Source organism: Parasteatoda tepidariorum, chromosome 1 (genome assembly GCF_982258835.1).
Source record: "Parasteatoda tepidariorum strain Cologne lab strain chromosome 1, Ptep-v5.0, whole genome shotgun sequence".
NCBI classification, from domain to species: Eukaryota; Metazoa; Arthropoda; class Arachnida; order Araneae; family Theridiidae; genus Parasteatoda; species Parasteatoda tepidariorum.
Window position 1 is genome coordinate 132,951,208 of NC_141755.1, and position 144,179 is coordinate 133,095,386.

The 144,179-nt window shown below is 28.7% G+C and overlaps 2 protein-coding genes across 10 annotated transcripts; one reads left to right on the forward strand and one right to left on the reverse strand.

Annotated features, from left to right (window-relative positions):
• Nucleotides 1–12,370: 12,370 nt before the first annotated feature.
• Nucleotides 12,371–112,541, forward strand: LOC147816995 (uncharacterized). Of its 9 annotated transcripts, XM_087153407.1 has the most exons (21): nucleotides 12,371–12,607; nucleotides 16,896–16,998; nucleotides 28,799–28,942; nucleotides 34,351–34,493; nucleotides 44,766–44,860; nucleotides 46,676–46,771; nucleotides 47,718–47,793; nucleotides 54,316–54,476; nucleotides 55,717–55,827; nucleotides 60,159–60,258; nucleotides 62,045–62,151; nucleotides 64,667–64,784; nucleotides 65,900–65,955; nucleotides 69,389–69,597; nucleotides 78,394–78,466; nucleotides 80,806–80,883; nucleotides 86,895–87,011; nucleotides 89,612–89,796; nucleotides 92,812–92,868; nucleotides 104,911–105,010; nucleotides 111,598–112,541. In XM_087153407.1, the coding sequence occupies exons 9-13, from the start codon at nucleotides 55,799–55,801 to the stop codon at nucleotides 65,900–65,902; spliced, it is 357 nt and encodes a 118-aa protein (XP_087009533.1). In that variant the 5' UTR covers nucleotides 12,371–12,607; nucleotides 16,896–16,998; nucleotides 28,799–28,942; nucleotides 34,351–34,493; nucleotides 44,766–44,860; nucleotides 46,676–46,771; nucleotides 47,718–47,793; nucleotides 54,316–54,476; nucleotides 55,717–55,798; the 3' UTR covers nucleotides 65,903–65,955; nucleotides 69,389–69,597; nucleotides 78,394–78,466; nucleotides 80,806–80,883; nucleotides 86,895–87,011; nucleotides 89,612–89,796; nucleotides 92,812–92,868; nucleotides 104,911–105,010; nucleotides 111,598–112,541. The 9 variants fall into 9 exon arrangements, with proteins under 9 accessions (XP_087009533.1, XP_087009539.1, XP_087009520.1 ...); XM_087153413.1 differs by lacking the exons at nucleotides 69,389–69,597; nucleotides 78,394–78,466 and adding an exon at nucleotides 77,131–77,185; XM_087153394.1 differs by lacking the exon at nucleotides 65,900–65,955 and having other exon boundaries at nucleotides 77,657–78,466.
• LOC147816996 (uncharacterized) lies at nucleotides 38,973–40,566 on the reverse strand. Its single transcript, XM_087153385.1, has 2 exons — nucleotides 39,299–40,566; nucleotides 38,973–39,204 (listed from the first exon to the last, which is right to left on the reverse strand). Exon 1 carries the CDS (start codon nucleotides 40,405–40,407, stop codon nucleotides 39,412–39,414), a length of 996 nt encoding a protein of 331 aa, XP_087009511.1. The 5' UTR covers nucleotides 40,408–40,566; the 3' UTR covers nucleotides 38,973–39,204; nucleotides 39,299–39,411.
• Nucleotides 112,542–144,179: the final 31,638 nt, after the last annotated feature.

The following is a 144,179-nucleotide window of genomic DNA, read 5'->3' on the forward strand; positions in this document are numbered from 1 at the left end:
AGAAAGACGCTTGATTTTAGACCTAGAGCATTTTTCGGATGCTAAACTTTCGTGAAAATATTGTAAAAGGAGTAAAAAATAATAATAATATAAATAAACTAATTTTCCGGGAATTTTCCAGTTTTTAAGCTGTATTTGAAATTTCTCGAATAAAAATAATTTTTTTTTTGCATGTAGGATCCTTTAATGTATCGAAAAACACATTAAATAAATAATATAATGTAAAAAAAAAACAAAAGAAAAATTTTAAAATTTTTTAAAAATTGACCTCTGCCTTGGTTCGAACCTGCACCCCCTCGCTTAAGGCGTAAGTCACTAGCACGCGGTCTTAGCAGTTGTACCATGTTTATACGGAGATCAGTCTACTACATAGCTTCAAGTACCCTCTCCCGGTTAGCTAAGAAAAAATATTTGAGGGGCCTTTGTGGCCCCCCTATAAGGTCTATAAAAATTTTTCTCGGTAGGGTGGTTTAGCTCATAATGGCCAACTTTCCGCCCGAGTTTGAAAATTATAGCTTAATATTAAAGGGAGTTAGACGGACTTGAAATAAGAGCCTTTTTCCCGCCATTTTATTTTGTTTCATTATTTATTCCTTTATGCGTTCTTTCACCAAGATAGACGCTTGATTTTAAACATAGAGCATTTTTCGGATGCAAAACTTTCGTGAAAATATTGTAAAAGGAGTAAAAAAAAAAATGATATAAATAAACTAATTTTCCGCGAATTTTCCAGTTTTTAAGCTGTATTTGAAATTTTTCGAATAAAAAAAATTATTTTTTGCATGTAGGATCCTTTAATGTATCGAAAAACACATTAAATAAATAATATAATTTAAAAAAAACAAAAGAAAAAAATATAAAAAATTTTAAAAATTGACCTCCGCCGGGGTTCGAACCTGTACCCCCTCGCTTAAGGCGTAAGACACTAGCACGCAGTCTTAGCCGTTGGACCAAGTTTATACGGAGATCAGGCTACTACATAGCTTCAAGTACCCTCTCCCGGTTGGCTAAAAAAAAATACTTGATGGGCCTTTATGGCCCCCTTATATGGTCTATAAAAATTTATCTCGGTAGGGTGGTTTGGCTCATAGAGGCCAACTTACCGCCCGAGTTTGAAAATTATAGCTTAATATTAAAGAGAGTTAGACGGACTTGAAATTTGAGCCTTTTTCCCGCCATTTTATTTTGTTTTATTATTTATTCCTTTATGCGTTCTTTCACCAAGAAAGACGCTTGATTTTAAATATAGAGCATTTTTCGGATGCTAAACTTTCGTGAAAATATTGTAAAAGGAGTAAAAAAAATGATATAAATAAACTAATTTTCCGGGAATTTTCCAGTTTTTAAGCTGAATTTGAAATTTTTCGAATAAAAAAAATTATTTTTTGCATGTAGGATCCTTTAATGTATCGAAAAACACATTAATTAAATAATAAAATGTGAAAAAAACAAAAGAAAAAATATAAAAAATTTTAAAAATTGACCTCAGCCGGGGTTCAAACCTGTACCCCCTCGCTTAAAGCGTAAGTCACAAGCACGCGGTCTTAGCCGTTGGACCACGTTTATACGGAGATCAGTCTACTACATAGCTTCAAGTACCCTCTCCCGGTTAGCTAAGAAAAAATACTTGAGGGGACTTCGTGGCCCCCCTATATGGTCTATAAAAAATTTTCTCGGTAGGGTGGTTTGGGACATAGAGGCCAACTTTCAGCCCGAGTTTGAAAATTATAGCTTAATATTAAAGGGAGTTAGACGGACTTGAAATTTGAGCCTTTTTCCCGCCATTTTATTTTGTTTTATTATTTATTCCTTTATGCGTTCTTTCACCAAGAAAGACGCTTGATTTTAGACCTAGAGCATTTTTCGGATGCTAAACTTTCGTGAAAATATTGTAAAAGGAGTAAAAAATAATAATAATATAAATAAACTAATTTTCCGGGAATTTTCCAGTTTTTAAGCTGTATTTGAAATTTCTCGAATAAAAATAATTTTTTTTTGCATGTAGGATCCTTTAATGTATCGAAAAACACATTAAATAAATAATATAATGTAAAAAAAAAAACAAAAGAAAAATTTTAAAATTTTTTAAAAATTGACATCTGCCTTGGTTCGAACCTGCACCCCCTCGCTTAAGGCGTAAGTCACTAGCACGCGGTCTTAGCAGTTGTACCATGTTTATACGGAGATCAGTCTACTACATAGCTTCAAGTACCCTCTCCCGGTTAGCTAAGAAAAAATATTTGAGGGGCCTTTGTGGCCCCCCTATAAGGTCTATAAAAATTTTTCTCGGTAGGGTGGTTTAGCTCATAATGGCCAACTTTACGCCCGAGTTTGAAAATTATAGCTTAATATTAAAGGGAGTTAGACGGACTTGAAATAAGAGCCTTTTTCCCGCCATTTTATTTTGTTTCATTATTTATTCCTTTATGCGTTCTTTCACCAAGATAGACGCTTGATTTTAAACATAGAGCATTTTTCGGATGCAAAACTTTCGTGAAAATATTGTAAAAGGAGTAAAAAAAAAATGATATAAATCAACTAATTTTCCGCGAATTTTCCAGTTTTTAAGCTGTATTTGAAATTTTTCGAATAAAAAAAATTATTTTTTGCATGTAGGATCCTTTAATGTATCGAAAAACACATTAAATAAATAATATAATTTAAAAAAAACAAAAGAAAAAAATATAAAAAATTTTAAAAATTGACCTCCGCCGGGGTTCGAACCTGTACCCCCTCGCTTAAGGCGTAAGACACTAGCACGCAGTCTTAGCCGTTGGACCAAGTTTATACGGAGATCAGGCTACTACATAGCTTCAAGTACCCTCTCCCGGTTGGCTAAAAAAATACTTGATGGGCCTTTATGGCCCCCTTATATGGTCTATAAAAATTTATCTCGGTAGGGTGGTTTGGCTCATAGAGGCCAACCTTCCGCCCGAGTTTGAAAATTATAGCTTAATATTAAAGGGAGTTAGACGGACTTGAAATTTGAACCTTTTTCCCGCCATTTTATTTTGTTTTATTATTTATTCCTTTATGCGTTCTTTCACCAAAAAGACGCTTGATTTTAAACATATAGCATTTTTCGGATGCTAAACTTTCGTGAAAATAATGTAAAAGTAGTAAAAAAAATTAATGACATAAATAAACTAATTTTCCGGGAATTTTCCAGTTTTTAAGCTGTATTTGAAATTTCTTGAATAAAAAAAATTTTTTTTTGCTTGTAGGATCCTTTAATGTATCGAAAAACACATTAAATAAATAATATAAAGTAAAAAAAAAGCAAAAGAAAAAAATATAAAAAATTTTAAAAATTGCCCTCTGCCGGGGTTCGAACCTGCATCCCCTCGCATAAGGCGTAAGGCACTAGCACGCGGTCTTAGCCGTTGTACCACGTTTATACGGAGCTCAGGCTACTACATAGCTTCAAGTACCCTCTCCCGGTTCGCTAAAAAAAATACTTGAGGGGCCTTTGAGACCCCCCTATATGGTCTATAAAAATGTTTCTCGGTAGGGTGGATTGGCTCATAGAGGCCAACTTACCGCCCGAGTTTGAAAATTATAGCTTAATATTAAAGAGAGTTAGACGGACTTGAAATTTGAGCCTTTTTCCCGCCATTTTATTTTGTTTTATTATTTATTCCTTTATGCGTTCTTTCACCAAGAAAGACGCTTGATTTTAAATATAGAGCATTTTTCGGATGCTAAACTTTCGTGAAAATATTGTAAAAGGAGTAAAAAAAATGATATAAATAAACTAATTTTCCGGGAATTTTCCAGTTTTTAAGCTGAATTTGAAATTTTTCGAATAAAAAAAATTATTTTTTGCATGTAGGATCCTTTAATGTATCGAAAAACACATTAATTAAATAATAAAATGTGAAAAAAACAAAAGAAAAAATATAAAAAATTTTAAAAATTGACCTCAGCCGGGGTTCGAACCTGTACCCCCTCGCTTAAAGCGTAAGTCACAAGCACGCGGTCTTAGCCGTTGGACCACGTTTATACGGAGATCAGTCTACTACATAGCTTCAAGTACCCTCTCCCGGTTAGCTAAGAAAAAATACTTGAGGGGACTTCGTGGCCCCCCTATATGGTCTATAAAAAATTTTCTCGGTAGGGTGGTTTGGGACATAGAGGCCAACTTTCAGCCCGAGTTTGAAAATTATAGCTTAATATTAAAGGGAGTTAGACGGACTTGAAATTTGAGCCTTTTTCCCGCCATTTTATTTTGTTTTGTTATTTATTCCTTTATGCGTTCTTTCACAGAGAAAGACGCTTGATTTTAAACATAGAGCATTTTTCGGATGCTAAACTTTCGCGAAAATATTGTAAAAGGAGTAAAAAAAATAATAATATAAATAAACTAATTTTCCGGGACTTTTCCAGTTTTTAAGCTGTATTTGAAATTTCTCGAATAAAAATAATTTTTTTTTGCATGTAGGATCCTTTAATGTATCGAAAAACACATTAAATAAATAATATAATGTAAAAAAAACAAAAGAAAAAAATATAAAAAATTTAAAAATTGCCCTCTGCCGGGGTTCGAACCTGCATCCCCTCGCATAAGGCGTAAGGCACTAGCTCGCGGTCTTAGCCGTTGCACCACGTTTATACGGAGCTCAGGCTACTACATAGCTTCAAGTACCCTCTCCCGATTCGCTAAAAAAAAATACTTGAGGGGCCTTTGTGGCCCCCCTATATGGTCTATAAAAATGTTTCTCTTTAGGGTGGATTGGCTCATAGAGGCCAACTTACCGCCCGAGTTTGAAAATTATAGCTTAATATTAAAGAGAGTTAGACGGACTTGAAATTTCAGCCTTTTTCCCGCCATTTTATTTTGTTTTATTATTTATTCCTTTATGCGTTCTGTCACCAAGAAAGACGCTTGAATTTAAACATAGAACATTGTTCGGATGCTAAACTTTCGTGAAAATATTGTAAAAGGAGTAGAAAAAAAATATGATCTAAATAAACCAATTTTCCGGGAATTTTCCAGTTTTTAAGCTGTATTTGAAATTTCTTGAATAAAAAAAATTTTTCTTGCTTGTAGGATCTTTTAATGTATCGAAAAACACCTTAAATAAATAATATAAAGTAAAAAAAAAACAAAAGAATAAAATATAAAAAATTTTAAAAATTGACCGCTGCCGGGGTTCGAACCTGCATCCCATCGCATAAGGCGTAAGGCACTAGCACGCGGTCTTAGCCGTTGTACCACGTTTATACGGAGCTCAGGCTACTACATAGCTTCAAGTACCCTCTCCCGGTTCGCTAAAAAAAAATACTTGAGGGGCCTTTGAGGCCCCCCTATATGGTCTATAAAAATGTTTCTCGGTAGGGTGGATTGGCTCATAGAGGCCAACTTACCGCCCGAGTTTGAAAATTATAGCTTAATATTAAAGAGAGTTAGACGGACTTGAAATTTGAGCCTTTTTCCCGCCATTTTATTTTGTTTTATTATTTATTCCTTTATGCGTTCTTTCACCAAGAAAGACGCTTGATTTTAAATATAGAGCATTTTTCGGATGCTAAACTTTCGTGAAAATATTGTAAAAGGAGTAAAAAAAATGATATAAATAAACTAATTTTCCGGGAATTTTCCAGTTTTTAAGCTGAATTTGAAATTTTTCGAATAAAAAAAATTATTTTTTGCATGTAGGATCCTTTAATGTATCGAAAAACACATTAATTAAATAATAAAATGTGAAAAAAACAAAAGAAAAAATATAAAAAATTTTAAAAATTGACCTCAGCCGGGGTTCGAACCTGTACCCCCTCGCTTAAAGCGTAAGTCACAAGCACGCGTTCTTAGCCGTTGGACCACGTTTATACGGAGATCAGTCTACTACATAGCTTCAAGTACCCTCTCCCGGTTAGCTAAGAAAAAATACTTGAGGGGACTTCGTGGCCCCCCTATATGGTCTATAAAAAATTTTCTCGGTAGGGTGGTTTGGGACATAGAGGCCAACTTTCAGCCCGAGTTTGAAAATTATAGCTTAATATTAAAGGGAGTTAGACGGACTTGAAATTTGAGCCTTTTTCCCGCCATTTTATTTTGTTTTGTTATTTATTCCTTTATGCGTTCTTTCACAGAGAAAGACGCTTGATTTTAAACATAGAGCATTTTTCGGATACTAAACTTTCGCGAAAATATTGTAAAAGGAGTAAAAAAAAATAATAATATAAATAAACTAATTTTCCGGGACTTTTCCAGTTTTTAAGCTGTATTTGAAATTTCTCGAATAAAAAAAATTTTTTTTTGCATGTAGGATCCTTTAATGTATCGAAAAACACATTAAATAAATAATATAATGTAAAAAAAAGCAAAAGAAAAAATATAAAAAATTTTAAAAATTGACCTCTGCCTTGGTTCGAACCTGCACCCCCTCGCTTAAGGCGTAAGTCACTAGCACGCGGTCCTAGCCGTTGTACCATGTTTATACGGTGAGCAGTCTACTACATAGCTTCAAGTACCCTCTCCCGGTTAGCTAAGAAAAAATATTTGAGGGGCCTTTGTGGCCCCCCTATAAGGTCTATAAAAATTTTTCTCGGTAGGGTGGTTTAGCTCATAATGGCCAACTTTCCGCCCGAGTTTGAAAATTATAGCTTAATATTAAAGGGAGTTAGACGGACTTGAAATAAGAGCCTTTTTCCCGCCATTTTATTTTGTTTTATTATTTATTCCTTTATGCGTTCTTTCACATGAATGACGCTTGATTTTAAACATAGAACATTTTTCGGATGCTAAACTTTCGTGAAAATATTGTAAAAGGAGTAAAAAATAATAATAATATAAATTTTAAAAACTGACCTCTGCCTTGTTTCGAACCTGTACCCCCTCGCTTAAGGCGTAGGTCACTAGCACGCGGTCTTAGCCGTTGGACCAGGTTTATACGGAGATCAGGCTACTACATAGCTTCAAGTACCCTCTCCCGGTTAGCTAAAAAAATACTTGATGGGCCTTTATGGCCCCCTTATATGGTCTATAAAAATTTATCTCGGTAGGGTGGTTTGGCTCATAGAGGCCATCTTTCCGCCCGAGTTTGAAAATTATAGCTTAATATTAAAGGGAGTTAGACGGACTTGAAATTTGAGCCTTTTTCCCACCATTTTATTTTGTTTTATTATTTATTCCTTTATGCGTTCTTTCACCAAGAAAGACGCTTGATTTTAAACATATAGCATTTTTCGGATGCTAAACTTTCGTGAAAATATTGTAAAAGTAGTAAAAAAAATTAATGACCTAAATAAACTAATTTTCCGGGAATTTTCCAGTTTTTAAGCTGTATTTGAAATTTCTCGAATAAAAAAAAATTTTTTTGCATGTAGGATCCTTTAATGTATCGAAAAACACATTAAATAAATAATATAATGTAAAAAAAAAAACAAAAGAAAATAATATGAAAAATTTTAAAAACTGACCTCTGCCGGGGTTCGAACCAGCACCCCTCGCTTAAGGCGTAAGACACAAGCACGCGGTCTTAGCCGTTGGACCACGTTTATACGGAAATCAGGCTACTACATAGCTTCAAGTACCTTCTACCGGTTAGCTAAAAAAAAATACTTGAGGGGCCTTTGTGGCCCTCTTATATGGTCTATAAAAATTTATCTCGGTAGGGTGGTTTGGCTCATAGAGGCCAACTTTCCGCCCGAGTTTGAAAATTATAGCTTAATATTAAAGGGAGTTAAACGAACTTGAAATTTGAGCCTTTTTCCCGCCATTTTATTTTGTTTCATTATTTATTCCTTTATGCGTTCTTTCGCCAAGAAAGACGCTTGATTTTAAACATAGACCATTTTTCGGATGCAAAACTTTCGTGAAAATATTGCAAAAGGAGTAAAAAAAAATGATATAAATAAACTAATTTTCCGGGAATTTTCCAGTTTTTAAGCTGTATTTGAAATTTTTCGAATAAAAAAAATTATTTTTTGCATGTAGGATCCTTTAATGTATCGAAAAACACATTAATTAAATAATATAATGTAAAAAAAAACAAAAGAAAAAATATAAAAAATTTTAAAAATTGACCTCAGCCAGGGTTCGAACCTGTAACCCCTCGCTTAAGGCGTAAGTCACAAGCACGCGGTCTTAGCCGTTGGACCACGTTTATACGGAGATCAGGCTACTACATAGCTTCAAGTACCTTCTTCCGGTTAGCTAAAAAAAATACTTGAGGGGCCTTTGTGGCCCCCTTATATGGTCTATAAAAATTTATCTCGGTAGGGTGGTTTGGCTCATAGAGGCCAACTTTCCGCCCGAGTTTGAAAATTATAGCTTAATATTAAAGGGAGTTAGACGGACTTGAAATTTGAGCATTTTTCCCGCCATTTTTTTTTTTATTACTTATTCCTTTGTGCGTTCTTTCACCAAGAAAGACGCTTGATTTTAAACATATAGCATTTTTCGGATTCTAAACTTTCGTGAAAATATTGTAAAAAGAGTAAAAAAAAAATTAATAATATAAATAAACTAATTTTCCGGGAATTTTCCAGTTTTTAAGCTGTATTTGACATTTCTCGAATAAAAAAATTTTTTTTTTTGCATGTAGGATCCTTTAATGTATCGAAAAACACATTAAATAAATAATATAATGAAAAAAAAACAAAAGAAAAAAATATAAAAAATTTTAAAAATTGACCTCTGCCGGGGTTCGAACCTGCACCCCCTCGCATAAGGCGCAAGGCACTAGCACGCGGTCTTAGCCGTTGTACCACGTTTATACGGAACTCAGGCTACTACATAGCTTCAAGTACCCTCTCCCGATTCGCTGAAAAAAAAAATACTTGAGGGGCCTTTAAGGCCCCTCTTTATGATCTATAAAAATTTTTCTCGGTAGGGTGGATTGGCTCATATAGGCCAACTTTCCGCCCGAGATTGAAAATTATAGCTTAATATTAAAGAGAGTTAGACGGACTTGAAATTTCAGCCTTTTTCCCGCCATTTTATTTTGTTTTATTATTTATTCCTTTATGCGTTCTGTCACCAAGAAAGACGCTTGAATTTAATCATAGAACATTTTTCGGATGCTAAACTTTCGTGAAAATATTGTAAAAGGAGTAGAAAAAAAATATGATCTAAATAAACTAATTTTCCTGGAATTTTCCAGTTTTTAAGCTGTATTTGAAATTTCTTGAATAAATAAAAATTTTTTTTGCTTGTAGGATCCTTTAATGTATCGAAAAACACATTAAATAAATAATATAATGTAAAAAAAACAAAAGAAAAAAATATAAGAAATTTTAAAAATTGACCTCTGCCGGCGTTCGAACCTGCGGCCCCTCGCTTAGGGCGTAAGTCACTAGCACTCGGTCTTAACCGTTGTACCACGTTTATACCGAGATCAGGCTACTACATAGCTTCAAGTACCCTCTTCCGTTTAGCTAAAAGAAAAATTCTTGAGGGGCTTTGGTGGCCCCCTTATATGGTCTATAAAAAATTTTCTCGGTAGGGTGGATTGGCTCATAGAGGCCAACTTTCCGCCCGAGTTTGAAAATTATAGCTTAATAGTAAAGGGAGTTAGACGGACTTGAAATTTGAGCCTTTTTCCCGCCATTTTATTTTGTTTTATTATTTATTCCTTTATGCGTTCTTTCACATGAATGACGCTTGATTTTAAACATAGAACATTTTTCGGATGCTAAGCTTTCGTGAAAATATTGTAAAAGGAGTAAAAAAAATAATAATATAAATAGACTAATTTTCCGGGAATTTTCCAGTTTTTAAGCTGTATTTGAAATTTCTCAAATAAAAAAAATTTTTTTTTTGCATGTAGGATCATTTAATGTATCGAAAAACACATTAAATAAATAGTATGATGCAAAAAAAAAAGAAAATATATAAATTTTTATTTTAAAATTTACCTCAGCCCGGGTTCGAACCGGCACCCCCTCGCTTAAGGCGTAAGGCAATAGCACGCGGGCTTAGCCGTTGTACCACGTTTATACGGAGATCAGGCTACTACATAGCTTCAAGTACCCTCTCCCGGTTAGCTAAAAAAAAATACTTGAGGGGCCTGTGTTGCCCCCCTATATAGTCTATAAAAAATTTCATGGTTGGGTGGTTTGGCTGATAGAGGCCAACTTTTCGTCCGAGTCTGAAAATTATAGCTTAATATTAAAGGGAGTTAGACGGACTTGAAATTTGAGCCTTTTTCCCGCCATTTTATTTTGTTTTCTTATTTATTCCTTTATGCGTTCTTTCACCATGAAAGACGCTTGATTTTAAACATGGAGCATTTTTCGGATGCTAAACTTTCGTGAAAATATTGTAAAAGCAGTAAAAGAAAATTATAAACTAATTTTCCGCGAATTTTCCAGTTTTTAAGCTGTATTTGAAATTTCTCGAATAAAAAAATTTTTTTTGCATGTAGGATCCTTTAATGTATCGAAAAACACATTAAATAAAAAGTATAATGCAAAAAAAAAAAAAGAAAAAATATAAAAATTTTTTTAAAAATTTACCTCAGCCGGGATTCGAACCCACCCCCTATCGCTTATGGCGTAAGTCACTAGCACGCGGTCTTAACCGTTGCACCACGTTTATACGGGGATCAGGCTACTACATAGCTTCAAGTACCCTCTCCCGGTCAGCTAAACAAAAGATTTAAGGGGCATTTGCTGCCCCCCTATATGGTCTATAAAAATTTTTCTTGGTTGGGTGGTTTGGCTTATAGAGGCCAACTATTTGTCCGAGTTTGAAAATTATCCCTTAATATTAAAGGGAGTTAAACGGACTAGAAATTTGAATCTTTTTCCCGCCATTTTATTTTATTTTTCATTCCATTATGCTTTCTTTCACCAAGAAGGACACTTGATTTCAAACACAGAATACATTTCGCAAGCTAAACTATTGTGAAAATATTGTAAAAGGAGTAAAAAAAATATTATAATATAAATAAACTAAATTTCCGATTTGCAGTTTTTAAGCATTAATTGAAATTTCCTGAATGAAACAAAATAATTTTTTATATATAGGATCCTTTAATATAACTAAAAACACTTTAAATAAATATTATAATGTAAAAAAAAACAGAAGAAAAAAATATAAAAAATTTTAAAAGTTTACCTCCGCCGGGGTTCGAACCCGCACCCCATCGCTTAAGCCGTAAGTCACTAGCACGCGGTTTTAGCCGTCAAACCACGTTTATACGGGGATCAGGCTACTACATAGCTTCAAGTACCCTCTCCCTTTCAGCTAAACAAAAGTCTTAAGGGGCATTTGCTCCCCCCCTATATGGTCTATAAAAATTTTTCTTGGTAGGGTAGTTTGGCTCATAGAGGCCAACTTTCCGCCCGAGTTTGAAAGTTATAGCTTAATATTAAAGGGAGTTAGACGGACTTGAAATTTGAACCTCTTCCCGCAATTTTATTTAATTTTTATTCCATTATGCGTTCTTTCACCTAGAAAGACACTTGATTTTAAGCGTGGATCACATTTAGAATGCTAAATATTTTAAATAATTGATATTGATATTTTTAATAATGAAAATATTTTAAAAGGAGTTTAAAAAAATAATATAGGAAAAATTAACTAATTCTCCAGGAATTTTGGAAAATTTTATAAATTTTGGAAAATCCAGAAATTTTGAAAATTATCCTCAGATGGGGTTCGAACCCGCACCCCATCGCTTAAGACGTCAGGCACTAGCACCCAGTCTTAGCCGTTGACCCACGCTTGTACGGAGATCGGGCTACTACATAGCTTCATGTACCCTCTCCCGGTGAGCTAAAGAAAAGACTTAAGGGGCGTTCGCAGTCCCTCTAATTGGTCTATAAAAATTTTCCTTTGTAGGGTGACTCGGCTCATAGAGGGCAAATTTCCGTCCGAAGGGAGTTAGGCGGACTTGAAATTAATAAGTAGTAATAAGTAAATAAATGAGTAGTAATTAAAAATAAAAAGTAATAATTTATGTCATTATCTTTAATCTTCTACCTTCTTTAATTTATGTTCTGCGAAGTCTCGCTACTATTTTCCATACCATCTTATTTTGACAGCGCTGTCAAAAAGCACGCGAACCCAACTAGCATAATGGAAACTATCTGACACCTTTTGCAAACGGTCCAAACTGCGATGGCATGTCTGAAAAACTCTTAATGGATATTTTCTGTCCCTTTTCAAGCCCATTGTGCAGCTCTAGTGCGATGTAAATGAACAAATCAATCAATCTCTTCCTTTCTTAGTGTTCACCAAGTGTTCACTTAGTGTTTTGTTTTAGCCCTTCCCTCAAGAAATAATCATTTTCCCAGGTTATGCTTCACATCTCTCCATTCGCAAATTTATCCTAAACAGTGGGAATGCCCTTTGAGATTAAACAACTAAACTGATTATTTATTTTAAGATTAAAGAACTCATGTAACAGAAATAGAAAGTCATAAACGTCGTAATCAAAACAAACAGAATAAAAATTAGGCAGAAAATTTAAATTTCTGTTTGTTTAAATAAGCTTCGAGAAATGAGATTAAAATGTTCTAATTTTAAAAGACTATAGAGAATGGACCTCATTGAAGAAATCCTTATCTTAAGAATTCCTTTAAAGAACATTAATCATATGTATTATCTTTAAAGAGCATTAAGAACATGTATGCTTTTGATGAAGCTATATGCTTGGTTAGTTTTATTTCCACCCACTGAATGTTTAAATTAGTCATGGAACTAATTTAAATGCTTAGTGGTATGCCATGTTAATTGTATTTTCTACTACAAATCGCATTTTGAAATCTTAATCGCAAATTGCATACTTGTAATTTTTATAATGATATACTGTGAATTATTAATACTCAAGTAACCTCTTTGATTCTATGTTATGTAGGTTTTATAATTCTGTATAAAACTTTAATAATGCAAATATAGTTATTTAAAAAGATAATTGTAAAAAAATTTAACTTTCTGTTATATAAAAAATTGCAAGTAGTTTAAAGTCAAATATGTTTATGTACGAATGGATTGCTAAGCAATTCTATTTTCTATTTGGTTTTTAGTATCACCCATTTAATTTAATTTGTTTCGGTTTTATTCATTTTTTTTAATGTCTTGGAAAAAATAAGTTTTTTTCTGTAAATATTCCTAACTAATAGAAAACCAAAATTTCTTGATAATTGGGAATAAATTTTTTTTACTATGTTTCCATTTTTCTCCAGAAGGACTCACTTTCAGCTTGCCCCTTGATTTTTGAGCCCACACATTGTATGGTGAAAGTTCTTTATGTTTTGGTAAATTCTTTTACCCTTAACAGTTGAAACCATTAGTTTTGTCACACCTTGTAACTACTAGCAGCTATGTAATTGATTTTGGTTGTATGAGCCAAATTTTTGATTTTTTAAAAATAAAACCTAGTTTTGTTTGCAGATATGAATAATTGAAGTTTATTATTTTTGTGAAATATGACTAATTTTTGTGCCAATAATACTTCTTTAATGATACTACTTAAATTAAACATAGGTTGTTTATTTTTTAAAAAAATTGTTTAAAAAGATGTGTGTTAGGGGCCATTCAAAAAGTACGTACACAAAAATGGAGAAATTTTAAACCCCTCCCCCCCTCGTACATTACCATACATAAGGTCTTGCTCCCCCCCTTAGAGTACGTACATTTTATTAGTCTACCCCCCTTTTTCATAAAAATTAAAATAATTATGTTTTAAATAAAATTAAATATTTACTTAAGGAGTGTGTAGGATAAAGTCAAATTTAAATTTGGTGTATGTTTATAAAGTACGTACTTTGTATAATACCTCCCCATCGTACAAAACCGTACATAATAACAAATCCTCTCCCCCCCCCCTTCGGGATGTACGTACTTTTTGAACGGCCCCTTATTGAGGTATGTTTCACCTTTTTATGGGGTTGACAGATTTGATCCTTAAATGGTCTCGAAAGAGACACTTAAATGGTCTCGACAGAGAATTAAACTTCCACTAATGATTTTATTTGTTTAACTGCAATAGCTTAGCGATTTTTGGGCATTTAATCTCTAAAAAAAAATTGGCAAATCCACCATATAAATTCAAAATAAGTTTCAATCATTTTACTTACCTAAAATATGTAAAAGACATATATTACCAGCAGTAAGTTTGCAAACACGTTTTTTAAGCAACTCTCCCAAGAAAAAACATCATATTATGTAAACAAGGTATTTCTGAGAGCTGAAATAACTTCAGCTTATACGTTTCTCAAAAAAAAATAGAGAAAGGAAAAAGCTCAAAATCCTTTTTGAAAATTGTACCATTACTGATGATCATAAAAAATAAAAGTAAGCAATTTTAAGGAGTAACACAATAGACTTCTTTATACAATCTTCCAAGTTTTGTATAAAAGGCTTGCAGATATAATAATTAAAAATTTTTGATATTTTCAAAACAGTTATTGTTTAAGAAGTATGTCGATGAATTTAAAATGTTGTGAGAAAGAAAGCAAGTTTTAAAAAACCAGCTATGTTTATTAGAACTCCTTAGACTGCACCAAAACTATTGCTGTTCAGAAATGAGATTTATCTATTTATATCTTATAACATCATATACAGGCTTGAGTTTTTGTATTTTGAAATGAATTGTTTTGTGACGGAAAAGAAAAAGATCCTAAATACTTTTTATATTTTCTTTTTAATATAGTATGCAAAGAAACACAATATTTATTCAATACATCTCTACAAATAGTTCACAGCCAGTGGCACACAAAATTTTTCTTTCTTTCTCCAATGCCCACCTGTGTTAACATTTTTGTCAATTCAGGCATTTACAGGGCAGTCACTGGCCTCTCTTTCAGGGGCACCATATTAGGTGGGCCAGCGTTTATTTTCAGTTTCAACACAAACATTTATTTCACGTTTTTCAATAAATATATTTATAATTTTTATAATTAATGTTTATTTTGCTTTATCTATTTACCTATATTTTTAATATTTCAAATTAATTTTTTATGTGTTTAAATTAGTATATTTTTATAAAGAATTCTAAAAACTTTGAAAAAATTTTTTAAAAGTTTTGAAATATTTTTCATAAAACTTTTTTTTTACTTTTAGTACTTATTTGTTATTTCTTAATGTGATCTATTATGTCATTTCATTTTTAATATATAACTGTGTTTGTGTCAGTTTTTCCCCCTTTAATATTATGAAATGAAAAAAAGGTATTGTAATTTTCTTTTATTATACATTTTTGCCGCAAATTTTGCACTTTTAATTTGTCTCATACGTAAGGGAAAACTGTTCTTTTCGAATCAGTTAGATATAGAATTTTTCTTAACTTCTTCTTAAATTTATTTTTCTATTTTGATCCTTATGAAACATGCACTTAATTGTAAAACTTATAGGTACATAATTTTAATTTTATTAATTTACTTTTTAATTTTGTTAATTTGCTTTTAGTTTTTTGTTATTTTGATATTTATAATGCTAATTTTTTTTTGATATTAAGATTTTACGCCACACACAGTGCCATCTCCTTATTAGTGTGTGAAAAATTAATTATTAGATTTGAAGTTATTCAGTTTTTTATTCATTTTCTGTAAATGTTTTTCTTATTTGCAGTTACCTAAAAAACTGCATGATATTTTCTCAGAATAATAACTTTCAGGATTTGGGTATTAAATCTTTTTTGTGTGTCGAATCTTAGGACCTCATTTCCCCCCCTCCCCTTATCTAATTGCATTAGTCTGTGGATCCATGCGCACATTTCTTACAACTCCCAACATTGTTTCTTTTAGATTAACAATTTTGTAGTAGGTATATGAGTTTATTCAGTTTGTCAATAAGTTTTTTTTTTAATAACATTTTTTTAAAATTTTTTGCTTTTAATGTTTCGTAACCAAAAAACTGCTTTTTACAAAGCATATAAGTGATTTCAGTTGTTTATTTTTGAGATGCACGTATTTGAAAAATTGTCTGTGTTTGTAGCAGTTTTAGGATATGGTGACAAGAGTTAATTTCTTGATATTTTAAAAACTCAGTCGTGTGCTAAGACATTTCAGGGTTTTTCATTCATTCATTTGATAAGATTGATACAAAACAGTCTGAAGTTAGAAGCAGTAAATATAATGCCTACAGTGTGTTTTCCAAGTTTATGAAGATAGCATTGATCATTCCTCGTAGCAATGCAACCTGAGAGAAAATATTCAGTTATCAGTAACAAAACTCTAGACGCTATTCTGTTCTTCTTTATCAAACAGACTTAAGAAAATTTTTCGACTGTGAAGGCAAACCTGAAAAGGCTGTGTTTTCAGAAAACGTTTCATAAAACGTTTTTAAAATTGCTTAATTGATCATTCAGTCTGTTTTAAACAATAGATTTGTTTAATTGTAATTTTCAGGGGGTTGTGCAAAAAAAAGTTGAATGAATTTAATTTAAAGATTGTGCCAATTTATTTAATTAACCTCATTACACTAAGCCATTTAAAAAAAAAATTTTTTCGTAAGACTTCACACAAAGTCAGATTGTTGTTTTTACTTTAAAGTTGATTAATATTTTTAGTCATTAAATTGTTACATTAATAACTGTGTTAATAATATGCCAATTTGTTCAAAGTTAAAAATTGCAGGCCAATTTTTAATCAAAAAAATAATAATAAAAGAAGTTAATTTTAAAGTGTGTTCATCAATAATATCTACAGGAAGTTATAACTAACTTTCTAGAAAATATTTATGAATATCTTTACAAAATATTATGTTCTAATTTAAACTTTGTTTTATAGTATTTGTTGCAATGATGCTTTTTTATGCCAATATGCTTTTTTTGATACTGCATCAATATTCTCAAACCAACTAATATTGCTCCTTTGTATGGGAAAATCTGTTCACAACATTAATGCTTTTTCAAAGTGTTCTTTTTGCGCTTTCTTTGTCTTTATGCTAATTTATTCTTTTACTGGATTGTTATTAAATTGTAATAATGAATTTTTTACAGACTTATTCTGAAGCTCTGTGTGATATTTGGAAGAATATGTTTTAACTAAATGAAAGAAGAAAAGAAAGCAGCATAATTATTCATTCTAATCCAGTTATCTAAGGTATCAATTCCTTTATTATTTTAAATATTATAAAGGAAGAGTGGTGTAAGACTCGATAGTGGGGTGAAAGTGGGTACTTTGATTGTGTCAAAATTAATTCTGTTTTTTTAGTAGGCAAGCTCTGAATTGCACTTTACTAGTCTTAAAGATGCACCTATCATATTGTTGTTGATTAATTCAATGCATCTGTGTAAATAAGTTATGTCAACTTTAATGTTCTTTTGTTTTTGAATGTCATGGGTACCAGAACAAAGTTTATTACTTCCAAGCACAAAAACTTTATTTTCATAATTTGTGTAGTTTTTGAAGACTGCAGAATGTAGTTTATGTTTTGATATAAAAAATTCCCTGCAATTTTCTTTTAAAAAAATGCTATATTTTTTGTAAGGAATTTGTGAATGTACTTTCATCTTGAGTAGAAGGTCAAATCTACGTGTCTCTGAAACCATATGGACATACAATGCCATCTTTTGGAAGAAATTTCATTTTTTTAAAACGTTCCGAAACGCTGGCACAAATAAGTGACGGTCGGGGGTGAACGAGAAAACTCTCTGACACATGGGTGTGTCGGGCGGGAAGTGAGCGCGTTTCTTGCTGGCACATATATGTGACAGTCGGCACGAAAGGGTTAAACAATGCGAAAAGAATAAACCAAAAAAAAAATAGTTTAACTTAAAAAAATAGAAATTAAAAAAAACAGGTTTTTCAGCTCTTTTCAAAATGTGCCGGGTAGCCCTGCCCAGTTACAAAAATTATGTTTTTTGACTGGTTTTTCAGGTGTAAATAAAAATGACCAATGTATTGACAATAGATTAACCTCATTTATCATTTTTATCACAACATTATTTTATTTATTACATATTTATATACTTTTAGTGAATTCTATAATTTAATAACAATATTTGCTGTTAAAAATGCATATAACATTCAAATTTGAAGCAATAAAATAATAATCTTTGCAACCGTTCATTTATCGATGAAATAAAATTTGGCAGTGATACCCGACAATCATGTGAGCGGGGCTACCCAAAATCCAATTTTTTTGTAAATTTGTAATTACTCGAAAAAATTTTCACGTATAAACTTCTTTCTTTGTGCAAATTAAACTTAAGACTACATACTTCAATGCTGTATGCATAGAAAAAATGATTTTTTCAGTATTTAAATAAAATTTAATCAAAACATTCAACCAATTTTTTTTTAATTTCATGACTACTGTATTCAACATATTTTCAAAACTATTGTTTACCATGTTAACAGCTGCATAAATACTTGAAACTTTGAAAATAATCTTTTTTTAGTATAACAATTAATGTCCATTGTCCCATTGACTTGAAAAAATATTCTATACATGTGAAATTGACAGTGGGTGGGGGGGGGGGAACTACATGACTCTCCCCTAAATTGCTTGCATAATTTTCCTAAATTACCTTATAAAATGGAAATATCTGCTACTTTTTCATTGAAATTCTCCTATTTCTAAATTTTCCCATTCCATCTAAATTCCTGGGTGATTTGACTTTTTCTAGAAAAAAATCGTTTATAACAAAAGTTGTACATGTGTGACTTTTCAGGAGTGTTGTCTTGTACAAAACTAAACAATGAATATCTGACAGTTTCTATGTTGAGCAATTCAGCTCCAACACCCTTTGAATCATAACTAACCTATCTTTCCCCACTCTTCCTTATGTATGGGAATAAAAAACTATGATATTGAACTAAATTTATGTATTATTTTTTTAATTACCCCTTTTTTAATAAACTTTTATAATGAGTAATTTAATAATATCTCCCTGCCATGTATATTCTTTTCCATAAAATTATAATTCTCTATTTAGGTTGTGCAAAAAATTTTGTGGATACATTTATAAATTAGGTTATAGTCATTGAAAAGTTACATCACAAAATCACTTATGTATTTTTATGATGACTACTTTTGTCATTCTGATAGCATTATAATCTGGTCACTATAAAACAAAGATGGCAAAGCTACGACACTCGTGCCACTAGGCGTACAGATGTAATGGTTGCACACAACAAGTGTACTATAAATTACTTTATTTGCTTACATTTACTGCAAAACATTTAAAAAAAAAAACATTTAAGACTGACAACAGCAAAGGTAGATTCAGAAATGAGTGTGAGCATTGGCACCATTGTGTGCAAAAGTTAATATGCATTTATTTTATGATCTTTTGTCTGTTCTAACTAGAATTCTTAAAGTTTATTTCTTGATGGGCTTTAAAAAATCGCAAGTTCTCTGAGTTGTGACAGGAAATAGAATCTCAATAGGACAAACTTTTTATGTTGCAGACAAATTCTTCTCAAATTTGAGGAACTTTTAGATGAAATGAAATTTTTCATACCAAAAAAAGAATTTACTTAATTTATGGATTCAATTTAACCGTGTAATTTCACGTTTTTTTACATTTGCAGCACCATCAACTGATTTAACTTAGGAATTGCAAAGGAAAGTTTAAATTGAAAATATATAGTTTGAAATCGTAAGATCCTTCAAGTGCAAATTTGATATATATTCTATATCCTTGATATATATGAAAGGAATTGAAACAAAGAACTTTAAATATTTCTTTTTGCTTAAAAGACAGTTGGAATAGAATTGACAATGAGTTACGCCGATTTATCTTCCAAAGGCAGAAAAATATTTTTAAGACCTGTTTGGATTTATTACAAAATTCAGATGAAATATTATCCATGCTATTTTCTCCATTTTGAAAATCTTAGAAAACATAACAGTTTTGCTTTAAGATCTCACTTTGCTATGATGAATGATCATAAAATGTCACTTTTTTGAGTGGTTTGATATTTGGGAAAGGAAATTGATAGAATTTTAAGAAAATTTTATATAGGTGATCAAATACACAATCTTGGTGAAGTATTAGAAGAATTTGAAAGAACTGATTTGAAAAATTGAACTCAAAAATCAGGTATTTTAATCCTTGGAAAATTGAATATTTTAATACTTGTTTTTAATGTGATATTATATATTTGTTTATAATGTAATATAAATGCATTTTGAAACGTAATAAGTGCATTAAGAAGGCATCTAAAATTGAAAAAGATTTTTTTTTAGAAAATAAAAATAAAGGCAGATTAAAATAATATTTTAAGTTGCATTGATGCATTTAATTTTCCATGCTATAAAAAATTAAAAACTTTTAACATTAACTTAGCATTTTGTTCGCTTACAACAGTGAGTGCCTTCTTCAGTACTGTTTAAAAATCTTAATATTAAATTGAAATATTTTCAAAAACTTTTTATTCAACTTATATCTGATACAAGTTAATCTCTAACCAGCAAATGCACTAATAAAACATAATTCGATAGCTTAAAATCATAGCAAGGGTTTAAAATGAGTTTTAAAACGAAGTACAATATGTGGTACACTTAAAAATAACAAACCAAACCAAAATCATAGTTTCATTGACACACTGATTAAAGAAAAAGGTTCACCATTCATGTTATTTATAGCTTAATTATGAAATATGTTTTTCATGGACCACTTTTGAAATGACCTTAACTCTAGTGAAAAGATTTGTTGAGATTTAAAAACATTTAAGTTTTAGCAAAAACTCCTTAACCATTCATTTTATGAATTTTGTCATGAAAATTTCTTATTTGAAATTTTGATTATAGGCTTTAAAATAAAGAATATTTGCTGAAAATCTTTATTATTATTTAATAAAAAATGTATAGTAGGTATATTGCACATTTACAATATCATGAGTATGCTGAACATGTTCTGTTGAATTCAATTTAGCTCTTATTCTTTGTGCAACCCATATTTATCGCATTTAAAATGCATGCTGCCTTTACAGCTAAAAGGCTGGACTTTTGAACACAATTTCTAAATAGCAGAAACAGTTAGTCTGTCTTTCAGGTTATGGAAACGGATTTTACACACTCTCTGTAATTCCTTATTGAGACCCGAAGGCCATCTGTTGGACACTAGATGAACATTTTCAAATTCAAGAGAATTGATTCAAATATGATGCATAATGTACAAAATAATTGTTTCATTCATAGGTATTGAAATCAGTGTTATAAATTTACATAAAATGATGGGTTAAAATGCTTTCAAATATAATTAAAATAAGTTATGGTAGGATGTAATTGGCTTATTACTAATAGATAAGAAGTCAAGTGTCTAATGATAGGGACATCTTTTTATCTTACATCAAAGAGGCTGCAATTTATTGTTAACTAACTGTTGATTAGTCAAGATCTTAAACTACTTCCTTCTATTCTATTGAAAGTAGAATTTCTTAAAGTTCTTGAATTATCATAGATAATAGTTATTAGTTATATCATAGATAATAGTTAATGAATTATCATAGAGGGTCAGATTCAGTAGCCACTTCAACATTCTTCAATTAATTAGACATGAAAAAATTATTTGTAGATATTTTGTAAATTGTAGGTTTGATGAAAAAATCCTTCCATCGCAAATATTGAAGGGATTGATTCACTTTGACAGGAACTGTTAATAATAAATATAAATTCTGTGATGATGCATAAGAAAAAATTTGGTAAAAACAAATGCAAAAAACCCTTTCTTATGTCCAAGTGTGTAGTATATTGATATTTAGTTGAAACCACTTATTTTTAGAGGCATTTGAGTAATTAAATGTTGATCATTAACTTTTTTTTTAAAAGGAACTTAAGAAAGAGACTTGGGTTTACATGTTTCAAACGGTTAAACAGAAATTATTGTATTTCTCTTGAAGTTGACACGAGAGTGTTGAGGAGAAAAAGTAACAGAGACATAAATATACTAAGCAGTATTTTCTTTAACAGCTGCAACTTTTTTTTTATAAAAAGAAATCCAAAAATCCTATTGAAAAGTATATGAAATATATCTATTTAGATTTTCTATGTACATATAATTATTTATGTGGTAAATAAGCACATGTTGACAACCTTCTTTGTTTATGGTGCCTTCTTTAAGCCATGCATTTGGCAATCTCTGATAATAAATCCAAAAATTTCCCAATAAATTGTTAAAAAATTATTCTTACACTTCAAATATTATCTTGAATACAAATTACTAATCTTTTGAAAATGTAATTTTGTTCCCAAACTGTTGAGCTGTAATGTATCTTAATTTTAAGTATACTGATAGTTCAGTTTTTAGTGTTTTATCTACAAAGTGTTTACTAAATTCAATTTTTAAACTCTAGTATTTTACTATTTGTATATGAGCCCTTCTTATGTGTCTTGAAGAAGAATATATTTATGCATTGCAATTAAATCGCGTGTATACCTGATGACTCTTACTTACTTAAAACTAATGTAATATTATTTTTTGTTTTCTTTTTGTAGTAATGACTTTTTCATTTCATCACAATCTTGATATTTCAAAGGTTCACATCACCAATATATCACGGATATTAACTGTCATTACAGTTTATTTTAACTGTGTGATGAAATTTATTTTTATAATGTATTCATAACTACAGTTGTATAAATGCATAAGAAAAGGTTGAAAAAAAGTAATACAAAATAAATTTGTTGCAGAGACACTAACCTTTTGCAAACCTTTTGTGTAGTGCTAATTGTTCTCTTCTGTTATGTGAACAAATCAACTGTTCTTTGAATGACATTTCAGTCCTCACATACTTGGTGGATCAACTGATCAACCTTTATTTGTAGTCTATCAATTATTACAAGCTTTATGTTCTGCACATAATTCCAGTGTATTTTTGGGATCTATTACCTTCTCTGTAATAAAAGTGAAAAAAAAATATGTGGATGAAAGTTGCACCAAAAATGTTTCTACCTGTTGAGGAATCTATGTATGCTAATAATTCCTTAAAAATACAAAGATAAAAAAAGCAAAGTTGCCTTAACTTCTCTAGTTCATGGTTGGATGAATGGTAATATTAGTAACTTTGATTATCCAAACATAAATTCAAATCTTAATTGAAATAAATTAAACAGGAGGTAACCAAAATAAACATAACTACATTAATTCAAATTCAAATTGGAACAGCGCACAAGGCAGCTAAAACCAAATTCAAATCTTAAAAACAAGTAATAATGTAAATTTACTTAAAAAAATATATAAATATAATTAAAAGAAAATTAAATAAAGTTGTGTGTTTACAGAGCAGCACTTCATCAGGGGACACACTGTCTGTAAACACACAGGAGCCTTCCTGTTGTTAGTGGCAAAGCCAAAACTGACAGTGCCCCGAGGCCCCTAATGAAAATTCAAGCATAAAGAATGATAATAATAATAATTACCACATTAAATAAATATCTACCATAATAACATTCATGAAAAACTTTGTAATAAAATCACCTTTACTGAAACAGATATACAAAACATTTAAAAGACATCAAAAAAACCGCCCCCAAAGCACATAAAAACAGTTACAGTTAGTAAAAGTGAAGAAGAATTTCCTTATAAATTCCAAATCAGCTCAAAATTTATATTGTGCTGACACCTAGATAAAAAAAACAAATTAAAGAGCAATTGAATCCAAGTGCCGCCATCCATCTAAAAAATCCCAACAATTTTGAAAAAGAAAACATATTCCCAATAAATTTTGTAAATGAAAACAAATTCCAAAAATTTCAAGATGAAAATCAAATTGTTCACCGTCTAGGCCTGCTTAGACGGGCTTCAATATCGGCCAATTTAATAGAATTTGTATAAAATGTCTTTAATCAAAACATCAAAATTATTAAAGTTGAAAGGAAATTTATTTTTTTTTAAACTTTTCTTTAATGCCTCAATAGCCGTCAAAAAATCTATACGGTTATTACAAATGAATTTGAATCTCATTATTTGACCAAATACAATATTCTTAAAAATTTTATAGTAAAGGTTGGAATAAGAATGCGTAAGGTTAATAACATTAAAATTGAAATCTTTCCTTTTATCATAAACCCCAATGAGATTATTGTTATTAGAAATATTTATATCAAGATCTAGAAAAAAAGCACGAGAGTCTTGTGAATTAGTTTTAATTAAACTCAGTTCTTCAGGATAAATATTATTAATCAAGTCAAAATTACAACAATCGAAGATGATTAAATCATCAATAAACCTAAAACCTTTTAAAAAATTATTCTGTAAAAATTTATTCTCATAAAAGTGAAGGAAAATATTAGCGAATGCACTTGAATAACTATTACCCATAGAAATACCTTTAATTTGCCTGTAAAAACTAATACCGTTAAAAAGATAATTTTCAAAAATGTTGACATTGCATAAATTAATCCAGTCTTCCCTGTCAATACCTTCATTAATCAAATAATGTTCAAAAATTTCAATACAAATATTTTTTAAATTATTGTGAGGAATACTGGTAAAAAGATTTTCAAAATCACAGGTAAGAATTGTATTAACACGTGTGTTGTTTAAATATTTAATAACTTCTTGGTTGTTATTAATGATAAAATGTTTATCATTAGAAATAATTTTGTTTAAAATAATGTTTAAGTATTTAAAAAATCGTTTACCAAAAACAGAATTATAACACCCTGTGCAGCATGTAACAAATCTAAATTTAACAGGTGTTTTATGAAATTTAATGGTCGGAAATAAGTATGGGAAATTAAAACTATTTGGTTTTGTTCCAATTTTTTTATAAAAAGCCAAAATTCTATTTTCAATTTCTTTCTTAGAGCTGTTAATCTTAAGGAAAGTATCATTATTATCATATTCAAAACCAATAATATTTCTAAAGAAGTTTTTGCACATAAAGCCAAAATTATTTGAAGCTTTATCAACCACACAAATAATAAATTTCCCTTTCAATTCTTCTATAGATTTAACAATATTAGAATTTAAATAAAAACCCTGGTATTTTGTGTTGTTATTTAAAAAATTCAATTTAAAATTATATAAAATTTTATATTTCCATTCGAAAAAACCTTCTATGGGCTAATTATATTTCCTAGAACACTTTGCAATGAAGCCGTCTAAATCTTTACTAATTGAGGAAATGATAAAAGGCAAATTATAATTTTTTCTTGGTCTAAATTTTGTACCAAGCCCCATAAGCAATCTTAAATTTTTATCAGTAACCAGGTCAAGGTTACCCGTTACAATGTGTCCGTGATCTTTATCAACAAAATCTTTATAATGCAATTGTTCACACAAACAAATATCCTCAAGTTCCATTAAATTTTGACAGAAAAAATTGTAGTTACATATAATATTCTTCAACGTCTTGCTATATTTAAAACAAATCGAAACACTAATCTTGTCCTTAATAGGAAAAATGTCATCAAGACCATTAACAACCATAGGTAATGAACCTTTTTCAAAAACCTTATCAAGAAAATTAACAACAATATTCCTTATTAGATCCTGAAACATTTAATGTATCAAAGTTGTGGATATTAAGTTTAAATTTAATAAGATCTGAAACAATAAATTTTAAATCAGGATTTGAAAATTTGACAAGTTTCATTTGGAATTTAATAAACCATTTTAACACTGAATTCTTAATACTGAAGATGAAGCTTTTTATGTTAGTCTCACTAACATCCAAGGAACACAAATTTCTGAAAAGTACCATATTAAATTTATTTTTAGGAGATTTGTCCTTATGCTTACCCCTGCAACCTCTTGAACTTTTAACAAACCTGTCATTAAAAATATTCAGCTTATTGTAAATGCAAACAGAATCCAAATCAAGACTGCCTTCTCCATTAAGTTTACCATTAAGTCCGTAAGGGTTTAAAGTTTTTAGTTTACAAATAAAAATATTCTCATTATCTAATCTTAAATTCAAATCATCAATATGTTTAAGAATAAGTATATTAATGTCTTTAAAAGAATGTTTTTGGAAGTGAATAATTTCGATATCAGAATTATTATTTTTTTGAAAGTTTTTAATAACTGAACGATGACTATTTATTCTTTTATTAATTTCAGTGCTTGTCTGTCCAATATATTTTAAAGAGCAGGTTTTACATTCAATTAGATAGATAATATATTTTTTTGTTGGCAAAAAATTAATTTACTGGAATCAGAAATTCAGTGGTAATTATTATTATTCTTTATGCTTGAATTTTCATTAGGGGTCTCAGGGCACTTTTAGTTTTGGCTTTGCCACTAACAACAGAAAGGCTCCTGTGTGTTTACAGACAGCGTGTCCCCTGATGAAGTGCTGCTCTGTAAACACACAACTTTATTTAATTTTCTTTTAATTATATTTATATATTTTTTTAAGTAAATTTATATTATTGCTTGTTTTTAACTTTGATTATCTAATGTTTTTAAACATTGTGAGTTTAAACTAATAGTTTGCTTGATTTCCTATTGCTACATATTTTTGACACTTAAAATATGTAAAAAAATTATAAAAGTGTAAAATACATAATTTGGACATTTAATCACGAGATGAATTCTTGAAATAGTGGCTAATTCTTCAAAAAAGCTGAGGAAAATTTTAAACCTTGTACTCAAAGCAAATAATAATAATAAATTGAAAACCTTTAAACTATTTAAAAAAATAAAGTTGAATTTTGAAATGTAGTTTTGAAAGATAAAATTTAGTTGCATTCAACTGGGAAAAAAATGAAAAAAAGCATTACATAATTAATTGTATTAAATTTTTGAAACTTTGCGAAGTAAAATGACAGCCCGACTATCTATAATTTAACAAATTAGAAAACTCATGTATAACTGAAAGTATAATCATGTATAATTATATTTTTTCAAAATTTATTTTCGTATAAAAAATCAGTCAGAACATTAAAAAATCCATATTGTTTATTTATAATGAAAGACAGCAATATCAGAATTTAGCTAACCAGAAATGTTTTACATATTATTAAAAAGAATTTATGAAAAGTTAACTGAATTTTAAAACTTTAAAATTTTCATTAGCTCAATATTATATCTAATAATTCGTGGGGAAGGGTATTATTAATTGCTGCTCTTGTTAAAAGGAAATTCTCAGTGAGTTCAAAAGAATTATTAATTCCAAACTATTAATATTATTGGACTAAGCTGTCATATGCAATCAACTGTTCCACACATTAGATGTTATGTGGATGCTCTGTAAGTGTTCCACAATCTCTTCCGATATGACTTTAAATATGTGATTGTTTTCCTCTACATTTTTTACATAGAATGGACCAATTACCATGGATTCTCCATAAAGTAATTTTACCTCTTACTATGAACTAATTTTTATCTCTCCAGTAATTTTTTTTACTGATACTGTACGATTTTAAAATGAAAAAAAAAATATGGTTTTTCTATTCCTTCTAATTAAAAAAATCTTAATTTTAAAAAAGTATGTGAAACACTTTTAATCCACTTTTGAAAGATCACAATAAAAAACATTAATGAGCCAGGCATGCACATTTATTCTTATTGCGATTCTTTCCTACGACTGAAAGAATTCACAGGTTACTTCAAACTATTAATTCTAGGTTACTAAACTATTTATCAAACTATTTTAAGTGTTTTATTTTGCGGATTTTGAGTTGTGATTATTTTTATTTTGTGAATTTTTAATTTTTTAAAATTTGTTTGTGCTGGTTTTAGAAAATAACATTTCACATTATTGAGATGGTGTATTTATTAGTTGTTGTATATTATTGATTTCTAAATATATGTAAAAATAACCATTCATTATGTAGCAAATGAAAGTGCTGTCAAAAGTTTCGGCTCATATCAATGAGAATATCTATACTTTATCAATTCAAAGAAATATTGCTTATTTGTACTTTTTCCTAACTTTGTCATTTGAGTAGTTGAATGATTGTTCTGCTAACTGAATCTTCTTTTTTAATTATTTTAAATACAAAAGGAAAATTTAAGACTCTTATTTTTTATATTTTTTTTCTAGTGTATATCATTAAGCAATATTTTAAAAAAGGTATTAGATTTGTCAAAATGTATATTTATTATAAAACTACTAAAAATATTCATGATTATTTCTGAAAAACGTTGATTAAGTGGTTTGAATCACTGATAATTAAAGTTGTAGCTTTAAAGAGCACAATAAATCGCAGTTACATTTCATTCCATAATCATGCTAGATGTGAGAACTGAATAAAATAAAATATAAGGCATAAAAAATAGTGAAAAAATAAATTATTTAACATTTTCTGTAGTTTAAAAAATGCTTTTCTTTTATCTTTACTTCAACGTTCTCTTTTAACAAATTAAAACTGTTATAAAATTAAGTTAATCTGTAGTCAACATTCTCAATTTTAATCTGGTTATGTTATATTTTGGCAGGTTATTTATTTTTTGTCTGTGAAAAGTTTTAGACAGTTTGGAAGATCCTTGCTGAAGGTGTGGTTTTTTTCCCCTCTATCTTTTGTGATTTTAGCTCATTAGCCTTTTTCCTTCAAAAAATATTTACTCATTTTCATTTTCTAATGAAAATGATAAAGCATGCGCTTATTAATTAGATATGCTGAAAAATCTGAAAGTTTTGTTATTTCAATTTATACCAAAAATTTTTTGTATTTATTTATTTTTACCTAGCTCAGTCAATGTAACTTTTAAATATTTAAAAAAAAAAGTATTTAGAGACTTTTTAGAACCTGGAGTAGTGTTTAAAAATTAATCGTTTTGTTGGAAGTTTACACTAAGTGTTTTAAATCATAAACAAAAAGGAATAATTTTTAAAAATAGCCAAACTTGCTGACAGTAATGATGAAAAAATCACTTTGTTTCAATGAAAGTAAGTGTCTATAGTAATCAATTGCTGACATGTTAATTCTTTTATTTTTGCTGTTTGTTAAAATCAATTGCATGTTTATTTTTATAAAAATATTGCTTCAAAATATTTTTAGGTTCCACATCACACTTTAGATGTTTTAGCTGATATTTCTTAGTATATGTATGAAGCAAGAAAGATACCAAAATCTTTTTTGTGTCAACATGTGCGTCCAAAATGGGTAGAAGCTGAATACCCAATTTCAATTGAATGTCTTCAAGTATAGTAGTTTTCATTAATATTTGTTTTTTATAAACTATAACTTTTTTATATGTGGCTCACTTTATTTGACTAGTAGTATGCCTTATTATATCTTACTTATTACTAAAACAAAATTATCACTGATCAAGAAAGATCTAGAATTGCCAGAAATATTTATTTTTGATAAAGTCATGAAAAATTGCTTCTTTTTCAAAACATGGAAAGATCTTATAACCAATGTGGAAAATAAACATTCTTAGAATTCAATGTTGCCATAAATAGCTAATAAGGTTTGAAATAAGTATACGTGTATTACTCTGCAATACTTTTCACTAAGCTGGCAATCAATATATATATATATATATATATATATATATATATATATATATATATATATATATATATATATATATATATGTAATACAGTGTTTTCATCGCAGAGAAAAAATGGGTGAGAATTTCTCACCCTTTCTCAAAAACAGGGTGAGATTTCAAAAAGTTAAGTGAGATCTCTAAAAATTAAAAGAAAAACACAGAGACTTGAAAAAAAAAATCATTTCTTTAATTATAATACATTTTTAACATCTTCTAATTTTTAAAGCATTGAATATTTTTGCTGCATCATCATATGGAAAATGTTCTACATCTACTTTTTCATCAGCTATTCTCATTAGGTTGCTCAAATGCGTATTTGTTTCGTTTTGATCGTTTCTACCCACATTTGTTTCATTCTCATTTGTCCGTTTCGGAGTAGAAGATATTGCTTTTACAAGGTATTTGTCCATCTTGCATTAATGCGCAAAAAATTTGAACGTCTTACATGAAGAAACCTTACGGTAAACACGTGGTTGCAGAGAAATGCGTTCTGAAAGAGGTTCGGAGGGATGGTGTTCTGTTGTTCTTAAAGGTTCTGAACAATCCTGGTAAATAGGGATGGGGCAGATATTGAAAATAAAGAAAGATCCAAGAAGAAAAGTGAAACGGATTTTATTCTAAATGGCGCAATGAGAAAGTTTTTTCAAAATGCGAGAAATTCGCGAATTTTTAAATTGGTTTATAGAATGCGCGATTTTCTCGCGGTTATCATTTTTTAATGCGAGAAAAGAAAAAAATATGCGAGATTCTCGCGTTCTCGCTCTGTAGTGAAAACACTGAGTAATAACAGGGCTACATCCCTGTTATCATAGGTTATGTTTAGCTCAAATAATTCAGTCGTGAACCAATTATTCCTTCATTAGTTTTATTTATGGGTAGGCTGGTGGCTATAACATTTCACATCCACTCTCCACAAGGGAGGGGGTGGACAAAACTCCGGATAGTTGCGGCAGATCTTACATGGAACACATCATACAGCAAGGGTCATTCAAAAACCATTGCTCTTGCATTATATACTAACAGAAAATGTGGTAAAAAGGTCAAGGTGGTAAAAAGTATTGCAGTCTTAGTTTACCTTGTAACCCTCGGCATTAAGGAAAATCATTTAATTGCTTCCTAATATGGAAGTGAAAGGGGGAAAGATTCTAAAAATAACTCCTTTGAAATATAAATCTAATTATTATTCATTGGTATGTTTTCAGCCTTGAAGTCCCAAAATAGAATATCTCTACACCTATTCTTTACTAAAGACATTTTATGAAAAGAGTTTTAATGCTTTTATTAATACAAAAGTATTTATAATTTTTGTATTTTATCTATATATATATATATATATATATATATATATATATATATATATATATATATATATATATATATATATATATATATATATATATATATATATATATATATATATATATATATCTATATATATATATATATATTCAAAAGTTCAAAATGAAGATAAAACAAAGGAAAATTATAGACATATGAAAAAGGGGGGGGGGAATAATAATGAAAAAAATAGCAAACAACTGTTTTTTAAAAAAAAAGAATGAATTTTTTTAAAAAAACCGAAAAATAAAAGATATAATCTTTTCATCAGCCCACACAATTATATCCGCGAAAAAGAGTGCTTTCTGATATTGTATCAATATAGCCAAAGCAAAATATATTAATACAATAGTGTAAGGAGCACTCATGTTCATTAGGATTCAGGTCAGGGGATTTGGCTGGTCAATCCATTCATTGAATATCCTCGCTTTCCAGATACTCATCAACCATGAGAGCCCTATGTGGTCGCGCATTGTTGTTCATTAAAATGAACTCAGGGCCAACAGCGCCCCTGAAAAGTCGCACATAGGGCTCTAGGACCTCCTGCCTGTACCTCTGGGCATTCACGGAACCATTGTCAAGCGCATGGAGAGGTGTGCGGGTATCTTGCATGTGCGAATGAATGTGCGAAAATGCTTTCCATCTCTTAATTTTGTCCACCAGTGTATATATATATATATATATATATATATATATATATAATATGATTTACTAATTAAGATTACTATTGTTTAAATATATTGTACATAGATTGTACAATGTTGTTTTTAGTTAATTTTTTTTTAAAGAAAACCTATAATATGGTATTTGAAAGAAAAAATCATGTAATTTTTTTGCTTAGGTGATGATAGTTTAATATTATGATTTTGGCATTACACTTATCTTTTTGCATCTAGTTTAAAAACTTGTTTCAACAACTAAAGCCAGCCATTACTGGTGGTACAGTTTATTTTAATTACGCTTTGAAATTTACAATATGAGTTAAATATTATGAAATAGTAACCTGATGAAATACAATAATTTATATGGGTCATTCTCACGAAAACTGTCTTTTTTCAGTTCATAAAATCCCAAAAAAGTAAAGTGAATAAAATGCTCTGAAACTTTTTATATTAGTAGAAATATGTAATGACATTATAAAGAAAGTATATGTCCTATAAATTATACTTAATATTTAGATTAATTAATTTTTTAAATAATTAATTTATAATTAATTAATTTATAATTAATTAATTTATAATTAATTAATTTATAATAATTAATAATTAATTAATTAATTTAATAAACAAATTAATTAATTTAATAAATTAATTTATTAATTTATTTTTCAAATTAATTAAAAAGTAAATTAATTATTTTCACTATTTAAAAAGTGAGGGAATGATATTTTATTTTAATACATGTTTTTATCTAAGTTACATCTACCTAAAGTTTGAAAATGATAACATACTAAGTATATCTAATATTTATTATAATTTAGTCTCATATATTTAATACTTTTTACAGGTTTGGGAAATAAAATTGGCTGGCAGGATTGAACAAAAAAAGATTTGATAATATACTCATCTTGAATCATTCCCTCACTTTATACACTTGTGAGGGAATGACGAATTCAATAAAATTTAAAAATAACAGTTAGGCCTAATTATTTTCTGAAGTCAATCACATACAATTATATTCATACAAGAAAGCAACATATAATTATCCACTTTCTCGATAAGGTTGTATTTTATTTTACTCTAAAAAATGACATGAGGGAATGACAAATGTAAAAAATTTTACCTGGTTTGATTCATTCAAATTTATTCCACAGCAAAGCTTCTTTAAGTTGAAGATGGACATTTGAATTGTACGGTATAAAATCTTTATATCTTTAGAGACTGTATGTAGAAACATACAAACTTTGAACAAAATTAGTTAAATAGTTCCTGAGAAATAGAATTTTAAAGAAGTCTTTTATTTGAATTTCTACAGGAATATTTGACCAATTTCATTCAAATTTTGTATTTTATCATGAATTACATTTTTTTAAATGATGTAAAAATTTGTATATCCTATATATCTTACAATGTATATCTTACAATGTTTATCTTAAATTTCTGTATCTTATATACCTTACACTTCAAAATTTGTCGACTCTTATTAAATAAAATAATAAAAGAAGACAAAAAAAATTATTAAAAATTATTTTTTGCCTGAAGTTATCTTTAGATAAACAAATTTATTAGTGTGTGCAAAAATCTTTCAAATCGCTTAAAAAAATTCTTGAGATATGGCGAAATGCGCAAAAAGCAGAATTAACATTGGACCGCTCTCCTGACTTGGATCAAGCCCGAAACTTTGGACTGTTTGCATGCCAAAACTATTGGGACCATATTTTCTAGATTGTGGCTTTTCTAGATTGTGTGAATATTCTGAAGATCAGAATCCAAATCAATTGAAAAAAAGAGTGTTTTTATTCACAGGAGGTACATTTTTGTATTAGTGTCTGGTTTCATAACTTAAATTGTCATCTGCACTAACTAATTAGCATTATTGAGATCATCCCCTCGAACTATTAGGATTTGGTTCTAGTGATGAAAATATGATCATTAGATAAGATATTCAGGGTATTTCATTTATTTTGTATGCACTGCACATAGCTTTTTCTTAAATGTTATTTAAATGAAACAGCAATAGCATATTAATTAAGGACCAGCACTTATGCATAGTTAAAGCAGAATTACTTTTAAGGCTTGTCCCATAGGAATCCTAAACTAAATTTTATTCAATGGAATAGGTTCAAAAAGATAATTGTGCAACAGAAAATATTGAGCAGAAGGTTAAAACTTCAGCTTGTTCTCATGAAAGATTTGAAAGAAATGCCCATTCTATAAAAAAGAAGATCAGAAAGACCTTAGAAAATTACTGGAATAAATTTATTTGACTAAATAACATATATTATCTTTAATGGATTTCTACCATTAGTGTAAAATAAATCTCCCTGTAGCACTAATTGTTACTATATACGTATATATTAGACAAGGTTTATTCTTAAAGGAAATCATAGAAACTTGTAGTTTTATTTATCTCTCTATTATCATACTTTTTCTTATTTCTCTATTCTTCAGATTTCAGCTGTAGTCTGAAATTTTAATTGAATAAAGGACTAATACTACTCTCTCTACTCAATTTTAATAGATACTCTAAGTAGAATTTTATAATGCAGTATTTTCCTTAAATAAAATTTGTAAAGCGTTTTTAATTAAACTTTTTTCTTTTAGATATTTAACAATTAAAGAGAAAAATAAAGCAAGCTGCATTTGTTTATCTAGGAATTTATAAAAATTTTTAAAAAAATTTAAAATTTATAATCTAAAATTTTTAAAGAGTTATCTTATCTGAAATTCTTATCTTATTTAAAATTGATTTTTCTTTTAAGCAATACTTTTCTTAAATAAAAATGTAAACACTATTTATAAAACCTTTCATTACCTTCTAAGTTAAAATTGACAGTTATACTTTGAAACCGACATTTTTATGGGGTCATTAAGTTGAAAATCCATTCTTGTTTAACCAAATTGTTATAAAAGCAAAATGCTCCGGCTTCTTTTTATGTTAAGATTTGAAAAAAAAAAAGCAAAAAGAAAAAAAACTAATTTCAGAACATGTTTTTCAAAGACAAAAATATTTTTGTTTATTATTGACTTATATATATTTATTTTTCTTATTTAGATCAAAATCTTCCCCTGATCGCTCAGAATCTAGACCGGAAAACCAAGGTCTTACACAAGGATTCATTATCTTCCCATCTTGAAGCTCTGCATACTTTTCAATCTTGGTTTGACGGAGAATATCATCATTTTAATGAATTTAAGGTCAATCTTTAAGTACCGATTCAAACACTAAAAAAGATTTATGATACACTTTTTAAATTAAAGGGTTCATTAACATTCTAAGTTGAAAAAATTTGCCTTTTCATGTTTTTATGCTTCTATTAATTGGCTCGTAAAATAGGTATGTAACTAAGAAAGGTGGCTTAACATGCATTCTCCAAAAATGAATGGCTATCGCTTACGTTTGTTCTGGATCTAGTAATAACTTTCGAATCAACGTAATTTCTTCTCCTTTATTGACACTACAGCCCAGGGTGGATCTTAGCCTGCTGCACAATATTTCGCCAGACAGCTCTGTCCCTGACCTTGGTCTTCCAGTAGGAGATCTTTAATGTTTTTAAATCATCCTTCTTTTCTTTGGTCTGCCTCTTGGCCTAATGTAATGAAATTCAAACAATGTAATTTTATTGTTTGAGAAAATAATCTCTGTTATTCTGCCATACAATTTTCCATTTATGCATAAGCATTGTCGTTAATGGAGATATTTATTTAACAGAAGATTGTTCTCTATATTTATTTAACAAAATCATTTCACCAGGCTGTTGTTGGTTAAAATGAATTATTTAGTTAGTCTTCTCAATGTGCCTAAAATTTAAAGAGTTGCCCAGCTTTTGCAACCAGGTTCTCGATCTTCACCCTCTTTTTTTTCAATGTTGTTTTTTTCACTGCTGTCACCCTCTTTTTTTTCACTGAATGTTGTTTTATTCTATTTTTTATATCATGCTATTACGTGATTAAAACTTATTTTATGTAGGATGATGATTGAGTTATGAATGTTAATATTCTTACAATATACTCAGTTGCAGGGAACTTTTTTAGTTTTCTTCCTCTATAGCACTCACATTACTAGCATAAATCTCCAGTGGTTGTCCCAATCTTGATTTAACTTCTAGTATAAAAGCACCCTGCCAAAATTTATCAAACCATTTTGCACAGTTTGTAATGTAGAATCACTGCTTAAATAAACAGCCAAATTGTTCTTGTGTGTAGTGTTATCATTCACACATTTCTGAAATTCATAGAACATTACATATTGTAAATTTACCTTTTTACTGTCCATTTTTTGAACATTAATTTTCAATCCTGTAGAGGCAAAACACACTTTAGATTTCAAGTACTGGCAGCACAACAGCAAACAAAACGTATTCACATCTTCACATCACTGAAATAAAATACACTCTAGCGCCACCTCTAAGAACTGCACAAAAACTTTTAGGTGACCTTCTTCTTCTTCTTCTTGCTTGAGCTTGTCAGATATGTGGCACCTCTGCACATGTTGCATTTTGTACCATACTCCAAGCCCAATTTTTCCTAGTTCCATTGTCTCGGGTCGCCTACTTTATTAATATAGTCTGACAGTCCCTTAATGGAATTAAGGTGAAGCTCTTTAGGATATGGATTGCCTAAGGTAGTGAGGCGCGTAAGGGCGAGGGCATCACATTCGTATAGGATGTGATGTGCTGATTCTACCTCTTCACGGCATTTCCGACATATTGGTTCTTGTTCGAAAAGTCCCAATCTATGTAGATGTTTCCTGAAATGATAATGCCCAGTGATGAAGCCTACAATTGTTTGAATCTTCAATCTTGGGAGCCTAAGAATTTCAGAAGCAATTTTTGCAGTAGGGCTGCTGATCATGCTTTTAGCATGTTTTTGTCCAGGAGAATTGCGCCAAACTTTGTTCATCTCCTGTTTTTCCCATTTTAGGACAGCCTTCTTTGTAGTCTTCATATTGATTCCACAGAAGGGTTCCGTTCCTATTGTATTGAAAGAGGATCCCTGTTTTGCGAGTTCATCAGCTCTTTCATTACCATCAATTCCCATATGCCCTGGTACCCAAATAAGAATGATTTTATTCCTTTTTGCCAGTTCTATTAGGAGATTCTTGCATTCCAGAACAATTTTTGATTTTACTTGAAATGAGTAAAGAGCCATCAAGGCTGCTTGACTGTCGCTTAAAATAAGAATCCGTTTACCATGGTAGCCTTTCTTAATATTTATCTGCAGACAGTTTACAATAGCAAGTACCTCCGCCTGAAAGACAGTAGCATACTCCCCAAGACCTTCAAAAAGGTTGAATCTTGGTGACAAGCCACAGACACCCAGTCCTGAGAGGTTACCTTTCTTTGATCCATCGGTATACCAGATTAGATCATCATTTTTTGTATCGATCGTGTTGTTATCCCATTCTTCTCTGGTAGGAAAAACTACTTCAAATGGTCTTTCAAACACGTACTTTCTCTCCATGCAGTCAGAAGGCATAAGGAGAGTTGGATGGTAAATTTTCTTAGTAATACTGGTATGACCTCCAGAAGAGGGCTTGTCATACCATTGATATTGCAATTTCATTCTATATGCAGTCATTCTGGCAGAGCTGCACATGAAGATATCTAAAGGAGTCAGGTCCAGAATTGCCTCAAGTGCTCTGGTAGGGGCCGTGGACATTGCACCTGTGATACACAAGCAGGCTAGTCTTTGCAGACTTCCCAGCTTATCCTTCACAGTTTTCTGTTCCACTTTACACCACCATATCACTGAAGCATATGTGAAAGCAGGCCTGACAATTGCTGTGTACATCCAAAACATCATTTTTGGTTGTAATCCCCAGTTTTTACCAAGCATGCGTCTGCACATCATTATGCATTTTTTTGCTTGATTGATTTTGTAATCAACATGTTTATTCCAGGTGAGTTTTTGGTCAAGAATTAAGCCTAAAAATTTCACCTCAGAGGCAATATTGATTTCAACGTTAAAAAGTTTTGGGATAAAAAAGCCTTCCCTTTTTATTTTACGAGTGAATGGTACTAGATTGGTCTTCTGTGGATTTATGTCCAGATTCCTCTCCCTGCACCATTTGCTTACATAACTTAGAGCGTTTTGCATAAGTTGGCAAGTTATGTGAAAATCTTTGCCAAGGATGAGTATGACAATGTCATCCGCATATCCCTGGGTATAGTAGCCTGTATTATTTAGATGTTTGATTAGGCTATTTACAACCAGATTCCAAAGTAATGGTGATAGTACACCTCCTTGTGGACAGCCTCTGGTTGTTTTCTTTTCTAATGTCTCGTTGAAGATATTCATTTGAATGGCTCTATCCATAAGTAGGGACTTAATCCATAAACATAAAGTTTGGTCTATCCCTGTTTCCCTTAAGGCATTAAGGATGGATGGGTGAGAGGTATTATCAAAAGCACCCTGAATATCTAGGAAGGTGGCCAATGCAATTTCCTTTCTCTCCAGGGTGTCTTCAATCTTAGATACTAGCTTGTGTAAGGCTGTCTCTGTAGATTTACCAGGTTGGTAGGCAAACTGTAGATTATGCAAGGGGTTATTGCTACCCAGGTAATCCCTAATATTCCTATCAATAATTTTCTCCATAATTTTAAGAAAGAATGAAGATAAGCTAATTGGTCTGAAAGACTTAGCCTGGTCATAGTTACTTTTGCCAGGTTTAGGAATGTAAACAATCCTGGTCTTTTGCCATAGCTTTGGAATATGTCCCAGTGCCAGACTGGCTCTGTAAATTCTGGTTAACACAGGGATGATAGGGTCTCCTGCCTTTTGGATCATTACAGGAATGATTCCATCAGGTCCAGGGCTTTTAAGTGGTTTGAAGGTGGAGATAGCCCACCTGACATTGTTTTGATTGATAACGTTCTTAGCATAGGTCCATTGATTTCTTTGTATTCTTTTTACAGATCCAATGAAATGCTGTCCTTCATTGCTATCCATATCAATGGCTCCTGGAAAGTGAGTTTTGGCCATAACTTCCATTATCTCTTTTCCAGTGGTAGCAAAGTTGCCATCCTCATCCTTTAAGGTGCCAACCATTATGGGTTCATCCCTTCTAAGGATTCTCTGGAGTCTAGCTCCTTCAGAGATAGAATTTACCTCTTCACAGAACTTTCTCCAGGATTCTTGTTTGCTTTTCCTGACATTTTTGTTATAGTTGGTGAGGGCTCTTTTATAATTGTCCCACTCACCATGTTTCTTTGCTTTATTAAAGAGTTTTCTAACATTTGCCCTTTCAGTTTCCAAGGAGTTGTTCCACCAAGGACATTGGGGCTTTGCTCTTTTGGTACGTATTGGGCAATTTTTATTGTATGAACCTAGAATTTCGTTCTGCAGAGTTTCTGCTGCAATTTCTAGATCATAATTATCTCTAATATAATTTTCTCCCAGTTGAGTCAGCCCCATGATATCATCTTGGAATTTCTTCCAATTTGTTCTCATGGGGTCTCTGAAGCAGCGGTCAATATTTATATTGGAGTTTATTTCAAAATGGATATTTTGATGGTCGGAACCTGATGGTCTCCCATCTACTTTCCATTTCGTGATATTTTTACTAATAGCCGGTGTTGCTATAGTAATGTCAATTACTTCAGAACGATTAGAAGTTATAAAGGTAGGGTCATTGCCTTTATTCAAAATATCTAAATTGTAATTAAGAATAAATTCTAAAAGACACTCACCTCTTTTATTTGTGTCTGTGCTGCCCCATACAGTATGGTGAGCATTGCAGTCCAGCCCTAAGACTACCTGCAAGCTGTTTTCTGCACAAAACTGCAGGAGTTTGTGCAGTGTTTGGTCAGGTGGAGCCTTCTCTTCATAGGGTAGGTAGACTGAGCAAAAAACAATTTCTCGGTCTCTTCCCTCTATGTTGAGTCTGACTTTCACTGCTGTTAAATCCCTATGAATAAAATCTGTTAGAGGTAGAACCTTAATATCTTTATCTATTAGGATACATGTTCTAGCTTCACTATTAAGATTATAAATGAGCTTACCTTTTGTTCCTTTGAGGCCACTGATTTTTCCCCTGACAAGCCAAGGTTCTTGGATCAGGGCCAGGTGAAAATCCTCATCAAGAAATTTCTTGGTGAGGTTTGTGGTGCCACTTCTACTGTGGTGGATGTTGGCTTGAAGAACCTTCACCCCCATCGTTTTTGGAAGGTTTGTCTTGGACTTTGGCTTGAACTTGGTGAAGTCCGATATAAAATTTATATCCCCTTTTGCCAAGTGTAGCCGCGTCCAGTTCAGGCACGCTAAGGACGATGGTCTGTCCTGATGGTTCATTCTTCCGATGAAGTATGTTCCATTCGGTTGGAGTAAGCCCACCATTTTGTGCCTCAATCTTTCTCAGAACCTCTTTGGACTCCAGTTTACTACAGACTTTCGGCAGTTTAGCAATGATCTTAGTAGTTCTGACAAGTTTCCTTGCCTCTCCTACCAAGAGAGTTTGCTCCTGCCATGGGTTTATCTCAACTACAATCTGTTCCAGCCACTTAGAGCTCCCCAGATCTGCACAATTGATGATAAGTGCCCCATTTTCTAGTCTGCAAGAAAGAAAAGTGGGGACAAAACCCTCTTCATTTCTAGAAATTTTTTCAGTTATCAAGAACTCAAGGTCTAGGGCCTGTTCTTCGGATAAGCGCTCAAGAGGATGTCCTTCAAGAATCACAGCCATTTTAACTGCGGTTAGAGCTTCCTTAAAGGTTATACCTTCAGGTCCTTCTTTCCTGGCAGCCTTTGGGGCTACATCTTGTTCCATCCTTTGGCTTTGTCTTTTCTCGCCTCTCTGCTTTGGTTTGGGTTTTTCTACCCAGGTACCCTCAGCCATCTTCTTTTCTCGGGCAAGTTTCTTTTTCTGTGCACCAGATAGTCTTTTTTTAAGTTTGATCCCATCCATGGAGGCAGTCATGCTATTAATAGCTTCCTGCCCCACTTGAGATGTTGATTGGGTAGAGGTCATTTCTACCTCTTTTGATGAAGGGTTCATTTTATCTCCTTCAGTTGGTTTTTCCCTAGTTTCCTTTTCTTTTGCAGAAAGGTCTACTTTGGGATTTTCACCTGCAAATGCAGTAATTTGAGTTGTATTTTTGTCATTTTCAGCCATAAATTACCTCAAATAAAAAGCTCAGGTAAAGAAAGTCAGCCCAGCATTGCCTGAGTTACTGGGTAAGGCAATTACTCTAGATGTTCGCCAGTCAAACTAGAGGCTCCGTTAAGACACTATAACCGCAGTGCCATTCACCCAAGGCACGGGTCGCGTAACACCTGGGTGACCTTACACTCACATACTTATATATATATATATATATATATATATATATATATATATATATATATATATATATATATATATATATATATATATATATATATATATATATAATCATCAGTGTGTCATCCATTCTTACATCTATTCTCTACAGGGATAAATTTAAAAGATAACACTCGTTTAAAGTGCTCCAGTTTTTGTATTGATAAAAAAGAGTTCGTAGGAAGATTATTCTCTATAATATGATCATATGATGGATTTATTCAGTGATCATTAGCTCATATTGCTTAAGCACTTTTATTCCCTTATGCAACCAAAACTTATTTCTTTGATTCCACTGTCTCATATCCCTCTGATTGTAATTTGATCAGTACTAGTTTATACCATGCAGCTGTAGTATTGGCTCTCTATTGAAGTTGAAGGGTTATCCATCAATAAAGCATATGCTTCTCAGTCAGCCAAATGTGTTATATTCTTTCCCTGCCAATAAAAAAAATTCATTTACAATTTTACAACTATGAATTGTCGGAGGGGAGTTAACTGCAAGTTTTTTTTTTAAAATTTGTATTTGCTCAGAGTTTTGATTGCATTTAATTATTTATGTCTGTAAACATCTTAAATATTACTTGAACTCTTTAAATATTTTATAGTATTAACCAGACTATTAATAAAAATGTTTTTAAAGTAGAAGTAAATGATTATTTTAATTTAGAATGATCTTGTTATTAGAATGGAATGTTTTGACTTTAGAAATTATTAATTTTAGATTGTTTTAATAAATCACATCATATTATTTAAGAAAATTTATGGACCAAATGAGAAATTAAAATTTTTTTAATGTACCTACTATGAAAGTGAATCAAAAAATTTACCCATCAACCAGCTTCTCTGTTTACAAATTAACGTCCAAATATCTTTGAATATTTATGTGTTTGTTTGAAAATAGAATACTTTGAATACATGTAAGTAAAAATTTAACAGTTTTGAGAAATTGTGTTATCTAGTTTTATTTATGCATGTAAGATTATTTTCAATAATTTTATTTATTTATACATTTCTCAGGCTCGCTTTCCCCTTTGTTTTTAATACTACAGTGTGTTGAAAAAAATTGACTATAGTAATTTTACAATAAAATTATTATTGTAAATTATAAATTTTACAATAAAAATTCTAGTTAGAAATACATAGTTTATGTTTCCTGATTCACAATGCTAAGTCTGCACTTACATTAATGTTTGATTTTGTATCTGCAAGTACAATCATTGAAATTAATAAGATCTAAAGCCATGGCTAATGAAACTTAGTTTTGATAAAGTTGTGATCAGAGAAACAGTTTTTTTTTTGGAAGGGGGAGACTTGGACCCTAGACCTCAAAATAGGAGAAGATGTTCGGAACAGAATAATCTGAATTGAGTTTTAGACCAGCCAGAGTCAATGATATGTGGGGAAAACTCTCTAAAATTAAAAAGAATCCTATGCTTAAGACATTTAGAGAGAATGGATTACACCCAATGCACAAAAAAGTCTTTAATGATCAATGCCGAGGTAAAAAAAATGAGGAAGATGAATGGATAGATGAGGTTTAGATAAATACCAAAACATTTAACAATGAAGGCATAAGGCAGAGTACTTTGCTGTTGAACTGTTTAGGAGGTCGTGGTTTAACATGAACTGTCATACCAAAGATTAAGTGCTACTATTTATCTATAATTCTCTGGAATTTTAAAGGCAGGTGCTGATAATCTAACTTTTTCTTCTAAAACGCTTTTTAAATCTTTTTCAAATATGTACTAAACTAATAACATTGAGTTTAACCATATCATCTATATTAGAGTGTAATTTCTTACTGACTTCTAGATAAGTATTGAACATAAAAATATGAAAACTTGAAGAGATGGTATATGCATTTTAAATTATGTATAAGATCATGTGTGTTATGTGTACTAAATTTGAATGAAATAAATTCTTTTATGTCATTAATGCCTGGTGATAAATTATAATTGATAAAAATTATTTATTCAATAAATTTATATGTAATTTTTGTAGGACTATTGATCAGTGACATTTCTGTAAATTATTTGCGAGGCAAAGATATGGTAGTTCTTTGTTGTCTGATTAGTGAAATTGCTCTATCAGCTCATTGCAAAGTTTGACCTCAAAGCTCTTCTCTTAAAACGTGTTATGATGACCTCCTCAAACTATTACGAATCTATAGACAAGAAATACCAAGGTATTAACTAATTTTAGCTTTACGTTTGATAGGTTCTGTTTATTTTCTTTATAATGTCCATGATAGAGATTCCACTTCATATGTTGCTATTGGAATTGGTAATGAACCTAGTATGGGCTCACAAGACTTGTCCCAAAATTTAAATAAGTTTTAGTATACAGGCCATGACTTATGTCTCAAAAAAAAAAAAATCTAATTTCTTATGAGTATTCAAATATTGTGAAATTTTTAACAGCCTTTGACAAACTTTTTTTTTAATATTCTTAATAGAAATAAACAAATTTTTGCAACTTTTTTACCCATTTCTAAACATCTATTTTCACTTATAATTAACAATTTTATATACTTATAATTAACAATTTTATATAAAAAGAAAATTTTGATTTTATTCTATTCTTTATAGTTCATTTTACCATACATTACACAGTTTCATTTAACAATTCTTAACTCTGAAAATTAATGAATATTAACTAGTGCTTAAGAAAATTCTTTTAATGTAGTGTGAAACATTGAACCAGAAGTAATATGAAATGATTAGACCCTATACCTCCCCATTAAATCAGCAAGCAATTTTCAAAACTATTCTTGGGAAATTTTCAGACGCAATATAACAAAATATGACAATAGTCAAGCTCAAAATGTGCTCTTTACATATTTTTACTAGGCTGGATTTCATTTTAATTATATTGCCAATTGTACATATATATTTTTGTGACAAAAAACTAGGAATACTTTTAATTTTGGCAAAAGAATTTATTAATATATTTTGTCAAGTTGGATGATTTTTATGTTTTTTTTTTGTTCACTTACAAACATTGAATTCTTTTTTATAGACACATGTTTAGTTAACATGATAAAGCTCGTAAGAAATTGTTATTCATCAAAAAATTTCTATGCATTTTTTTTTTTAAATTACATAATTTATATAGTTTTCAGCAGAATATAAACGTCTTAAGCCAAAATATCAAATTAAAGTAAGGCTATATGCCATAAAATGGTGAATTTGTCATTATCCTGGCTTATGAATGCCAGAACATTGAAGTGTTACCAGAATTTTTTTTTAACTGGTAATAAAGTAAGGAGGGAAAGCAAATATTAACCTAATACGAAGCTTATGTATGATTGTAATATGCTTGAGTGTAATCAAAGTTATTTATCTAATAATTGATTATTATACACAATTTTTTTCTGTACATATCAGCAACAACAAAATTTTTTTTTTGATTCTTCCTACGGTGGATAAAAATAATTAATTTAAACAATTTAAGGTTCATCTAACATAAAGGCCTAAGATGAGTTACTTACTATTAACTTAAAATGACTGTTTTTTAAACTTCAAAGCTAATATGTCATTTTCCTGGCATTCAAGATATGATGAATTTCTATTGTATTTTGTTTCTCAAGCAAATGTCAACAAACTACACTGCTGCCTGTAAGATATTAATAAGTGTAACTAAAGAAGTATACAAAAAAAAAATGTTAGATAATTTTGAAGACTTTAAATTTGAAGAAATTTTTTGGTCCGAATTGTCATGTTTAGAAAGAATCACCCATATGCAAGTTTGGAGTTGCAAACAAGAACATTTGTAAAGTATATTTTCCCTCGAAAAACTCTTCAATCAGGCTCTGGTTCTCATCTCCGAATTCACATACTCAATTTTTTTAACATTTTTTAAATATATATTAAAGTTACATTGTATATTTTTTATTTACATAATTAAAAGTAGATTGGTGCAATAAACAAACTGCCATATAATCCACAGATTATATGGCAGTGGTGTTTATTAACAGAACTGAATTTATTAACTGAAATTTCTGCCCTTACAGATTGTCCACCTTCGTGGATAAAACAGGAAATTATGGTGAATTTCTATTCTGTTTGAAATTTGAGTATCTTTGATTTTATTAATCTCACTATAAACTTTATTACTTGTTTATTACTTTTAAAGTACTTTTTTTGTAGGATGCTAATCTATGCATGATCAGGGTAAAACACCTCTTCATTGGGTCGCTACAAATCCTACTTCTAGTGCATTGGATTGTGTTGAAATTCTCTTGGTAAGTTGTATTCCTTGTTTCTCAAAATTTTACAGAGATGTTATCCCTGCATGACTGATAATTTGAAAGTCCTACATAAACAAAATGGATAATTGGAGTCTATTTATTGTTATTAATACTCAATTTATTCTTAACATATAAACGAAATTAATTTTCCCTTTATGAATAAATTCACTAATTTAAAAGAAAGAAAAAAGTCCTCGATTTAATTTGTCATTTGTTGTAAATGTCAGCAATATAACTTTTGTGCCGTGCTAAAAATACAAATCTGCTGTGTTAATAATTGAGGAATTTGTGATTTTGGTGCCAGCAATGTGTAATCTAAAATTAATATTTGCTAACTTTATTTATATTTTTTATATTTAGTGTTTTCCTAAAAAATAGATATTTTTTTCACTTCATGAATAAATTTAAGAAAGGCGGGATCTCTTATAAATAATGATTAAACTAAACTTAGTGACATGACAGCCCCTAGAGGGCTAAGGCCTACTGTGTCCATCTCACTTTTCTTGAAGTTTAGGATTAATAATGATTATGAAGCAGAAAAAAAAAATCTATTTTCAGATTCTTTTTTCACTTCCTTGTGTTTAAAAGATATATATTCCCTTTTATGTGCCTTTTAACTTTCTATAACCTATATTCATATATATATATATATATATATATATATATATATATATATATATATATATATATATATATATATATATATATATACAGTGTTTTCATCATGGAAAAAAAATGGGTGAGAATTTCTCACCCTTTCTCAAAAACAGGGTGAGATTTCAAAAAGTTAAGTGAGATTTCTAAAAACTAAAAAAACACAAAAACTCTTGAAAAAAAAATCATTTCTTTAATTATAATACATTTTTAACGTCTTCTATTTTTTAAAGCATAGAATATTTTTGGTGCATCATCATAGAAGATTTGCCTTTACAAGGCATTTGTCCATCTTACATTACATTACATCTACATTAGCACACAAAAAATTTGAACGTCTTACATGAAGAAACCTTACCTACGGTAAACACGTGGTTGCAGAGAAATGTGTTCTGAAAGGGGTTCCATGGTTGTTTCTGTTGTTCGAAAAGGTTCTGAACAATACTGGTAATTAGGGAAGCTAGATAACGGGGCAGATGTTGAAAATAATGAAAGATCCAGGAAGAAAAGTGAAACGGATTTTATTCTAAAGGGCGTAATTCGAAGCTTTTTCCAAAATGCCAGAAATTCGCGAATTTTGAAATTGATTAATAGAATGCGCGAATTTCTCGCGGTAATCATTTTTTAATGCGAGAAAAGAAAAAAATATGCGAGATTCTCGCGTTCTCGCGCTGTAGTGAAAACACTGAATATATAAAACTATAACCTATATTCATATATGTTGGCAAGATTGAGAGACAATTCTACTAATTTAGCAAATTCAGTTTTTTTTCCTAGCATTCACTTTGTTCTATGTTCATTTAAAAAATATGTATTAACTTAATTAATTTAGGAGAAAGGCGACAGTAGATAAATTGGCAAGATTCTGAGGAGATATTTTTATTTATTTTGAGAATTCTGTTTATTTCTGTATATGTTCACTTTGTTCTGTGTTCATTTAAAAATATCTAATGACTTTATGAACAACTTTAAAAAATACTTACTTCACTTTGATCTATTAAAAAAAAAAAGAAATAATACATATTTTATCTTTAGGAGAACTAAGCAAACCTTATAAATTGGCAAAATTATGAGAGAGTCTTATTTATTTTTGTTTATGTTTACTTTCTCCTGAGTTCTTCTAAAACTACATATTTGCTTTATGAATTAATTTAGAAGGAAGGAAGTCTTATAAATTGGCAAGATTATGAGGGTAGATCAGCATTACATCTTGCTGTAGGTGCTGGAAACATTGAAGTAGTTCGCTTACTGGTAATTTTGAAACATTTAAAAAAATTTAAATTAAGGCTGTTTTTTATCTTTAATTTTTTGTACAGATTGTGAATAATACCTGTCCAGGAGCTACTAATATAGACTGATATCAGGGGTCTGTCTAGGTTTTTCTGTGAGATACCTATTTTGTGAAAATGTAGACATAATTTGTAAAAATTATGTTAAAAAATTAACACAGAAATGTGGTAAAAATATAGATTTATCGTTTCTCACGTGATACAAAAATAAAATTAAGCAAAAGTATTTCGTGAAACTGCCGTTTTTTCTAAAGTTGAATTTGTGAGGTTCCGCTTAAAGGTAGTAAATTAGGCCTGGACAGACCCTTAGATATGTGATATCAACAAAAACTTTAGATTTTTTTTTATTAAAAAGATTAGATTAAATTAAAATACAGAAACAGAAAAGTAATTAAAAAAATTCTTTATAATTTCCGTATTGGAATAACAACATCTAAATTTTTTAATATCTGATAGAAAATTTATTATTTAATTATAGAGGATTAAATTAAGAAATTAATCAACAACACTGAAACAGAGACAAAATGATATTGCCCTGAATTATTTATAAAAATTGCTGATAGAAATTAATTTAAATAAAGTTTTAATCACAACTTTCTGATGATATTTTAGATATTAATATTGTTTGCCACACAAAACTGTGCTATTGTCACATTGTATCCATTATTGCAAACAACAAAAAAAAGCTTTAACGATTCATGCTTAGCTGTTCTTTTAGGAGTATTAACAAAAAGATATGTCTAATTTTTTTGAAAAATGTGATCCTCTTCTGTAATTTCTAACAATTCATAAGAATTTTTCTGAGAAAAGTTGTTCTTTTAATTTATTAGTTTACTAAGTTGACAATAGTTTTGAACCGATTGCCAATATATAGTTGACTGTTATTTTTAAATTTATTCCCTTTTTAGGTTTCAAAGGAAACATGCAACACAGATGTATTAGATAATATATTTAGCACACCTCTACATTGAGGTGCTAGGAAAGGTAAAAATTGATTTAAAAATGAATTTGAACTGTATTTCCGTCTTGTGAGTTATTTGCTATTACTGTTTTCATGCATTGTGTTTGTTGCTCAATTTACATTTTACTAATTGAAACTCATGACAAACAATTGTTAACAATGTTAAAAAAATTTTATATGGTGTAACTTGTTTATGTACTGAGAGGGGACGCAGTTCAAAGAAAACTTTTAAACTAATCTAATTTGCACAAATAAACAAAGAAATTTTTTTTTAGACGATTAGGCACATTTGTAGTAAGATATGTTTTTAGTAAGGGACTCTACAATAGCTCACTTACATTCATACCAGTAGTAAAAAATTTCCAGCACAGCAGCATGTATATTATAACAGCATTTGCATAGTATTTTTTCATGTAAGTTTTCTTTTTAGAATTGGAACAGCTGCTCAAAAGTCTTTAAAACAAAATTTTGGCTCTTTCTGCTCAAAAATGAAAAAAAAAATTTTTTTTCTTCTAAATTGCCCTCAGCTGTTCCAAAGCTTCTAATGTTCAATGAACTTATGACCATTGCTCAATGAACTTTGTTCAATGAACTAATGTTCATTGAGCAAAAAGTGTAGCTTAAACCCAATTTGGTGCTAAATTTGTCTTCAAAAATCAGTTTTGTCTCTCCAAAGCAGCAAGCACAATTTTCGTTTTTCACCTATATATCAATTAACGTGTTTAGTTAGACTTTTTGTTTTCGTCATTGAATAGAGTGCATCCTATAACTAATTACTAAAGTAACAAAATTCACTTGTCCAGTTATTCGGCTTCAGCTTTATAACGTTCCAAATACGCAATTTATGTTTCAAAAACACAATAAATCACAAAGGGAACATGAAAAAAAGGTATTACGCATTCATTGAAACACGGGAATATCCAACATGGAAGAAAAGAAAAAAATCTCGTCAGCAGATGTATGTAAGCAAAGTTATAACCGAACTTTAAATATGTATGAACAAAAATCTCTTTCTTATTAATCTCATTTCTATCATATCAAATTACATTCTTGCTTTTAACTAATGCAGGCATTTGACCAGTTCTACTTCAAAACCTTAATTGTCCAAAACTCTTTTTGTTTTTTCTACGAATATAAAGAAGAATTTCAATGGGCATATTGATCAATGAATAAAGACAGGGGACAGAACGTTTTTAAAAAGTGCTTAAAGATGCTTTTTAGATTGGGTGTTTGTAAAAATTGCTTAATTTTTTCTTTTCCTAAATAAAATTTTTTCTTTGCCACATTGATTGTCACTATAGATAACAAAAAGGGTGGTTTTCACAATGTTTTACTAAGGATTTTCACAACTCATTGAGCCATAGTCTGTTCTTGTGTACCATTATAGAACCGTGTAGAAGCACCAATCATTTCAATGACTCGTGGATCTGCATTCGCTTATACTGTGCTGGATTCTTGCACTCATAGAGCAGTCAACTAGCAGCACTTTGAAATTTTACTCTCCCTTTGATTAATTTGATTTAATAAGGACTTTTTAAGATTTTCTTTTTAATTATGAGAGTTGAGATGCCTGATTAACTGCCCTATATAATGAAGTAAAAAATTTGAGACTTTTTATTGTATCATGACGTTACCACATTCTTCATGGAAATTTGCTGCACTCTTAAATTGTTTTATGGAAAGAAGAAAAAACCTGAATATCTTTTAATGCCAAGATCTTAAAAAAGGAATGAATCGAGGAGCTTCCAATCTTTTAACATTTAGCAAATACAGGAAGAAACCTTATGTTACAGATTTTTCAATTCCAAACTATGCAATTTATATTTTTGTCCATTTTATATAAAAAAATAATTGAATTTAAACATTTAATAATTTTTGAATTATAAAATAGGATGAATGTAGGAGCATTTTACTTTTAACAAAAATGTTTAGTTTCAATATTTGTTGTATTTTCATTTCAAAAATAATGAATTTTTTTCATTGAAGAAATATTGACCAAATTACAGATTTCAATAAAAATTTAACATAGGCCATTCAGTAATTGTAATATGAATTTATTAGTGTTTTCCTAATTTGTTTAAATATCTACACATCTTTATATAATCAATAATATTAATCTTATAAATGTTTTTATACAAAAACATTAATAAATAATTTTTATTTAAATCTAAAATATTCACTTGATAATTTAGCCCTTTGCCTGTAATGCCTGAACTCTGCTCGGGTAAGGCAAATGCGCCAATTTTAGAATGCTGGCCTGAGTTTGCGCAAGAGAAAAATTGGTGTTTCAATTCCAATGCATAATATGTAATTTACCATTTTTCCATTGGATGGTGATACTTGTTTTTGAATTTTCCTGAGAAAGATTCTGTTGTTTCCAGCCATTTGTCAGATTTTTTTTCAAATTCTGCTGTTCTTCTCTTGGATGGAATTCATGACAGTTGATATAAATAATAATATTTTTCTATTAGTTTATTATATTTATCTTGAAATTTATGGCATTCGATTTATTTTGCTGTAATTTGAGAAAAATTACAACAAACATTTCCCATTCATGTGAAAATATTGAATATGGTAGTTATTTCATTTAAAATTTTGTTTTTATGAAAAAATTATCTATTTATAACATTTTGATGATATTAGGAAGCAAAATTAAAGATATATATTTTTTCTTTTTTGGCGCGTTTTTCCCAAATATATTCCAGAGGCAAGAGGTTAAATTCAAGTTAAAAAAAAGTTTTTTGCAATTTGTTGATTATATATATATATATATATATATATATATATATATATATATATATATATATATATATATATATATATATATATATATATATATATATATATATATATATATATATATTATATATATATATATATATATATATATATGTAATAATTTGCTGTTTAATACTTATACATATTTCAGTTACATCCATGTAAATAAGGAAGATTGATTTGCTCTGTCATGAGAAAATTGGAAGAGTTTATTTTTTATATTTCCTGATTTTAAATAATTTTTTCTTGATTTGAAATCTAACTAACAAATTGTAAGTCTTTGCACATATAAATTCATGAAGATGTTGAGCTTGAATAAAAATTACTATGATTGTTTTCAATCAAGGATTAGTTTGTAATAATCATATAATAGTCTTATCCATTTTAGTTAGAAATCTAAGCATTTTACTTAAAAAATGGTTTTTATTTGATATTAAGCAATGTGATTACCGGACTTTGATTGATAACTGATTTTTTTCAGAAATCATTTTGCCAAATCTTGATCAACTTTGGATAGATAAATCTTTCTATGTCAAGTTTTCACTAACTAGTTAAGTCTTTGGCATTATTATTTGGCAATATCTTTTTATGTCATTATAATTGATGATGCATATTTTTGTGCATTAGGCTTTGCTGATATTTTATTGAAAAAGAGCCTTTACACTAGTGCTGATGAATGGTGCAACTCCTTTACCTTATGCTGCTTTTCATAATTATGCTGTAAGAAATTCATTTACATTTTATTTATTGTATTTCTACATATTCACAATGATCATAGATATGTTATTTGCTTACTTAAGCATATTTTTTCTCCATAAATTTACTTAATAGTTAAAACTAAGAAATGCTGAATGCTATTTTGAGTTCTGGGGGTCATTTTCTGTTTTTCTCATTATCAGCATAGTATCTGTTAGCATCTGTTTTTCTCATTATCTGTTTTTCTCATTCTATTTTTCTCATTATCAGCATGATTGCATTTTTGAAACATATTTCTTTGTTCATTTATAAGTTCTCTACTTATTTCATCTTCTATTTCCCTCATTATTTTACTTAACTAAAGTTTAGAAATTCTTAAATTTTTGCTCTTGCATTTGGTATGATAGGTATTATTTTTATAATTTATGTAGGTTTTTTTTATTTATTAAGCTATTTTTTTACAATTAACTCAGTTTTTCCCCTTATACTTAGATATAGTATTTTTGGTATAAATGCCAATATTAAGTATAAATGTCTTATATATAGTATAGTATGATGATGGTATAAATGCCAAGTAGTAAATCTATACATAATAATAAAAGCGGCTGTGTGTGTGTGTGTGTGTGTCTGTAATCACAATATATCGCCCCAGAAGCCTCGCCCAGGCTCGAAACTCGACACATAATTGTGTTTTGACATAATGAAGAAGTATTTTTTTTCTTTTCAAAAATTTGGATTAGTTTTTTAGTTATCAGTCATTTTGTAAGTCTATGCTTTTCGTCTGCTTTTTCGTCTTCAAAGAGCCATATTCAAAAAACTATTAAAAAATGCATATACTTTTCCCCAATCTTATAAATGTATGCTAATGCGAACCTCACAATTGAAATATTAATTTTCGACAACTTAAACCAATAATATACGAAGTAATTAATAATTTAATTGTAAAGTTCGCATTAGTTTACATTTATTAAAGTGGAGAAAAGTTTAACTTTTGTATTAAAAATGTGGCAACATATTCGATACGTAAATAGAACGCTTCGCTTTGATATATTTGTCGCTGTTCATAATTGTTATAATAAGTTTTTCTTCTTCTTTCCACGCTCTATTTTTTTTCTTAAGCGAAGACGATAATTTTTATAGCGATATTGTAGTACTTTGTACAACTAAAAATTCTTTTCACAACACTTTAAAAATATTTGCTTTATTTTTTTTATATATACAGAGAACAGTCGGCAAAGAATTCGATTAGGTTGAAAAACATTTCGCTAAAAAGGAACGAATTCCAAAAGAAAAAATAAACTACTTAAAGAATAAAAATGTTGATGCCAGCCAATTTTTTGAAAGTTAACTTAGAAATAACAAACCAAACGATGTTAACAAAATGACGTAGAAAGCGCAACTAGATCAAAATCATACAAGCACAACTAGATCAAATTATAATACCTGAGTGCTTGACGTAACAGATATAGAAATAGAATTTGATACCATAAAAAATTATATAGAAATAGAAATTGATACCATAAAAAGTTTATTCCTTTTCGTGTTCTTTTCATGTATTTAGCATTTTAGTTCTTTTTTTCCTTAAGCGTTGCAGCTATATAATTTCAAACATCCTCAAGAGCTATAACACATCTGCAGCAGAACTGGATATGAAGACAAAATTGCTGGACAGGAACACTTTAATTGTCCACTAATCTTCAGATTTCCTGCCATGTTTTAAAAAACTTTATTTGTGAAAACCTTCAGCGTGGCGGACAGCTGGCCGCCTTAGGCGGCTAGTATATAATATAAATGCTAAGTTTTCCTTATAATTTGATATGGCTATATTTTTTAAACATATTTAACCTTGTTTGGATTTTTGAACTTGTATTTTAAATTAAAACTTTCTCAGTACTGAAATATATTTCAAATTTTTCAAAAAGAGCAATTATATTTCTCTAGATAAAATTCTTACTTAAATTAATGCAAAATAGAGTTCTAGTTTTAATATAAATTATTAATTTCTCTGAAGAAAAATAAATTTTCAATTTGGGTGTTTTATTTGTATGTTAATGAATGTCTGTTTAAAAAAAATATTTTTCTCAGTTTTAAAAAACGAAGATATGTAATTAGGGACCAATAAATAATTTAAAACTTAACCCTTATTTTTGTAAGCATTTTACAGATTATTTTAGTTTTAAACATTATTAAATTAATTTTTTTAGAGTTACAACAATTACCTACCATATTCATAGTTGCCAACTCTACTGCATTTTCCAGGAGATTACTCGATTTTGCTAGTCTCCCCTGGTCTACTTGTTTAATAAAAATTCTGATGGTTTTTATACATTTTAGAAAATTCCTAAAATTGAGTAAGTTCCCTATGAAAATAAAAATTTTGCACAGATTATTACTTGCTTGAATATTTAAATAAATATTACTAATACATATTATATGCTTCATATAAAACAAAATTATATGCTTCCCTAATCAAAACTCTTAAGAAAGCTAAATATGTTATTTTGTCAAACAAGCTAATTATGTTAATTACAAGCTCTGGTTTTGTAGAGCATAACCACTTTATTATACCTAGACACTGCTTTTATAATTTGCTGCATCCAGGCAAAAGTTAAGAAGGTAAGTATGGACTTAAGTGAGCCCTTTGTATATGGATAATAAAAATGGTAGGCAAAATGGAAAAAAAAACTTTAAGTATTATTTCTTGAAATAATAATTTCTAATTATTTTCACCCTTCTTATAAATAAAAATTTAGTGTAATAACAATTAAAAATAATGTTTTTCATGATTTAGTGTATAAAAAAATTTTTAAAGAAACATTTGCAATGAATCAGATGTATAATTATGGTAAGTTTCCTTCTCATTAACTTTTTAAAGTTTAAGTGTAACAACTGTCTTTAAATTAACATGTTGTAGATACAGCTGAGAAATTTTAATTTTTATGAATTTTCCTCAGTGTATTTAAAGTTATTAAATATTTACGATGCATTTAAAGTTCAAGTTAAATCTCTTTTCAACACTTTGTTTTTGAAGCTACTGAAATTTTTAAGAATTGTTTTGTATATTTTGCTAGAAAGTTGTGGAAACATTTTTATCGAGATCTTTCATTTATGACATTGCTGATGCCAGTGGAAGGAAAGCAATTTTATGGGCTGCTGCAAACAATGCTAATCATTGAAATTATGGCAAAGAATGGAGTTGTACTGGACTGTTCTGACAAAAATGGTTTGACAGGTATTAAGTTTCTTTTATACATATATATATATACATTTTATATACATATTTTACATATATATACATATTTTATACACATATTTTATATATATATATATATTTGTGGAAATTGATTTTATAACTTTAACTTAGCATCTGTTTCACATCTTTGATGAAATTCAATGAACATACAAAATAATCATATCCATGTTTATGCTCACTCCTTCATGTTATACTTCTAAGTAATAAGTAAAGTAATACTTCTTCGATAATAATGCTTACTTTTTCTGATTTATCTTTAAAATATATATATATGTATGTATGTTTGGTCTATTTTGTAGACCTGCCCAGGAGAGCAGAAAATTATCAGATCATTTTATATTTCCCATAATATTTCTCCAGAAATTTTTTTTTTTTTTTTTTTTTTTTGGTTTGAAATTTTTCCTAAATTTATTGTTAATTTATAATTATAAATCTAATTCTAAATTTATAATTATAATACTCATGTTACAATTATCTTTTCAAACTATATTTAGAAAGTAAAGTTTGTATATTGTTAAAATTTTTAATAATATTTTTTTAACGAAGGACAATAATTATTTAATTTAAAACAATTATTTAAAATTCAAGGTCTGCTTATAAACCCATGGACATTTAAAACGTGGTATTGTCAGGGAATTTTATTTTAACTCTAAAAAGCACTAACTCTTTTTTTCTTCTGAAATTGAATGGGAACTCTGTATAAAATTTAGGAATTAAAAATAACAAATAAAAAAACTGCCATATTAAGTTAATATATTAAAACAAAATTTAAAAATGTATATATTGATTATCTTTACAGAGAAAAATTTTGTAACAATGTTTTTGCATTTTGTTTTGTTTTGTGACACATTTTTTATCCTCACAAAATTTTCTAGCAATTTTTTTTGTTAATTAGATAAAAAATTACCTGCATTTTTCCCAAGCTTCATTCAATCAATGTAACATATTCTGCAGGCGTGCCCAGCTGAACATGTAATAATTTTGAGTTTTTCTGTGAGCCCCTGATAATTACATTTAATTCAGGAAGATCAAAACTCTGTATTGTGTTAAGATGATTTTAATATCACACGCATTGGTCTTAACTCCCCTCCTCCCTTGGCAGCAAAAATAAGTAGATAGCAAACTCCCTCTCTCCTGCTGGGTGCTTATGCAATATTTAAACAGCCTTTTATCTAATTACCGTTAAGTAGTCAATTTTATCTAAATAATTATCTTGTAGCTCTTCATTATGCTTCTCTGAAAGGTCAATCTACAATTAAGTTATTGGTAAAGCATGGCGTGCCTATCAATAAGAAAGACAAATGTGGAATGACGCCATTGCTGAAAGCCTGTGAGTTAAGGGGTCATACCCTTATTTATTATTTTTAGCAAAAGTAGTTACAAATTCTTATAGATTAGAGATTCACAATCATTGATTTGTCTCTTTCATTTGATTTTAAAGATAATCTATTATTATCAATACATTACTCATATTGTAGAATTTTTTAATTTTGAATTGAGTTATCATCCTCTAAATTACATATTTAAAAAATATATTAGTGGCATATTTACAGTGATTTTAAAAATATTGGATTAATTAAATTTTTCAAATTTGAACTAAATATTGGTATGAAGAAAGATTAACTAATTGAAGCGTCGTTATTTTTTTAAGGCGACAGTACTGTAACAAAATTTTATATACTAATCTTAGACTCACATTATTTGTTCATTTATGCAACAAAATAAAATTATCTTACTTTCTGTTCTGAACTAAATAATTCTGAATTTAAAAATCGTGCATTATTTTTTTGCAATAGAATTTGCCTTTATCCTACACTAAACATACCAACACTTAATACATACTTATTTCTACCATAGCCTGTCAAATGTCCAGACTTTATGTTTCTTAATTGAATGTATCAAATATGGATGTTAGGAAGGAAATAAAACTAAAAAAACTTTATTATAATTAAACAAATTTGTATATTGCCAATTTTTATGTATTACAAACACAAAGAAAAAGAATTTTTAAATCATTGCTTAACTCATTTTTTGCATAAACAGGGTGTTTCTATTGTACATTTTCCGCAAACATATTTCTTCTAAATACTATTATTTCTATAATTATAAGAATTATAATGATAGCTTATAATTATTCTTATAATTAGTATTATTTCTTCTAAAAACTTTTGCTGTCTTGATTGTTTCGACATTTTTCTGGGTAAAAACTAACAGTTAGTTAGAAATTAAGGAAAGCTATCAGAATAAAATATAAGCTACTCACCAAAACATTTAGTTTTGGTCACTTTTTCTGACACAAAAATGCCAATCTAAAATTTTTGGTACTTTCTCGACATTTGAAGTCACAGTTATTCTGATTGAAATAACTGAGTAACAGTCTGCAGAAATGTGCAACTCATCCAATGCAATACTTTGAACAGACATTACATTGTAATTTCTGATTCGATAACCTTATAAAGCAATAAGTTGTTCTCCCAGTCAAATGACTGGTTGTGGTAGAAATTGGTATATGACAAGTATTATTTGAAACAGACAAAATAAAAAAATAAAAAAATAATAACAATAATAGAATATTAACCGTATGTAATTGTTAGAAAAAGTCATGTAGTCAAATGTGCAAAAACAATAGGATAATAAGCACATTTTCGATTAAACGGTTATTTGACTGGTTATGGTATGTTTTATGTGAAGGAATTTTAAAAGGATTTAAAATTCTTGATTTTCAGTCACTGGAAATAATAAATAGTTTAATAAACAAAGCTAAATTATATTTAAGGCTATTGAAACATAGCTACTCCTGTAATAACAAAAAGTAAGAAATGGGATGGAATGTCTAAATAAAATAGACTAATCAAATTTATAACAGGAATAAACCGAGAATTGACCAAAATGTCCATATGTAAATAATTGTTTATAATATAATTGATTTTATTTACGTGTGCCTTAGGAGATCATACATATTTATTTCAAATGTTACTCCACAAAGAAATGCCTGCAAACATTCAGAATGCTTTTGGGTAAAAATCTCACTATATATTTTAAAGAAATGTGTTGATTTTTTATATTAATATCATTTTATAACGCATAAGTTCTAAGTAATGTTATTTTCCAATGTTCAATTTGAAAAAAAAGATCTTTTTTAATTTAATCTTTTAATAGAAATTAATGTTTGTGTATTCAAATTAGCTCTAATGTCATTTTTCACGTAGTACATTGCTTAACGTGAAAAAAAATCAATTGAATTTTTTTATAGATATGAATGTCTATTTATTTGCATTTGCTTCATTGCCATTTTTCACTAACATTGTTTACTTTGAAAAAAACAATAATAATTTTTTTTTACCCAATTCCATTTAAGGAAATTAAGGATTGTGTTTTAAGGAAATTGGTCTTTATGTATATACATAAACTTTGTAGGTATTTTTTAAAAATTTATTTTATGTCCGCACTAAATCATGCCGGATGATATTAATTATTTTTATTTTGTAAGTTAATAAATAGAAATAATCATTATTATTGGTTCTAAGATTTTATCTTGATGTTGAATCTTTTTAAACTGATTTTGTGATTCCATGCTTTTTTCTCTCAGTCATTTACTATAAAATTGATTAGTTTTATTCTTTTTATTAGTTTTATAACAACTCTTTGTCTTTTTCAATTTGTTCAGTTTTGAGTATTGTCCACCCCTTGAATTAAAATTCATTGTTAAAATTTTTTTAATGCTTTTCTTTTAATTAGTTGTGAAATCTATCCTTGTTATTAGGTTAGATTTGTATATTTCTGACTATAGATCTGAATCTGTATAATAGCTGTAACTGTTTTGAATGCATCCTTTTTAATAGGTTTTATTGATAGCTTTATTGATTTGGTTGATATTTCCGTTTTCTTTAGAATAGTTCTATTAGTTTTTTGTTTGTCTAAATTTTGTACAACTAAAATTTTTCAATTGTAATTTGAGACCTTATCTTTTTACATTGTTTAACTGATGAAAAAGAGCAAAATGTGAGCTTATTTTTTTCTAAATTAGCTTAATTTGGTCTGTCAAATTGTCTAGTAATGTATAGTAACTTGTAAAGCAATGAAATAAAAAAATAACTTTTAACAAAAACTTTTTCAGTAATATAAACAAGTAAAATCATATCTCCTGAATACCGATCACAGTATTTGTGTTTAGTATAGCTTTTTTTAGTAGTTTTTATGGTATTTGCCTGTTTTTTGCCGCATTATGTTGTTCAAGTGTTTTTTTTTGTTTTTTTTTTTTTTAAATCCTAAACAGGTCACATGTCTGTCCATCAATTTCATTTTCGTCATTTAATGAAAATGAATTTCTATGTATTTACATTAACTTTGTGGATTTTTTTTTAATTTCAAAATAGTAGTACTCCAATGCTAAATCATGCCAGAATATGATTTTTTAATTTTATTTATTTATTTTATTTAAACTAATAAATAATTATGATTAAGACAGGACTTAAATTTTTATCATCTTAATCTTAAGTAACTCAATTTTTTTCAAATTGGTTTCATGATTTTTTTTCTTACTGTTACAGTCATTGATATAAAATATATTAGTTTCATAATAACTCTTTTTTTTACTTGTTCAGTTTTTGTTTTAGTCTATCCCTTTTGATTGAAATACATAGTTAAATGTTTTCATCATCTTATTTCAGAATTTTTTTATCCTAATTGAGTCACATATCTTCACCCATTTCATTTTCCTCATTTTACAGAAATGAGTCTATATATTTACATCTAACTATGTATCAAATTTTAAAATAAATTCAATCGTAATTTTCGATAATCATAATTTTAAAATAAATTTTTAAAAAACATCCATGAAAGTAATGTAAATACATATGCTTGTTTCCGTAAAATGAAGATGAAACCCATGTGACCCAATTAGGATTTTAAAAAAAATACTGAACATCATACATATATATGATAATCATATGCATGATAAAGCAAAAAGGATCGACTATTTAAGCACTAAAAAAATGACTCTGAATTAATTATATCCAGCAATGATGAATTTACTTGTTTTTTTAACCAAAAAACGTGTCCTGTATTTTAATTATTTTTATTTTATTGCTTTAGAATAGATAATAATTGGGTCACATGCAGAGGTGATTGTGCTCCGGAAAAAATCTGGTTTTCCGGATTTTTCCCTAACCACGCTCTGGAAGTTTCCAGAAATCCTAGGTCCAGAAGTTTCAAGAAATCATCTATCACATTTATATATAAAAATTCTCGTATATTTTATCTAAAAATATTAGAACTAGAATTTATACTTGGCATCTTTCATTTGTAAATATTTTTTTCTGGTAGAATAATAAATGTGATTAGAGATAAAAGTAAACTTATACATAATTATTCATTTAAATTATGCTGTATATAATTTATTTAGAATTTAGTGTTTTGAAAATATCAATGATTTAAATTTATAAAGACATAAATTTTTTGAAATCCATCAGGAATGATTTTACTCAAGAAATTTGTAGGAATTTTGAGTTGGGCTCACAATCAACCCTGCACATTTCTGTGCATGTATTTTACATATTATTTTCTACATACGGAGACAACCACTACTTCTTTAGAATGATGTATTTTTCTGTCCTTTGATTTTAGTCACTCGGTTTTTAATTCTTTTTTTTTCTCTCATAGAGGTATACCTCTACATTATGCTTGTATGAGAAATGGTTATTTGAATTGTGTATCAGTGCTTCTTGAATCGAATTTAGATCCTAACATTGTTGATAATAAGGTACCAATACTTTTGTTACTTTCTTACATTGTGTTTTTACTAGTATAACTACATTTTCAAAAGAATTTTATGAAAAACACCGACTATCTGGAATTTAACTAACTGCTCTTGTAATCAAAATTTTCTAAAGTTCAATAAATAAAATCTTAAAAAAAAAGAACTTTTCGACAATCTCATTAAAAGGAAGTTAGTAAATTCTTTTGGTATAAAAATTAATTCATCCGTAGTACTTTTACTCACTTATTTAATCTACTTTAGTTATGATTCCTGCAGATTATTTATTTTCTACTTTGACACTTTAAACTTACTTTATCTGTTTTGCAAAATCTTTGTAATTCGTAATATTTATTTATCTTCATAATTTTCATTTACCATTATTATAGTCTCTAACAATTATAGTTCATTTAACTTTATTTTTAAATGTGGATTTCATGATGACTTAAATTTTTTTAAGTCTGGGTTCTTTTTCAAAAAAATAAGGTTATACCGAAAAACAAGGTTTTTGATTCTTGAATGTTTGGAATTTTGCTGAAAATCTGTGCCTTTCGGATACTCAAGTTTTTACTGTATTCATTTACTAATTAGTATTTTTGTTTCAGTTTTTCTTTATAAATTAAACTGGGGCTTCAATGGTCAGCTTTGCTATCTAAGACTTGCTTATTCATATTATTAGTTCTGTTTTTATATAATTTAATCCTTTTTATTAAAATTTTTTTTACCAACTAGAACTTGTTTCAAATGCTATATTTACTGAATTGTTGATCTATTAATAATACAGTGGAAGATTTATACTATTTAATTCTATAAAATGCAATTCTCGATGAACCACATTAACTTAATTAAAGCATATTTAAATTGATAAATTTTGTTGGATTTTATTTCTAATTCTTCTGATAATTTTAATCTTTTACTATGAATTAATGCTTAAATGCGTATTTTTGTGTTACAAAATATTTGCATTTTAAAATTAATTGAATTGAATATCAAGATTTATATCGCGCTATTTAGTAGTTAAGTTTAATGATATGCAAAATTATCGATATTACTGACAATTCTACATAATACAAAGACTAATGTTTGAAGGTTTGCATAATGTAGAACTTTCAGGGATGAGAGTTTCTTTCCTGCTTTTTGGTGGAATTCCGCTTGTATTTTAATTTAATAAAGAATATCTGAAATTTTTTTTTTATAATAAAGTTCCGCTTTTTCGAATTTTTAAAAAAGGGATTTATTTGTGGCAATTTTTCTTACATATGAAAATGTGGTTTAAAATTGCATTTAAGTAAATCTTAAACCACACTTTGCAATTTGTATTTGCACAATTTAAAATTATACATCGCAATTCATATCTGTGTGGTTAAGACATCTTACATTCAGATTTATATTTAGGCAATTTTAAAATCATGTATCAAGGTTTGTATTCCCACAGTTTAAAAAAAATAATAAATACTGCACATCGATATTTTTTCTTAAAACATTTATAATATTAATTATACGCATATATACTTCACGTGTGCACTATTTCCTCACTAAAAGTTCTTGTATTTTTTCAATAACCTAAATGTGTTTTGCACTTAGCATTTTTGAACTTCTATTATTGTACAGCAATAAAATAGCAGTTATTTTTTTGCATTTTACACCCTATTTATGAATTGATTCATGAATTATTTCATGTTTTGCATGTTTCTTTGAAATTGTTCATCAATATAAAATTTCATTATTATTATTTTTATTATTGTATGATTTGTTTTTTATTGTTTTTATTGTACATATTAAATTTTTCAAGGGTAAATTACTTCTGCATTGGGCAGTATTGGCTAATCATTGGGAAATTGTAAAGTTGCTGTGTGATTATGAGACAGATGTAAATACAATGATTAAGAAAAATGATTGGTAAAATAATTTATTTTCTTGTTTTATTCCCTTTGATTTTAATTTACTATTTGGTTTTAAGGATTTTCTTAAAATTAGACTATTTTGTTTTTGTTTGTTTGTGTTTTTGTTTGCCTTTTCAAAGCAGGCAAATCCTTAAAATGAGAAAAAAATTGGGAAATCCAGTTAACAAATAACAATTTCCAACTATAAAAATTTCAAATTTTTTGTTGTTTTTCTACTTAGGATGTTGCAAAATCACCTTGCTTTTAAAAACTTTCTATCATGCACTTTTCAAAATTTATAAAAAAAACTAATTCTAATTAACTTTAAATCCAGAGATAGATTATTGCCAGAAGCTGCAAATTTTTTTTTATTGTAGCTTATTGGTTGGGGGGAGGGAATCATTCATAAATTAATTTTTGTTCAGTTATACATTGTATCAACTAAACTGAGGTTTCCATGTACAGTTTTGGCATCTAAGTTTTTAATATTTATATTAACAGTTTTATATTTGTGATTGTAATTTAATCTTATTAAATTAAAACTTTATATTACTAGCATTGAAAATTTTTACCAATATGTATTTTCCTAAAATTATTGATATTATTTTGTTAAAAGTTAGAAAAAAAACTTGCAATTATTTTTATAAAATTTTAGATTTTGTACATTTAGCCCCATAAAGCATTATTGCGCTAATAATTTTTAGTTAATTAATTTTTAAATTCTGAATTTTGCAACACATTTTATATACGCTAGATTTATGTATGTATGTATATGTGTGTATATATATATATCCTTCCAGCATGCGCATCTGCCCAATTTTAAGACAAATTCGGTTTTTGATGAATTTTTTTAGCAGATCACAGCTGTGATGTTCGATGGTTTTTTCTGTTCTGACTTTCAACCCTTTCCCACATCATGGAATGTAAAAACAGGAAGTCGCATAATAATTTTTATTTTCAATCAAAGTTTTGTGTTACTTGATTCCTTGATTGTAAAATTTACTGCACGCAGGTCATCAGTGAAAATTCGAAAAATATTTCCTTCTCAAACTTTTTGTCATTTTGTGTTAATAATTAGTGTGTATTATTTTAATTTGTATAAATTAAAATCTATAATTTTTATATCGGTTTTGATTGCTAAAAAATACATACATTAGCTGATTTAACCTGCATTCTTTGAGAATTGTCTGATGAATCAAAAGAAGAGAAGGAAACATTTTGGATTTGAGATCGATACTAATAATAGATTGATAGTAATAATAAATTGATAGATTGAATAAATAAAAATATTAAAATTATTGTTAGTTTAAAACTAGTTATTTATTTTTCTTGACTTTCAACGTAGTAAAATTCTTTGTGGATGTAAGTAATGTTAAATTCACGGTAATGTTAAATTCAATGGTAAAATAACAGCTGTTGTAAGAAATACGACACATGGTCACTCATGTAAAATTGCTGAGCATGCATGCTGGAAGAGTATATATATATATATATATATATATATATATATATATATATATATATATATATATATATATATATATATATATATTAAGCTTATTAATTTTCTTCGTTTTTCTCTCTTTTCTTTTTATTATATATATATATATACACATAACTATCCCTGAATGCTGCAAGAATTTATAAAAAATGTACTCTTTTTTTTAAAATTTATAACTAATTTGGACATTTTTAGATGTTTATTAAGAGCTATCATACATTATTGAATCTGTGAACCTTTAGTTTAACATAACTTATATTCGAAGCAAAAAAATCATGATTTTTTAGACACTGGAAAAGGTTCTTGTTTGGATAACGGGAACCATAGTATGTTTATTGCTTACTTTATTAGTAGTTAATCTATATTTTATTGCTTCAGTCAATGTAACATAAAGTATATCCTATTCTCCTTTTTGAATGATTTATATTTATTATTGCAAATTACGTTCAAAACATCTTAGAAACTGTTAAAATGAATATATAATATTTAACTCTCAACTCTGCAATCAATAAATATGCTTTAAAAAGTTTTTTCTCTCTCTTTTTTTAATATTTTTTTAAGAAAATTTCAAAATTGTTTTGCTTTGATTATATTATGAAAAATTAAGGAAAGACCTTTTTATATCAGTATATTTCTCTTTATAATTGAATCTTGGCAAAGAAGGTTTTGGATAGAAAATATTGATTATTGCAAAAATTAAATTATTAAACGAACAAAGATGCGTTTCAATTTGATCCCTGCCTTTGGGAGTGCTTAATTCTAGCTACTCTGGTTTCCCAAAGGCTTAAAATATTTGCAAATTCTTACTGAATGAAATATTATCTAAATTAACTTCTGAAGTTAATATTCCTTTGTTAATGAGCAAATGTTTCGATGCGTCTAAGTTTAATTATTGATTGCATAAATTAAAACTTAAATAACTGTGAAGTCTAAAATAACCATTAAACGCTGCATATCCATTCGATAGTTCAACTAAAAGAATTTTTTTTAAGACTTTAATTACTTGCACTTAATTTTTTGGTTATTTTAGGATTACTGCACTTGATTTAGCAGTTATGAAGAATCATTATAAAATTGTCAAAGTACTAAAAATATATGGTGCACTTCATGCTGAGGAAATTAAAAATATTGCCGCTCAAGCAATTCAAGTGAGTACTTAAATTGGTCCTTCCTACATTGTTAGCATTTTTCTTCATGCACTATTTTATTGTACCATGCATATACAATATACTTTTGTGTATGCATGGTAAAATAAAACAATCTATAGTATACAATCTATAATATACTTTATACAATAATAATTTTTACTCCTGTATTATAATAATAAAATGTTATGTTCATCAACATGGCTCTTTCTACATTGTTTTATTGTACCATGCATCCAGAGTATACTCCTGTACTATAACATGGTTCTTCCTACTTTGTTCTTCTTTAACATGGTTCTTCCTACATAGATATGTTTTTTGTTATTTTATTACCGGCAACCAACCCAAGTCTGAGTTTACAACTTTCAATGTTTAACTCTGTAGTACTCTAATTTTGAATTCAACCCAGAAAACAAGGAACTCCTGGATTGAGCATTAAAACAAACTGGCATTCCTGGAGGACTTTTTGATGAGACTAACATCCTGCATTTGCGTTGCATGGAGAGGAAAACCCTTCTAAGGTTAGTACTGTCGGCCTAAAACCAACACGCTTGATAATTTAGTAAATAACGACGGACCTTCAGCTGCACTTTTTGTTTTTTATTAACAACAATAACATTAGGTATAAACAATAACAACAGATGGAGATATTGTGGATTTCGAAAGGGTTTAAGAGGTATTTATCCACATCTAATGTTTATCGAGTCTCATAGGAGAAGTGATGATTTAATCTCGTTCCGCTAGGGAATGGCACGCATGCGCCAACAAGTACGATGACAAAAGGATTCTAACCCATGATTCATCTTCTACTACTGAGGATATTTTACATCAGCACTGTGGTCCAGGAGCAGAATTCATATCAACCAGCCTCTGCTGGATTCAAACCGGTCACCTCTTTGGAAAGCGAATACTCTATCCACTAAGATTGTGCGCATTTACAATATACTCCTGTACTATAATAATAATTTTTCTGCATATTTGTTACTAATTTTACTATTTTGCTACTAAGCCCTATACTTAAATTTGCAAAATATGTTAAAAGTGTCTGTTACTTGCAATATCTGTCTTCAAGTTACATCTTCATTTATTAATTCTATTTCAAAATATTTAATTTTCAGTAATGGTATCGAAATCATCACTTTATAAAACAAATCTATCATAACCTTCATGCAAAGTAAGTATATATTTGTTAAAACTGACAAATTCCATTTCGTTTTTTAAATATAATTTCATATTTATCTTTTTATGGCAATAAATGGAAAGAAAAACATTTTATCTGGAATTTGTTAAAGCCTACTAATTTTTAGTATTTTATCATTATATAATTTTATGAACATTTAAATGACTAAACTAAAAACTTACTTAAATATTTTCAAATATTTTCCTTCACCAACTCTTGTTTAGCATGAAAATTTCTATATATATATATATATATAAAAATGGACTATTTCCTCAATTCGTCAACTTTTACAACTTTAAGTATTACAGAGAAAAATGTGCACAGAAATAAATGCAAACATATTCTTAGTAAATTTTGTTCTACACATCATTTTGTATGTGTTCCAACATTTCTGCAATTATTGTCCCAAGTGTAAAAAAGTGCTAAAAAGACTATAGAGGGCTTTAGTTAGATCTTCTGTACAGGGCAGTAAAGTTTAATTGCACTACCATTTCGTTTAGAGTCAATAATCTTAATTTCACCTTTAAAGAAATCTGTGGGTGACTTTATTGACTGTAATTACTGTCCTTCTAATTTTCTTCCAAGAAATTGCAAGCTAGTAAAAAAAAATTTATTTGTAGGAAATGTAGTTTTATTTTCATAAAATATGGATAGTTAAATTAAGGAAATGGAATATTTTTTCATATATTTGGCCAAATCTGTTGCTTTGTGATGACTGTTTCTACCTAAAATTACCTATGGGCATGGGTTTGCTTTATTAAAAAAAATTTTTGTGTGGTTGATTCATTAGGTTATCAGGGTGCGTAGCATTTTTAAAAAGCGCTATTTTCGTTTTTTAAAAGCCCTTAGAGGTGCTTTTTTATTGGGTCTTTCTAAAAAGTGCTTAATTTTCCTTTTTTGAAAATGAGATTTTACGCAAAAGCGTGATTTTCACATTGTTCTATTCAACGTTTTCACAATTCATTCAACTGCCATGCATTTCGGCGTACCATCATTCCGTAGCACAAGAAAGTGCCTATGATTTTACATGTTTGATGAAATGCTTGCGGGTCTCCATGTGCGCATAGTGAGCTCTATTCAGTAGGAATTATTCTTGCATTCGCATGTGTAACTCGGCTGCATTTTGTAGAGATTCTCAATTTCTGGCTTCATTTTCCTATCTGTGAAATCGAACCGAAAAATCTCTCTTTTTATGGTGGCTAATGTAATCAAGAAAAAGAGTTCTTTGTCAGAAACTAGTTATTTTATCATGACGGGCTTCAGACTCCACACTGTTCTATTTAAGTAGCGACAGGGTGTACCTTCATATCTAGAATAGTAATACCCCCCAAAAAATCCTTGTAAAAAAAGTAATACCTGTAAAAAAAAATTAACCAATCTCCAGCAACTGAACTAAAATTCTGGGGAAGGGGTAAAGGATATTTTACGTGAAATCGAAATTTAAAACATTTCTTCGGACCTCTAAGTTTTGCAACTAACTATATTGAAATCAGATAGCATTTAGCAAACAATTTATTTTTAATTTTATAACCGTTGTTAACAGCCAACCCAATTTTCGGGTTTACGACTACTAATGTTCAACTCCGTAGCCTTGTAATTTTGAACCCAATCCAGAAGACAAGAGAACTCCCTGATCAGTACCCCTAGGGCTATTAATTTGTTATGGAACATAGAAGGCTTTGTAACCCGACAGATTTATTGTGCATCAGTCACCATTTACTACGCAGGGAGTCTTCGGCCAGGACCGAACCCACGACTTCTTGAACATGGGCCCAGTGCCCTACCAACCAGGCTATCCTGGCCCATAGCAAATAGGTTTGTTCAGAGTGGTTTGTCATGATAATCTGTACTGTAAATAGATCCATTGTTGTATAAATTGTGTAGACAAACTAGTTTAACGAGAGCCCAGATTTAACCAAAAAATGGGAAACACTTGTCTGGTAGAATGTTGAGAAGAGCATAACTGTTGCTTTTAACAAGTAAATCCTGATTCTAGCAAGTAATATTTTTGGGATTGATATGTATTTTCTCCTCTGATCTCTAGATAATTGAGAGGTTGAATAAGAATCCAACAAAGGCAAACGTATGAACTTTTTTTAAAAAATAAATTGACTGACTTCTTTTGTGCTATGCTGAAACAAAAAAATAAAGTCATAACTATATTTATAATTTATGTATAAACCCTTATTAATTTCCTTACAAGAAGTTGGTTATAATGTGCAAATATGATGGTCCCTTCACACTAGTTATAGGCAATATATATATTTAAGGACAATTAATACACATCAGGATTATTCAAAAATTTTCGTGTGAAAAATTGTTTGCCATAAGGTAATTCATGCAGCCTCTTTTACTAAATTTTACTGTTTATTAAGTTATACATTTGCTCTAAAAAGAAAATTGCTTCCCAAAAACTAATAATATGCCCCATTAATCAAAAGACTTTCTCTAATATTGCATAAGTATCCAAAAATGCAAATGCCATCAAAATCTTTATTTTAGCTATAATATGTTGTGGGCCAAAAATGGACCATATGCCATTGAAATTTATAATGCCTTTACAATTGTGGATAATCTTATGAAGTAGCTGTTGCTGCATTTAATGATTGTACCTAATATTTATCATATGGTATATTGAACAATTCAAAAAGCTTCATTAATTATCAATTATAAATTAAAAATATTTAATTTCTGAAAAGAGTTTAGTTAAAATAATATAATTAACTATGCCTTTAAGCATATTTTATAAATCTGAATTCATTTATGATTTGTAAAATTATTTTGTTAAAATCTAGCAACTGTGCTTAAATTACTGTTTTGTTCATAATATTTTGATAAACTTTAAAACCTGCTACAATTGTTAAAGAATTGGGAAAAAAATTATAAAATTTCCTTTTTATTGTGAAGTTTCTAAAATTTTCTATTAATAATTCCCTTTTTATTTTAAAATTTCTTTGTTAAAAGGCATAAATTTTATTTGCTATTTTTTAAAAATTTTTTTTTATTTATTTCCTATGGGCTAACTTTAGATTAGAAGAATATTGAATTCCACAAATATTGACACAGTATTTAAATTATTTTTTTTTTAAGTATTTAAAAAATGGCTCATTTCTTGAAGAAAAGAAAAAGAAAATAAACTCATTTAGCATTCATTTTAAAAAAGTTTGCTTTTCGGTAATAACAATAATGCATTACAAAGTTATTAATTTAAATTAAATCTAAAACGAATATTCATAAAACATTATATATGAGAAGAAAGCTTATTATAGCTTTGTATGGATTTGATTTGGCGTAAGTGCAACGATACATTAATAATTTTTATGCATAAAATTGAATTTTATCTGTTTACATAAATTTGTTACAAATAACTTTTAAACTCATTGTTTTTACAATTACGTAACAAAGTCTTTCTTTTTAATTATTTTAGGATGGCAGAAACATACGTTGCTACGAAATAGTTAACAAACCACCCTGGTGTCATTATTTAAATAAATTTTTGACTGTCTTCCCTCTGCAGGGCCTCTGAATCATGCCCAAAAGAGGTCTGGATGTTTTGCGATGTGAAGTATTTTGTTTCTGCAAACTGCATGCTGTCAAACCATCTGTGAAACGATTTCTATGATTGTGCTGAGAAAAGTAAGTTGTTAATAAATCATTTTAAGTAAATTATTAATTTTTATTTATGATACAATATCCTTATAACATTCGTATAAAAGTATATCAGTTTTAAAATTATAAGAAGCTTGAAAATCTAATAACTTTTAACCAAATATGGATAGTATGCTTTATAACGATTGAGTTATTGTTGAGAACTTAACTATCTGGAAATTAAACTTTCTTGAATATAATGAAAAACTTTCGTTCTGAAAAGAAGTTTTTTGATCCTTTAAAAAGTGTTATCTATTAGAATTACTGTTCGTGAAACTAATTTGTTTATACTAATTTTTGAGTAACAAGGATATTAATTGGGAAGGGCTGATATATTGATATGTTCCCAGAGTGGCCACTCACCTTCAAAACCTGGAATTATCAGGGAAATTTGGATAAAAATCAGGGAAGATTAAAGAAGAGCTGTAAATTTTTCTTAGATATTTTTTAATTTCACTAATTTAAATTATTTACTAATTTTCTAAATTTAAATTATTTCATCAATTATACCCATATTATTTGGACGGAAATATATCTTCAAACAGTTAAAATGTCATCCACTTAGCTATACTTTACTTGCATCAAAATTTGCTCCATTATAACCCTGTTAAACTAGAATGCCGCATAAAATTCTCCCATGGTTGGTAAACAAATGTAGAAACCTTTGATCTCTATGGAGACTATGGGACTGTGCAATTTAGGAAAAGCAAGGATTGTGCTGGACGTGGAAGAAAGGGTTAAGATATTTGCTTCTGTTTTTAAATTCTGTCCGTGGGCTGAATCCATTTATGGCTCAAGTTTGTTCTGATGCTTTGGTGGTAATTTTTTTCTATTTTGACAAAATGTGTCAAAATGTTTTTTTATTTTTAACTTAATAAAATTCTCCAAAAATTTGTGGGTTATAATTTAATAATAATAGGTTTTATATTGCACTCTTTTTCTGAAAGCTTTTGAACTCCCATTCAAAGAAATCTATAAGTTATTTTTTCTCTGCAAACCAACCAATCACACATTTTTTTACAATCACTAACAGCAATGTTTTTCAACAAATTGTTGCATTACTCTTGCAGCCATATACTCTTTTGTCTGAAGACTAAATAATCTTTGCCTTTTTAAAAAAAAAAAAAAATTCAAAATATTTAAAGAACAACTAACTTAATATTTACTTTATTTATTCATTTCTTTTTTTGGGGGGCGGGGGGGGGGAAATTAAACTTTTATGTAATTTTGAAAAATTAGCAGAAAATTCCTTTTTTTCCATTTTTGGAAGTTAGCATAACTATACGGTCTACCTTCAATATGAATTTTCTTGAATTAGTTTGATCGGAAAACTAATTCATTTATATTTATTTAAATGTAGAGAGATTTTTAACTTATCAAATAGACAGATTTTTTTCTTCTGACTTCCCATCACCATAACATTGCATTCGTCACATGTCAACGGATAATAGAGGGAAACTCATTTTATTTCTATCAATCTATCTTCTTTGTAATTTCTATATATATTTAAAAATAACTCATCTTTTCATGTGAGTTACTAATAACCAGAGTGAGTCCTTCAATTTTTGAATTATACAATGATCTTTGCAGTCACATTGTTTTCAAATTAGTCATCATGATTTTTATTCTAGCAAATTTAGGAATTCACTGTGATTTGTATTTACCTTTTGACATGAAGACACATTGCATTTCATTTTGACATGAATTATAAATAGCACACATCATGTTTGAGAATTTATAAATCAGTGATTTAACTGGTTATAGAACACCATAATAAAGATTAAATAGGTTTTAAATTAAATCTTTAGCAATGTACTGAGGGTATGTTGCTACTATTGCCAACTGGCAGGGGGGTTAAATTACAGAGTATGTCATATAATTTGAATCAAGATAACTGATTTTTTATTATAATCAGGCATCTCCTGTTGTAAATGTTTTTATTAGCATCAATGTGAAAATAAATGAATTCCTTTTTTTAAAAAATATTTTCGTAGATTTAAAAAAGTAATTAGATTTAGTTAATATATATACACTACCTTAAAATAATCAGTTTTCGACATTTTTTAAAATTTCTTAATAAATACTTAAAAAATTATTTATTAACTTTAGAGGTGCAATTTTTCTTACTTAGCAATAAAGGTTAAAGCCTTTAGAGATTTGAGGGAACCGACAATAAATTACAGGGTTGCCACTCCACAGGAAGAACAGGGAAAACCTGGAAAATACAGGGAATTTAAAAATCACCTAAAATAACAGGGAAAATGCAGGGAATTTTGATTTTTTTCTTTACAAACTGAGAAAATACAGGGAATTTTTATTTTAATTTTATTTTGGTCTTTTAAAAAATGGTGACCACTCAAAGCTTAATCTATGGGATGTTTAACCATGATACTTCAGCTATACTAAATTATTTCATTTACCATAGCATTATTTAAGTATGTTCAGCTGTTTTTCCAGCAATTGAAACTAATAAATGTAGTTAGCCCAATATAGCTCACACGAGAGCACAGTAATTGTTGTTTCCTCTTAATATATTGCGTATAACATGCACAGGAAAAACACAGGGAATTTTTTTTCCAGATTTGAGTGGCAACCCTGAATTACAAACGAAAACAAGTATTTTTAGACGTTTCAAGAAATTTTCTAAGTAATTTTTGTACTTTTTTAAAAGAAATCACAAAAAGATTAGGGTTTTTCACAAATTTCAATATCTATCTATCTATCTATCTATATATATATATATATATATATATATATATATATATATATATATATATATTATATAAAATCATTGAATTAATCGTATATTTTTGTGGATATATTTACTAAACATTTTTTTTGTTAATTTATACAGACGTGCCAACTCTCCCGCATTTTGCGGGAGTCTCCCGAATTTTGAGTTATTCTCCCGCCCTCCGGAATTGATTTGAAAAACTCCCGAATTTTACTGCGATCGACGGCCAAACTCAAAATTACCTAATTTTTCCGCGAGTGCCAAAGTAAGTTTTTCTTTCAGCTTGAATTCCATCCCCTCTTATCAAACTACCATCTGCCTGAAGCGTAGCTGAACATGCTTTATTTTCCCCCCTCTTCAACGTTACCTCTTAACACTCCTATTTCACCCGCCCCCTTACACTGGGGGCGGGTGAAATCTTCCTCTTCTTTCGTGTAGAGTTGAATGCAATGACGTCACATGTCGTTATCGAGTGTCGTCCGTTCAGGAGTGGGGAAACTCGTACTCTCGATAGTTGGAATTGATATTGTATCTTGCTGTTTTTATAGTTTTTAATGCGTATTTTTCCACGGTTGGCAACAAGCTCGTAAACTAGCAACGTGATATCAATTATTCGTTTAGTCTTCGTATATTTTAAAAAAAAAAAATTTCAAGGATGTCTTAAGTCGAAACGGAAGTATGGATCAATTTCAACAAATCATGTACCAATGACTTTAGCAAAACTTAATTGCGGAGAGCTAAGTCTGCAACTCTTTTTTTCATGCATTCAGTAGAGAACCATTTATCTGGTATCCAGATAATCCGGAAAAAAAATTTGCTCGGTTCTCCCGCCATTTTGAACTAAAACGATATGAAAAAAAAAAAAGCAGAAACTGGACTAATCCTTGAAGTTGAGTAGAGGAAAATGTGAGGAAGGGAAGAATTTTTTCCCCCGTTTACCCAGAGAAACGTCATTTCTTCCGCGACCTTGAAGATTTTAGATCTTCATTCTCTTTTAGGTCGTTAAACTCAAAGGAGTGGCATGATGATTTCGTTTGCTGTTTGATTTACGAGGGGGTGGGGAAAATGCATTGCACATGCATATCAGTGAACAGAAGATGAAAGAGAAAAATATATTTATCTATTTGACATCGATTAATAAAAATAAAATGTTTTTCTTTTGAATAAATTCTGATTCCTTGGAAGTGCGGTATCATTCGCAAGTTTTTCTTGATGTGGAATCACACCTGCTTTAATTAAAAATCGCGTTTTTATTAAAAAAAAAAAAAAAAAAAAAAAAAAGGAGAATTGTTTATTAATTTAAGCATACAATTATTTTATGAAGCAGATTGCAGTTTCGTTTTTCTGATTCCACTACGTTTTTTTTTTTTTTTTTTTTTTTTTTCATGATAAATTTTGCACTCAATAAAATTATTTGTATTACCAAATTTTTTCATTAGTTTTTTTTTTTTAAAGTCCGTTGATCTTGCCTTGTTCTAGGTTTTAATATTTATGCTAGTGCCGTTTTTTAACTATCGTTTCGGTTCGATAATTTTCAAGTGTTGTTTTTATTTAGATTAATAGGTTTTCCTTTTATTTTGGCCCTCCCCCCCCCATGAAATATATTGCGTTATTTAATCATTGGTTTTGTTTATTAGTTGATTTAGGAATCGTAATTATTTTTTAAACTTGTTTTTCTTGTCTAAACTTGCAATTTTTTTTATTCTTTTAAATTTTATTTTTCTACTATTTTTTTCCTTTTTAGATTTAGGAGTGCTTTTCTTTTTTCTCTTACTTTAAAATGTGTTTACATTTTTTCCTTGTAATTTGGGTTTGATAAAACATCGATTAACGACACTTTTTTGTCGATCCAGGAAACCGGGAAATTAAGACATCCGGGATAGCGATGGTCCCGAGCATCCCGGATAATTGGTTCTTTATTGTACAGACATTAGTATTTTTATACATTAGTATTGAATTGGTTTTTTAAAATAAAATAGTTATTCAATTTGTTTATTTTTTAAAAGTTTTTGTGCATTTTTATTACAGTGTCAAGGGTTTTTGAATAATGTTTTATTAAGGAAATGGTATTTATTTAAAGAGTATCTACCAAATATAGTTTTGTGTTGCTAAATCTGTGTTTAATTATTTTATTTTCATTTAATATTTTTAAACAATTATTGCTCTATTAGTGTGTAAAATTTCTTGCATTCTTATATTTAATAAATTTTTTACTTCAAATTCCTTAGAAGTGCCAAATGTTGCATACCATGCACCTTTTTTTACCCCTCCTGAAATCTCCTGAATTCTTGTTAGGGAAACTCCTGAATGTTAATTTTGCTAGGTTGGCACGTCTGTTTATATAATTTTCCCATGTGCAAATCTATTTCGGGTAAATCCATTGCCAAAATTATTTACTAAATAATTTCTTTGTTAATTTGTATAATTTTTCCATGTGCAAATCCGTGGTTAAAATTATTTACTACAATATTCCTTTACTAAATAATTTCCTTTGTTAATCTATATAATTTTTCCATGTGCAAATCCATTTCGGGCCAATCCGTGGCTAAAATTATCTACTAAAAATTTCTTTATTAATTTATACAATTTTTCCATGTGCAAATCTATTTCGGGCAAATCCGTGGCTAAAATTATTTGCAAAAGAGAAAATTTATGTTTCTCTTTTCTATATTATATTTTTTCTTAAATAAACATCTATTTTCAAAAACTATTTATGGTCAGCTTTTTTAAATTATCCAGTATAATATTACCTCGCGCACATCCATTTCGAGCCCATCCTTGGTAACTAACAAATCAATGCACAGAATAACAAATCACTTCAGCAGTGCAGTAAGAACGGCACTTTAAAACCCTCTAGTTACACTCAATTTGCGCTCTTTTTTTTCATATTTTGTAATCTGGCAATCTTGTTGCGAAAACATTTTTAAATCATTCTTGAAAAATTTTCCGTCCATGTAAGTATATCTCATTTTGCTACTCGCCTTATAGTCTATGTTTTATACTGTTTTTTATTTTATTTTCTGTTTTTACATGTTATTTCTATTTTTTTTTACTTACTATTTTATTTGTTGTAATTTTTGTAAAAAAAATTTTTGAGTGCTCCTCCCACTATTGTATTAATATATTTTGCTTTGGCTATATTGATACAATATCAAAAAGCTTTCTTTTTTGCGGATATATTCGTGTGGGTTGATGAAAAGACTATATATTTTTTTTTCAAGCTTTTTTAAATAAAATTTAAATTTTTTTTAAACTGTTAGTTATTTTTTTACTTATTATTTCCCCCCCCCTTTTTCATATGTCTATAATTTTTCTTTGTTTTATCTTCATTTTGAACTTATTTAATGAGTTCTGTTTACTTGCAGCTTATGCGCAATAAATGAAACTTATTGTTTTTCTTAACTTTCTTCATGTTTTCTTGTATTTATTATATATATATGTATATATATATATATGTTTCAGAATCGTGACACAATGGATGATTATATGGTGTCTTTGGCATCTAGAAGTCTGATGTTCAATTTATTCTCTGTGAATAATAGAAGGTGGAGAGCAATGCACAAAAAATTTACATCTGCTTTCATTTTTTTTATTATTTTTACCTTACAGCAAAGGCAGTTGAAAAAAATCTCTGAAGCATGCTTTTAAAGGTGAAACTTTATTTTGATAGTTACTTTGTTCCCCCCCTTTTTTTTTTCTTCTTCAGGAAGGCAAAATCATAAATCTGAGGGGGAGGAACCCTCTCATATTAAGTTGAAGACAACTATGACAATAAATCAACTAAACATTTATTAACAACTGAAACATAACAAGCTAAAGCAGAAACATAAAATTAAGTAAGACTGTGTGGGATAGAGACTGGGTAAAGTTCGAAGCTTCTTAAATACTGGGGAAGTTCCAAGGTTGCCGATCGTGTGTTTGTCATCCCGTTGATTCTTTTGGCGCCTACGCACCATGCCTGGCGCCACAAATCCAAAGGGCTTCCAAAGGCTGTCCCCCTTAATAAAAATATCTTAACTTCACTGTACTTATGCGTATGGTTGAAGGTTAATTGTCGTTTTGTATTATGAATTTTATTATTTTTGTTTTGATAATATTACAGTCAATGCTTCCTTGCTTGAAAATATTCATTAAATTTTTGCAAAATAGTTTTTTTTTTTCTTGGAAAAAATTTTTTAGTTTTATTTTTTCTACTACTAAAATAGATACTATTTCATAGTGCCTCAATTTAAAAAGAACCAAAGCTCATTTCAAAAGCGACTACATCTTCTGTGCATTATAGTTGATATAAAATTTGTATGGGCGTAAATAACATAATTTTTTTTTTTAAAGTTTCATTATGCTCAAAATCTTTTAAAATATCCTAACAGTTACTATATCTTCAAATTCTCAGAGAAAATATTTCTGGAGTTAATTATCATTATAAAGAGGCATTGCTCTTTCTGGAAAGCTTTAACTTTTTTAGACTTGGGAATTTTATGCAAGATTCCTAAATCCAGTTAAAATATTCAAAATTTACATTTATATGTTTTTAAAATAGGTATTTATGGTTATGAAATGTTGGTAACTTTTTAATTTATATTTTATTAGACAACTTGGATTTTTTGTAGCTTATGAATAAAGTGTATTATATATTCTTTTCAGATTCTTCTCTTAGTAGTTGACTTTGTTCCTTAACTTTCAAAATTGCAATTAAAAGATTTAAATGCTGCTATTTAACACTTTAATATTGTATTTGGAGAAAAAAAATTATAGCTAAAGAAATTTGATTTAATTTCTTTTTTTAGCTTAGATAGCACTAACGAAGGAATTAAGAAATATGAAAGTAAAAAAGTTTTTTGGGTAACTAATTATCATTTTATGTTTTAAATTTTTAATTTTAAAACCTTGTAGTGATACAATCTACTAATTAAGCTATATTAAGTCAATTTTTCTTTGAAACAATTAAATTCTCTTCAATTTGGTTTTTATTGTTATTTATTTAGTTTTGAAGCATATCAATTATATTTTTTTAACAAAATTGTAAAATATGTTTCAAAAAAATATGCATTAGTTATTTTATCTTGTCTTAAAAGAGAACACATATGATTGCTATTACTTTGTACTTGTATGCTTACTATCTTTCTTTTAATCCCTAATATAGTATATTTGCTTGTTAGACCTTGTAAAGTATCGTCTTTTTTGAGGAATTTGTTTTTAATTACTTTTTTTTCTCAATTTTATGAACTAGATATATCTGTCTGTACACTCTCAAGAAAATGTTTTACAAATATTTAAAATGATATCTTCTGAAACACAGTTTCTCTATTTTAGGTTATAAAGGAAGTTCTGTGCAAAAATTGTGAGCACCGTTACAAGGGTTGGTTAGTCCCAATGCTTGATCCAGGAGTTGTCTTGTCTTCTGGGTTGGGTTCAAAATTTACAAGAAAACGTAGTTAAGCATTGATGGTTGTAAACCTGAAACTGGGTTGACTGCTCAGTGCTTAGTTATAAAATAAAATATGAAGTTGTGCTAAAGATAAATGTGTTGAGTTAATACTATCTTTATTGTACCATTCTTTTACTCAATGCTGTACAAATCTCAGAATCCCTTAACACTAAATTTTTCAGCTACAGATTCATTGGAGATCATGGCTTTTCTTTGATCTTGGCATTGAATATGAATGTCCGCATATTTTTGAAATCCATACAATTTTGTAACTATTTTAACGAAAACAATATTTAAAAAAATATGTTAAGTTATATTATTCAGAAGGTGTGGAAGTAATCATAGTAAAACATTGTTTGCGCACATTTTTAAGAATTACTATAAAATAACATAAATTGATTATATGACGACCTCATAGGTTAAAAAGTGATTAATCCATTTTGCTCAAGTTATGTTCTGCAATTTCTAAACAATAGGGTTTTCCTTGCAGAAATATGTTGCAATAAATGTATATCTTAGAAAAATATAAATCTGCTTTATCTCTAAACTATTATTACTTTTTACAACAGGGTCCACACATAATCAGTTTGTAGCAAAATAAATATCTCTTATTAATTTCCAGACTTAATCCGAAAGAGAAGCAACTATGTCGTTTGAAGCTTCTAAATTATGTTGACAGGCTAACTATTTATAAGGTAGCATTAGTTTCCTTTTGTTTCTACATTTATTCTTAAACTTTTTTCTCATAATGTTTTGTCTCTTAATTTATGTATTTCTAAGGAAGTAATGAGTTTAAAAAATTTTAAAGTGTCATTTCATGTTTGATTAAAATAAAATTTTATTCTTTTCATTTAGCATTTTTTCTCTCTGTGGTTTAAAGGCAATTAAACACTTGTTTACTCAACAAATTCTTTCTGCTTTTTTATACTAATATTTATACTGATGTTATAATATGTTATCATATCTAGAGCCTAATATAAGAATAAGCAATATCAATATTTTAAAATTAAATAAACTAAGGATTTAAAATTCTTAAAAAAATCTTTTAATTAGCACTACAAAGTTGAATTACATAACTTTTCTAGTCTGACTTTTAAATTTGAATTGTTTGATTGTTCTTATCAATAAAATTTAGCCCTTTTCTACTGAAACACACTTTGTCGAAAGTTAATATTGATATATACTTTTGGGTATAATTGTTAATTCAGTGTTATTGTTAGTTATACGACTGCTATGAAAATAGCGTAATAAGTAATTAAAAAGAATTTGTTCTCTTCACTTGCCAATCCCTTGTAGGATTTAGCTATATTCACAGTAGCTGAATTATGTACATTTATTCCTTTCGAGAATAGAGGAACATGTTAAATTATTTTTATTTACTGCAAAAATGTAAATGACTAAAAATGTTTAACCAAATTTTGCATTAAATATTCCTCTATTATGTTTTGTTTTACTGGTCACTCTCATTTTGAGCCTCTAAGCATCATTATTCCAATCAAATCCATACATATTTTTTCCTGCTTTACGTTGATAAAAAATGTAGAAACAATTTATTTCTTGAGAGAATGTAGGCAACTTAAAGTTAAAGAAAAGGCAAAATTAATACTCTGAAATAAAATAAAGCTCAAGTACGGAGCACAAAAAGTATTCAGCTTGAATATCTTATGATATAACGATGATACAAAGATCATTGTATTTCATAGAGAAATGTTTAATGTAGCCTTTGGTGTTTGATATTGTATTTTAAAATATTTTCAGTGCTTATTGTTTAGAATATCTAAAGTGTGCCCCTCGAGATAGCCGCAGTGGCTCAGGGGTGAACCGGGTTTGATTCCCAGTAATGGCTGGTCAATGCAAATTCTGCACCCGGCTCACACCGACCACAGTGCTGATGTAAAATATCCTCAGTGATAGATGGATCATGAGTTATAGTCCCTTTGCTGTCAGGCTAACCGTGGGAAATTTTGTGGTTTTTCTCTTTATGTAATTCAAATTCAGGTTAATTACATCAAAAAAAGTCCCCCACGCAATTTTCTCCCAATATTTGATCCAGGAGATCCCTTTTCTTCTGAATTGGGATCAAAGTTACAAGGCTACGAAGTTGAACATTGGTAATTGTAAACCCAAAATTGGGTCCGGTGTTCAACGTGGTTATAATGCAAGATAAAATATTCACTATGTTCTCAATCGATGTCATCTCTCATTCAAAAATTTTTATTAATCAAAATTTAACAGCTATTAAGCCAATAACATTTAATCTTTGGTTGTGAGTTAGGGCTTACATTAAAAATAACGATTGCCACAGGGTGGCTCACTGTTACAAATAGTGATTAAAAACTTGTTTGCCAGTCGCCACCTTTTGTTAAAAATGTGAAACGTGCACTTTTTTATTGGCTTTGTTTTTTTTACGTAAATATGGAATTAATATGAATATTCATAACACTTAGGAAATTTTCTTCATTTTACAATTGTAACATTTACCATATTTTGAGAGATGCTTTAAAAGAAATGCCTGATATTATTATTTATTGACAATTTTTAACCATTCAAATTTTCTATATTTTAAAAAGTTTCTACTGTTAAAAATGCTACAACTGGCTGTTGCCATAGTTTTCTAATTTTGCCCTATACCATCTTACAACTCCTGAATATTTTATGCGCATGGGCATCAAGAATTAAAAATTACATTGCCCTGCATTTCCTAGGTTTAAAAAAAAATTTATTTTTTAATAAAATTTTAATTTTGAAAAATTTTTCATTTAGATAGAAATATATGTCTAGGTATATAAATACTTTTTTACATTACCATCAATTCTATTAAAAAGAAAACTTTGTACCGGAGTAGTGCAACTTGTAGTCTTTAAAAAATTATTGTATTTAATTTTTAAAAAAAATATTGTTTTTATTTCATACTTTAAGATTTTTTAGTCTTTTTGCAGCATTTGGAAATATTTGTTCTTTGATCTAAAATATTTCTTCAAAGTAATGATAAATGAAATGAGTTTGTTTTATTCTCTTATCTTTTTCTTGGCAGTGATTTAGATATGGTTTTTTATCAGTGGCATGAACAAAAACTTAGAGAGCCTGACTGGTGTGAAAATGAATTTGACAAGTAAGTGTTCTCTTTATTAGTTTTTAATTTAAATTCAACTTTTTTAAATCAAAAATAAATAAACCAGGTTTTTAATTTGAAACAATTTTTTCAATTGTTTTTAAGCTTTGCAAAAGTTGAAGCTATTATATCCATCTTTTTATACATCCCGATGTGATTTTAGTTTAAGATTAGACTTAGTTATTTCCTTGCGTAACATGTTCTTCATTTTTCTGGATATTACTTTATTATTCAATAAAAAACTGCTTGGTTGCAAATTTGTAAAGAAAACTTGTGTTAAAGGTATTAATATTTTAATGTACTTTCATAAATTAAGTTACATGGCTACTGTAGGTTCATCTGGTGAACGCTCTGGAACAATCCTGTGTTCCGGAAATAAGACTTGAGACTAATAAACAACTAAAGAAAACATTTATTAGATTAAACAAACATCTCACACGCCCAGCGTGCTCTCGTCGATACAGCTAGCAGTTTGAAGAAATTACGTGGAAGAAAAAGCAATTATAGCATCCATGTCGTCACTTTTATACTCTGAAGATCTGCACCACTTCAGTTCGCTTCACCAATAGTAATCGCTACCACAGCGACGCCACAGCTACCTATTTTCACTGAAATGAATTTAGCCACTTAGGGGGAAAAAACTTTTTTTAAAAACAAAATTTCACTGTGCATATTTTATTCAAATTATAATTTAATTATCTAATAAATATTATCTTGACAAAGTGTTATAAAGAAAGAAACCAATATTTGCAAATCATCTATGTTTTTCTTTTTTAGATTACTCTTTCGTCAAGTATCGATATTTTTTTTTTTTAAGATAAATTTTTTATTTGAGAGTTTAAGTTTTAAGCAACTTCTATGTATTCTTATTTACATTAAATGGTGGTAAGAATGTATGTCTTGTAGCCGTTAATTCCCAGTTTTGATGCAACTCATTCCAATTTTTTAATCAATCAGAAAAATGATTGTTTTTTATTTATTTATTTAAAGTATATAAATTAAAGCAAATGTACTTCAAATTTCAGTCCCACAGTGGACTGATTGTTAAGACCCAGCAGATAACCGAAGTCAAGCATCACTGGCTATGGTCAGTGTGGGGGTGGGTGACCACTTGGATCAGTCTGCATAGGGACCGACGAGGTGCGGTATTGGTCCTCGTTGCTGTTTTACCGTAAAATGCTCAACTTCGCGTGCAGGTCGTTGGGCTACCGAAGCAGGGGTGTCATCCGCTCTGCAGAGGATCAAAATTGTGATGGCATGTCTTCGGATCACCCTCAGGGATGTTTCCCACACCGTCGCCGATAGCCCATTGTGCAGCTCTAGTGCGACGTAAATGAACTACAACTACAACAACGTTAAATTTCATTTGGAATTTTAATTTTTTTTTATTCAAAAAATGTTTTAGTTTTTTTTATTTTCAATCGAAATGCATAAACTATTTTAAAAATGTATTCATTAACTTTAAACTTTGTTCTGTTGTTATATTATTCCTAATTATGAGTATTGTCAAAATAATAAATAAAAATGTACTTTCTAAGTCAGATTTCCTGTTCAAATCAGAAAATAAACTTTAATTTTAAGATTTAAAATGGATCTTACATAAATTTTTAAAAGAAAAACTTTGGTCTCCCTATTCAGTGAAAATTTCAATTTTTTAATTTTTTCAAATAACTTTAACATATTTTCAATTAGAAAGAATGAAAAGCCTTTTATAAAATTTTAAGCTTTAATTTTCTTTTTTTTTATCTATACTAATAAGGATAAGGCATTTTTAGCTGTACTAATTTATTCTTGCTATTATTTTCTTTAAAAAAATCAGTTGTGGTGTTGTTAATATAGACAAATTTTTTCTAGGATTGTTATCCCCGAAGAAAACATAGAAGAATTTTATGAGAAAAAAAAAACAAAGGGCTAGTGAAATATAGGCATTTTTTTTGGTTACTTATATTATATAAATTTTTTTTGGTTACTTATAACGCTTAATAAAGTATTACATAGTAGTGTTCATTTGTGTCAATATAATTTAATATCTTTTATACTTTTATTCTGTTAGATTCAAGAATTTTCAAAATCACTATTTTTATTAAATGCGATACTATGCATTGGTATAATTCTGTGGTTTTCAAAGTGTATACTATCATAAATAGAGGATCTTATCATAAATAGAAGAAAAAGAATTTTTTGCATCTGCTGTTATAAATAATTTGAAGGAAGAAATGTATAAATAATTTGATAAGAAGAAATGTAACTAACTACATTGATATATTGATAACTGAGACCGTAAGAACTTAGTGTTATCTATAGTGTTCAGGGTAGCCACCCACCTGGAAAACCTGGAATTATCAGGGAATTTTTTTATACTGGAAAAAATCAAGGAAATTTGGATAAAAACCTGGATAAATCAGGGAAGTTTAAAGAAGAGCTGAAAATTTTTTCTTAGATATTTTTTAATTTCACTAATTTAAATTATTTACTAATTTTCTTAATTTAAATTATTTCATCCATTATGCTCACATTTTTTAGATGGAAATATATATCCAAACAGTTAAAATGTCATCCACTTAGCCTGCATCAAAATTTGCTCCATTATATCCCTGTTAAAGAGCACTTGAAGAGGCCTTTATTTCTTTAGAGAAAGAGGCCCTGAAGATGGGTCTAAAAATAAATGAAAATAAAACTAAATATATGCCTTGTACTAAAACAGCCCACAGGAGTACCCATCTAAAAATTGGGGGACATTCATTCGAGGTAGTGGACAGCTTCACGTATTTAGGCTCTGAAATAAATAACAGGAACGATGTAACTGCAGAAATACGAAAGAGAATCACAGCAGCAAATAGGTGCCTTTATGGAAAGTTTTTAAGATCAAATGTAATCAAGAGAAAAACAAAGCTGTTATTATTTAAAGGCCTCATTAGGTCAGTTTTAACATATGCTTGTGAAACATGGACATTGACTCGTGCAGATGAAGAAATGCTGAGCATATTTGAGAGAAAGATATTACGGTGCATTTTTGGAGGAATTAATAAAAACGCTCAGTGGTTAAGAAGATCAAATTTAGAACTCTATCGATCATATAATGAACCAGACATCATAAGATTCATTAAGGTCCAAAAGATAAAATGGGCAGGCCACTTAGTAAGAATGGAAGAAGACCGTATTGTGAAAAAGATTTTTGATGCCCGGCCGACAGGAACACGTAGAAGGGGCAGGCCAAATCTCAGATGGCTAGATACCCTGGAGAAAGATTTATCTATATTAAAAATAAAGAATTGGAAGTCCATTGCCAAAAGAAGGACAGCTTGGAAAAAACTACTGGAGAAGGCCAAGGCCCATCCTGGGCTGTCGAGCCAGTGAGGAAGGAAGGGATATCCCTGTTAAACTAGAATGCCACATAAAATTCTCCCATGGTTGCTAAACAAATATAGAAACCTTTGATTTCTATGGGGACTATGGGACTGTGCAATTTAAGAAAAGCAAAGATTGTGCTGGACATGCAAGAAGGGGCTAAGATATTTGCTGCTGTTTTTAAATTCTGTCTGTGGGCTGAATCCATTTATGTCTCAAGTTTGTTCCGATGCAAGTTGGTGGTAATTTTTTTCTATTTTGACAAAATGAGTTAAAATGTTTTTGTATTTTTAAATAAAATTCTCCAAAAATTAGTTGGTTATAATTTAATAATAATAGATTTTATATTGCACTCTTTTTCTGAAATCTTTTGTACTCCCATTCAAAGAAATCTATAAATTATTTTTTCTCAGCAAATCAACCAATCACACATTTTTTTACAATCACTAACAGCAATGTTTGTCGACAAATTGTTGCATTAATGCTAATTTTTTCTATTTCATTTTAACCTTTTATTACATATTTTAATTTTTAAAAAAAGGTTCTTTTTAGAACAAACTATTTATTAATATTTAATTTTACTGTTTTGTTGGTAAATATTTGATTTTTGATTCAAAATTCGAATTGTACAGTTATCACAATATCGAAAGTTCGTAAATGTTGCTTGTATTCCAGAGATGATATTTCCAAAACTATGCCTCTTTTTACCCTAAAAAGCTGATAATGACTAAGTAATATATTGGAAACATATTAAATGATGTATAAACATAATTTTTTTTTTTTTTATTCATATGTGTTTAGTCGGAGGAAGGAGAATGAAACTTAGTGTTTTAGTTGTGTGCTGTGCAAGATTCTAATTGTTGAAACATAAAAACAATTAACTATGCTAAGCGCTAAACTAAAAAACTGTGTGTTTACATTGGAATTCTCTAAATGTCTAAATTTCAAGTAAGAAAAAAAATCAAAAAAGTATAAAATTAAGGAATTTTATCTTTTTTTTTCCTATAGTGTATAGAACAAAAAATTAGACAATTTCACATTTGTAACATTTATTTTTGTATACTGAATCTCTTAAAATAATAATGCTAATTCAAAACAACATTATATAACTATTAACTGGAAATTTTAAGATTTTTACCTGGAAAACATGGAAAAATCAGGGAAATTTGAAATCTGATTTGAGTGGCCATCCTGGTTCCTATCTATTACTTTATTTTTTTTTTATCTCTCTAACTAGTACCTAATATGATTTGGGCTAAAAATATGTAAATTAAAATAAATAGAAAAATGTGTCTACAGATTTTAACAAAAGGGCATTTTATTACACTTTTTGGAAAAAAATTCATGAATCTAAAAATAGATTTATACTAAAAAATATGCATATGATGTCTTATTTATTGCATATTATAAAATCAATGAAATTTTGCATGTTTCTTGGCCTTAATTTCACTATAAAATAAAATAGGCAGAGTAACCCAGGTCAGGGGGAAGATACTGTACGAAGGTAACTTTGGCGATTTAGCACACGGTCGATCACTTCACTAAAACAAATTTCCACAATTACTTAGGAAAACTGTGAAAAGAAACGGAGGTTACCCACAAGATAGCCAGATCTATCACAGATGGAGATTCATAGTGTTCGATTGATGTCAGATGAAGAAAATGAAGGGTTGATGTACAACAGACTGTAGTGCTAAGGTAGAAGTGCTGAAATATCTTTAGTAAAATATCATGTTAACTACTAAGGATGCTTTTGTTTCTTTAAAGAAAACATTTAATAATTTTAAAAATTCGTACCAAATAAAAATTCCTCTTCCAAATTCGAATTTCCTCCCTCGAAATTTTCTTCCAAACCTCGTTAACGCAAAATTGGCGGGACTATCATAATTATTTATGTTAACCAAATTTCATTCTATCCGATACATTATGAAAACAATTTATTATGTACTATTAATACATATCATGTACTACGCTTATGTACCAAACAATATAAAATAAGCTTAAAAATTTTAATAACTTTATCTAACTATTTTACTTATTTGCCAATCTGCTACTCCTAACAAATGTGGATAATGGAAATAGCATTCCTCAAAATGAATAATTGGCACATTATGCACATGCTTCTTATCAGTGTTGTGACCTTTCATGTAAAGCGATATTTAGCAAGAAATTTTCATGTCAAATATTCTGTAAAACACAATAATTTATTGCTGACTCATGGGACCAAACATATATTTCATGTGAAGCGATATTTCACCCTAAGTGATTTCGAATCAATGAGGTTTGACAGTATTTCCTTTTTTTCATATGACAAAACTTTGATATTTATACCTTTTTCGTTCATGTGGGAAATGATAAACACAAAAGAATAACAGATATTGTAATCAACATATTTACAACTAACTTCATAACTACCCTTGGAAATTTTCTTAAGTTCTACTTTAGAACAGAGAATTCCTTTTTTGATTCTAGTTACTGTTTTACCTTTTGCCAGGCGATGTATTCATGTCATGATGTCTTATAGTAATTATCGCTTGTCTTGATGATATTTCTTGATTTTATTCATTAAGCATCAAAAATATATCGTAGCTGGTTTTATATATTTACTTTATATATTATATTTAAAAGTATAAGTTTTATATATTATATTCAAAACTTATTAGCCTGAGCAATTTCAAGAAGATTTGCTCCTGACACTGCTGCACCTACTCCATCACTTACAGCTAAAGAATGGCTGAATGGAAAAAACAGAAATCCTATTCTGATATCCATGTCTGTAGGTATGGTAATAGTCATTGTATGTTTCGTAATGATCTAGGTAAAAAAAAAAATAATAAACTGCATAGCTGCCAGCTTTCATGAAAACATTGGAAGATTCCTAACTTTTGGGGAAATCTTTTATGCTCATAGAAAATATTCAAGTCTTACAAACTTTTGAATTATTTTTTTTAACAATATCAAAAAATTTTAGAAATTTTTTTTATTTTAAATATTACTACAAATTCTGCATTACATTTTCATTCAGTTGAGTTTTAGTAATCAAGCATTCAGATGCATTTTTGAAGCAACAGATTTAAAATACCACTTTATTAGAGTGAGCATATTTTTTGTTTCTTCTATCTAAGAGAAAATTGTCTGCATGTATGTAGTGTATATAAAATCTTAGTGCTGTTAGAATTTTAATGTTGTCTGAATTTTAAACTCATTTTTGGTTTACTTTGAAATAAAAAGGAAAAGCCCCTAGTTACTCCAAAATGTTTCCTTTTATTTCATATATTATGCCTTATGAAAAATCTTTTTTTTTTTTTTTAATTTTGTAAAAAGAGTGATAAAACCTGCAGAAGTAAATTATTAAATTATACTTACATTATTAAATTATACTTATATATAGGTATTTTGTGTAAAAAATATATAAATTGTGTTTTCAAAACACAAGAAAACAAATCTATATATCATAATCTCTATATATCTTCAATTTCATTGAAGATATTTAACGAAACTATTGGCAAAAAAATATCTAAATTCACAATTGTAAATATTTTGTAATTTCAAAAATGCATTTTTGAAATGTTTCAAAGTACTCATTCACTTTTTCAATGATAATATAATTTAAAAAAAAAAAAAGAAAACTAATGAACTTTTCTGGAATACAATTGATTAACTTCCAGAATTTAAAAGAACACATCTATGTAAATAGCATGTTGATTTCTCTCTGTTCATTAGTTATGGATTAAGAGCATGTGTAATGAAATATTCTTGCTGCATTTAGTATTATTATAAGCCCTTAAAGGTGCTTTTTTTTGGTGTTTGTAAGAAGTGCTTAGTTTTCTATCTTTTAAAAGAATTTTTTTTCCTTGCCGTGTCAATTTAAATTCTAAATCTTCATGCAAAATACAAAAAATGCTTGATTTCCACAATTTTCTCTGCAATTTTTCTTATCACAATCATGTAAAGTTTTTTAAAAGTTTTTGAATTTTATTGATTTTATGTTTATAAATTAAGAACTTTAAACAATTGAAAATTTTTTTATTAGTACACAGATCCTAATTATGATTTTTCTTTTGGAGAGTGATTAAAAATATTTTTTGAGTGCTAAAAAAGTACTTAAAAGGTGCTTATTTTGTGTTGAAAAATATGGCTGAGCACCCTGTTATTACAGTTTGGTCTCCTTTAAAAAAAAACTTATTTACAGTCTTTTCTTTTCCCCTGATTCTAGTTAGTAACAAAAGCCTTGTATTTGAAGGCAATACTGTTTAATATAGCATCTGCATCTTATTTTACAACTCAGTTTCTTTCTTATTAAAAAAAAATATGTAAATTTTCTGCACTGTCTAAAATTTCTTAAAATGTGAAGATACCATATTTTTGTAAATATTGCTAGTTACATATTCAGCCTATATTTTTGACTAATTGTCCCTCATTGATTATTAAGATCACGGACAAAACCTAAAACTAATAAAATAAGAGCATTCTCATTAACCTGTAACATTACCTACCACATTATTAGTGTATTACTTCATGTTTTCTTCTTATTTTTAAGATTATTTCCAAATTTTTTTTTTCTTTTTAGTTGGGTTTAACAATAAAAAAAACGGCTTTTTGTAGCAATTCAGAAAACCGGAAAAATCAGTTATCCGGAATAGCGATCGTCCCGACCGTTCAGGATAATCGGTTCTCTATGGTATTAATTTTTAACTACTAAGTATATTTGATTTTGTACTAAACATTTGATTTTTGCAATGAAAAAAAAGTTTGATAATTTATGTACCCAAATCATCAAAATAACTTATAAGTTAAAAGGTGGAAGAAAAGTTGTGTGAAACTGCTGAAGTCTTGGGTTGTGTAGTTGATTAATTGAGCTGCAAGTTCTGAATTTGTTTATTCTTTATTTTTCACCCTGATATCATGAATTACTCCATACATGAATAAAACTTTTGATCTCGGTGTATTCCTTAAATCAGTATGTATTAATATTTGTTTGAATTGCCATTTTGATTTGCAGTCTCTTTTACTGCTTAAAATAACTAACTAACAGAAAACCAGTTTATTTATTTTAGTGCAAGTAAAGAAATTCCCGATTTCAACCAACAACTAGTTTTAAAGGGACCAATTTAGCAAAGTTGTGTCTATTTAGAAGCAACACAACTTTGCATAGCTTGACAGTTTGCTTAGCTAGAAGTTGCTAGAAGCTGGCTAGAAGTTGCTGTTGCTAGAAGCAAAAGTTTGAAGTGGTACCTACGGAAATTAAAATAATGGGCAGTTTTTCACAAAATATCTATTTTATTAATTAAAAAAAAATAAAGATTGTTCATTGTTTACAGCTGTATTACTTTGCTGAATATTGTTTACAGCTGTATTACTTTGTTTAAATTTTTTTCAGGGTACTTTATGAAGGAAAGGAGAAAGTCATGGCTCACAGTGAAGTGGTCCTAAATACACAAGGTGGTCATTTAGCAAATGTAAATAATAGTGGTTCAAAAACTTTTTACATATCGGAGGGCAGCTGAAAATGATCCCTGCAATCAACTAGTTGTTACTGATATGTGTATCATATTAGCATATAAGGTAATTTATCTTAGCTTCTTCTATTGTCTCTTTTTAATGAGCTTCCAATATCAGTTTAAACACATTACTAAAAAATTTTTAATAATAGCTTTTTATTGTGTTAAAAGGTTTTTTTTCCTGCAGATTTATTTTAAAAAATTTAGAAGGTAACGGCATGAAAGGTCTTTAAAATAATGGTGGTTTGTTTGTTCAGACCTCTGAAATCTGTTTCAAACTAACATTAAGGCTGCATTTTTAAAAGCTCATTCACAATGTTTTTTTTTTTTTTTTTTTTTTTTTTTTTTTTGCTAATAACAATTTCTTTATTATTTTTTAAATTTTTTTAAAATTGCTGCTGTGAGTATGCTGTTAGGTTAAATTTGATCTATCTTTAGCCAGCTCCATCTATGCTTATTCTGAATATAAAAGAAAGCATCAATATGGAGAAAAGCCACAGTTTTGGGAAAACGAAAAGTATTTATGCTCTAATTTTTTAATATTTAAAAACTCCAATGCTGCATTACCTTAGCTCATAAAATTTGCAAAATATGAGAGTAAGGCATTTGTTTGGATAATTTTTATGTGGGTGGGAAAATGACGCTAAATTGGCAATTTTTAAAAAGTATGCCAACTTTTAAAATATTTAAGTTATTTGTCTGTTCTAGAGCTTTTTTAATTTTTCGCAGCAAGATGGCACATGTAGTTTAAAATTATAGGTTTGGTTCAAGTGCGAGACACTTAAAGTTTGAATTTTTTTTTTTGGGGGGGGGGAGTTTAAAAAAAACATTTGCCAGTTAAAAAATTATCCCTTGACCAGCTGACCATTGTGGTCAATAGACTGTAACGAGATGGTATACTAATTTAGTTTGGTGTTTTTCTCCTGTGTTGCTCTCATAAAATAACATACTTATTCATGATTGTGAATGTTATATATTCTCTTTAGTTAATAATCTAAATTCACTTTAATAACTTTTTTTTATTAATATTTAATATAATGATCTAGAGTAAATGTTTAATTTTTAACCTGCTTATTAAATTTTTTATTATTATAAAATTTTGCTTTATATAATGCTAAATTTCATTGCCTCATTTGCAGTTTTTATTATTAGTTTATAAAATCTGCCTATGTAGTTTATTAAATTTATTTTATTCAATAAATGAATAAGTGTTAGATGGTGTATTTTTAATTTTTATTTATCTATTTTTGATTTAATAGATGCATGTGAGTGAATCTGAAAATATGTACATAATCATGAAATCTTTGTTATTAGGCCAGTGACTATTTTTCTACTATTGCCATAATTTTCTTTTATTAATATTAACAATGAAGATTTGATGTATTTATCTATCTAGCATTTTCTTTGGTATTAGGTTGAGTTAATAATAACTTCTGCATAGAAAATTGAAAGTGCATGCTAATAGAGGTGAATTCTGTCAAAAGGGTATACTTGAACCTTTTTCGAAATCCAATGAATTAAAAATTAGGTCTTTTAATAGTTTGAATATATCTATTTTATTATTCTCTCCCACTAAGGTCATCCAATTATATTTTCTTTTACTTTTTATTCGAAATTTTTTAGTAGTATTGTTGAATTAGTATAAATATCTCTTAAACGGTGAGAATATAGTGAAATTGCATATGATTTTGCTTTATCAAAGTGTAAGTAATCTGCAAGGAATGCCTACAAAGCTAGATGAATGAAGGCATTAAGCTAGTAAAAGAAACATGAAAACAAAATAACTAGCAACCTTAAAAAGCAACACCAATTACCCACTAAGCACTTGCGATAGTCTTCGATTAAGAGTCATGGTGGCTCAGAGGATAGATGTTTGCCTTCCAATCAGGTGAACCTTATTCGAATCTCAGCAACAGCTAGTCAATGCGAATTCTGCACCCGGCTCGCACCTACCATAGTGCCGACGTAAAATATCCTCAGTGTTAGCCAGGTCATGGGTTAGAGTCCCTTCGCCGTCAGGCTAACCATGGTAGGTTTTTATAGCTTTCCTGCCCATGTAACGCAAATGCGGGTTAGTTTCATCTAAAGGTCCTCCACGAAGGCAAATTTCTCCCAATCCTGGTCCCCTTGTCTTCTGGATTGGGTTCAAAATTACAATGATACTTAGTTGAATATTACTAGCCATAAACCTAAAAATTGGGTTGGCTATTCGTCAACGGTTATAAATTTAAAATAAAATCTTTGATTAAGTTGCTATAATGGGTCTGTGTGTACCTCTTTTTGGTTTGATTGTGGCACTGATGCCACACCTCTTTCCTTGTGTTGGATAAAATTGGGACAGATCCTTTGCTTACCAAAATCTTTGTAAATGAACTGCCATTGTTAATTCTGAATCTCCTCATAGGCAGTCGTTCAACAGCATCAGTCGCTAATGCTTGATATTAATGATTGTCACATATGCTTTATATATAATGGTATGTTACACATGTTTATTGCCAAATCAAATTTCCTTTGTCATAATCCTAGCATGGTTTATTTCCCTTCCTGTAAACATTTAAACCAATTAAAAGCGATTTTTCTATTATTAGACATAATTTTGGTGCACCTGGACCAACATTGCATAATCTACATTTTCTGAGGCTGTTAACCAATAAATGTTTTCATATTTATATTTATTCACTGTTAATTTCAATTTTATGTAAGATTTCTCGAACAAGTAGGTCTCCTGTCAGGCTAATCTAATCTTTGCTTTTAGCCATTCCCCACAGATATAATGCTGCATCTTAAGTTATGTTGCTTTACTTTATTTCTTAACCATCCACCAAACCATTTAGACTCAACCTGTATTAAAGAAACATACTGAGAAACCATGTTGTGAAAATTAATGTGTGTATAATTATAAATTGAAATTAGTACATTTTATCAGAATTTCCATAATTTAAATTGAAGTAAATTTGAATTATTTATGTTTTAATGCCATGAGAACATTAATGTTGTAAAAGGATAAAATTTTTATTTCCCCCCCTAAATTTGTATGTTTAACATTAAAAAAATTATTAAAAATTAAATTATTTTTTAGAATGAAAATCCACCTTATGCATTTTGTAAAATCAACAGAAATTTAAATAAAGGAGTGGTAAGTATCTTTTTTTTCTCCAATGGTGTGAAATACTATACGATATATGTTAACTACTACTTTTACTAAGTTATTACTTTTTAGTGACTTGTGATTGAAATTATCTTCATAACTTACCTTTCAGAATATTTGCTTTCTTGAGCTGACATGACCCTAAAGCATATTTGTCATCTTTTTATTTAGTTTATTTCTTTTTTTCTCCCTTCCTTTTTATTATAATTTATAAGACCCTTTTTTGTTGTTGTTTGTTTTTGTTTTGTTACCTTGCCAGGATTGCGACTCCATGTTGAAAATAAGGAAAACTTGGAAAATACAGGGAATTTAAAAATCATCTACAGTACCCTTCCAAATTATTAGGGACACTTAAAATTTCTAAAAAATTGTCATTTTTCAAAGTGTCATAACTTTTTCAAAAATGAATTAATTTTCATAAAAATTTCTGGATATCATAATCAGGTCTTCTACTTTCACCTAAAAATTGCTAATTTAATTTATCTCAATTTTTTGCAAAATATTGCACATTTGAACAAAGAAATTTTTTAAAAAAAAAAAATGTCAAATCTGACAGGTTGCTACTTTGTAACAAAATTTTTTGCATGAAAATTATTATTTACACATTAAAGTACAAGTCATTAACTTTAAAACGAGCTAAAGTAAATGACTTTACGATTTTGTTTGACCGAGATATGAGATTTTGAAAATCTTTTTGTCATTTATAGTGAAAACGAAATTATTGCGTATTTGAAAATTATTTAGTATTATTTTTTCGCAACTTTCTTATTCGGATTAATTAAGTTTTTTATTTAAAACATTATTACAAACAAGAACATTATTTATAAATTTGCAATAACAATTTTAAAAAACGACTCAAGAAATTTTTAAGAAATTTAGCTTAATTTTGCCACCTATTTTTATACAAAATTTAAACTTTTCTCATCTGTGATAATTATAAACTTATGCGAACCTTACGCAACAAATAAATAATTGATAGCTAACAAATTCTTAATCGAAAATAGTTAATAGGTTGATCTCTTTAAGCTGAAGAATAAATACTAAATAAATTTTCGAATTCACAATAATTTCGTTTTCACTATAAATGACAAAAAATTTTCAAAATCTCATATCTCAGTCAAAAAAAATCATAAAGTCATTTACTTTAGCGCGTTTTAAAGTTAATGACTTGTACTTTAATGTGTAAAAAATAATATTTATGCAAAAAATTTTGTTACAAAGTAGCAATTTGTCAGACTTGACATTTTTAAAAAAAAAAAATTGCTTTGTTCAAATGTGCAAATTTTTGCAAAAAATTTAGATAAATTAAATTAGTAATTTTTATGTGAAAGTAGAAGACTTGAACGTGATATCCTGAAATTTTTATGAAAATTTATTCATTTTTGAAAAAGTTATGACACTTTGAGAAATGAAAATTTTTTAGAGATTTTAAGTGTCCCTAATAATTTGGACAACTGCAACAAATTCATTGCCTTGGATACTTTAAACAAGAATTTGAAGTTACTTTACTTTTCCACTAAATACTTACTTCTTTTAACTATCTTCATAAGGATAATGATGTTCTTTTAACTTTTTTACAGATGATATTTATACGATGAAATTCTATTTAGCTATGCAGATTTATACTTTCTATGGCGTTAAAATTCACGATTTTTAAATTCTTTAACATAAAAATCATAACTTTAACTTTAAAACTTTATTTTATTTACGTTTAAGCATCAACATTGATTTTAGAAATCTATTATTTGTTTTCACACAGTTTTAAAACATGCATAGAATATTTTTGAAGTAGCATCAATTTTTATTTTGCTATTATTCGTATAACTATAACTTGTAAAAAAAGTTATTTTTTCTTTATCATTTGAAACTTTAAATATTTTATTAAATGCATGGTTAAAAATTACCTGTCTATTTTTTGTTAAAAAATAATTCCATTTATACAAAAATAAAAACTAGCAGGCTTTACCCTTTTCTTACTCCGCTCACCAACTCCCGTAATTGCTTATCATTCATTCATCATTGATTTTTTTCTTTATATATACTTCCTTAAGCTGCAATATTTTTCACTTTTCACAAAACACATAGCATTTTATTTTCAAAATATGCAAGTAATGTAGCTTTATGTAAGAAAATTTTGTTAAGCATAATGAAATAGAGGATTTAATAAATTTGAAAAATATTTATCTCTACTTGAAAAAAAAAACTAACTTAAGGAATACAGATTGTGTAATTCAATTGGAAAAAAGAATGCGAAGTAATTTTAATCGTTAACAGAATTTATTAAAAAAGTAGCGAAAGACAGCTGAGAGAGAGATTTGCATCTTGCTAATATCACTCTTAATATTTATATTGCACATCTTTTAAAAAGCAATAAACTTAATAATAAGGTTTAAATATCATTTGTTATATCTCTTCTTTAAGTTTTCTTTCTTTTCTTTTTGCTTTAAATATTGCACTATTTATATAAATAGTCAATATTTAAAGCAAAAAAAAGAAAAAAACTTAAAGAAAGATATAACAAATGAGTATTTAAACCTTATTTATTAAGTTTATTGCTTTTAAAAATGTCAATATAAATATTAAGAGTGATATTAGGCAAGATGCAAATCTCTCTCTCGCTGTCTTTCGCTACTTTTGATTAACAACAAATTGAGCGCAAGCTTATAAAATAAATTTTTTATGACAATTGATAAATAGTCAATATTTAAAGCAAAAAAAAGAAAAAAACTTTAAGAAAGATATAACAAATGAGTATTTAAACCTTATTTATTAAGTTTATTGCTTTTAAAAATGTCAATATAAATATTAAGAGTGATATTAGGCAACATGCAAATCTCTCTCTCGCTGTCTTTCGCTACTTTTGATTAACAACAAATTGAGCGCAAGCTTATAAAATAAATTTTTTATGACAATTGATAAATAGTCAATATTTAAAGCAAAAAAAAGAAAAAAACTTTAAGAAAGATATAACAAATGAGTATTTAAATTTGCAATTGCTTTCGAACATATTGGAATTTCAAAACAAAATTCTTGTTAAGTTTACACATAAATCCACTATTTCAGCAAATTAAATGTTAACCAAGTTACCTTTCAGCTAACTACATGAAGAAAAAGTTTTGCTTAAATTACCGCATTCTATGATAATAAATTTTTTTCAAAACGAAACCATAACTCTGTTAATAAAACCAAGTATTTAAACCAAGTATTTTGTAATTTTTTTGTTAAAATGATAGCAGTTTACCGGATACTCTAGCTTTCAAAATTATAGCTCTTTTAACCTCACATTTGGTAAAAAATATAAAACTGAATAATACATTTTTCTGAACAAATGATTTTCATACAGTGCTCTAAATTATCATGGTGAAGTTACGAAATTTTACCACATTTATCGCATTTCAACTCACATTATAAAATCTAAATTTTTTGTTATTTTTACCGAAATTATTACTAAACCTCTTCGTTACAAAAATACTAGGCTTTTTGGTGTTCCCTACAGCCAGAAATAAAGTAAGTTTTACAATATTTTGGTAGTTTTGATTAAATTTTCTTTTCTAGCAAACATATCAGCCAATCGTAATATTATTTATTAACAATTAATAATTTTCGAGTTAATTACCGAAATCTAAATTTTCTCTACAACTCATCATAATTTCAAATAATAAATCTTATCGTTTTTGCTCAGTGAAACAAAATGAATATAACGTGAAAAGAAACAGAAGGAGAAAAAAAAGGTGCGTAAAAGGCAATAATAAAATTGCAATTAATTTTCGAACAAATTTGAATACCGGTATTAAGTTCATGAACAAAATTAGCCTTTTCACCGCGTAAAATTTCAAATTAGTATTTGCATTTCTGTGTTCTGCAGAGTACAGTATTTTTTTATACCAGATTTTGCAGATAACAATTTCCAAACTAATAATAGAAAAGTCATTTTTCTATTCCATTGCACTCCCTGTCCATTTTTTTTATAATCCTTTGTAATTTTATTTTATAACTGTCGTTGAACAGCCGACCCGAATTTGAGCTTATAACTATCAATGTTCAACTTTGTATCCTTGTAATTTTGAATCTAATCCAAAAAATAAGAGAACTCCTGTACAAAAGTGAAGGGAGGGAATTGCCTTCGTGGAGAACTTTTTCTTGGAACTGCATCCTATTTCCATGGCATGGTGAGGAAAACCACGAAAACCTTCCACGGTTAGCAAGACGTGTTAGCAAGACAAAAATTCTAACAAGAGATTTTAAAGTAATTCTACTTAAAAATTATTACTATAATGAAAAAAAAAAATACTATGATAAAATGTTAAATAATAATAATGATCAGCATCATTAGCAAAGAAGTAAAAAATGAAATGGATGTTTCGGGGAGCTTCATTCAAAGTAAAAGTATAAGAAAATGAAACAAAGTGCCGAAAAAGCCCAAGGCTTCTCAAGAACTACCACCAACAGGGAGGGATGAAAAACCCATAACCGGACATCATTAATTTTCCTTTTTACCCTACAGAAAGGGGATCTACAGCTGCACCCCATCAACAGCTCGTCCCTATTTAAAAAATTTCAAATTCTTATTCTAAAACAAACGCATGTACTTCTTCTAGTAATCAATATTTAAATATCATGACGGACACACTAATATACATACAAAAATTTTTTATTCCTAAAATTGCATTGATTCTTATGATTCTCATTTTGACATTACATTATAATAATACATACTGATTAATTCATATTGATACATAAAAAAATTAAAATTTTTAGATGTGCAGAAAAAGAGTTCTAGTTCTTACCACATACAAAAGTGTTTGAACTACAAGTTACTAATTTTAGAGCATTCATTCCTAAAAATATTTAAATTTTTATAATTTTATCGTTGACCAGTCTGGGTAACGAGGAGGCAGTGGGTAAAATTTGTATCTGTTTTTATATAAATAATTTGAAATAATATTTTCAATCAAGTTTTTTGAACAATCTATGATTTACCAGACTTGTCAATGAAAACTCCAATAAAAATGCATCATTAAAGCTTGCAAACATTCTCATCAATAACAATGTTATTTGTTTTACAGTAATTGTTTAAGAGTTAACCTAAATATGTTTCCTAGGAAGTCACTAAATTCTTTTCCTTCTTCAGTATTCATATTTATATAAGAAATAATGCTAAGACAAAGGACAATAATTATGTATAAATTAACCATACAGGAATATAAAAACACTTTAAGGTAATTTCATGTAAAAATATTAAAATCACCCCCTGATGAAAAGAAAGCTAAAGAAATTCATCTTGGGAAACAATCAACTACAAGTATAAGAAGATCAAAAATTATAGCCTGATTTGATCTTTGTGCATTGCTTTTTTATTAATGCTTATGTTAACCTGATTTTTTTCTTTTCTTTTGACTCTTACTGATTTTTACTTGAGACTATAGTGTTGAAGTTGATCTAATCGATTAAGTTGCTCTCTGACCAATCCTAAAAATTTCCTTTCATATGAACTTGGAAAGAAAAAAAAAGGCGCCGTGCTCACCGAACTTGATACTTGCTTTTTCTCTATATCAAATAAGTTTGTAATAAATTTTTTTCTATATCAGAAAATTGAAAGGGACACTGCTTGTTTTGTGAGTTTAACTTAACGTTTGCTATTCATTTTGCATTTCTGCTCACTTAGAACTTTAAATTACTAAGGTGTGTGGAAAACTATACAAGGATTACAATGGAAGAAAAAAATTAGCATTCGATAGTTAATTTGAGAATTTGTAACTTCTAAACTTGATGGGAAAATAGACCAAAGTTACTCTGCAGGAATGCAACTAAGTTGAAATTTGGCATGCTGAAAAGACCAAGTTTAATACAGAGTTTTTTTTAGTTTTTTTTCACTTAAAGATTTTTTCCCTATATAATAAATATTTTTCCATTGGAATGTGGAAAAATTTATCTTTTACGTGATTTTCATAACTTCAAACTTCCCTTGACATAAAAATTTACTAAAAAAGAAAAAAAAATTTATAAATATTGCCAAATATAAATCTAAACATTTATATAGACGTTTTAAAAAATAAAAAATATTAGGAAAAAAGAGAGAGAAAAGCAGTTTTGAATATGATCCGGTATATCATATAAGATCATCATTATATATTATTAGCAAGAAAAATTATTTCTTGTTTTAATTGCTATTGTCTCACACATTTTGTTCTTAATTTAATTATTTATTCAAGTACGTTTGATTATTTTCAAATCAGCTATCATCTAATTTTTGTTAGGATTCTTAAAATAAAATATGCTTACGCGAAAATTATAATACTTATATATTTTACAAACAAAATGATTTTTAATCAACTTTTAAGAACAAGGGGAAGGAACGGTTTATGTCCACTGCTTCTGGTTCTGAGAAGAAAAAAATTTGTGCATGGGCAGAAACTGCATTTTTATTGTGTAATAACTCTCTGCGAGAACCGATTTTTTCCTTGTTTTTATTTGCTAAACTAAGTAATCTTCAAAATACAACTAATGGCAATACAATAGTAATTTTATAAAAGAAAGGGGGACATAAACAGTTCTCCTCTTTTAATCTACAATCATGAATGACAAGCAACTACTGCGGCTGATGAGTGAAACGAACAGGTAACGGAGCCTCCCAGTAGAAGAACAAAAGGATGTGTACAAATAATCTATGACAAAAAACTGTTATTTGTGAGTGTATGATGCACATTTAGAATCATTCCAAAAGTCCGACTGTGGAGGCTGATGAACTGTAGGCAAATCTTTTGCTGCAGTCAAAGCATAAATCATGTCACAATCTAAAAATAATTTTATTAGTGAAATATGTGCATGATAAGTAATTTATCTACTAAGGCGTGTTTTTGAAAAAGTTATTATTAGCATTAATTATTATTGTCGGAATTCTACTTGACTAATTTTAAAAGAGTTCCACTAATTAAAAGGGAGGTATGAAATTTATTTCCTTTTGTAGCATGAAAATTGTCATTTATAGGCAGCAAGAAATACCGCTTTATTTTTCACCTGTTCATGATTTAAAGATCTCCCCTAATAAGTCCTAATTACAAAATAATTTTATTTCATCTAAACAATTATGCTTTTTCTGAAATATTGAGCTTCTGTATCTTCAACTGAAAACTATACTAATATTTCAACTCGATAAAAGTCGAAATTTCGGAACTCTTAATGTTCTTTTTCTATTTCAAACAGGGTTACACCACTAACCCTGGAGATTTAAAACATTTTACACATACTTATAGTTGTTAACTCTCCCAAAAAATTAGTTGCAAGGAATCTTTTTAATGCATGCATAGGAAACATTTTTTCCAAATCAGCATTGAAAATAATTAAATGTGTGTTTATTATTTTGTGTTGCTACTGCAAGTTATGTTTCTTTCATTATTCAATAGTTACTGGGAAAGAAGTAATTTTTTTCTATATGTCTTTTGATTTGAATATTAAATTGATTTAGTAGCGGAAAAAATTGGTAACTTTTTTTTAAACTATGCTATGAGTCTTGTACTATTTTCCACCTTAATTAGAGTGTTATGTAAGTCTTGAATTAAATTATATGATAAATTTAACTATAAAGCAAAATTGAAAGGGGAGAAATTTTAATGTTTATTTTAGTCTAATTTGCTATTAAAGAAATTGAATTTAAAATAAAACTTTTTAAAATGAAATAATTCTAGTTTAAAAAAAACTATTTTGCTCTTTAATTTGTAAATGAAGTTGCTTATTTTTGTATTAAAGATTTTCCGAATGACACATTTTATGCTATCGCAACACATGAGTTATAAATTTCTTCTCTGCTTGAAATGGATAGCGAAAGCTTAAGGTTTGAAGGTCAAGACCCGGGGGATGGGGGTTCGCTACGAAGACCTCCTCTCATTCTCTTTTCAAAAGCCACACCGATCAGTTTACGGACACCCGTGTAAATGTTTTTTGGCGAGATTCTAGAGAATCAAAAGCAAAGCAACCCTATAAAACTCCACACCTTGTCTTAGAGAACCATGCTGTTTGGATTTTTCTCACTTGAAACTTGTGTTTTATTGCAAAAAATATATAATTTAAGAAATTTTCAACAGCAAGATAAGAAGTATCGGATCTTTCGTCAATAATTTTGTGCTTTCATCATTCATTCATACATTTTAAAATATTATATATCAAGCTGTAGACAGAATTTTCTTTCGGAAGGGATTTAAATTTTTAATATATAATATCGCATTTCTTAACAATTACAAATTCGTAGTTAACTTATCTTGCATTTATCTTCAATTTATAACGTTATACTCATAAATAATTTTTTTCCATATGTAAATCATTACATGCAAAATATTTGCTTTGCATCTTCTGTCAAACCTTTTTTATTAATCAATAAAAGGAAAATATTGTAAGACAACGTTCTCTCATAAGTTTTTAAGATTATTTTTATAGTAATGATTGAAATGTTTATTAAAAACTCATAGGGAAAATATTTACTATTTCAAGAATAGGGAATAAGTTTTTCGTAAAAGAGAATATTTCTTAAAATAGTGATAAGTCAAGGAAATGTTAGTGAAAATTTTACTGTAAATTCGAAAAAGAAAAAAGAGAAGAGCAGGCAAAAAAATCATCAGAACATCATGAGGGAAGCAGTACTTTCATATAACACATAACAGTTTTATATAACAGTATTTTCAATACAACTTGGGGATAGTAAAAAAAATATGATTATACTTGGTACAATTATTATATATTTCCTCTGGAATGTTTAAGAAGCTCACCATAAATTAAGTAATTGATTTTCAAACTATTTTACTTTTTTTTATTTTAGTCATAGACTTCTTTTTGAATTATAGAGTTCTTTTTTTTAAAGAAATTCTATTTAAAAGGAATGGTATAATACAATACAGAATATTATAAAAAAGAAAATAGATTTACTCAAATTACTCTATTTATCCCAAGATCATGGAAAAATTTACTTAACTCGCAGCTCATTTTTTGATGCTTTCATATGTAACACTCAATCTCTTACCAGATAAATATCAAGTACCATAAGAAAAACAACATTCATTTTAAAAGTAATTTTCGTTTGAACTAGAAAGGGTTACTTATAAAAAGGCTTTATTCATAAAAGTTTAAAGTATTAAAAATCAACTTTCTTTATTAATTTTTTTTAATAAAGAAAGAGTTTATAATTAATTAAAATAAAACTTTATTTATTTGTTCTATAACATTTTAATTTGTTAATGTAAGATTTTCCGTAGTGGATAACATGGATTAGCTGTCTCCATAAAACATAATGTTCCTTTACATAATTCTATAGTTTCAATTAAAAAAAGAACGAATTTTTGATTTTAGAGCTCAATTAGTATTTTTCCCCTTCATAGGAAAAAATTAAATAAACTTTCCACTCACAAAGAATAAGAATACTTTAAAAAAATGATGGCACGAAATGTTTTTTTTTTTTTTTTTTTTTTTTTCAAATTTAATTTTATAAAAATAACATTAAATTTTAAAAAATAACATATTAAGTATAAAATAGGTTTTATTTAGAGTATTATTGACAGTATTAAGTCATCTGTGACTGAAAAGAGCTTTAGTTAGCAGAAATTAATTTTATTAACCATCAGTTAGCCATGCTATTTTATGGAAAGGGATTTCCATTTTCTTTTATGCTGTTGTTTTGCCATAATATTTTAAAGAAAATAATCTTTGATACTGTTGTTCTTATCTTGATTTTTAGCGATTTGATATGAAACTGACTGTTCTAATCTTTTCGAATTCTGAAGAAAATAAAGCCCTCTTTCTCCCTTTGCTGAGGAGGTATATGATGTGAAAGCTAGAAAAATAATTTCCCTGCCATCTATCAGAAGCTTTATAAAACACGACTAAAATAATAAACAGCACCCTCTTTATATGGCATTTAAAAGATTTTTTTTTATTATTATTTCAAATATAAATATTATGCTATATGGAAAAATATTCTTGCTATGTAAATGAAAAAGAAATATGTTGAGCATTTTAAAAGTATAATTTTGATTAATATAATAAAATAATAAACAGCTCCCTCTCTCTATATGACATTTGAAAGATTTTATTTAAGTTTTTTTTAAAACTATTTTAAATATAAATATGATGCTACATGAAAAAATATTTTTGCTATGTAAATGAAAAATAAATATGTTGAGCATTTTTAAAGTATAATTTTGATTTTCATTTATATTCTGTATTAAAATTTAAAATAAAATCATTTTATCAGTAAATCGTTTTATTGTAAATTGTCTAATATTTTGAAATTCAATTAATAAAAATTCCAAATATTGAGAGAAATCAATTTTTAAAAACAGAATTTCTTTAGCAATTACTATTTTCAAATATTATCCCAAAATTTTTTGAAAAATATATTATTGAGTTTATTATACTAGAGTTTTGTTCTAAAAATTCAAAAAATTTAAACATATTTTATTTATGCAAAACTCTTAAGACCCTTTTTGAATCCCGTTTTTAAAAAGTAAGTAATTTAACTGAGATTTTAAGTTAAAATGAACATTAAATATTGAACATTTAAATAAATTAAAACAATTTATATAAATTAAAAATGTCCTATTTTAACATTTATTATAACATAATACTTAAATTGTAATTAAAGTTAGCAAATTAATAAAATAAAAAAAGTATATTTCATAAAAAATTGTTACTTTGAACTAAAAAAATGTATGATTAAAAGGAGGATTTCAGCAATTTAAAGTACTTTTTCTTCTTATCTATAAATATATCATTATTTCTGAATGTCTTCATCATTTCTGAATTGCGTATTAATTTTACTTTTAAAGAAGGCTTAAAGAAAGGTAATTATATATATATGTATATAGTTATAAGTAGTTATAGTAGCTCATTTCAGGCTTCTTCCTAAAATGCCGTAATGCAAACAAGAACGTACCTTTATCTTTTTCCTGCTATTATATGAAATTTTTTTAACTACTTGTTTTTACCATCTATTATTAAAATAATAAATTTTTAGGAATCATGTAACATTAAAAATAAATATATCTTTTATCTAATAAAAGAAAAGTCTTTATTTTAAAATATGTGCTTAATACAACATATTAAACATTTTATAATAAGCAATTAAAATAAAAACATTTTTCAATAAATTTAAGAATTGTTCTAGTTATAAGTTGTAATAATTTTATTTTTAAGGGAAATAGTATTAAATTTCATCAAAAATATTTACTTCAAAACAAAGAATATAAACGGATTTAAATATTATGCTTCGAGAAATGCTTTTTAGAATAAAAAATTCTTATAAATATTTATTTAAAAATTTTAAAATATTTATTTCAAATCGAATTACTTTTTAAAACTATTTAATAAGCAATTCCAGACTTCATATTTAGGTTATAGTAAATTAATAAAATGCTAACTTTTTAATGTTTTATGTAAAAGTTCTGCAAATTTTAAAGAACAATGAAAGTGCATTTTTTAAATCGTAATATGCTAAATATTTTATGGATTTTATTCTTCTATCTTTTTTCAAATTTTCGAGTTAATAAAAAAAATTTTATACCAACTCTACACTTTCTCATTATTAATAAATCTATTCATTGTTACTTAAAATTAATAATGGCATACAATGAAGGTCTTGTTACCAATTAATAGTAGAAGGCAAAATGACACTTTTAGTTTTCGGGCCTGTATAAGTGACGAATTATATCGCCGCCTCTTTATGCTAAAAGGTAGAAGAAAAAGAAAATCGATAAAATATGCTTAATATTTTATTCTTCGCTTATTTTTTTATTTTCTTACTTACCTTTCTTTTTTTTCTCTTTTCCTCTTTTCTTTCTTTTTTTTATTGAAATGTAAAGTTAATATGTAAAGTGGAAGTTAAAAACATTTTTAAATAAACTTCATAGCTTATTATAAAGATTGCATCAATGCTAAGAACAAGTTTATGTATATTATAAGTAATTTAGTAGACTAATTTTATTGTAATATTATATGTGTTTTATGAAAATAATATACTAAAAAAGTAAAAATTATTTTCTACCTAAGGCCAGATGGTATTGGAACTGTGACTGTTGTAAAGTGATATTTTTGCCAATATTGAGGTACAATTACGAATACTTCTTGAAAACCGAATTACTCATTTTAGGTAAATATATTACTCTTTTCTTTATAATTTACCCTAAATTAGCTTATTATTTAAAATCCACTCGCAAATTTGTTCTCATAAGTTTTGGTTATCCTCTTAGAGGTTGTCTCTAATGTACCCGAGTTCCCTTTTTTTTCTTCGCCCTGGACTTAGTTCATAGCAAACTTTTATAAGTTTATCTGAAGCAGATCATATTGTTTACATTTGATGCAGTATGGCCAATTTTTGAAGCTCTACTCTTAACTCAACTTTTTTTTAAAAAAATTTTAAAATGTTGTTTAAATCTATTTATTTTGTAGTTTAGTGTGTGTAATTAAATGCTAAGGCTTTAATTCATGCCTCTAATATTCATTTTAATGTTCCTTTAATTTTTCTTTCAATGCGATTTGAAATAAACTGCCTTTTTTCTTTTTCATTTTTTAATTTTAGTTGATAAATATTCATCATTTCAGGATATTACTATTCAATTTTTAAGAATTTTTCAATATTATTTTGCTTACTTAAAGTTAATTAAAAAATTAATCTTAAATAATCTTTCAAAAAAATGAAAGAAAAAACATCATTTATAGAGCGAATTATCTTTTAAACTTCTGTGATTTCAGAATTTTTTATTTTATCAATTTAAAATTCCAGTTGAAGCAAGCCAGTCATTGGCAAATTGTTTTTATTCTGAAATGAAAACAGAAAAATCAGAAGTATTTATTTCATTTCGACTAAACAATAAAGGTATCTAAAGAATATAATTCTGCAGAAAAAAAGAAAAAAATTATTTGCATTTCTGTATTTTTCAGCTATTTTATTGCTTTAACTCTTTCATTACTGTTTTTTTAAATTTAAAATCTATAATTATGAAGATGCAAAGTATAACAGTTTGGGTTTTATCTATCATTTCAATTAATGTTATTATAATGCTTTTTTTAATTTATTGATTTTTTTTTTCGGGGAAAATAGTAATTTTCTTAAGTCATGAAAAATTCTTGGAATTTGTCATGGAAAGCCATGAATTGAAAATCTAAAATGTCGCAAATACCCTGTGTAAACAAAAAAATTTTGTAAGTGTTTTAAATTAAAATTATATTGTCTGTTTTCTATTCCTTCTTTTAAAACAGGTTTACTGGATATAAATATTATGACTTCTATTGTTTTTTTTTTTTTTTTTTAAATTCAGTTTACTCTACTGTTTATTATGAATAATCTTAAATAGATGAATTATTGTATATCCTGTGATTAAAGTCAACCCAATTTTGATTACAACATATCAAGTTTCTGGTATGGTCAGGTGTATAAGTCAACCACTATGTAAACCAAATAAGAAAATTTCTAGAATATAAATAAATAAAATTGTTAAATCTCTCTGAATATGATACGTTTACCCTTAAGTAAGGATGATGTTTGAGACCATCTCCAAAATATAAATTCAATTGTTATTGTGAAGTCTTTTTAAAAGTGTGGAAATACAAATTTTTTGAATGAGGATTAAAATTATTTTCTGTAAGACTCAGCAGATGAAGTTTTAAATGTGAGATCCGAATAAAGACACTGTTAATTGTACTGAATCTGACAGGTGATCTGAAATCTTTAAATTTGTAGCTTTATGGTCTGTCTTAAAAGTTTCCATTGTGTTATATTTTTTGAAATATATAACTTTTCTTAATCTTAATTTTTCAGAACGTATTTTAAGGAATTGTTTTTAAAAAAACCAATATATGTAAAGAAAATATGAGAGATAATTCAGAATTAATTATACATAACATAGTAAAAATAGTTTTTGAAAGGAGTAAATTGATACTGAGTTATTCATACATATCTTATAGTTTATAATGCATGAATATTTCACATTCAACGAATGCCCAACTTTACTATAATTGGTTCACCAAGAGTTGGCACTTGGCTCCACCTACTCGGGCGCAGAGTTAATTTTAGCGCTGGATAGGAGAAACATTTTTGCTGTTAAAAAGGAGACAACCCTTAATGCGCGCCAAACGCAAACAGTAAATTCTTTTTCACTTACTTACTTCTCTTTATCATCCGCTATTATACCTTTCATTACTCTGGCTAATTGAATATATATTTTAAATTTAAAAACTGCTGCTTTCCCAGCAAAATGTCTCAAAAGGGACTATCTTTTCACTCAAAAGAGAGAAATATCAAATCAGGGTGGCCACCCACCTGGAAAACCTTGAAAACCTGGAATTATCAGGGAATTTTTTTTATACTGGAAAAAACCTGGAAAAATCAGGGAAATATGGATAAAAACCTGGAAATTTTAAAGAAAAGCTGGAAATTTTTTCTTATATATTTTTTTTAATTTCACTAATTTAAGTTATTTGCTAATTTTCTTAATTTAAATTGTTTCATCCATTATACCCACATTTTTTAGACGGAACAAAAAACAATTAACTATGCTAAACTAAAAAACTGTGTGTTTAGATTGGAATTCTTTAAATGTTTTAATTTCAAATAAGAAAATAAAATCAAAAAAGTATAAATTTAAAGGAATTTTTTCTATTTTTGTTCTTCTATAGAGTATAGAACTGAAAATTAGACAATTTTACAATTCTGACATTTATTTTTTTATACTGAATCTCTTAAAATAAAAATGTTATTTTAAAATGCCATTATTTAAAAATTTGACTTGAGATATTGGTTTAAGGAAAATATGATCAGTGAATTTTATAAAAAGCACTGGTAAGATGAAATACAGTATACATTAAAGCTTTATATTGAAATGTAATTACAGTGATTCACAAAAGTGTTGATACACTTATGATATGACTTTCAATGAAATAAGACTATCCATTAATTAAAATAAATGTTTCAGAATATATATTTAATGATAAAAAATGTGTTCTAATCTTAACAAAACTGAAATATTTTAAATGACAATATGAAATATTTTGAAAACAAAGGAAAAGTTTATTTTTAAGGAATCAATCATCAAAAAGTGACAAAAACTTTATCCCACAAAAGTCATCATACACTTTTAAAGTAAAAACTCAGTCTATTAGTAAATCTAATTTTTCGTTAAATTAACATTTAGTGGAGTTTCTTTTAACATCTACAATAGCTTTTAAAGGTTGAAAATACGTGTAACTAGTTTTTTTTTTTTGTCTGGTGAAATTCGTGCAGAATATTTTTTAAAAATTTTTACAGAAACTTTTACAACACTCAATTGCAAATTTATGAATTTTTTCCACAAAATTTATGATTTTAATCTCTGATATGAAGTCCTTCTTTTAAGCATTTTATCACATATTGCGCAGTTCAATTGAATACAGTAAACTAATTTAACATATTCATTACTGATTTACCTCTTATGAAGACAAATAATCAAATTTGGTCTATTCTATTACGACCACAAGTCATTTTTAAATGATAAAATAAAATATTACGGAGTTAGCAAGCAAAAATTAAAATATAATTTTGCTGTTATAGGTTTGATACTAAATTGCTAATAAAGAAATGAAAAATAATTAAATAAAAAAAGCAATTGACGATAATTTTAATTCTGAGATCCAAAACATTTAAATGTACGATGACTTTCGTGGGGTAACATTTTTGTTACTATTTGATAAAAAAAATTAACGTTTGCTTTGTTTTTAAAATATTCCGTGCAGTTTTGCTAAGAATAGATTATACATCTTATTATCAAATACCCATTGTGAAATATTCATTTTAATTGTTGAATTTTTATTTCCTATTTCAATATAAGTTATAAGTGAGTGTGCACTTTTGGGAGCCACTGTAATTATTAAAAATTATTAATATATAATCACCTGAAACGGTTTTCTTTTCCTTAATGAAAATATATTAAACAATACTTATACAAGGTTTTATTGGTTATTCTGATTTTGTGATTTTGTAGGTACACTTTGAGCAAATACTACTTAAAGTAACACATTAAATTCAATAAAAACAATTAAAATTATTCAATAAAAACAATATATTCTGCAAGCTAAACATATTATTTTCTCCACGTCTTAATTTTTTAGAAATTAATGTTGTACCAGAACATTAAAAAATAATAAAAAAATATCTTGTAAAAAATATTTTTTTTTTCAAGATATGTTTTAAAAATGACATTTTGAATAAGATATTTTTTAATGCAGACACTCTTCTTGTATACAGCCTACACTTTATAAGAAAAAAGGAAAAAAACACAAACCTGGAAATTTTAAGATTTTTACCTGGAAAAGTCAGGGAAATTTGAACTCTGTTTTGAGTGGCCACCCTGTCAAATTTATGAAATATTTAATGTTAAAAAAAATACACATAAAGATTGCGAAATAAATATTTTTCTCATACGATTACCAAATAGCAACCTTCTTCAAGTTTGTTAACATCCTTTTCCCAAAAAATAGCAAAATAGTATCGTTGGAAAACCACGTGATGGAGGCGGAGCCAAGTGTCAACTCCTGTTGAATGAACTATACCAATGTATAAGTCGAACCCCCCTGATTTTTGTAAAATTTTTGGAATTTGAAAAGTTTACTTATGCACCAGGACATGCAATAGTAATGAATAGTTCTTTCCATTGAAATATTTTATTTTTAAAAAGTGAGTTTTGACAGTTTAAATTTAGAAATATTAGTGTGTTTACTGTATATTTTCTTATCAAAAAGCCAAAAATGTGTTTATGCATGTATCAGGTCTACTTTGATTTCATAAAGATAGGACTTTTTTTTTCAGTGCTGTTGCTGAAATTTCTTTATTTTATTTAATGTGTTTTTGGTGAAAAATACTGAGATTTGGTAAAATGCTTCACAAGTATTTTTCTTAAAGCAAAAATATGCAAATTTTTTTTAAAAAAAATATTGCTGACTTATATATTTAACAATCATTCTAATTTTTGAAGCTAATTAAGCCTGTGATAATTTTCAAAGAAAACTTTTTTAAAATTAAATAAACCTCTCTTACTTTAAATGTATTTTTTTATAAATTATATATATAAAAAAAAACTTTCCCTTGAAATTAATAACTTTTCGCATTTAAAAATAAAGGAATAATACATAAAAAGTTTGTCAATCTAATTCATCTATGCTTTATTCATTTTGTTTGCTTTTTTCAAAAATGTCCTTTTTTCTTGTTATAGCAAAATTAGGATATAATTGTGAAGAATACAGATGTTTCTATTCTAGTTGGAATAAAATTAAATTTGCAGAATTCGGAAATTTATTTAAACTAAAATGAAAGGAAAGAATAAAGAAGTGTGACAACATGCTTTAAAACTTGAAAAAGTATTCCTTTCGGCCTATCTCTCTTTCTCAAAATAGAATTGTCATTGCTTGGTGGTTTTTGCATTTGAAACCAAGCAGTTTATGTCATGTCCTACACTATGGGGATTTGAAGATTGCTAATTTGCTAAAAAACTATAAAATAAGTATAATATAAAATGTTTTGAAAAGTATAGGATTCATCCAAAAAATTTAAGTTCATCACTTAATATAATCTTATAGTGCTTTTTATCTTTCTTTTAAGGGATAATTTTTACTTTAAACAACTTGCTAATTTTTAAACTATGTCCTGAATATAAATTTTCAACCTTCAGTCAATTCTGGTCTACATGTATATTTTCTTTATAATTTGTGTTGGCGCAACTCTTTCTTTCTTCTTTTCTTTTGTTCCTTTACTCTTTGTGCTATATTTGACTTTGTGTAGAAATTGAAGCTGCAAAACAACAGCAGCGGCACCTCCTGAAGAACAAGAAACTTTAGAGTTTGCTAATTGAGCTTTAAATTTACATTTTTCCTGTTATTCCTTTTTGTGTTGTGTTTATGTAACTGCATGTAATTTTCATTTAAAATAATGTTCTTTATGTCACAAAAAAGTTCAGTTGTTTAAGAATCAAAAAAAATTTGGGTGCTTTAAAAAAATGAGTCAACTATATTCACTAAAAATTTTAAACCGATTTCGTTTTTGAATAGTTGAAAAAGTCGTTTGATTTTTATGTATTGATAAAACTTAATTGTTGAAAAAGTTCGGTGTCTAATATTTCCTACTTACTATCAAATTGAGCACTACATAGCAAATTTTAAATATGGATATCCTTCTTGTTCAATTAACTCAACAATTCATTTTAAGCAGTTGGTACCTATAATGTATATAAATTTCTCCTCTACAACGTCATCTATAATGCAAAATAAATAAACCTATAGATAAGGGTAAAACAAAAACATAAGAGTAAATTTTTTTGGAGAATCATGAAATAAAGAAAAATGGGAGTTCATAATTATGATTTCAAAGTTTACCCTCATCCTGCACTCAGGGGTGGAAGATCAAGTTTGTTATCCTAGACTGCTTATTTAAAATATTGCTTAAATCGTGTTGAAATGAATTTTACTTGTGTGATTATTATTTAAAACAATCCCTTTTACAGACAAAACGCATTTGCTTTTATATGCTTTATGAAGTTCTTTTGTGTTATTTATAACTATTATTTGTTATCAATTATTTTTATTATTTACTAAAGCATGTGTAGCTACTTGTAATATTAAAAACAATGTAGCTTTGATAATAATATTTTTAATAAATTATTTTAAATGTTTGGTGAATTCTATTGCTAATTCTTAAATATATTTTAATTTCAGCTGTTGTTGATTTCTTTTAAACTGTAATGTCACATTTTCCAAGATATGACTGCAAAACGAGATCCTGGAAGAAAATGATATGTGTAATTGGAAGGTGTATTATCCCATTTTTGGTTCGACTATGGTCAAAGAAAATTTGAAAGTGCTAAAGAAAAATTCTCATGTTTTGCTACTGCAGGATGGGAGGTTGCTGTGACCTTTCATACAGTTTCACTCTTGGCCATTCGTCATATTTATGAAAATTTATTTTCTCATGTTTTATTTAAACGTGACTTTGTTTAAATTTCTAATTTTTTTGTTGAAATTAAATTGTGAAACTCTAAGGATTGGTGAGCAATGAATAGAAGGGGGCATAGCCTTTAATGTAGTTAAAATAAACTAAGAAAAAAAAATATATATAGGCATAAAAATTGGAGTATTAAATAAAACTTAGAGAAAAGAGTGAGAAGATTGCTGGAAAAGAACTGCTTTAGAATTTTCAATGACTAGCGTGCTAGAGTAGAACCCTCTTCTGATTTTTAAGAAAAACATTAAGAACTTAGCAGCGATAGAAATTACTCATCCATTAAATTTGTGGGAGACTCTTACAAAATTCCTTCGCTGCCATGAGGAGAAAAAGGTGTTGACTAATTTATGCTGTGAATTATCATTAATTTTAAACTAATCATTTTTCTACATCTGTTTATATGCTGGTTTTATTTTATTTATTGACTTGGAAAAATTAGGCGTAAAGTCACGTTTACTATATCTGTATTTATTTTATTATTCATCACTTCAATTACTTCATTATTGACCATAACAAGCTTATGAATTGTGAAAATATTAACAACAAAATGTCTTTTTTTCCATGTAAGGTGATAATTTACTTAGTCATTTATAATTCAATCAAATACATTTCATTTTCAATTGCCAATTAGTTGTATAAATTGTCTTACCATATTAAGTAATGCTTTATCATTCTGTATTCATACTCATTTAAATTTTGAAATTGAATAAAAGTATTAGAACAAACGATAAAATTTATATTTAGCTTATTGGTTTTATTTAACTATTTTTTCATTATTTTATTTCAAAAGCATCTTTTTCTTGTCACACAATATATTTAATTTTTTATATATCTCAATTAATTATTAAATATTTCTTCAAACTTCAATCTCTGTTTTTTATCCGCGCATTCTGTTAAATTGATTTTAAATAAATCTTAGTTCGGGAACTAGGTTATTATTATTTTACAGATATAAACTTTTATTTTTCTTCAATAATGTATTTTTTCATGGCATGCATATCAGTAACTAAAGTTTACCATTTACTAAATAAGCAAGTAAGGTTTAAGCAATTAAAGTATATCCTGTCCTACGTTTAAGGCTCTTGATTTTAATTTTTTAAAGAAAAATTTTCTCCCCAGAGAATATTGTTTTTATTTATTTATATTTTAAAAAAGCATGTTTTTTTTTATGTAAGATGCTTGAATCCTTTTTTTCTTAAAAATTTTTTGTAAAATATTCTATAGTGAGAGAATTTGTTATCATGAGTGATATTGAGAAATTTTAATAATTTAGCTTTTTATTTATTTATTTCAGACATTTTTAATAATTTTTTGTGTGGCTTAGTTGTTTTTTTTAAGAAGATTTTATTAGTAAACTTTAATTCTTCGAGTAAACAAGTTCTCGAATATTTTAATATTTGTTTGATTTTACACCTTCTTTTAATGGAGTGAAAGGTTTTAATTCTAAATTTTTCCTTAAATTGAGTGGTTTCGTTCCTTTTTTTTAAAGAGAGTATGTTTTTTATATAACAAGACTTTATTTATTTTTAGCAAAAATTATATGGAACATAGTGAAAGAGCGTCCGGCAACCTAATTCCATACATTTCCCCATGGAAAGGCACTGCCACGCGTGTTTCGGAAGCAAGGATTGGGACCCTTGGCTAATCTTTCACAATCAAGTTTATTCTAGTTTGATTTTCCATAAGAAAATTAATTCAATTTTATGTCAGAGAATGTGAATTATTTATTTTTTGTAAATATTACTTTTATTTTACAAACCTACTTAACTAGCAATAAAATATTTATTTTCTGAGATCATATTTTAAATTTCATGTATTTTAAATTTGTTTTCTTTGTAACCTATTTATAAATCCTGATTCCTCTTTTTTTATTTTAGCATTTCTTACCTTCAGTCACCATACTTTTACATAAATGAAATTAATTAATAAGGAATTTTGCATACTTTGCCCTATTTTATTTGAGTGATTTTATGTATTCTTTAACCCTGTATTATATGTTTATTGACGAATATAAATTACTCAAAACTTTCACAAGAACCAACTTTCAAAATGTGTAATTCTGCAATATCATGCCATGACATGACGTATCATTAAATTTCAACCATTATTCAACTGTATCATAATTTATGTTGGGATTGGCTTTTCACCAGAAAATTAATTCTTGAAAGCATTGATAGCTCAATTAAAGATATAAAAATTAATTTACTTTCATTTTATGCTTTAAAATTTATTGTAAATATATAATGTTAAAAATCATGTTAAAATGAGAAAAACTAAAACAAAACTTGACATGCAATAAATTTTTTTGCACCATCAGAAATATTCAAGGACAATGATTGACATAACACGAAGTCTAATTGAGAGTATTGACCTGTAGTACACATATAAAAGAAGTATTTAAATAATTTCTGGAATTAAGCTGTGCTCCGTGCTGCACAATTTATTTTCTCATTTTAAAATGAGCTGAAAATTTGTGATTCGTTTATTTTGTTCAGCTTACTTAGTATGTTACCTAATGTATCTCTTATCTTTCATGAAATAAATGCTTATAAATAGCAAAACACTGTTTGGGCTTTTTTAAACTGTGTCTTTAATTTTGTTCAATGCATATTAAGTCTAATGAGTGTTCACATAAATTAGTTTATGTGAAATATTTATTTATACATTTTAAGAAAAATGATGTAGAGAGAATTTCCAAATTTCTAAAAAAATGAATTTATAAATCTTAAACATTTGCATTACACCTTTTTCTGGAGCCTGTAGTGTGAGGACTAATTAGTATATATTTGTACTGGTTTTCACGATGGAAGCATGTAACAAATTAAATAATTTACTTTTAACAAAGCAAGGTCGTTTTTGTTTTTCGTAAACCAGGAAATCCCTCATAGGAAAGAGTGTTCATAAATGAGTCAAATTTCAGTTAGTTTTGTAATATTTTCGATTTTATTTCTTTAGCTCAAAATTGTATGTTTATTTTATATATTTGGTTATCTGAAAAATTTATAAAAATTGGATTAGAAAATGCTTACTGTAAATAATAGATAAACAAAAAAATAGAAATTTAGCCCATTCAATTCCAACACGTGAGGTTGAATGTGCCATTGATAAATATGAATGGGCCACATGAAATTCTATTAAAAAGTAAGTATCAACTTCTTTTTTTGACTAAATATAACAGATAATGATTTATCAAAATTAATTTTACATCTGTTAAAATGTATATCCTTGGTCTGTCTTTGACTTGAAAACACTGTCCATCTGAAACAAAAACTTATTTTAATTAAATTTCAAGTAATCAATTTCTAATAAACTAATATTCTGAAGAATTTAACATCAGGCAACATTTTTCTTAAGAAATGAATATAAATTATGCCGTTTGAACTGCCATTTAATCTAAAATCTTTAACAGCCATTTTAATAGTTTCATACATCAAGAAAAAAGAATTCTAAATAGAAAAAAAAAAGCAAGCAAAAGCAAAATAATATTCATAATCAGGGCAAAGGAGGTCCATTCAGTCGAACGTATTACTTTTTGTACATGTATTCAGAATTCTGAAGATCATTTAAATTCAAGCATTGACACATTTAAAGTTAGTCTACAAAAGGTTTTCTAGTTGTCATTAAATAACAGATATTTTTTAGGTAGTATTTTGTTTGCAGAAAAAAAAAAAGAAGTTGCAAATTTTTCACATTTGATGTGTTCGACAGAGCAAGTAACTCCACTTATCGGTAGCATTTAAATTTATTTCATATAAATAAAAATACTTTTTCATACATTATTAGTGGCCAATTCATTACCACACTCCCCAATTTTTTATGTATATTACTTGTCACTTCAAAAGTTATATCTTGGCAAAAAAAAAACAGCAATGCAAAAATATAGATTTTGTTCCATTTATATTTCAAGCGTTTTTCATCAAATATTTAAATACTTATGTAAAAAATAATCTTTGTTTTATCAAAACAGATTTTAAGAATAACAGGTTTAAATTTAGAAAACTGTATTTTCAATTGAAATCACAAAACAGAAGCAGATTACATTAGTCTAATTATAAATTCGTAGCAAGTAATATGTATGCATATACGTATAGTATATATGCATATACAGATGTGCAAAAAACTACATTTTTGTACTTAATTACAACTACTTTATTATAAATATAGTTAACTACAAAAACTTATTTTTAAAAAATATAGCGATTACTTTCCTATCTTTAGAAGACGGACTTTGCTGGAGAACTTAAATCACACACTTGTTGAAAATGGTTTTGAATAAGGAAATTGTTTATTTAAACATGAATTATTATGAAATATTTATTCATGTTTACAGGAGCGAGTATGTAATTCTAAACCATTTTTAACAAATTACTTTAACCTTTAGCTTTATGTATTTCTCAACAGTATTTAAGAAACAGTAAAAAATCATAAATTATTTTCAATTTTGATAGGTATTTAATGCTTTTTTATTTACTCTAAAATACAAAGTGATTAAAAAATTACAGAAAATGTATATATTCCCTTCTATTGAATTAACATCAATGCTTCAGAAATGTACATTCACATATAATTTTAAACACAACAATAATTTTATTTTTAAAAGTGAGACAAAAATAATTATGCATTAAATAGAAATGATTTTTCATGTAAAAAAAAATCAACATAATGTTCTGAGAAGAAACTCTACAACATAGGAATTCAAATTAGCATTTGGTGGTTGTATAATGTCAAGGAGAAAAATATTTTTTTGACATAACAAGGGGTTCAACATATTGAGTGTATACTGTAATACACAATTCTCATTGCATCCTGATATATTTAAGTAAAAGCTTAATCCTTAATTAGAAAATAGTCTTTGATTGTTGAATTATTTTCCTTCTATGCATTTTTTAAGAGATATGTCTTAACAAAACAAAAATAAATTATATAAAAGCTGCTGCTCATAAGTCAAACATTTTAAAAAGGTAGACATTTCTTTATATTGCGGACAATTTTAGTTACAATAACCAGATATTATAATAATAATTTTTATTTTTATCCAACTTTTATCTGGGGTAGAAAATTCTTCATTGATGATACCACTACAATTCATTTATCAGTAAAAAAAATTGTGACAATTTATTACAAGTTTCCAGCCAACATTAGCCTCTATAAGTACGTCTTAGTATAAAACAGGACCTAGAATAAAACAACATATATTTACATATACATAATCGCATATATTTGATAAACAGATTAAAACTACATCTACTAATCAATAAACGCTATCTAAATTAATTTGATTTAAATTGTTCGATTTTAAATATCAATGAAATTTTCTTTCAAAGAACTAAGCTTGATAAAAAAAACTTGTTTAAAGAATGAGAAAATAGATATATAGTTTTTTTTTTTAATTAGGAGCAGAAAATTGTTTTAATCATTTATGTACTTCAATATCAAATTTATCTTCGAAGGGATAGCATAGAATAATTTTAAACTATAGCTATATCAGATAATGGACATAAAGAACATATAGAAATTATGTTATACCAATTAGTGCAAAGCAACTCGTTAAACCTATATATTAAATAGAAAGATCTAATGAAAAAAATATACATGCTTCAAATTGTCTGATTCAATTTTATAAAAAATTTTTTTGGTCCTATTTTATACTTTTTACATATGCTGTACTCTTACTTACCACTAAAAAATAAATAAAAAGGTAAAAATAAAAATTATAAAAAGAAAATGTATCATTTCTTGAAGATACATGTTAAGGGAAAGCTGTTATTTTATAGAATATATATCCAAGGTACTTAATTCACTTTATATACAAGCTTACTACTATTTCACTGCAACTGTTTCAGTTTAAATAAATTTCAATTTAGAATTTAATGCTACTGTATTTAATTAAAAACTTCTTAAATTTAGAAAATATGTCCAATAGTACGTTAGTAGACCTATTTGATTGAAACACTGATAAGTATTGAACAATAGAAGCTAGCACTTGACTTGAAGAAAAGCCACAGTTTAGGGAAACATAACTTTTATTGAAGAACACAACGATTTTGTGTCACTTTGATGATTGTTCTCTCTCTAAAAATTAAATATTGTACCCTCTTTCCCTGCCTAAGACCTGTTTTTATCCTTCCTCTCGGCAACGACGTTAGATATATGTTATGGTAAATGACCGAAGTCTCGAAAATGTCGACATTCACCGGTGAATGTCAACAATCACATAGTCGCTTTGGTGAATGTCCGAAATATTTATTACATTCGATTTGATATGAATTTATTCGTGGATATATTTATATTTATTCGATATTTTAATACTTACTGACGATAGATCAGAAGAAACATCAGTGTGTGGAGTATCGGACCATACATTTACATTTGCTCGGTATACCCTACACTGATGTTTTATTAAGGTTAAGTGCCACTGCCCGGTATACCCGACACTGATGTTTTTTTAAAGTCAAGTGCCATTGCCCGGTATATATTTGCCCGATACTCCAAACACTGATGTTTCTTCTAATCTATCGTCAGTAAGTATTAAAATACAGAGTAAATATAAATATATCAAATAAATATAATAATATCAACGAATAAATTATTATAAAATTGGATATAACAAATATTTCGGATATTCACCAAAGCGACTATGTGATTGTTGACATACACCGGTGAGGGTCCGAATGTACAAGAATGTAATGAAATATTCGATCTTTCACTTACGTATTTGGTGTTTGTCGACATTCACCAGTAAAAGTCAACACCCACCTTTTTCGGTCATTCGCCGTAACATATATATAAAAGAATGCATCAACGTGACACATAAAAAAAAGCAAGATACTAAAAGAAAGAGCCAAAACAGATTTACAAAGACATATTGTTACCTCAAAAGACATAATATAAAATTTATCATTTAATTCAGTCAATTGAGCATGAAAATATTATACAATCGTATAAACTTAAAATACAATATTCTGTTAATCTTTAAAGACATTCTAATTTATAAAATTTGCAACACAAGAAAGATTTTTTTTTTAGAGTAGCTGACTCAATTTTAACTGTTAAGTCTTTAAGATGATTTTGATGTGCAAGACATTCCAAAGATTAATATTTTTCAGAAATATTATTTCAATGCCCAGCACTTTTGGCAACATATGGCACGTGACAGGCACTATTGTTTATTTCTGTTTTGTAGGTCCCATTAAGGTGGATCAACGTCAACCCTAAAAGGACAGATAGATTACATCTATGCACTAAGCTGGATTCGAACCCAGTACCTTCCAGGTACAAGACCAACTACAGCGTGGTCAGCACTTTAAAAAACATAAAACACCATATTTGAATTTAAAAAACATAAAACACCATATTTGAATTAATTGTATTAATTTATTAACACAGAAACTGTTCTACACGAACAGTTTCTGTGTTAATAAATTCGATTAAAAGCACAATAAAATTGGACATATATCCAAATTTTAGTACAGTATTTATTTCAAATTAATGCTTGAAATTGGTTAGGATCAGTGACTTACATTTTGTACCAATATGATATTTAAACATAAAATGCCAATTCTATACGTGTAATTATATTCTTCTCAACAAAAACTACAAATTCAATAGTATACAAATCTTACTTTCTGTTTTAAATTAATTATAATAAAAAAAAAAAGTTGTGTTACCTGCAATAGTAGGTAAAAAAGAAACGAAATTGATTTACAGCATTTTTGAAAACAATTTACAAAAATAGCACCTTTTTTTAAATTAACTTTTATTTAGTACACACTTAAGTACATTAATATTGATAAAAATGATCCAGAAATTAAGCATTCAATGTACTTTTTATTCCCATTTAAATTATAATTGATTTATTTTAAGAAGAAAGAATACAGTTTTCCACTTGATTAAAAGAACAAAGCACTATTAATTCAGGTTATAAAGTAGCAGTAAAGCATAAACAAATAATTCATATAATGAGGCTTAAACGGTTTAACTCTATTTAAGTTGATTTGAAATGAGGTCAGGAATCTCCAAAGACAGTATTTGGCCGCTTTTAATCAAATAGTAAAGAAATAGAATAAAAATGCCCTTTTAACACGAAAAAGACAGTCTTACAGTAACAATATTTTACGAAATCAGACGCAAAAATGCACTTTCTTTGAGTAAATCAACCTAATTTTTTTTAGTGATGTAGATGTCTGACCCCCAAGATATTGGGGGCAGCCGGAACTCTGGAAGTACGGTTCCAATGGTTTGGACAGAAGATAATTCCAAAATTTGGATCCCTTCATGTTAAATTTTTTTTGTTGAGTACTTTTTAAACGAATTGAAAAATTTTTGTTCACAATAGTAAAATTCCTTTATTTAAATTTAATTCCACTCAAAATATATCTTGTAGTAAAGGATATCTTTTTTTAATTTAATGTAAGTCTTAAAATTTTAGAATTGTATAGTAGATATTTTTTTTTTATATCATTTTAAAGAATGCAATTTTAAATAGCAAAATTTCAGTAAAATCGGTCAATTAGTGAAAAGTTAAATTTTGAAAACAAATTTCTACCTTGCAGTTCAATTTTTCGACTATTATTAAATAAAATAATTAGCATTTACTATAAGTTATATTTTGCATAGAATTTTCTTTTGGATAAACGATCTTTATAACTGAGAGCAAAAATTTTTCAAATTCTTTTTATAAGTTTTCGCGATATGGTGAAATACACACAAAGTAAAATTTACATTAATTGTTCTAAACTTTGGACAGCTCTCTTGACGAAACTATTGGGACATTACCTCCCAGAACTACAACGTACTGCTGTGCTAGTTTTGGAGCTCCGTCTTTCGATAGCGCTATGCATACTCTCCAGAAAAACTTTAGTTAAATAGCAGATATATGAGAACGATAAAGTGTAAGCTCGATCACATTTTCATTATTTATTCATTTTGTACACGAAACTAGCGTTAATGTAATATATTAAACTTTTTTTAAAATGAAAATGTATAATCCAAAAAGCAGAGCCGTTTAGCAGAGCCGCTTCATTAGGGGGCTCTTTATGAGTAATTTCAAAGAAAAAATTTAACTTTTGAATAATTTTTATTTTACGAAAGTAAAACATTGATACATTATTATAAAAGCTTTATTTACATTATTTTCATCAAAAGTTTAAGGTAGCAATACTTTTTACGCGCTTTGAGAGAATAAGTCTTCTATCACATTGCTAAAATCAATTTCCTGCACATCATTTTCAATGCTCATGATGACTCATTTTTTCTTAAGTCATTTTTTAGTTCATTTTTAATCAAGTTCAGAATGGAGAATAAACGTGCTCCGCTACATATAGTTACCATGAGTGACAATTGTCCAATGCCACGCTTGAAAAAAATATGATAACGTCAATGTATGGAAAAGTGTCTTCGAGATTGTTGTTTTTTACTATTTTATGCATCTATTCCAAATTTATCTAATTTATTCTCCTAGGCCAAATCATGCTTGAAATGTTTTAATTATAGCTCTTACTCCTTTTCGTTTATAATACTGGCTTAAAATGTTCAAAATTTATAACGGTGAAGCGTTAGTTCCTTGGACTTTATTTTTTATTCCATTATGCGATCTTTCACTAAGAAAGACACTTGATTTCAAACACAGAACACATTTCGCATGCTAAACTATCTTGAAAATATTGTAAAAGAAATTAAAAAAAATAATATAATATAAATAAACTATTTTTCCCTGGATTTAATTTTTCGGGAATTTTCGAGATTTTAAGCATTATTTGAAATTCCCCGAATAAAAAAAATTATTTTTACTTATAGGATCCTTTAATATATCGAAAAACACATTTAATAAATAATATAATGCAAAATAAACAAAAGAAAAATTTTTTTTAAAAATAACCTCTGCCGAGGTTCGAACCCGCACCCTTTCGCTTAAAGCGTCAGTCACTGGACCACGTTTATATGGTCATCGTCATCGTCAGTCACTTAGTCGTTGGACCACGTTTATGTGGTCATCGGGCTACCACATAGATTCAAGTACCTTCTCCCGTTTACCATCTCCCAAATTTCCATTTAATAATAAAGGGAGTTCGATTGACTTGAAATGTGAACCTTTTTCCCGCCATTTTATTTTATTTTTTTATTCCATTATGCGTTCTTTCACCAAGAAAGACACTTGATTTTCAGCATGGAACACATTTAGAATGCTAAACTATCGTGAAAATATTGTAAAAGGAATTTAAAAAAATAATATAATAAAAATAAACAATTTTTCCGGGATTTTTCCAGTTTTTAAGCATTATTTGAAATTTTTCGAATAAGAAAAAATTATTTTTTACATATAGGATCCTTTAATATATCGAAAAACACATTAAATAAATAATATAATGGAAAAAAAGAAAAGAAAAAAAATGTAAATAATTAGAAAAATAGACCTCTACCGGGGTTCGAACCTGCACCCCTTCGCTTGAGGAGTAAGTAACTAGCACGCGGTCTTATCCGTTGAACCACGTTTATACGGGGATCGGGTTACTACATAGATTCAAGCACCCTCTTCCGGTCTGCTAAACAAAATACATAAGGGGCGTTTGCGGACCCCCTAATAGGTCTATAAAAAATTTTCTTTGTAGGGTGGTGCGGCTCATAGAGGACAACTTTCCGTCCGAATTTGAAAATTATAACTACATATTAAAGGGAGTTAGACGGACTCGAAATTTGAACCTTTTTTCCGCCATTTTATTTTATTTTATTATTTATTCCTTTATGCGTTCTTTCAAAAAGAAAGACGCTAGATTTTAAACATAGAACACATTTCGGATGCTAAACTTTCGTGAAAATATTGCAAAAGGTGTAAAAAAAAATATTATAATATAAATAAACTAATTATACGGGATTTTTCCAGTTTTTAAGCATTATTTGAAATTTTTCGAATAAGAAAAAATTATGTTTTACATATAGGATCCTTTAATATATCGAAAAACACATTAAATAAATAATATAATGGAAAAAAAGAAAAGAAAAAAATGTAAAAAATTAGAAAAATTGACCTCTGCCGTGGTTCGAACCTGCACCCCTTCGCTTGAGGCGTAAGTCACTAGCACGCGGTCTTATCCGTTGAACCACGTTTATACGGGGATCGGGTTACTACATAGATTCAAGTACCCTCTTCCGGTCTGGTAAACAAAATACATAAGGGGCGTTTGCGGACCCCCTAATAGGTCTATAAAAAATTTTCTTTGTAGGGTGGAGCGGCTCATAGAGGACAACTTTCCGTCCGAATTTGAAAATTATAACTTTATATTAAAGGGAGTTAGACGGACTTGAAATTTGAACCTTTTTCCCGCCATTTTATTTTTTTTTATTATTTATTCCTTTATGCGTTCTTTCAAAAAGAAAGACGCTGGATTTTAAACATAGAACACATTTCGGTTGCTTAACTTTCGTGAAAATATTGTAAAAGGGGTAAAAAAAATATTATAATATAAATAAACTAATTATACGGGATATTTGCAGTTTTTAAGCATTATTTGAAATTTTTCGAATAAGAAAAAATTATTTTTTACATATAGCATCCTTTAATATATCGATAAACACATTAAATAAATAATATAATGGAAAAAAAGAAAAGAAAAAAATGTAAAAAATTAGAAAAATTGACCTCTGCCGGGGTTCGAACCTGCACCCCTTCGCTTGACGCGTAAGTCACTAGCACGCGGTCTTATCCGTTGAACCACGTTTATACGGGGATCGGGTTACTACATAGATTCAAGTACCCTCTTCCGGTCTGGTAAACAAAATACATAAGGGGCGTTTGCGGACCCCCTAATAGGTCTATAAAAAATTTTCTTTGTAGGGTGGAGCAGCTCATAGAGGACAACTTTCCGTCCGAATTTGAAAATTATAACTTTATATTAAAGGGAGTTAGACGGACTTGAAATTTGAACCTTTTTCTCCCCATTTTATTTTTTTTTATTATTTATTCCTTTATGCGTTCTTTCAAAAAGAAAGACGCTGGATTTTAAACATAGAACACATTTCGGTTGCTTAACTTTCGTGAAAATATTGTAAAAGGTGTAAAAAAAATATTATAATATAAATTAACTAATTATACGGGATATTTGCAGTTTTTAAGCATTATTTGAGCGTTTATACGGGGATCGGGTTACTACATAGATTCAAGTACCCTCTTCCGGTTTGCTAAACAAAATACATAAGGGGCGCTTGCGGACCACCTAATAGGTCTATAAAACATTTTCTTTGTAGGGTGGTGCGGCTCATAGAGGACAACTTTCCGTCCGAATTTGAAAATTATAACTTCATATTAAAGGGAGTTAGACGGACTTGTAATTTGAACCTTTTTCCCGCCATTTTATTTTATTTTATTATTTATTCCTTTATTCGTTCTTTCAAAAAGAAAGACGCTAGATTTTAAACATATAACACATTTCGGTCGCTAAACTTTCGTGAAAATATTGTAAAAGGTGTAAAAAAAATATTATAATATAAATAAAATAATTATACGGGATTTTTCCAGTTTTTAAGCATTATTTGAAATTTTTCGAATAAGAAAAAATTTTTTTTTACGTATAGGATCCCTTAATTTATCGAAAAACACATTAAATAAATAATATAATGGAAAAAAAGAAAAGAAAAAAAAGAAAAAAATTAGAAAAATTGACCTCCGCCGGGGTTTGAACCTGCACCCCTTCGCTTGAGGCGTAAGTCTCTAGCACGCGGTCTTATCCGTTTAACCACGTTTATACGCGGATCGTGTTACTACATAGATTCAAGTACCCTCTTCCGGTTTGCTAAACAAAATACATAAGGGGCGTTTGCGGACCCCCTAATAGGTCTATAAAAAATTTTCTTTGTAGGGTAGTGCGGCTCATAGAGGACAACTTTCCGTCCGAATTTGAAAATTATAACTTAATATTAAAGGGAGTTAGACGGACTTGAAATTTGAATCTTTTTTCCGCCATTTTATTTTATTTTATTATTTATTCCTTTATGCGTTCTTTCAAAAAGAAAGACGCTAGATTTTAAACATAGAACACATTTCGGATGCTAAACTTTCGTGAAAATATTGTAAAAGGTGTAAAAAAAAATTATAATATAAATAAACAAATTATACGGGATTTTTCCAGTTTTTAAGCATTATTTGAAATTTTTCGAATAGGAGAAAATTATTTTTTACATATAGGATCCTTTAATATATCGAAAAACACATTAAATAAATAATATAATGGAAAAAATGAAAAGAAAAAAATGTAAAAAATTAGAAAAATTGACTGCCGGGGTTCGAACCTGCACCCCTTCGCTTGAGGCGTAAGTTACTAGCACGCGGTCTTATCCGTTGAACCACGTTTATACGGGGATCGGGTTACTACATAGATTCAAGTACCCTCTTCCGGTTTGCTAAACAAAATACATAAGGGGCGTTTGCGGACCACCTAATAGGTCTATAAAACATTTTCTTTGTAAGGTGGTGCGGCTCATAGAGGACAACTTTCCGTCCGAATTTGAAAATTATAACTTCATATTAAAGGGAGTTAGACGGACTTGAAATTTGAACCTTTTTCCCGCCATTTTATTTTATTTTATTATTTATTCCTTTATGCGTTCTTTCAAAAAGAAAGACGCTAGATTTTAAACATATAACACATTTCGGATGCTAAACTTTCGTGAAAATATTGTAAAAGGTGTAAAAAAAATATTATAATATAAATAAAATAATTATACGGGATTTTTCCAGTTTTTAAGCATTATTTGAAATTTTTCGAATAAGAAAAAATTATTTTTTACGTATAGGATCCCTTAATTTATCGAAAAACACATTAAATAAATAATATAATGGAAAAAAAGAAAAGAAAAAAAAGAAAAAAATTAGAAAAATTGACCTCTGCCGGGGTTCGAACCTGCACCCTTTCGCTTGAGGCGTAAGTCTCTAGCACGCGGTCTTATCCGTTTAACCACGTTTATACGCGGATCGTGTTACTACATAGATTCAAGTACCCTCTTCCGGTTTGCTAAAGAAAATACATAAGGGGCGTTTGCGGACCCCCTAATAGGTCTATAAAAAATTTTCTTTGTAGTGTGGTGCGGCTCACAGAGGACAACTTTCCGTCCGAATTTGAAAATTATAACTTTATATTAAAGGGAGTTAGACGGACTTGAAATTTGATCCTTTTTCCCGCCATTTTATTTTATTTTATTATTTATTCCTTTATGCGTTCTTTCAAAAAGAAAGACGCTAGATTTTAAACATAGAACACATTTCGGTTGCTAAACTTTCGTGAAAATATTATAAAAGGTGTAAAAAAAATATTATAATATTAATAAACTAATTATACGGGATTTTTGCAGTTTTGAAGCATTATTTGAAATTTTTCGAATAAGAAAAAATTATTTTTTACATATAGGATCCTTTAATATATCGATAAACACATTAAATAAATAATATAATGGAAAAAAAGAAAAGAAAAAAATGTAAAAAATTAGAAAAATTGACATCTGCCTGGGATCGAACCTGCACCCCTTCGCTTGAGGCGTAAGTTACTAGCACGCGGTCTTATCCGTTGAACCACGTTTATACGGGGATCTGGTTACTACATAGATTCAAGTACCCTCTTCCGGTTTGCTAAACAAAATACATAAGGGGCGTTTGCGGACCCCCTAAAAGGTCTATAAAAAATTTTCTTTGTAGGGTGGTGCGGCTCATAGAGGACAACTTTCCGTCCGAATTTGAAAATTATAACTTCATATTAAAGGGAGTTAGACGGACTTGAAATTTGAACCTTTTTCCCGCCATTTTATTTTATTTTATTATTTATTCCTTTATGCGTTCTTTCAAAAAGAAAGACGCTAGATTTTCAACATAGAACACATTTCGGATGCTAAACTTTCGTGAAAATATTGTAAAATGTGTAAAAAAAATTTTATAATAAAAATTAACTAATTTTACGAGATTTTTCCAGTTTTTAAGTATTATTTGAAATTTTTCGAATAAGAAAAAATTATTTTTTACATATAGGATCCTTTAATATATCGAAAAACACATTAAATAAATAATATAATGGAAAAAAAGAAAAGAAAAAAATTTAAAAAATTTGAAAAATAGACCTCTGCTGGGGTTTGAACCTGCACCCCTTCGCTTGAGGCGTAAGTCACTAGCACGCAGTCTTATCCGTTGAACCACGTTTGTACGGGGATCGGGTTACTACATAGATTCAAGTACCCTCTTCCGGTTTGCTAAACAAAATACATAAGGGGCGTTTGCGGACCCCCTAATAGCTCTATAAAAAATTTTCATTGTAGGGTGGTGCGGCTCATAGAGGACAACTTTCCGACCGAATTTGAAAATTATAACTTCATATTAAAGGGAGTTAGACGGTCTTGAAATTTGAACATTTTCCCCGCCATTTTATTTTATTTTATTATTTATTCCTTTATGCGTTCTTTCAAAAAGAAAGACGCTAGATTTTAAACATAGAACACATTTCGGATGCTAAACTTTCGTGAAAATAGTGTAAAAGGTGTAAAAAAAAATATTATAATATAAATAAACTAATTTTCCGGGATTTTTCCAGTTTTTAAGCATTATTTGAAATTTTTCGAATAAGAAAAAATTATTTTTTACATATAGGATCCTTTAATATGTCGAAAAACACATTAAATAAATAATATAATGGAAAGAAAAAAGAAAAAAATGCAAAAAATTAGAAAAATAGACCTCTGCCGGGGTTCGAACCTGCGCCCCTTCTTTTGAAGCGTAAGTCACTAGCACGCGGTCTTATCCGTTGAACCACGTTTATACGGGGATCGGGTTACTACATAGATTCAAGTACCCTCTTACGGTTTGCTGAACAAAATACATAAGGGGCGTTTGCGGGCCCCCTAATAGGTCTATAAAAAATTTTCTTTGTAGCGTGGTGCGGCTCATAGAGGACAACTTTCCGTCCGAATTTGAATATTATAACTTCATATTAAAGGGAGTTAGACGGTCTTGAAATTTGAACATTTTTCCCGCCATTTTATTTTATTTTATTATTTATTCCTTTATGCGTTCTTTCAAAAAGAAAGACGCTAGATTTTCAACATAGAACACATTTCGGATGCTAAACTTTCGTGAAAATAGTGTAAAAGGTGTAAAAAAAAATATTATAATATAAATAAACTCATTTTCCGGGATTTTTCCAGTTTTAAAGCATTATTTGAAATTTTTCGAACAAGAAAAAATTATTTTTTTCATATAGGATCCTTTAATATATCGAAAAACACATTAAATAAATAATATAATGGAAAAAAAGAAAAGAAAAAAATGTAAAAAATTAGAAAAATTGACCTCTTCCGGGGTTCGACCCTGCACCCCTTCGCTTCAGGCGTAAATAACTAGCACGCGGTTTTATCCGTTGAACCACGTTTATACGGAGATCGGGCTACTACATAGATTCAAGTACCCTCTTCCGGTTTGCTAAAGAAAATACATAAGGGGCGTTTGCGGACCCCCTAATAGGTCTATAAAAAATTTTCTTTGTAGGGTGGTGCGGCTCATAGAGCACAACTTTCCGTCCGAATTAGAAAATTATAACTTCATATTAAAGGGAGTTAGACGGACTTGAAATTTGAACCTTTTTCCCGCCATTTTATTTTATTTATTATTTATTCCTTTATGTGTTCTTTCAAAAAGAAAGACGCTAGATTTTCAACATAGAACACATTTCGGATGCTAAACTTTCGTGAAAATATTGTAAAATGTGTAAAAAAAAATTTATAATAAAAATTAACTAATTATTCGGGATTTTTCCAGTTTTTAAGCATTATTTGAAATTTTTCGAATAAGAAAAAATTATTTTTTACATATAGGATCCTTTAATATATCGAAAAACACATTAAATAAATATTATAATGGAAAAAAAGAAAAGAAAAAAATGTAAAAAATTAGAAAAATTGACCTCTTCCGGGGTTCGACCCTGCACTCCTTCGCTTGAGGCGTAAATAACTAACACGCGGTCTTTTCCGTTGAACCACGTTTATACGGAGATCGGGCTACTACATAGATTCAAGTACCCTCTTCCGGTTTGCTAAAGAAAATACATAAGGGGCGTTTGCGGACCCCCTAATAGGTCTATAAAAAATTTTCTTTGTAGGGTGGTGCGGCTCATAGAGGGCAACTTTCAGTCCGAATTTGAAAATTATAACTTCATATTAAAGGGAGTTAGACGGACTTGAAATTTGAACCTTTTTCCCGCCATTTTATTTTATTTATTATTTATTCCTTTATGCGTTCTTTCAAAAAGAAAGACGCTAGATTTTAAACATAGATCACATTTCGGATGCTAAACTTTCGTGAAAATATTGTAAAAGGTGTAAAAAAAAATATTATAATATAAATAAACTAATTTTCCGGGATTTTTCCAGTTTTTAAGCATTATTTGAAATTTTTCGAACAAGAAAAAATTATTTTTTACATATAGGATCCTTTAATATATCGAAAAACACATTAAATAAATAATATAATGGAAAAAAAGAAAAGAAAAAAAATTAGAAAAATTGACCTCTTCCGGGGTTCGACCCTGCACTCCTGCGCTTGAGGCGTAAATAACTAGCACGCGGTCTTATCCGTTGAACCATGTTTATACGGAGATCGGGCTACTACATAGATTCAAGTACCCTCTTCCGGTTTGCTAAAGAAAATACATAAGGGGCGTTTGCGGACCCCCTAATAGGTCTATAAAAAATTTTCTTTGTAGGGTGGTGCGGCTCATAGAGGGCAACTTTCCGTCCGAATTTGAAAATTATAACTTCATATTAAAGGGAGTTAGACGGACTTGAAATTTGAACCTTTTTCCCCGCCATTTTATTTTATTTATTATTTATTCCTTTATGCGTTCTTTCAAAAAGAAAGACGCTAGATTTTAAACATAGAACACATTTCGGATGCTAAACTTTCGTGAAAATATTGTAAAAGGAGTAAAAAAAAAATTATAATATAAATAAACTAATTATACGGGATTTTTCGAGTTTTTAAGCATTATTTGAAATTTTTCGAATAAGAAAAAATTATTTTTTACATATAGGATCCTTTAATATGTCGAAAAACACGTTAAATAAATAATATAATGGAAAAAAAGAAAAGAAAAAAAATGTAAAAAATTAGAAAAATAGACCTCTGCCGGGGTTCGAACCTGCGCCCCTTCTTTTGAAGCGTAAGTCACTAGCACGCGATCTTATCCGTTGAACCACGTTTATACGGAGATCGGGCTACTACATAGATTCAAGTACCCTCTTCCGGTTTGCTAAAGAAAACACATAAGGGGCGTTTGCGGACCCCCTAATAGGTCTATAAAAAATTTTCTTTGTAGGGTGGTGCGGCTCATAGAGGGCAACTTTCCGTCCGAATTTGAAAATTATAACTTCATATTAAAGGGAGTTAGACGGACTTGAAATTTGAACCTTTTTCCCGCCATTTTATTTTATTTATTATTTATTCCTTTATGCGTTCTTTCAAAAAGAAAGACGCTAGATTTTAAACATAGAACACATTTCGGATGCTAAACTTTCGTGAAAATATTGTAAAAGGTGTAAAAAAAAAATATTATAATATAAATAAACTAATTTTCCGGGATTTTTCCAGTTTTTAAGCATTATTTGAAATTTTTTGAACAAGAAAAAATTATTTTTTACATATAGGATCCTTTAATATATCGAAAAACACATTAAATAAATAATATAATGGAAAAAAAGAAAAGAAAAAAATGTAAAAAATTAGAAAAATTGACCTCTTCCGGGGTTCGACCCTGCACTCCTTCGCTTGAGGCGTAAATAACTAACACGCGGTCTTATCCGTTGAACCACGTTTATACGGAGATCGGGCTACTACATAGATTCAAGTACCCTCTTCCGGTTTGCTAAAGAAAATACATAAGGGGCGTTTGCGGACCCCCTAATAGGTCTATAAAAAATTTTCTTTGTAGGGTGGTGCGGCTCATAGAGGGCAACTTTCCGTCCGAATTTGAAAATTATAACTTCATATTAAAGGGAGTTAGACGGACTTGAAATTTGAACCTTTTTCCCGCCATTTTATTTTATTTATTATTTATTCCTTTATGCGTTCTTTCAAAAAGAAAGACGCTAGATTTTAAACATAGATCACATTTCGGATGCTAAACTTTCGTGAAAATATTGTAAAAGGTGTAAAAAAAAAATATTATAATATAAATAAACTAATTTTCCGGGATTTTTCCAGTTTTTAAGCATTATTTGAAATTTTTCGAACAAGAAAAAATTATTTTTTACATATAGGATCCTTTAATATATCGAAAAACACATTAAATAAATAATATAATGGAAAAAAAGAAAAGAAAAAAATGTAAAAAATTAGAAAAATTGACCTCTTCCGGGGTTCGACCCTGCACTCCTTCGCTTGAGGCGAAAATAACTAACACGCGGTCTTATCCGTTGAACCACGTTTATACGGAGATCGGGCTACTACATAGATTCAAGTACCCTCTTCCGGTTTGCTAAAGAAAATACATAAGGGGCGTTTGCGGACCCCCTAATAGGTCTATAAAAAATTTTCTTTGTAGGGTGGTGCGGCTCATAGAGGGCAACTTTCCGTCCGAATTTGAAAATTATAACTTCATATTAAAGGGAGTTAGACGGACTTGAAATTTGAACCTTTTTCCCGCCATTTTATTTTATTTATTATTTATTCCTTTATGCGTTATTTCAAAAAGAAAGACGCTAGATTTTAAACATAGATCACATTTCGGATGCTAAACTTTCGTGAAAATATTGTAAAAGGTGTAAAAAAAAATATTATAATATAAATAAACTAATTATACGGGATTTTTCGAGTTTTTAAGCATTATTTGAAATTTTTCGAATAAGAAAAAATTATTTTTTACATATGGGATCCTTTAATATGTCGAAAAACACGTTAAATAAATAATATAATGGAAAAAAAGAAAAGAAAAAAAATGTAAAAAATTAGAAAAATAGACCTCTGTCGGGGTTCGAACCTGCGCCCCTTCTTCTGAAGCGTAAGTCACTAGCACGCGATCTTATCCGTTGAACCACGTTTATACGGGGATCGGGTTACTACATAGATTCAAGTACCCTCTTCCGGTTTGCTGAACAAAATACATAAGGGGCGTTTGCGGACCCCCTAATAGGTCTATAAAAAATTTTCTTTGTAGGGTGGTGCGGCTCATAGATGACAACTTTCCGTCCGAATTTGAATATTATAACTTCATATTAAAGGGAGTTAGACGGTCTTGAAATTTGAACATTTTTCCCGCCATTTTATTTTATTTTATTATTTATTCCTTTATGCGTTCTTTCAAAAAGAAAGACGCTAGATTTTAAACATAGAACACATTTCGGATGCTAAACTTTCGTGAAAATAGTGTAAAAGGTGTAAAAAAAAAAATATTATAATATAAATAAACTAATTTTCCGGGATTTTTCCAGTTTTTAAGCATTACTTGAAATTTTTCGAACAAGAAAAAATTATTTTTTTCATACAGGATCCTTTAATATATCGAAAAACTCATTAAATAAATAATATAATGAAAAAAAAGAAAAGAAAAAAATGTAAAAAATTAGAAAAATTGACCTCTTCCGGGGTTCGACGCTGCACCCCTTCGCTTGAGGCGTAAATAACTAGCACGCGGTCTTATCCGTTGAACCACGTTTATACGGAGATCGGGCTACTACATACATTCAAGTACCCTCTTCCGGTTTGCTAAAGAAAATACATAAGGGGCGTTTGCGGACCCCCTAATAGGTCTATAAAAAATTTTCTTTGTAGTGTGGTGCGGCTCACAGAGGACAACTTTCCGTCCGAATTTGAAAATTATAACTTTATATTAAAGGGAGTTAGACGGACTTGAAATTTGATCCTTTTTCCCGCCATTTTATTTTATTTTATTATTTATTCCTTTATGCGTTCTTTCAAAAAGAAAGACGCTAGATTTTAAACATAGAACACATTTCGGTTGCTAAACTTTCGTGAAAATATTATAAAAGGTGTAAAAAAAATATTATAATATTAATAAACTAATTATACGGGATTTTTGCAGTTTTGAAGCATTATTTGAAATTTTTCGAATAAGAAAAAATTATTTTTTACATATAGGATCCTTTAATAAATCGATAAACACATTAAATAAATAATATAATGGAAAAAAAGAAAAGAAAAAAATGTAAAAAATTAGAAAAATTGACATCTGCCTGGGATCGAACCTGCACCCCTTCGCTTGAGGCGTAAGTTACTAGCACGCGGTCTTATCCGTTGAACCACGTTTATACGGGGATCTGGTTACTACATAGATTCAAGTACCCTCTTCCGGTTTGCTAAACAAAATACATAAGGGGCGTTTGCGGACCCCCTAAAAGGTCTATAAAAAATTTTCTTTGTAGGGTGGTGCGGCTCATAGAGGACAACTTTCCGTCCGAATTTGAAAATTATAACTTCATATTAAAGGGAGTTAGACGGACTTGAAATTTGAACCTTTTTCCCGCCATTTTATTTTATTTTATTATTTATTCCTTTATGCGTTCTTTCAAAAAGAAAGACGCTAGATTTTCAACATAGAACACATTTCGGATGCTAAACTTTCGTGAAAATATTGTAAAATGTGTAAAAAAAATTTTATAATAAAAATTAACTAATTTTACGAGATTTTTCCAGTTTTTAAGTATTATTTGAAATTTTTCGAATAAGAAAAAATTATTTTTTACATATAGGATCCTTTAATATATCGAAAAACACATTAAATAAATAATATAATGGAAAGAAAAAAGAAAAAAATGCAAAAAATTAGAAAAATAGACCTCTGCCGGGGTTCGAACCTGCGCCCCTTCTTTTGAAGCGTAAGTCACTAGCACGCGGTCTTATCCGTTGAACCACGTTTATACGGGGATCGGGTTACTACATAGATTCAAGTACCCTCTTACGGTTTGCTGAACAAAATACATAAGGGGCGTTTGCGGGCCCCCTAATAGGTCTATAAAAAATTTTCTTTGTAGCGTGGTGCGGCTCATAGAGGACAACTTTCCGTCCGAATTTGAATATTATAACTTCATATTAAAGGGAGTTAGACGGTCTTGAAATTTGAACATTTTTCCCGCCATTTTATTTTATTTTATTATTTATTCCTTTATGCGTTCTTTCAAAAAGAAAGACGCTAGATTTTCAACATAGAACACATTTCGGATGCTAAACTTTCGTGAAAATAGTGTAAAAGGTGTAAAAAAAAATATTATAATATAAATAAACTCATTTTCCGGGATTTTTCCAGTTTTAAAGCATTATTTGAAATTTTTCGAACAAGAAAAAATTATTTTTTTCATATAGGATCCTTTAATATATCGAAAAACACATTAAATAAATAATATAATGGAAAAAAAGAAAAGAAAAAAATGTAAAAAATTAGAAAAATTGACCTCTTCCGGGGTTCGACCCTGCACCCCTTCGCTTCAGGCGTAAATAACTAGCACGCGGTTTTATCCGTTGAACCACGTTTATACGGAGATCGGGCTACTACATAGATTCAAGTACCCTCTTCCGGTTTGCTAAAGAAAATACATAAGGGGCGTTTGCGGACCCCCTAATAGGTCTATAAAAAATTTTCTTTGTAGGGTGGTGCGGCTCATAGAGCACAACTTTCCGTCCGAATTAGAAAATTATAACTTCATATTAAAGGGAGTTAGACGGACTTGAAATTTGAACCTTTTTCCCGCCATTTTATTTTATTTATTATTTATTCCTTTATGTGTTCTTTCAAAAAGAAAGACGCTAGATTTTCAACATGGAACACATTTCGGATGCTAAACTTTCGTGAAAATATTGTAAAATGTGTAAAAAAAAAATTATAATATAAATAAACTAATTATACGGGATTTTTCGAGTTTTTAAGCATTATTTGAAATTTTTCGAATAAGAAAAAATTATTTTTTACATATAGGATCCTTTAATATGTCGAAAAACACGTTAAATAAATAATATAATGGAAAAAAAGAAAAGAAAAAAAATGTAAAAAATTAGAAAAATAGACCTCTGCCGGGGTTCGAACCTGCGCCCCTTCTTTTGAAGCGTAAGTCACTAGCACGCGATCTTATCCGTTGAACCACGTTTATACGGAGATCGGGCTACTACATAGATTCAAGTACCCTCTTCCGGTTTGCTAAAGAAAACACATAAGGGGCGTTTGCGGACCCCCTAATAGGTCTATAAAAAATTTTCTTTGTAGGGTGGTGCGGCTCATAGAGGGCAACTTTCCGTCCGAATTTGAAAATTATAACTTCATATTAAAGGGAGTTAGACGGACTTGAAATTTGAACCTTTTTCCCGCCATTTTATTTTATTTATTATTTATTCCTTTATGCGTTCTTTCAAAAAGAAAGACGCTAGATTTTAAACATAGAACACATTTCGGATGCTAAACTTTCGTGAAAATATTGTAAAAGGTGTAAAAAAAAAATATTATAATATAAATAAACTAATTTTCCGGGATTTTTCCAGTTTTTAAGCATTATTTGAAATTTTTTGAACAAGAAAAAATTATTTTTTACATATAGGATCCTTTAATATATCGAAAAACACATTAAATAAATAATATAATGGAAAAAAAGAAAAGAAAAAAATGTAAAAAATTAGAAAAATTGACCTCTTCCGGGGTTCGACCCTGCACTCCTTCGCTTGAGGCGTAAATAACTAACACGCGGTCTTATCCGTTGAACCACGTTTATACGGAGATCGGGCTACTACATAGATTCAAGTACCCTCTTCCGGTTTGCTAAAGAAAATACATAAGGGGCGTTTGCGGACCCCCTAATAGGTCTATAAAAAATTTTCTTTGTAGGGTGGTGCGGCTCATAGAGGGCAACTTTCCGTCCGAATTTGAAAATTATAACTTCATATTAAAGGGAGTTAGACGGACTTGAAATTTGAACCTTTTTCCCGCCATTTTATTTTATTTATTATTTATTCCTTTATGCGTTCTTTCAAAAAGAAAGACGCTAGATTTTAAACATAGATCACATTTCGGATGCTAAACTTTCGTGAAAATATTGTAAAAGGTGTAAAAAAAAATATTATAATATAAATAAACTAATTTTCCGGGATTTTTCCAGTTTTTAAGCATTATTTGAAATTTTTCGAACAAGAAAAAATTATTTTTTACATATAGGATCCTTTAATATATCGAAAAACACATTAAATAAATAATATAATGGAAAAAAAGAAAAGAAAAAAATGTAAAAAATTAGAAAAATTGACCTCTTCCGGGGTTCGACCCTGCACTCCTGCGCTTGAGGCGTAAATAACTAGCACGCGATCTTATCCGTTGAACCACGTTTATACGGAGATCGGGCTACTACATAGATTCAAGTACCCTCTTCCGGTTTGCTAAAGAAAATACATAAGGGGCGTTTGCGGACCCCCTAATAGGTCTATAAAAAATTTTCTTTGTAGGGTGGTGCGGCTCATAGAGGGCAACTTTCCGTCCGAATTTGAAAATTATAACTTCATATTAAAGGGAGTTAGACGGACTTGAAATTTGAACCTTTTTCCCGCCATTTTATTTTATTTATTATTTATTCCTTTATGTGTTCTTTCAAAAAGAAAGACGCTAGATTTTAAACATAGAACACATTTCGGATGCTAAACTTTCGTGAAAATATTGTAAAAGGTGTAAAAAAAAATATTATAATATAAATAAACTAATTTTCCGGGATTTTTCCAGTTTTTAAGCATTATTTGAAATTTTTCGAACAAGAAAAAATTATTTTTTACATATAGGATCCTTTAATATATCGAAAAACACATTAAATAAATAATATAATGGAAAAAAAGAAAAGAAAAAAATGTAAAAAATTAGAAAAATTGACCTCTTCCGGGGTTCGACCCTGCACTCCTTCGCTTGAGGCGAAAATAACTAACACGCGGTCTTATCCGTTGAACCACGTTTATACGGAGATCGGGCTACTACATAGATTCAAGTACCCTCTTCCGGTTTGCTAAAGAAAATACATAAGGGGCGTTTGCGGACCCCCTAATAGGTCTATAAAAAATTTTCTTTGTAGGGTGGTGCGGCTCATAGAGGGCAACTTTCCGTCCGAATTTGAAAATTATAACTTCATATTAAAAGGAGTTAGACGGACTTGAAATTTGAACCTTTTTCCCGCCATTTTATTTTATTTATTATTTATTCCTTTATGCGTTATTTCAAAAAGAAAGACGCTAGATTTTAAACATAGATCACATTTCGGATGCTAAACTTTCGTGAAAATATTGTAAAAGGTGTAAAAAAAAAATATTATAATATAAATAAACTAATTTTCCGGGATTTTTCCAGTTTTTAAGCATTATTTGAAATTTTTCGAACAAGAAAAAATTATTTTTTACATATAGGATCCTTTAATATATCGAAAAACACATTAAATAAATAATATAATGGAAAAAAAGAAAAGAAAAAAATGTAAAAAATTAGAAAAATTGACCTCTTCCGGGGTTCGACCCTGCACTCCTGCGCTTGAGGCGTAAATAACTAGCACGCGGTCTTATCCGTTGAACCACGTTTATACGGAGATCGGGCTACTACATAGATTCAAGTACCCTCTTCCGGTTTGCTAAAGAAAATACATAAGGGGCGTTTGCGGACCCCCTAATAGGTCTATAAAAAATTTTCTTTGTAGGGTGGTGCGGCTCATAGAGGGCAACTTTCCGTCCGAATTTGAAAATTATAACTTCATCTTAAAGGGAGTTAGACGGACTTGAAATTTGAACCTTTTTCCCCGCCATTTTATTTTATTTATTATTTATTCCTTTATGCGTTCTTTCAAAAAGAAAGACGCTAGATTTTAAACATAGAACACATTTCGGATGCTAAACTTTCGTGAAAATATTGTAAAAGGAGTAAAAAAAAATTATAATATAAATAAACTAATTATACGGGATTTTTCGAGTTTTTAAGCATTATTTGAAATTTTTCGAATAAGAAAAAATTATTTTTTACATATGGGATCCTTTAATATGTCGAAAAACACGTTAAATAAATAATATAATGGAAAAAAAGAAAAGAAAAAAAATGTAAAAAATTAGAAAAATAGACCTCTGTCGGGGTTCGAACCTGCGCCCCTTCTTCTGAAGCGTAAGTCACTAGCACGCGATCTTATCCGTTGAACCACGTTTATACGGGGATCGGGTTACTACATAGATTCAAGTACCCTCTTCCGGTTTGCTGAACAAAATACATAAGGGGCGTTTGCGGACCCCCTAATAGGTCTATAAAAAATTTTCTTTGTAGGGTGGTGCGGCTCATAGATGACAACTTTCCGTCCGAATTTGAATATTATAACTTCATATTAAAGGGAGTTAGACGGTCTTGAAATTTGAACATTTTTCCCGCCATTTTATTTTATTTTATTATTTATTCCTTTATGCGTTCTTTCAAAAAGAAAGACGCTAGATTTTAAACATAGAACACATTTCGGATGCTAAACTTTCGTGAAAATAGTGTAAAAGGTGTAAAAAAAAAATATTATAATATAAATAAACTAATTTTCCGGGATTTTTCCAGTTTTTAAGCATTACTTGAAATTTTTCGAACAAGAAAAAATTATTTTTTTCATACAGGATCCTTTAATATATCGAAAAACTCATTAAATAAATAATATAATGAAAAAAAAAGAAAAGAAAAAAATGTAAAAAATTAGAAAAATTGACCTCTTCCGGGGTTCGACGCTGCACCCCTTCGCTTGAGGCGTAAATAACTAGCACGCGGTCTTATCCGTTGAACCACGTTTATACGGAGATCGGGCTACTACATACATTCAAGTACCCTCTTCCGGTTTGCTAAAGAAAATACATAAGGGGCGTTTGCGGACCCCCTAATAGGTCTATAAAAAATTTTCTTTGTAGGGTGGTGCGGCTCATAGAGCACAACTTTCCGTCCGAATTTTAAAATTATAACTTCATATTAAAGGGAGTTAGACGGACTTGAAATTTGAACCTTTTTCCCGCCATTTTATTTTATTTATTATTCATTCCTTTATGCGTTCTTTCAAAAAGAAAGACGCTAGATTTTAAACATAGAACACATTTCGATTGCTAAACTTTCGTGAAAATATTGTAAAATGTGTAAAAAAAATTTTATAATAAAAATTAACTAATTATACGGGATTTTTCCAGTTTTTAAGCATTATTTGAAATTTTTCGAATAAGAAAAAATTATTTTTTACATATAGGATCCTTTAATATATCGAAAAACACATTAAATAAATAATATAATGGAAAAAAAGAAAAGAAAAAAATGTAAAAAATTTGAAAAATAGACCTCTGCCGGGGTTCGAACCTGCACCCCTTCGCTTGAGGCGTAAGTCACTAGCACGCAGTCTTATCCGTTGAACCACGTTTATACGGGGATCGGGTTACTACATAGATTCAAGTGCCCTCTTCCGGTTTGCTAAACAAAATAAATAAGGGGCGTTTGCGGACCCCCTAATAGGTCTATAAAAAATTTTCTTCGTAGGGTGGTGCGGCTCATAGAGGACAACTTTCCGACCGAATTTGAAAATTATAACTTCATATTAAAGGGAGTTAGACGGTCTTGAAATTTGAACCTTTTTCCCGCCATTTTATTTTATTTATTATTTATTCCTTTATGCGTTCTTTCAAAAAGAAAGACGCTAGATTTTAAACATAGAACACATTTCGAATGCTAAACTTTCGTGAAAATATTGTAAAATGTGTAAAGAAAATATTATAATATAAATAAACTAATTATACGGGATTTTTCTAGTTTTTAAGCATTATTTGAAATTTTTCGAATAAGAAAAAATTATTTTTTACATATAGCATCCTTTAATATATCGAAAAACACATTAAATAAATAATATAATGGAAAAAAAGAAAAGAAAAAAATTTAAAAAATTTGAAAAATAGACCTCTGCCGGGATTTGAACCTGCACTCCTTCGCTTGAGGCGTAAATAACTAACACGCGGTCTTATCCGTTGAACCACGTTTATACGGAGATCGGGCTACTACATAGATTCAAGTACCCTCTTCCGGTTTGCTAAAGAAAATACATAAGGGGCGTTTGCGGACCCCCTAATAGGTCTATAAAAAATTTTCTTTGTAGGGTGGTGCGGCTCATAGAGGGCAACTTTCCGTCCGAATTTGAAAATTATAACTTCATATTAAAGGGAGTTAGACGGACTTGAAATTTGAACCTTTTTCCCGCCATTTTATTTTATTTATTATTTATTCCTTTATGCGTTCTTTCAAAAAGAAAGACGCTAGATTTTAAACATAGAACACATTTCGGATGCTAAACTTTCGTGAAAATATTGTAAAAGGAGTAAAAAAAAATTATAATATAAATAAACTAATTATACGGGATTTTTCGAGTTTTTAAGCATTATTTGAAATTTTTCGAATAAGAAAAAATTATTTTTTACATATGGGATCCTTTAATATGTCGAAAAACACGTTAAATAAATAATATAATGGAAAAAAAGAAAAGAAAAAAAATGTAAAAAATTAGAAAAATAGACCTCTGTCGGGGTTCGAACCTGCGCCCCTTCTTCTGAAGCGTAAGTCACTAGCACGCGATCTTATCCGTTGAACCACGTTTATACGGGGATCGGGTTACTACATAGATTCAAGTACCCTCTTCCGGTTTGCTGAACAAAATACATAAGGGGCGTTTGCGGACCCCCTAATAGGTCTATAAAAAATTTTCTTTGTAGGGTGGTGCGGCTCATAGATGACAACTTTCCGTCCGAATTTGAATATTATAACTTCATATTAAAGGGAGTTAGACGGTCTTGAAATTTGAACATTTTTCCCGCCATTTTATTTTATTTTATTATTTATTCCTTTATGCGTTCTTTCAAAAAGAAAGACGCTAGATTTTAAACATAGAACACATTTCGGATGCTAAACTTTCGTGAAAATAGTGTAAAAGGTGTAAAAAAAAAATATTATAATATAAATAAACTAATTTTCCGGGATTTTTCCAGTTTTTAAGCATTACTTGAAATTTTTCGAACAAGAAAAAATTATTTTTTTCATACAGGATCCTTTAATATATCGAAAAACTCATTAAATAAATAATATAATGAAAAAAAAGAAAAGAAAAAAATGTAAAAAATTAGAAAAATTGACCTCTTCCGGGGTTCGACCCTGCACCCCTTCGCTTGAGGCGTAAATAACTAGCACGCGGTCTTATCCGTTGAACCACGTTTATACGGAGATCGGGCTACTACATACATTCAAGTACCCTCTTCCGGTTTGCTAAAGAAAATACATAAGGGGCGTTTGCGGACCCCCTAATAGGTCTATAAAAAATTTTCTTTGTAGGGTGGTGCGGCTCATAGAGCACAACTTTCCGTCCGAATTTTAAAATTATAACTTCATATTAAAGGGAGTTAGACGGACTTGAAATTTGAACCTTTTTCCCGCCATTTTATTTTATTTATTATTCATTCCTTTATGCGTTCTTTCAAAAAGAAAGACGCTAGATTTTAAACATAGAACACATTTCGGATGCTAAACTTTCGTGAAAATATTGTAAAATGTGTAAAAAAAATTTTATAATAAAAATTAACTAATTATACGGGATTTTTCCAGTTTTTAAGCATTATTTGAAATTTTTCGAATAAGAAAAAATTATTTTTTACATATAGGATCCTTTAATATATCGAAAAACACATTAAATAAATAATATAATGGAAAAAAAGAAAAGAAAAAAATGTAAAAAATTTGAAAAATAGACCTCTGCCGGGGTTCGAACCTGCACCCCTTCGCTTGAGGCGTAAGTCACTAGCACGCAGTCTTATCCGTTGAACCACGTTTATACGGGGATCGGGTTACTACATAGATTCAAGTGCCCTCTTCCGGTTTGCTAAACAAAATAAATAAGGGGCGTTTGCGGACCCCCTAATAGGTCTATAAAAAATTTTCTTCGTAGGGTGGTGCGGCTCATAGAGGACAACTTTCCGACCGAATTTGAAAATTATAACTTCATATTAAAGGGAGTTAGACGGTCTTGAAATTTGAACCTTTTTCCCGCCATTTTATTTTATTTATTATTTATTCCTTTATGCGTTCTTTCAAAAAGAAAGACGCTAGATTTTAAACATAGAACACATTTCGAATGCTAAACTTTCGTGAAAATATTGTAAAATGTGTAAAGAAAATATTATAATATAAATAAACTAATTATACGGGATTTTTCTAGTTTTTAAGCATTATTTGAAATTTTTCGAATAAGAAAAAATTATTTTTTACATATAGCATCCTTTAATATATCGAAAAACACATTAAATAAATAATATAATGGAAAAAAAGAAAAGAAAAAAATTTAAAAAATTTGAAAAATAGACCTCTGCCGGGATTTGAACCTGCACCCCTTCGCTTGAGGCGTAAATAACTAGCACGCGGTCTTTACCGTTGAACCACGTTTATACGGAGATCGGGCTACTACATAGATTCAAGTACCCTCTTCCAGTTTGCTAAAGAAAATACATAAGGGGCGTTTGCGGACCCCCTAATAGGTCTATAAAAAATTTTCTTTGTAGGGTGGTGCGGCTCATAGAGCACAACTTTCCGTCCGAATTTGAAAATTAGAACTTCATATTAAAGGGAGTTAGACGGACTTGAAATTTGAACCTTTTTCCCGCCATTTTATTTTATTTATTATTTATTCCTTTATGCGCTCTTTCAAAAAGAAAGGCGCTAGATTTTAAACATAGAACACATTTCGGATGCTAAACTTTCGTGAAAATATTGTAAAAGGTGTAAAAAAAAATATTATAATATAAATAAACTAATTTTCCGGGATTTTTCCAGTTTTTAAGCATTATTTGAAATTTTTCGAACAAGAAAAAATTATTTTTTACATATAGGATCCTTTAATATATCGAAAAACACATTAAATAAATAATATAATGGAAAAAAAGAAAAGAAAAAAATGTAAAAAATTAGAAAAATTGACCTCTTCCGGGGTTCGACCCTGCACTCCTTCGCTTGAGGCGTAAATAACTAACACGCGGTCTTATCCGTTGAACCACGTTTATACGGAGATCGGGCTACTACATAGATTCAAGTACCCTCTTCCGGTTGTCTAAAGAAAATACATAAGGGGCGTTTGCGGACCCCCTAATAGGTCTATAAAAAATTTTCTTTGTAGGGTGGTGCGGCTCATAGAGGGCAACTTTCCGTCCGAATTTGAAAATTATAACTTCATATTAAAGGGAGTTAGACGGACTTGAAATTTGAACCTTTTTCCCGCCATTTTATTTTATTTATTATTTATTCCTTTATGCGTTCTTTCAAAAAGAAAGACGCTAGATTTTAAACATAGAACACATTTCGGATGCTAAACTTTCGTGAAAATATTGTAAAAGGAGTAAGAAAAAAAATTATAATATAAATAAACTAATTATACGGGATTTTTCCAGTTTTTAAGCATTATTTGAAATTTTTCGAATAAGAAAAAATTATTTTTTACATATAGGATCCTTTAATATGTCGAAAAACACATTAAATAAATAATATAATGGAAAAAAAGAAAAGAAAAAAATGTAAAAAATTAGAAAAATAGACCTCTGCCGGGGTTCGAACCTGCGCCCCTTCTTTTGAAGCGTAAGTCACTAGCACGCGGTCTTTTCCGTTGAACCACGTTTATACGGGGATCGGGGTACTACATAGATTCAAGTACCCTCTTCCGGTTTGCTGAACAAAATACATAAGGGGCGTTTGCGGACCCCCTAATAGGTCTATAAAAAATTTTCTTTGTAGGGTGGTGCGGCTCATAGAGGACAACTTTCCGTCCGAATTTGAATATTATAACTTCATATTAAAGGGAGTTAGACGGTCTTGAAATTTGAACATTTTTCCCGCCATTTTATTTTATTTTATTATTTATTCCTTTATGCGTTCTTTCAAAAAGAAAGACGCTAGATTTTCAACATAGAACACATTTCGGATGCTAAACTTTCGTGAAAATATTGTAAAATGTGTAAAAAAAATTTTATAATAAAAATTAACTAATTATTCGGGATTTTTCCAGTTTTTAAGCATTATTTGAAATTTTTCGAATAAGAAAAAATTATTTTTTACATATAGGATCCTTTAATATATCGAAAAACACATTAAATAAATAATATAATGGAAAAAAAGAAAAGAAAAAAATGTAAAAAATTAGAAAAATTGACCTCTTCCGGGGTTCGACCCTGCACTCCTTCGCTTGAGGCGTAAATAACTAACACGCGGTCTTATCCGTTGAACCACGTTTATACGGAGATCGG

Excerpts from the sequence above, each read along its gene's own strand:
- LOC147816995 (XM_087153394.1), top strand. The coding sequence starts at position 55,799 with ATGTGGAATGACGCCATTGCTGAAAGCCT. Across the intron at positions 55,828-60,158 it reads GACGCCATTGCTGAAAGCCT|AGGTATACCTCTACATTATG; the intron begins GTGAGTTAAGGG and ends TTTCTCTCATAG. Across the intron at positions 62,152-64,666 it reads ATGATTAAGAAAAATGATTG|GATTACTGCACTTGATTTAG; the intron begins GTAAAATAATTT and ends TGGTTATTTTAG.
- LOC147816996 (XM_087153385.1), bottom strand. The coding sequence starts at position 40,407 with ATGGCTGAAAATGACAAAAATACAACTCAAATTACTGCATTTGCAGGT.